The following is a 144,179-nucleotide window of genomic DNA, read 5'->3' on the forward strand; positions in this document are numbered from 1 at the left end:
ATATATATATTCAAAATATTTCACTTATTTTTCAAGACTTCTTTTTGAAAATAGCAGATCCGCAGCAGATCTACAAGCTGAAAATAGCAGTGAGCTTGTAGATCTGCTATTTTCAAACATCAAAGTGCTCATGAAGCCTATAGTAGCTTCTTTCGGGCGTGTTTTCATAGACCTGGTTGCTCATTTCTCTCTCAAAATCTGGCAACACTGACCCTCACTTGGTAGCCGGAAGAGTGAGCACCTCATTGAATTGAACATGCTTAAACATTTGACATTATAAGTCCTAGCATTTCTACAATTGCTACAAATTGTTACCAGACCTGTGGATAGCCAGTCATTTTGGGCATAAACAAGACGTTGAAGGGTAAATCTTAGGTCTAATAATGATGTAAAGTACATGCTCGATTTATGTATACTTTGCATTACTAATTACTATTTTTTTTGTTTCTTTTTGGAAATAATTTCCAATTTAACATTGAGGTGCCCACAACGTTAAGGCTCACTCTTCCTATCCTCACCCATTAAGGTATAAAATTGTGGTTTGTCAACGTCGGGTCCAGGGACGACCAGGAGTCTGTACCTCTTAAATAGTTAAACCTCTTACCTAGTTAAATTTTCACAGTGTAGATTGGGGGTCCCAGAGATTCTTTCTAGAGTCGCAGACCATCAATTACCGATTTTTTTTATCATTTTGTAATCGATTTGGAAAAACTTTGATTTGAGCTTCTGCTGATACCAATGCCGACAACAACAAAAAAAGCCAAATAATGTATCGGTCGGGCTCTAATTCGTTCACACCAAAATGTCGTTGTCGTCAGGCAGAAACCTCTCCATATTTTTTTGTTCTTTCGTAAATTAATTCCCTACTTGCATCATATTACGTCACACAAAAGCATTGCGCCGCGTTTTGAGCTTATAGACCTGCTACTTTTGCTATTTATTTATTTGAATCCTGAAAAGTAACAGGTTTTGGACATATGAGGTTTTCCAGGCGACAGAGACGATATATACCCTGGGCTGCATTGTGAGGCACTTGTGTGGATAAAGCATCTGATAAATGGGCCCACAGCCCCACACATCTAGCTAGTTTCTCCACTTACCAGACAGGCACAACAACGCAGAGGAAAAACTTGTGGGAGCACAAATCCAGCAACGATATCTCTTCAGACCATCTATTCATTCATTTGCACCCCTATTCAAATTCTGTCCAGAGAGGAGCGTTTTTCACAGCCTGGACAGTAAAATATGGTCTCGGTCGGGTGGAAACCTCATATGTCCAAAACTGTTACTTTCCCGGATTCAAATACAGCAAAAGCAGTCGATCTACGAGCTCGAGCTCGTAGATCGACTGCTTTTGACGCTTTTGTGTGACGCTGCCGTATGATCAAGTAGGGCGTTAACTTACGGAAAAACACAAAACGTTAGGAAATGGAGATAAGAGGATTCTGCCGCGATATGAAACTGCATTTTTTTGCAGTCTAGAGGGAAATGTATTACCAACGTTGCAGATGATAGCATACGAAGTGGGAAGGTTTTACGACATAAAAATTCAGTTTCAAGATCGGCAAGATGTTTTTACGGGAGGATTTTCTGTGTTTGATCATTTGTGAAATGTGTGAATTAAATGTTATAAAATATAAATCGAGTGCAGAGTGCAGTTCTCATCATCTCGTTTTTCTATATGGAGAGTGAGACCCTGTGGTAGGCAGTATCAAAGTACATTTACTTGAGTACTGTGCTTACCGGTAAGTACATTTTTGGAATAGTACTTTATTTATATCAATACTTTATTTGAGAATTTGTATTTTTGGATACTTTCACTCCACTATAGACCATATTTCCATATTTCAAACACGAATATCGACTCCACTACATTTCTAGGAGTGGAAAAAGTGCGTTATGAATTACATCTTAAAGGGATATTTCACTTTCAAACATGTTTAGGGTCATTTTAACGTCTACTCAGGCTTTTGTGAACACCCCAGACAGTTTTTAAGTTGCTTGATTCAGTATTTAGATATTTTGATATTAGATATTTCCTATACAAACAAACCCATTGTAACTTCAAACTCCATTCTAATCATTCATCGAAAACACCCGTCCTTGGTTCTAGTGACTGATATTGTCCTTCTAATGCGTGAGGGGGCCGTGTTTTTTTAATACTTTTTAGGGGAAATTAAACAAATTAAATACAATAAATACATTTTAAAATAATTATGAAAAAGGTAATCAAAAGAAAACATGACCCCACATGTATTAGGAGGGCAGGATAAGTCATCAGAACCAAGGAAGGGTGTTTTCAATGAATCTATCATGGTTATAATACAGTTTGAAGTTACAATGTGTTTGTATAGGGAGGGGGCGTGTCTGATAAAATGAATATCAAATATCTAAATACTGAATCAAGCAACTTAAAAACTGTCAGGGTGCTCACAAAAGCCTGAGTACGAGTAGACGTTAAAATGAGTGAAATATCCCTTTAAGCCCCATTTCTTGTAGATCTGCTATTTTCACTATTATTGATATGTTTGCACTTTTTAATTTGAATACTTAAGTATTTTTAAAAGCAAGCACTCCAGTTTAACTCAAGTAAAACTTTCACAGAGCAACATTCACTTATAGTGGAGTAATATTTGACCAGGAGTATCTATACTTTGACTCAAGTACTGAGGTTGAGTACTTTGTCCCCCACTGGTGGAACCACATAGTGCAACATTGAATATTGCCACGTTCGGTCCAAAACCGTTACTTTTCAGGAAAGAGGAAAAATGTACCTGTGTGTTCCAATGGATCAAAAAGATTATAATAATACAAATAGAAAAATAAAACAGACAGACTTTCAACCTGGCATCCCTATTTCCCGCATGTCTTTACAGGCGAGCATTTCAAAAGTAGTTTAAATAGCAGTTTTACAAGCTTAGAACACGCTGCATGTTGTAAGCTTGTAGATAGTCTATTTTTGCTACTTGTGTGTACACCGCCATACGAGCATTAAAAAGCATGCATTCATTTATTTAGAAAGAAAAAAAACATTAAAAGCTTAAATATGTTATATTGTAGCAGCCAGACTTATTACAGAGTGAGCTGAAACTCATGACAGAAACGGCTGCTTTTGAAAGTATGATTGCCAGATAATTGATGTTCCAAACAAAAATAGCTAAATATCTGAAATTGTTCTGGCTGATAAGAGAACATAGAGGAGTTCAGGTATTGATAGACAAGAGGATGTGCCAGGGACCCCCAGAATTATGTTTACATTTTCGATATGTTTCAAACATTTAACTAAGACCTGAAGCCAATTCTACAAATGTCTTCTAAATCCCAACAGTTTTCTGAAAAACGTATGTTCTCAAACTTTTTCATGTCAAGGACCCCCAAAATGAAATGTATTTGGCCGCCGACCCCCGTCTCAATTTTTCTTCCCCAGGACCCAAGAAGCAAAGATTTGATTTAAAAATGTTCGTTTCAAAATAATATACATTAAAAGATTTTCACACATTTTTAAGATTTTTAAAAAATAGCAGATCTACAAGCTTGTAGCGCGGCACTCGGTGCCACGCTATGAGCTTGTATATCTGCTATTTTTGAATAGCTAAAGTGTAAAATAATGCTTTTTAGCTCAAATCAAAAAGTGACACAGATGTGTTCCAGGTCTTAATGGGTTCAAAAAAATAGCATATGTACAAGCCCTCAGTGAGCTTGTAGATCTGCTATTTTTTAAATAGCAGTATAAATTTAAACGCATAAATGGATAAAGGGGTTAAAGGATTGTGATACTGTAGTAACAACACATTTAGCTGGGGACCGCCCTGGAACCCCCCCAAGGACGCCTGGGGGGGGTTCCCACCTTTCAGAACCACGCCTGGGGGGGGTCCCCCACTTTCAGAACCACTGCTTTAACCTGGCCGGTATCCCGTCAGATAAGATAAGACAAGAGTCCCGACAAATTCAAATAAGATAAGACAGGATGTAGGTCTGAAGAGACAACGTGGTACCACATACACAACAAGCATCTAGACTGCGACCGGGCATTTCCCGCCCGATCTCAGTAACGTCTGTGTTACGTTACGCCCCCTTCTGTGCCCCCAACGTTGTAACCTATTTTTTGCCCAACTACTTCCTAACTTAGCAGCCTGTGAATGATCCAAGCACCACCGAAGAAGAGTATACACCCAGAAATCACGTGAACACAACAACAAAAAAATCTTCATGTTAAAGGATTTATAAGTCAATTTTTCTTGTCAATTTTCTTCGTTGTTTTTCTGCTGTTTTTCAAAAAACTAACCACATTCAAATGGCCATAGCTCTGGAATGGAGGATACCCTATCCTACGACACCCCCGTGCGTGTAATGGTCACGGATAATATTCCAGGATTTTTCAAAGGTACAGTGAAATCGCCGTTTTCGCTGGCAAGGGGACCGGACACAGATGAATTAATTAATTAATTCCTGGAGGGAAAGAGTTAAGTTTAATTATAAAACCACTGTAGAATAATCCATTCTTATGATGTAATGTGGCCTTCTAGCGCCTTCTTGTATCTTATTTTCAGAATGTTTCAGGATATTTAGCCATAATAAGCACAAAGATATGCAATTCTAAGAAGCTACAGCTGTGACTACACTGTTGAAACCAGGGGACTTTGTACATGTCACATGAGAGTGTTGAGAGAGTTGATTCAGATAAGGACAGTAGCCACTGGTAGAGAACAGTGCTGGAGCCTGAGTTGCGTCATTTTAGACAGTACCAAGTCACATGATTAATCAAGAGAAGGTTTCACCCACATGGGTAGACCCAAACCCATATAAATAGAGTGGATGCTCACGTAATTTTCCATTGCGAGCTCCGAGAGACTGACGGTAAGAATTCTGATATGTTTTACAGTTTTGTGTGTATATTTCATGTCAGTACTTTGTTGTTGTGTTGTTGTTTATGTTTCCTTTCCTAGGTTTATAACCTATTGGCCTAGAAGTGTTAGTATGTTTGTATTGTAATGTTAGTATAATAAAATCATCAAAGACACGGGTCTGAGTTGTGTCCGCTAACTCGGTTGCTCCAATACCCTTTTCAAGGGGAGATCTAATTAGTTGCATTGCTTGTGTGACTGCCTAGATAATTGAACAACCACATCAACATAAAATATTTCCAACAAAATTTGATTGTCCAAATACAGTAGCCTACATAACAACCTTTATTTATTTTTTATATTCTCTTTCACATCAGGACATTGTAATGATCATTAGACTAAGAGCAATAACCCCAACTATCTCTCAGACTCCCTCCCCAGTCAGAGTTCAGAGTTTGAATGAATGTAGAATTATGTGCAGGATGTAATTTACATACAAGTATGAGGGGACTTGATATATTTGACTACATTTGTTAAAATATTGTATTTTAAAATAAAAATCCTCTCTCTCACACTTATGCCAGTGTGCCAGTGATCACCCGCCCCTGTGCCAATGTTGGCACCCGTGCCTAAGAAGTCGTCCGGGGTGACTTTTCTCCGCTTTGTCTCTGGATGCTGTGCAAGGATTTTAGCTCTTGCAACAGAAAATACGTAACCCCACTTGAACCCCAGCATCCATTATTCTGGGAGGAGGGAACATTAGCCAAAAAAATATATATAGCAGATCTGCAAGCCTATACACCGGACTATACTAGTGACATAAAAACCTAATTGATGTACTGCCTTTTAAAAAAGACGGCACCGCTTGTTTCGGAGGATTTTTGTGTAATCTTGTAAAAGTAGGCAATGTTTTTTCTCATATGTGGACTGTGGAAAAAAAATATCTGAAGAGAATTGCACAAAATGAGGGCAAGCACCTTAAATGACCCAAATGTGACTCATGCAGACACCTAAAGGGAATCACAATGAAGTGTGTTATGCCACCAGCCTACCTTGTTTCCCCTCCACAGTTACCCGAACAACACAAGTCACAGCCTGAGAGAGAGAGAGAGAGGCTAAATATAACTCTCTCTGTCGCTCTATTTCTGAGAGACTGTTTTGTTTTGATGCCTTCTTCTTTCTTACCTCTGGTGCTGCCCTCTTGTGAGAGAAGTCAAATTAAGCCAGAACTGAAGCCGACGTCTTGTCGAAGAAGGGTCACCAGAATTAGCACAATATCTGCATGTGAAAAGGTGAAAGAAATGTCTTCAGATTCAGTTCTTGAAAGAATGTGCAGTAAACCCTTTGACATGAGGGGATATCATTATCCGGCCATTTATGAATGAAAATGATGTTAAGAACTAACTAACTATGGACCCCCTGTGTGTCTGGAATAAAGTTTGGAAAAAAAATTAAGAGTCATTTAAATCCCTTTCTATAATACGTTTTGATTTACTTTAAAGGGATAGTTCACCCACAACATGACCTTTTTTCTATCGATTACACACCCCATGGAGACTTGAATTCATGGAGATTGTTTTGTTTTTGTCGGATTCCTAAGCCAATAATTTGATTACCGGCGGCGGCTAGGACACTCAAAGTGTCAACTTTGAGTGTCCTACCGGAGACATTAGCATCTTTCCGCCGGTCATCAAATTATTAGCTTAGGAATGCGACAAAAACAAAAATAATCTCCATGAATTCAAAGCTTCATGGGGTGTGTAATTGATAGAAAATAAGTCATTTTTGGGGTGAACTATATCCCTTTAAATAGACAGAGTTTACCTCAGTTCTTATCTGACAGTGAATTGACCCCAATACTGTTGTATCTTCATATTTGTTATGAATTCACACATCAATTCTCAATTGTGGAATCACAAAGGCTACAGGTGATCAGTTTTAGTATATCCCATACTGCCGTGGTTCGCAAAGTGGGATCCGGGGACCCCCAGGGGTCCTTGGGAGGGTTCCAGGGGGTCCCCAGCCAAATGTGTTAATAGAGCATCACAATCATTTTAACCACTTTATCCATTTATACATTGGCCATTCATAAATTGCATATGTACAAGCTCGCAGCGTGGCACGAATTGACGAACTTGTACATCTGCAATTTTTTATATAGGCCTAATATTTCTTTCCCTCTCAGCATGTCACAATTAGCTAAAAAAAATTGCAGACCTACAACTACAAGCTCTTGTATTTTTGGGCGAAGATATTTTGTGTAGACGAAAAAAGAGGTCCAAGTAGAGAGCCAATTCATGTCCAGTCTACTCTAGAGGGTTTATTTGGTTAAAATATAGGTCTAAGAACATGAGGAAAGACTTTCCGAGTAATAACATATTACCATGTATTAAGAAAGTCAAAAATATGATCTGCGTGGTTAATTCTATTAGGACCAAAATAACAAGTGTGAGAAGAGAAGAGAAGAGAAGAGAAGAGAAGAGAAGAGAAGAGAAGAGAAGAGAAGAGAAGAGAAGAGAAGAGAAGAGAAGCCCCAGGGTCGGTCGTTGTGTTACAAACATTAATGTTACCCCACGCAGAGATTGGTGTAAAGCTCTCTCTCTCTCTCTCTCTCCGGGTGTTTCTAGGCAGAACAGTCCGTGTTGACAGTCAGTCAGTCCAGTCCAGCGGCCGCGCGTCCCGCGCCAGCCTTCTGCCTCCCAAAGATTCTTCATTTAGGAAGATACGCCAGTAACGCCATCCCACACATGGTACACAAGAGTGGGGCAGAACAAGTTCGATTACAAAGTGGGGGGGGGGGAATTAGTGTCAGAATGTTTGGAAGATTGTGTGTCTTCTTGTGAAGAATGGGTTCACTATTTAGTTCAGTGACCAAGAGGGAAGAGGCTAAAGAATGGCTCAGAAGCCGTGCTCACGTTCACGTATCCCATAATTTGGAATGGAACTCATGATCTACTTCTGGTCTCCTCAAGAGGCGGCAACCTACGTCACACAGATACAGGAGCAGTGTTGCCAGGTTTTGTAAAAGAAACAAGCAACCAAGTATATGAAAACAAGCCCAAAAGAAGCGAGCATATATTAATAATAAGCGGACATGGCAACACTACACATGAGTCAGGAAGTAAAGCGTGGACGTGGACAGCGTGTCTTGCTTTTCCAATGTTTGTCTTTGCCCCCCTCCCCTCCCTGTTGCAGTGACGTCACGCAGACTGCCAGCTAATGGGAAAGTGTCAACAAACTAAAGACGTCACGCGGGCAATCGGCGCCGTGATTGGATGACAATTGGAATCCAACCGACGCCGTGCGTGGCGAAGGAGGCGGGAGGGGGGCGAGTGGAGGGAGAGGGTGCGCGCGCAGGTTGTTGCTATGCAGGGTTTGGTTTTGAATGAAAAGCCATGAATGTGTAGAGAGGCTTTTCCACTTGTTTTCCTTTCACGTTGGTGCGTACTACATCAAGGCGCACGCGCGCACGGACGGACGCGCACCACACACACACACACACACACACACACACACACACACACACACACACACACACACACACACACACACACACACACACACACACACACACACACAATGGACATATGTGGGCTGTGTGTGAGCTCAGTCAGAACATTATAGATATCCTGATGGAAACAGGCAGGAGGATTGCATACAATTAACAACTGCACTGCAGAGTAGGCCTATACCTGTAGGCTGCTACAATATACAGTGGTTCTCAAAGTGGGGTCCGTCTGGGGACCCCCAGGGGTTTTGAAAAATACATAACATTTTGTTTGACTCGGTTACACAGATAAATATTGTGAAAATAGCAGATCTACAAGCTGATGCAACTTTATTGTCCATTCATGGGAATTTTGTTTTCACGGTAGAAAGGTACCTGAATCAACAGCAGAAAAGCAGAGGCAAAGACTGACTACTTTATCAGACAGACAGAGACAGTACACAGCTATTATCAAAAATTAAATTTTAAACTTAAACAGATAGATACATTTTTTATCAATAAGTTAATGTATCAATGTTAAGGTTAACCACTTCGACCCTAGCATCAGTATTGTGGGGAAAGCTTTCGCAGAAAATAGCAGATCGACAAGCTCAAAATGTGTCCCAGGACCTTCTTGCTGTGAGGCGACAGCGCTACCGACTGCGCCACCGTGCCCCCTAGAGAATGGGTGGTTTTACACAAATTATATGCAGAAGCAAATCAGAACTTCAATAGAAAAAACATTGCAGGATAAAACAACTACAGATAGATCTTTAAAGCTCAGGGACTGTCTATTTTATTCTTGTCCAAACACTTTTGTTTGGGTGCTTGCCTGTGTATGTACTGTCTGTTATATTTTAATGTATCTTTTTACCCCTCATTTAGGATAATTGTTGTTTATTTGTCTTTTTATGTGTGAATGTGTATATTGTATTTGTTCTTGTATTATTATATATGTATTGTTGTTGTTGTTATTATTATTATTATTATTATTATTATTATTATTATTATTATTATTATTATTATTATTATCATTATTATTATTATTATTATTAGAATAGCCACTGCTGAGTCAGGGACTAATGGGGCTCTTTCATCTTGAAATAAATAAACAACAAACAAAAAAGGCTTGGGGGACCACGCACACACACAATGTCTCCTATGACAACCACCTAGCCAATCAGAGCGTCGCGACCGTCTGGAGATGGGATCCTATTGGACGTGGCGCTGGCCATAGCATAGATATATATAAAGGCTAGATGACTCACCCGCGCTGCTGGCCAATGGAGTACGACGTTGCCACATGGCGGCCATCTTGAAACAGTCATTCATAACATTATGTCTATGGTGCATATACTTTAAAATAACCATAGCGTGCTCAATTTTCATCCGATTTTCAAACGGTTTGGTGTGTTGTAAACACCAAAGATGTAGTTATGATACTGCATACTTAAAATTATTTAAAAAAACAACAACATGATTATAATTATAAGTATGCAGTATCATAACTACATCTTTGGTGTTTACACCACACCAAACCGTTTGAAAATCGGATGAAAATTGAGCACGCTATGGTTATTTCAAAGTATATGCACCATAGACATAATGTTATGAATGACTGTTTCAAGATGGCCGCGGTTGAGCTACGCTTGCGCCGCCCCCTTGAGCCATCTAGCCTTTATATATATCTATGGGCCATAGTACGTACTGCGCCATGACGTTGACGCTACTGATCTGCGTTGCCATGTCGTTTTATTATAAGCGACTTTGGGCTTATTTTTCTGTAAAGTTGCTTGTAAAAATTGGTAGTTGCGGGTTGCAGTTTTGTGGGCTTGTTTCTAAAGTGGACTTGCTTATTTAGGCTTGCTTCCAATTTGTTTTATTATTATTTAAACCAGTGGTTCTCAAATATTTTCACGAAAATGTTTTGTGGCAGGGAGCATTTGTGTTGTTAGAATGTTTCAAAAAACATTCCAAACATTCCACATTTTATTGCAAGAGTTTTTGAAAATAGCAGCTCACAACGTTGTTTTAAAATAACCGGTGCATATTATTTATACGGTAGGTTTAAAGTGCTCATGTCATGTGTCCGTCATGTGGCCTAAGGGACCAGTCGAAATTTACATAAGGGGGGGCATGGAGGAAATGTATGTGCCCTGATCTAAAATGCCATGACCCTCCCTTTGACAAAAAAATAATATCAATGACCCTCCCCAAGTGATTACAAAAAAAAGAGTAACCCTCCCCACCTAGAAGTGTCACGATATATTGTGTCACGATATAGCCTATCGTGGTATTAAAATGTGATGATAGGTATTGTCATGATGTCAATGTCATACTGTATCATAATATTTTTTTAATTGTTTTTTTAATACAAAAAAAACACTTTCTTTTTTTTTGCCGGTGAAAGTTAGGAGTTTTTACTGTATGATATGAAATGTAAAGCTTATCATAATCATAGTAATTATTAATCATGTCCTCCATCATATTCAAGGTATTTTGGAGAGAAATGAAACAGACTCCAGTCAGTCACTTTCAGTTTAAAGCACTGCAGAGGGGAGGTGTTGTGTGTCAGCTGATGCTCGTTGACGCTCGTTAATGTGACATGCATCTGCACTCTCAAATAGGCCTACATCTAATCTAAGATTGTATTATTGTCTCCAGTATTATTGTCTCCAGGCCGAAAGACAAAAATAACAAAAAATATGAGGTTTGTGGAATTTATAGTTATGCAGTCTTATATTATATTATATTTGTTATATTAGTGTCTATCTGTCCTCTGAAACAATGGGTTTATAGTTAGTGAGAACTTCACTTCTCCATTAAGCTTGCACAAATGTATTTATTTGTGTGTACAAAGCACTTTGTAATTGTTTCTAACTTGCTTTATAACGTTATTTATAAGATGATGGCCAATGTTGATGATACATGAGAAAAGAACATTAATAATATATCATATCGATATCATGCCCAACATCATGTATCGTATTGTGAAATTCTTGACACCCCTAACCCTCCCCATCAAATACAACATGACATGATATGTCCAATGTTTTGCTTTCCACATTGATTAGAACATTGCTGTAGTGTAGTCAGTCTTGCTAAATGCACAGTGTATCTGTAGTAGTGGTAGCAGAATGGATAGTGTTCTCATCTTACATGTGGGAAACCCATTGAATCCTGGTCAGATTGAAGAAAGTTGAATATTTGGTAACCAGTAGTTTAAAACTTTTGTCACTCTGCCCTTTTAATTATCAACTACAGTGACTACAACTACACTGTTGCCTACATAAAACAAATTAGGCTATCAATTATGGCCTGATGCTTCTGGTTTTACTTGTGGAGCTAGGCATCTATACACAACTGTCCATATAGATCCACATTAATCACATGCACAGAATTACTTCAAATGATTATGAATATCCAGTTATAGTAGGCCTATTTATAATGCATCTCTCCAATAACGCCTGTTGAAGTTTTGCTTAATTGTTCAACCACCATCGTTAAGACGCTGAATAGATTTGACTGGGTCGTTCACACTCGCTGTGCGTTGATGGCTTGTTAACGACCGTCATTGATTCTAAATAGACAAGGTGTTACTTGATTTGAATTCTTTGTATCCTTTGAAATGGAGAGGGGTCATTGACCACTGTTCTGCTGTACTAAAAAGGTATATAAAAAACGGACTATTTTATCAATTCAAAATTGCATGACCCTCCCTTGGATTCAAAGTAAAATTAGCTGACCCTCCCTTGGACCAAAATTAGAAAGGCATGACCCTCCCCTATTTTCCTCCATGCCCCCCCTTATGTAAATTTCGACTGGTCCCTAATATGACTTCCTTTGTGCTTGTTTTCCTAGCCCTGGTTGCTTATTTCTCTCTCAAAATCTGGCAACACTGCTGCTGATGCGGAAGTGAAACACGTGAGGTTTGTAAGCAACACGCATGTGAAGGAGGCCGCGACGAAACCAGCCTTCTCTCTCCTTCCTCAGGTAAATATACCGCTGTCTGAGCACATTATATAAGTAGAATGAAACAATGAGTACCCGCTGTTATGTCCTAACGTCTCCTTGTGTTCATTTTGATCAGATAATGTCTAGTAAACTGTGGTGGAACTCTTTGTAAAGCTCGCTAACCAGATAGCCCCGGCGCGGTTCCATAACGTGTCTGCAGTCAATTCCAATTCAAAGGAGCTTCATTGGCATGAGAAAACATACGTTTACGCTGCCAAAGCAAGTGTCAAAATATAATAATAGTTTAAGAAAATGGGGAAAGTATATAAAGTATATGCACTGCAGGCACCCTATCCCTAGCCCGAGATGAGCTATCGTGGTGATTGAGGTTCCAAACGGGGCTAATGCGGTCTCTGAATGAACGAGTGCTTCTTGTTTGTATATAGTCACTATTATCAAGACATTTTTACTTGACCATTAGTTGTCACACAAATATTAGCGATTAATGAACTTTGGGATTTTATTTTATTATCACAAATAACTTAGATCAGGGGTCTTCAACAGGTGGTCCGGGACTCCTAGGGCCGGGGTCCTTAGATACTGCAGGGGGGGGGGCACCAAATCGTTGTGTGATGGGAAGTTTACCTTTTTTACATTACACATTAAGCACTGACTTGAACCCTAGGCATCCCTATTCTGGGGGGAACATTCACAGAAAATAGCAGATCTACAAGCTCACAGCACGTTGTGAGCCTGTAGATCTGCTGTTTTCGGCAAAAAGGTTGGGTGTAGATGGAAAAAAAGAGCAAACCAAGTACAGAGCCAAAGGTCAAGTTGACTAAGTATTGAGGGTTTAAGTGGTTAATGTTTGAAAATGAAAATACACTTTAAACATGAATCCAATATGTAGTGGGGGTCCCTGCTTCATCTCTCTCTCACCTTTGACTGAAAAACGTTGGAAGACCCCTGACTTAGATATACAAAGACATGACTGACATTATTTAATAGCTATACTTTACAATAAACAACATTTGTGGAAATAGCTGATCTACAAGCTCGCAACGTTTTGCATCGCGATGTGTTGTGAGCTTGAAGATCTGCTATAGCAACACCATTTCAACTTGGAAACCGTTATGACGATCAGGCAAAAATAATGGTGGTGATGTCAAATAAAAGAGATCAGGCGATTATGTAATATATGTGACAGTCCTAAGTTGTTGGCTTGTAGATCTGTTCCTTTTTGGCAAGCGACACACCGTCGTAAGATGAAGTATAGACTCAGCTTGCTTACCCCACCTCGCCTCTTCTCCCCATTTCAGGATCCTAAAATTACATTCACTGCTGCGGAGTCATCATCATCAGCATCATCATGGCGGTCAGAGCTGCGTTTGAGAAGAACAATGAGATTGGATGCTTCGCCAAGCTCACCAACACCTACTGTCTGGTGGCCATAGGAGGCTCTGAGAACTTCTACAGGTGAATGAATGAAATGGCCACTTTTCTGGATCCTTTAGTCTCTATAATATCATGGGTCTTCCATTGGGGGGGGATGGGGGTAGCTTGTAGGCCTAGGTCAGTCAGTGCGTTCTCAAACTTTTTCATGTCAAGGACCCCCAAATTGATTTATGTTTGCGCTGGCCGTCCGTCCAGCGCAACACGTCGCCTCGAAAAACAAGGAAGTTTTGATCAAATAGAAAACATTTTCGGGTTAATGCATCGTCTATTTCTCGCTTCGAATGTTTTCAAAAACAGCAATGTTTAGGTGTAAATGACATTGCGTGTTTGTTTACATGGCTGTCATGTTGGATACAGCACAAAATCAAGCAGCGCAGCAGGTGCTCTTGAGCCTTTGATTAGACAGCGGTCTGTTATTGAGCTCACCGGTCATTATTTAGAAATAACACACAGCTGAATTCTGATTGACCAATCAGAATCAAGCATTCAACCAAGCTGTGTATTAAAGGACAACTTTGGTTTTTTATAACCAAGGTTTATATTTTAGATTGTAATTAAAGTAAATAAAAGATGAGTGTTATAATTGTTTTCATTTACTTCTTTCTATAGTTTTAGCAATTTTCGCGATCTTTTTTACAGTGGGCGGGGGCATTCTGTCCGGTGGCTAAATATGACTTTTTTACACAATAAAAAAGGTCCTGTCGTCTTTGATGGCCAGATATGAGTTATTGGGGGCTAGAAGAGCTACTGTAAATAATAATAAAGAAAACGCTGGGTTATTGTGTAAAAAAAGACATATTTAGCCACCGGACAGAATGCCCCCGCCCACTGTAAAAAATATCGCGAAAATTGCTAAAACGATAGAAAGCAGTAAATTAAAAAAATTGAACACTCATCTTTTATTTACTTTAATTACAATCTAAAACATAAACCTTGGTTGTAAAAAACCAAAGTTGTCCTTTAAGTCAATGTAATGTTTTTAAGGTGTAAGGGGGGGAGATAAATCACAGGCGTATAAATGTGTAATTTCACAAAAATAGCGTATTTATTTTATGGAAACCACCTTGTTTGACACGCCTGCTTGATAAAAACTCACCGCATACGCTGTGTGGAAGCAGGCAACCTCCTGGACCGTCTTCCAATAAAAGCCTCGATGTGGACTGGAAAGATGCTACCTGTGTTTTTAATGCCTCCAAGTACAGATCTTTACCTTCTTCAATCCATATTGTGAAAATCTGAACAGGATCCCGAATCAGCAGCCAGGGAATTTGGTGAATTAATGCAACTTTTTGTGATATGGCTAAAATATCATCGTTGATTGCACATCATACAAAGGTTGAAATCGTTATCATACATCTCGCAACACTTGACAGCAATACCTGCATATAAGTTGGTGTGTGCCAATTTAAAGATGCCCTTTGCATTAAAAGTTCCTTGCATACAACTCATAGACTTGGCAATAAGCCGATTCTGATCAACGTTGGCTCTTAAGCTCCGGATAGCTAAGCTTATTTCTGCTGCTCCGTCAGTAATATTGTTGGCAGCGTCTTTGGGAGAGCTGTCGAGCGTGAACCGTGGAGATTGGATTTTGTGAGCGCTTATTGCTGTGCTGGTAACTTTCAAGTTACAATTGAGATGCCCTGTACCTGTCTCCATCTTCATTAAAGCAGCCATTAATGTAAAACACCCCATGGGGATACTTAATCTAACTTCAGATGAATCCCACTTTAGATGAAAGTAATGTATTAATACAGCCATTGCTGACAAGGCTGAGGAGATTGCCAAAGTGTTCAAGTGGATTTTTAAAATTCACCGGTAGCTTGCAAGAGTTGCTGCCAGCATGATTTTCAAAACTATTCCATTCTGTGGTGTACGTTCTAGATAGAAATCCTTAATCTGTGATCAAATGAACAAGTGATCAAATTTTCATTAACTACATTTCCTGTCATTAATGTGAGTCAAAGGGCATTTTCATATTGGGTACGATTTCTGTGTACCAGCTGCCTAAATACAACTGCCCCCACTCCACTTTCCTGACACTTGGCTTTCACATTAGTAATGTTCTGTACCACTGGCGTAGTGGCCAAATGCAAGTCATTTTGGGGGGTCCTTGACATGAAAAAGTTTGAGAACCAGTGGTACTTTACACACACTCTTAACATGCTATCCGTGTTATACGTTGTAGTGTCTTTGATGTGAAAGCACCCTGACATACTACCGCTGCCTGTTGTGTTAAACGGTGACAGTGTCTTTGAAGTGAATGCACCCCAACATGCTATTTACATTTTGTTGTACTTTGACAGTGTCTTTGAAGTGAATGCACCCTAACATGCTACCTGTGTTGTGTTGTTGACAGTGTCTTTGAGGGGGAGCTTTCAGAAACCATACCAGTGGTACATGCCTCCATAGCCGGCTGCCGGATCATAGGGCGGATGTGTGTAGGTGAGTGTGACTGAAGCATACACTGAGGGATGATGGCCATTTGGTCATTTTTACGGTGTGGCACAGAGGGGCCGAGCTGTCTAGAAGAGGGTTGTGGTGTGTGTGTGTCTCTCTTCACCTAATCCTGGAAACCACTGGACCGATCAGCGCCAACTTACCTGTGCCCGCCGTAGCCAAAGGAAGTAAATCTCTGAATATGTTAAACATACTGTGAACATTTGTTTTTGGTGGAGTTAGGGGTGTGCCGATATATTATCCCGCTATATATCGCGATACGTTTTCGTGACGATATGTATCGTTTTGGAAAAAAAAAAAACGTTTTGATTTTTTTTTCTTTTCTACAATAATAATAATCAGGCATGCAAACAGCCCCGAGGTGAAAAGGTTTTTTTTTTTTCGGGTCAGGTGTCACACTATTGCCCTATTTGGATTCAAAACGGCTATTGAAGCTGAAAAGCTACAAGTTTGCATGTCTGAATAATGCAAAAACAGAATTATTCTTTTTTTCTCCCCCATATATTTTTCATAATAAAAAAGTGTATCGAAATCGTATCGAAGTTGTGAGCCAAATATCGTATCGTATCGTTTGGTGAAATTACCCCTAGTGGAGATTAATCACAATTTGAATTGTCAATTCATAATCTCAGATCCACTGTCCTGCGGTCCCTCCATATTTGGTTAATTTGGCCTTATGTTGTAAATATGTACACATGGAAGTGTTTGCAGTTCTGTTTTAACATGCTCATGAAGTGCCCTGTGCTCAAAGTGAAAGGTGCAAAAAAAGCTGCAAATGTTTCGGTCATAGGACCTTCGTCAGTGCTGTATGAGTGGATCACAAGTTGCTCTTGTAGGGCTCTAGACCAGCTCAGGTGCTGAGAATCGGGTCCATCAAGGCCACTACTCAAAAGACATCACCATGGCAATGGTGGGGTGTGGACATAACATTACAAAGCAAGACCTCCGCACCTACTGTCCAACCCTGAACAAAGCACAAAGAAGGGTGCAACAGTTTACTCTGTACTTCAGCACAGTGGTTCTCAACCTTTTTAGGCTGTGACCCCCCTCCCCCCCAAATAATCATATCTGAACTGGGGATCCCCCACCCTGATAAGCACTTGGAATAGGAGTTGAGGCATTCAATTTAGTTTGACTCGGTTTTATAGTATAGTTTGTTGATTACTTTTGACGCAGTAATGGTCTTTTTTCTTTTCCTTTTTTTTAGGTATTAAAAAGGTCTTAAAAGTCCTAAACATTGTCACTTCATTGTCATCTAGAGACTCCTCCAAATCATGTTGAGACTCCCCTGGTGGTCCCAACCCACAGGTTGAGAACCACTGCTTCAGTATATTACCAACATGGAAATACTGCTAAACTGTTGGGATGGGAATAATGGTCAATATAAAGTGTATATTCCACAAATCAGCTGTAATGTCGCCATCTCCAGGTAACCGCCACGGTCTTATAGTGCCCAACAACACAACGGACCAGGAGCTCCAACACATGAGGAACTGCCTGCCAGACACAGCCAAGATCCAGAGAGTAGAGGAGAGACTCTCCGCTCTGGGGAACGTCATCGCCTGCAACGACTACGTGGCGCTGGTCCACCCCGACCTGGACAGGGTATATGGCTTTATTATTACTACGTGGCGCTGGTCCACCCCGACCTGGACAGAGTATACGACTACTTGAATCTAGGGCTGTCACGATTATGACATTTTACTTGACGATTAATTGTCGCCCAACTAATAGTTTTTTTGTCATTGAACATTGGAACATTCCATTTTTCATTTATGTTTGGCTTTTAGGCTTTGTAAACAAAAGGTGCACAGGGCAGATACGACAAATAACTTACATAATGTAATAACTTTATACTTAAAGAAACAAACATGAATAGTGGAAATATCCGATTTAGCTCAGAACGCGTCCCATCTGCTTGTAGATCTGTTATTTCCAAAACAAAAAAAATATATATATATGGTAAGGATTATGACGATTATGCAAAAGAATATTGCGACTATCTCAAATAATTGCCATTAGGCTATTATGTAATGATTGTGACAGGCCTACTTGAACCCTAACGTCCCTATTCTGGTGGAGCTGTGCTGTGTAAAGGGAAAAGCACCAATAGACAGAAAACACACTCACTGTCACTCTCCCTGTCTCTGTATAGGAAACGGAGGAGATCCTAGCGGACACCCTGAAGGTGGAGGTGTTTCGTCAGACGGTGGCGGAGCAGGTGCTGGTGGGCTCCTACTGTGCCTTCTCCAACCAGGGTGGACTGGTCCACCCCAAGACCTCCATAGAGGACCAGGACGAGCTGTCATCACTACTCCAAGTTCCCCTGGTGGTGAGTGTGTGAGACCATGCAGTGTCCTGTCCTGTCCTGTCCTGTCTTGTCTGGTTCTGGCTGGCTGTCTGAGCACGTTTTAGATGTAGTGTGTCTGAGATGATGGGGGCGTCGTCCACCGGCCGGCCCACCCACCCACCCATTGGGCAATTGTAATGTAGTTGCTGTCGGGCCGAAACCTCTTCTCTACATATTCGAACTTTTTGTGTTAATTTGTAAATTAACGCTCTACTTGATCATACTACAGCGTCACACAATAGCATCAAAAGTAGCAGATCTGCAAGCTCGAAGCGTTTTGCGAAGCGACACATTTTGAGCTTGTAGATCGGCTACTTTAGCTATTTTTGAATTTTAACACATTCCATGCCAGAGTTTAATATCATAATGTACTCACCACTGCCAGCGATTTATTGTTGTTTTTTAGTTTTTTTCACCTCGCCACAGACCTCGCTAAATTATGATCGCGCGTTCAACTGTTTGTAGACACACAGGGTAGTTGTGTGAGTGGCCCAGAGAAGAAATTTTCAATCGGCGACATTCCATTTTGCAGTAGTCGCAGTTTCAAAAAAACGTTTTAAACAGCGTTCAGCGCGGAGAAAAACAACACCGAGATAATGGCGATTTAGCGGAAGCTTTAGAGCGGCGGCGGATGGGAACGAAAATCTTCGATTGACATTCATTTCCGTTTCCGGGTGTGCTACAATGAAATGTGTCACTGCGAGAGAAAAATAAAAAAAAGACCACTTCGCGTAGATCTACGCGACTGGCACGCTGCGCTGTTATTTAGGTTCGCGTAGATCTACGCGATTGGCACGCGATGTGTTAATCCTGAAAATTAACAGTTGTGGACATATGAGGTTTCCACCCGACAGAGACGATATAGGATCGTGACAGGCCTAGCCCAAGATATGGACGCCAGGTTGAAAGTCGTTCACATTTGTCTCCCTCCATTGTGTCCCCCACCACAGGCCGGTACAGTTAACAGAGGCAGCGAGGTGATCGCGGGGGGCATGGTGGTCAACGACTGGTGTGCCTTCTGCGGCCTGGACACCACCAGCACCGAGCTATCCGTCATCGAGAGCGTCTTCAAGCTGAGTGACGACACCCAGCCCTCCGCCATCGCCACCACCATGAGAGACTCGCTGATTGACAGGTAAAAAAAACACACTCCCCTCTTAACGCAGAAATACACATCGGGCCACTCTACGAACACGCAACGTGCTTGGAGATGGTCCATTTTTTACTGAACAACACCGTTCTATAACAGAGCATAAGGCACAGCACTCCCACACGAGCAAACTCAACAGCAGGTGATCAGAACAAAAACAGCCATCACAGTTGTCCTTTTCCACCAAAACACATGTAACTTAAATCACCAAATGAACACCATGACACACCACTACACATAGCTGTGTGTGTGTGTTACAATTAAGAGTTAATTTGTTTAAAGTACTTTATGCTGACTTTTGCACCTAATTGCTCAGCATAATAGAGTTTTTATACATTAACTAATCAATTATTTGACTACTAGAAAGTCACCAACAAATTTGAGGGCATTTAATTTTAATTGAGCCACAAATCATGATCACACTGGAGTTTACTGTTTACGTCATTTTCGGTTCACAGCTTCAGCCATATAATAATGGCTTCATTTGTAGATCTTACTTTTCTCTGTTGTGAATGAAAAAACAAATACAAATACTCCTTCTCATCCCCTACAGCCTGACATAAACGGTGTCCACTGCCCTGCCGTTGTGAAGATTTGTGCTGCGACACGTCTGCCCAGGTCTGAGAGATGGACGCCAACAACAAGCTGCTAAGACCTTAAAGCTTGGGACCTAAACATTCAAACTTGCATCACATGATGGTGTCACTTGCCAAACATTTTGGCAAGTGACACCATCGTTCTGTCAATCATAAATTAAGCTTCTATTTCTGTCAAAACACCTTCCACGACCACCACGGTATTTTTTGTTTTGTTTTAAGTCGCAGTTCGAATTTCTGATGGCCATTGTTTGGAAGCGCTGAGGTTAAAACCTTTTAGTGACCTCACCAAAAAATGGATGCATTCTCAAACAATCTTGACGTCACTATCACCTCTTTAAAGGCTCACAGTGCTCTGCAAAATTCAACGATGTTCCCCAGCTGCTTCCGGACCTCAGAATGAGTACAGGGACAGTACAGTATGTGGAGCAGTCAAATCGGTATCATATGAATGACTTCTTTGTCTATTTTTAGAGGTAAGAAAAATAAATGAAAAAAATATATTTGTGGCCTAAATAACTCAATGGTGTGAATTCCAAACAGAAACTCGACATTCGGTTATGTGCAGTTTGGGCAAATGTAGAATGTTTTTTTTTGTTTTTTATGTCAAGTCTTTGTGTCATTGGCTGAAAATGAAGCTTCACCTGGAGAACTTGTTACATGGATGAGATGAATGGGGAATCAAGCCTCTCTCTTCGGACCTGTCTTGTAAACTCGCTCATCCATGCATTCATGTGTCTTTTAATTCATCAACAGATGCAATAAATGTTTGTTCTTTTTTTTTCTTGGTGAATCACTGTAGTCATGACTTTTCATTTGATTTTGGTCCAGCCATTATACTGTAGGGCTGGTGCAATTAACCGGAAATATATCAAAACCCACATTTATAACCGACTTAACTTTGCTCATGTATGTAGGTTAATAGAAGAAAGGTCAACAAACCAAAAACATGAATTTACACAGCCATGATGATAGTGCTGTCAAACGTCTATGAAATCTGCAACACAATTGTTTTGAACATGTAGTGGGGGTCCCTGCTTCATCTCTCAGCTAAGGGGTCTTGGCCTGCTCTAAACTTACTAAGCTGGACCTGAGTTAGTGCTGTACTTGGAGCACTAGGCCAAAATAGCCGATCTACAAGCTAACAATGCACCCTGTTGTGAGCTTGTAGATCTGCTTTTTTTTGGGCTAATGTTCCCCCCGGAAAACAGATCCGTCCCAACTGGTTAAAAGTACAGTGAGTACTGGTTTTCAGACTGACAATACTCAAACCTAGCTACTTCGGAGTGAGTGCACAGCACACATATGCCTGCATTGCGTGTGTGTGTACTAGTGAGGGCTAAATGTCCACAAGTATAGTAGGACTTGAGAAATAAACATTAGGAGGACCATTTAACTGGTCCTTACAATAGAACATTTTGTTTTATCGTTAAAAATGATTGGAGTTAGGCTTACAGTTAGGAAAAGGTTTGGGTTGGACATTTTGAGGTCAGGTTTAACTAGGGGTGCAACAGTAAATCAAGCTAATCAATGTAATTGATTATTACAAAAATATATAGTTTCTCCTCAAAATATCCTTAATTTTTGATAACTCAACTAAGTGGATACTATGTCAGGCCACCCACCAGAAACTCCTTATTTTTCACAGTCTAATGTTGGCAGTTAGCCTAATGACCGATTTAAACTTTGTGGTACGATGGGGCACTGCAAATAGCTGATCCACAAGTTTACAATGCATTGCAGATGCTAAACGTTGTGAGCTTTAAAATCTTCTATTTTCATACGCACTAGGGGCCTACATTTGATTGAATACTCTATTAGACAGAAATGCAAAAGAAAAGCACAAGGTACAGTCAGACATTTGGGCTAAAATGATCATTTCCTTGGTGAGGGAGCAATGTTCACCCCTCAAGGCTATCAGAGACCTGAACAATGATCATATGCCAATGTCTTCAACCTGTTAGCATTCGTCTCATTTTTAACTTTGGATAGGTGTACTTTATTCACTGTTTGCTTAACTTTAAGAGAACACTTTCACATTGTTTTGTCTTTCTTTTTATACCTAAATAAAATAAATCTACTACATTCAAAGATATATGAATATAAAAATCATGGTATCAACACATAAATCATCTACATTATTATAGAATAAACTTCATGAGAAACATGTTCAAAAGTCTGTTATCTGGTTTACAGGGCTCACGTTGTTATACATGCTATGTAATAGCCTTTTCTAACCACATGATGGTGCTGTTACTCCATATGATAATCTTAGTCCTCTTCCAGAGAGCACTTTGAATTGTTTTTGTGTTAAATTGGCTTTAGATGTCACCATCGCCTCCTCTGACCTCACTTGTTTTTTTGTTTCAGTACAGCTGGGCAATGGTGTTATCGTCTAAAAATGATGTGTTTATACAGTATAGTCATGGATTTAATAATAATGATAATACTTTGAATTTATATAGCACTTTTCCTTTTTTGGGGCAAGATCTCCTCGTAGGTCAGTAGGAATACACTGAGTTCTCTAGATCGTTGTTTCTCAAAGTGGGGTCCGGGGACCCCTAGGGGTCCTTGGGGGGGTTCCAGGGGGTCCCCAGCAAAATATGTTAAAATAGCATCAGAATAATTTTAACCACTTTAACCTTTTATACTTTGGCCATTCAAAAATAGCAGATATACAAGCTCAAAGCGCGGCACCGAGTGACGCGCTTTGAGCTTGTAGATCTGCTATTTAAAAAAAATTGTGAATATTTGTACAAATCTTTGAATTTGATATTTTTTAAAGCGAGCGAACATTTGTAACTCAAAACTTTGCTTCTGGGGGTCCCTGGAACAAAATATTTTTACCTATTTTGACCACGGCCAAATACAATACACATCATTTTGGGGGTCCTTGACATGAAAAAGTTTGAGAACCATTGCACTAGATGGAGCACTCATCCAATGTCATTTTGACTATACATGCACCTCATGGTAATCTGGCACCACAAAGGCATTAAAAACAATGCTTCAGACCTCTCAAAACAAACTGGTCAGGTTATTACTTGGCCTCACACCTACAACTCATCTCAACCCGGCTTATTATGCTAGGGTGGGATGGCTCAGGGTAGAGGACAGAGTAGCCTACAGCTACTTGCAATCGGCCTGGTCTACAAGATACTCAAAGGATCAGGGATGCCCATGTACCTGTCAAACTACTTCAATAACGTGAGAGACACACACAGGCACAACACCAGAGGGAGCTCCACACCCAGGCATGCAATGCTCATTTGGTATGTTCTTGCACTCTATTTCAATGACGTACGGCGTGCAAGGCCGTCCTGTGAGTATTGCACCCCTGGTCCACACCTCCACTGATCTCGTTCAACCCACATTCGGCACAAACATGGGGTTAAATTCTACTGCTATATGTCACCAAAATGCGGAATACCCTACCAACAGCCATCAAAAAGTGTGACTCCCTAACCTCCTTCAAAACCGTCATAAAAGAGCACCTGTCAGCAATGTGTAACTGGTCATAGAAAAGTCTTGTAAGCTTACACCAGAAATGTCCCCCACCCCCCCCCACGTGAAATCAAAGTGAAGTCAGAAAGGCAATTCTGAACAGGTGGGTTGTCAGGGCGGGTTTGAAGGTAGGCAGGGAGGGGCGACTCTGATATGTTTGGGGAGTGCATTCCAGAGGGAGGGGGCAGCCAGGTTTGGGGACCTCCACTAGGCCGCATCACTGGACCTGACCTGAGGGAATGAGACTGAACATGAGGAGGTCAGAGAGGTAGGAGGGAGCCAGGTTGTGGAGCACCTTATAGGCAGTTGTTGATTTTGTCGACTAAAACTATGACGATAAATGTTCGTTGACTACCTTTTTTCACTGACACAAACTAAATAAAAACTAAGCTATGATGACTAAAACTAAGACTAAATACATAGTCGTAGACAATTTCGTCAACAAATAAAAACTAGACTAAAATGTTAGTGAGGGACTAGTGGACAAAAGATCCAGTAGAACTAAGACAAGTTATTTTATGGTTGGTTGTGCTAGGGTGTTACGCTCTGAAAATATAGCAGATCTACAAGCTCACAACGCGTCCTGCTGCGACGTGAGCTTGTAGATCGGCTATTTTCAGCTTGCAACCAAGTGAAAAATCAGCCATTACGATGCCATCAAGGCACGCCAAAATACATTTTAGTCGACTAAATCAACTGTATATTTAGTCGACTACAATCTTATGATATTCAGTCAACTAAAACTAGACAAAAACTAAAACATTTCAGATGACTAAAATATGACTAAATGGAATTCTATTCAAAAGGCTAAAACTAAATAAAAATTTGCAGTCAAAATCAACACTGCTTATAGGTGGTGAGCAGCATTTTAAAGTGGATTCTTTGTTTGACATATAGCCAGTGGAGGACGTGGAGGACTGGTGTGATATGGTCTCTGGAGCGGGTGTAGTGAGCAGGGTTTTGAACATATTGGAGTTTATTGAGGGCTTTGGAGGTGATGCCATGGAGGATGCTGTTGCAGTACTCTAACCGGGATGTAATGAAGGATGAGTGTTTGGGCAGCAGAGGATGTCAGGGGGGGCTGGAGACGGGCAATGTTCCTAAGGTGGAAGAAGGCTGTTTTGGTGATGTGGTTCCTTAGGATATACACATTGTATAACATTATAATGCAGTATACTATTACATGGTGCATAACATTATAATATACTATTGTTACACATGCATAACATTATATTATACAAATACATTGTGCATAACTTTATAATATACTGCTACCATGGTGCATAACATTATACAATACAAACACATGGTGCATAACATTATATTATACAAACACATGGTGCATAACATTATATTATACAAACACATGGTGCATAACAGTTTAATATACATGGTGCATAACATTTAATTATACATGGTGCATAACATTACAATATACTATTATTACACGTGCATAACATTATAGTACACAAATACATGGTGCATAACATTATACAATACAAACACATGGTGCATAACATTATACAATACAAACACATGGTGCATAACATTATATTATACAAACACATGGTGCATAACATTATATTATACAAACACATGGTGCATAACAGTTTAATATACATGGTGCATAACATTTAATTATACATGGTGCATAACATTACAATATACTATTATTACACGTGCATAACATTATAGTACACAAATACATGGTGCATAACTTTATAATATACTGATACCATGGTGCATAACATTTTTATATACATGGTGCATAACATTGCTGTAACCTCAAGCCTGATTTACTGGAGTGTCTGGCTTGTCCTCCTCTGCTTTCATCTATAGTAACCATGTTGCAGCAACTAATGAGCGAATGTTTATTTTGTATATAGGCGGGAGACTGGAGTCAAAAGTAACACTATTTACATTTTCCTTCATTCACAGACTACTTGAAATATACTAGTCATATTTTGATCTAAGAAACACACGCACACATGCATTAAGTCAGGCAATTGGCCCTGTGATGGGGCAATTATAACAGTGGTTGGGGGGCAATTGTAACACTACAAAAAAAAATCATATTAACACACATTATATATCAAATAAAACCACATGCCATGATAAAATCCCATATCCTAGCTAGAAACACCTATATTAGCATAGGCTGCTAATGTTAGTTTGTAACCAATAATAGAGATACAATTAATCTACTTTAAAAGTTTAAATTGGCTGTACAAAATGGGCTTTTACACCTCAAAATCATTTATTTTTTAAACTTCTGCTGAGATGAATTGATCATTCTACTCTTCCATAGACAGAGAGAGGACCCTACTGAGCATGTGCAGAAGAAGTCTCATCCCTCTAGCTTGTTTCTGATTAGAATTATTGATTGTGTTACATTTGCCCCCTGGGCCCTGTTACTTTTGACCCCAGTCTCCCTAGTGAACATGTTTAACATTTCTTATACGTCAGCGTGCAGGCTCACAGTGCCACCTTATGGTAAGAGTTATCTACTACGCCACAAGAAAGGATTGATTGATTGAATACTTTATTAACAGTTTGCAGAGACAAGCACAGGGAAGTACAGTTCAATACAACTAAGGTCTGTAAAGAAGATTTTCAACCCAAGAAAGCCTATGGCTTGTTTCCATTGGGGTCCTTTGTACTCAATTCATAGAAGGCAGGACCACTAGTGACAATGGTCAAATTAGTAGAGGACCTGGCTAAGATATGTATGCACTTAATTTAGGAGAGAATATCTCAACTGTTCTTGGCTAATATGACCCCAGTGAACAACTTAGGAACAGTGACTAATTCCCTACCAGGGACGAAATGCCCGAAAATGACCACGCCCTTTTTAAAATGCCCATAACCGGTGCACTACTTCCAACATGGCTCTATCTGCTAAACCGTTGGAGCTACAGATTTACTGAGGTGCTCAAAATGTTCAGAATACTTATGTTTAGGGAAACATAGAGAAGTGTAATATTTCCAATTTGATATTTTATGACAGAACAGCTAAAAAACGCAAAAAAAACCTGCCAACATATTACAGTTCATGGCTATAGGAATAATTTTGTGTGAATCAGTCTGAAGCACCTAAATTGATGTAACCCAGGGCATGCTCTAATGATTTAGCAAGGGTACCTGAGCCATTAACGTTCTGGGTCATTATTGTGGCCTATCCAATATGACCACCACGTGAAAAAAGGTTTTGGCTAAAACTTTTGAACCAGATGAGCTATAAACGCAAACTTGGTGTCTAAATCATGTTGGAATGCTTCTTTATGACTGGGTGTGGCTGGACCTCTAACACATTGGAATGCTCATATTTATGATTGAATCCATTTAGAGCACTCTGCCTTGCTTATTACAAATATGGCCACTATACCAAACATGTTATGTAACATAAAGCTTCATCCATAGTGCATACAGTAGTAGAGTTAAGATCAAACTGGAGAAAACAATGTCATTTTATTGAAACAATATAATATGACTATAGAACCCAAATTGTACAGCAACAGCCAGTACAGTATGCACATCAATGCTCAGCATAAATTGAATACTACTATCATAATAGTCAAAGTGTATGGTGTATGGAATTTGAACAATTATGTTTAAATTAGAATCAGAAAAGTTAATTGCTAAACAACACATGGTTGCTAGGAATTTGTCTTGGTGTTACTACAACAACAGAACAGCTCTGCACACACACACACACACACACACACACACACACACACACACACACACACACACACACACACACACACACACACACAAGTTGCATGTGCTCAGTCCTTTTGATTCCTCGGGGTGATGACTGTTTTTTAATGACCTAATCATACAACATCTATATATCGAGATGCAACAGACTCCAGCTTTGCAGCAGTTGCTGTGTCCACTACATGACTTTTGCAGCCACAGTGGAGGAGGATGGCGCAAGCTTTACTAGAAACTGCAAGATGGGTCCAGTAAGGTTCCCAGGTTCTGACATGCTGAATCAGTGCAGCTTGGGTGGGAGGAAGGTTATCAAGGTACCATTTGACCAACATCAGCCTTCCCTGACTATGGGAAAAGGAGTGCAGGTATCTCAAAGAAACCTTGGTCACCCTCACCTTGGAACCTTGAAAAAAATCAACTCCGATTTCCATGTCCAAAGATTGGAGTATCATCATACACAGCAAGAGCCGTGGTGGCCACAGCAGAGTAGATGAATCCTGACAGTGGTTTTTCTCAGTCCCTCAAGAACATTCCTCCCACCCAAGCTGCACTGATTCAGCATGTAAAAACTGCTGCAGACCAGCTTCTATTGGAATCAGACAACCTCCGTCCAACAAAATATCCTAGATTTCAATAGGTTGGGCTGGTACTGGGACTTCATGACTAAGACTTTTGAACCTTACTGGACCTATCTTGCAGGTGCCAGTAAAGCTGTTGCTGTTGTAACATCAAGACCATAATGTGATAAACATATTGTAAACAATTCTATACACCTTTGACTAGTATGATATCATACTAGTCAATGGTGTATAGAATTGTAATACTATATAGTATTACATTTTATGCTGAGCATTGTTGAACATACTGTATAGCATATAGCTGTATCATTATCATTATCATTATGAGTTCTGCTGTTAAATCATCCTATTGTTTCAATACAATTACATCGTAAGATACATTGGTTGTTTCATAACATAGTGGCCATATTTGTGATAATCAAAGTAGTGTCCTCTATTAAATCATAAAGATAAGCATTCAAACATAATTGTCAAAAAACATGATTTAGACACCAAGTTTGCATTCGTAGCTCATTTGGTTCAAATGTTATAGCTAAAATCAGGTGGCGGCCATATTGGATTTGGCCACTATGATGACACTGAAGGTCGCTGGCTCGGGCACCCTTGCTAAATCATTAGAGCATGCCCTGGGTTACATCTGGGACAAATGTGCTGCTTTTAGATTGATTCGCGCAAAAATCTCCCTATGGCCCTGGACTGTAATACGTTTTTCTTTTAGTTGTTCTGTCATAAAATATCAAATTAGAAATGTTACACTTTACTATGTTTCCCTAAACATTAGTATTGTGAACATTTTGAGCACCTCAGTAAATCTGTAGCTCCAACGGTTTAGCAGATAGAGCCATGTTGGAAGTAGTGCACCGGTTATGGTCATTTTTAAAAGGGCGTGGTCATTTTCGGGTATTTCGTCCCGGATAGAGAATTAGTCACAGTTCCTAAGTTGTTCCCTGGGGTCATATTAGCCAAGAACAGTTGAGATATTCTCTCCTAAATTAAGTGCATACATATCTTAGCCAGGTCCTAGACTAAATACAAAATACATAAAAGGTTATGTCTACAGTACATGCAAAACATCCCATAGCTGACATGTGAAATTTGTGAAATGTGTGAAATTACTGAAATATTTAATGCTACTTCAATATACTAATGTAAATGTTGACTGTAGATTTTGTCCAGTGGAACCAAATGTTGAAGACATGATGGTGAACTGATGGGCCTGACCGTAAACGACCATTAGCCAACCTACAGAGATTAGATAAAATAACCAAGTGCATTAACTCAAATACTGCACTTACAATTTCACACGATAGGCTACTTTTATTTTACTTTGAGTGTTTCAATTTCTTATACTTAACACTTCTACTCCACTATGTCAGAGGCAAATGTTTACTCCTCTACATTTATTTGGCAGTTATTTATCACATGATACTTATGTACATAGACAAAAACAATATACAATCAAAACAATCCCAACATACAAGACAAAACGATAAAGAGAACATAGCAGGGCCGGTTCTAGGGGGGGCAGGGGTGGGCAGTGCCCACCCAAACGTGCATCCTGCCCACCCAATCAAAATTGGGGTAAAAAAAAAAAAAAAAAAAAAAAAATGTTTTATTTTTTTGCCAATTTATTTTTTTATCATAAAATATTTATGTAACATTTATTTATTTTGATTGGGTGGGCACCATAGACTGTAAGTGGGCACCGTGGGCAGCATTTTAGACCCACCTGAACACGCACCGCTTAGTGTCTCTCCGAAGCGGGGGGGTGGGGGGACTGTGACGGGCCGACTGCTCGCAAAACCCACACACAGAAAAATTAAGCAGCACCTCCCTGCTGCTAGTTTGGGGCCCCCAAAACCCCCCAAATGGTTTTGGGCCCCCCCAGCATTTATTAATGCCCCCCCAGTTAATAATTTCTGTATCCGGCCCTGGAACATAGGAGAGTACATGTTTTCAACTATGCACATAAACAGTCATTTCTGATCATCTGTCCCTATTTGTGGTTGTTCACCCTTTCAACTGTCGCAAGAGCTATAATAAAAGTAAACCCCAATACCTGCAATCCCTTTACATGCCAGGGTGAAATTCATTCTGTAGCAGCTAGGGGTAAGGGTTCTAAACCAATTTGTCTAGTAGGGAGGGTACTCAAGGCAGAGCGAGATGTTTGTGCCCCTACTTCTGGTCAGACGAGGGAGGAGCCAGGCCCGGAGGCAACCCATAGAGCCTCCTAGTGCCGCCAACAGCTGCAACATCTAATCTAAACTGGCCTGGCATCGGCCGGACTGATGGCGTGGATTCACGTGTTCCATTCACACATGCCCTGTGTGAGTGGATCTGCGTTGTCGGTCTGGCTAGTGCCAGGCTAACTCTAACCCCCAATTAGCACTGTCTCTAACTACCCCCAAGAGACAGTGGAGGGAGTAGCAAGCCACTTGGACAGAGGCCGGGGTCTGATCAGCCTCGTCGGGTCGCCTGGAGGAGGGTATCTTTTGCAAGACCCAAAACAACCAGTGACTCCAGGTAACAACACTGATGATGTGTCCAAGTTTGCGCATCAGTTGATGTTTTATTGACCCTGGGGAGAGTGTCCCCCTGCACAGTGAAATATTTTTGTAACCTGTTTTTTTAGGGCCCTAATGGTGTCTATGTTAAGATTTCCTCTTGTTGCCCAGGTCAACTATGTCCCATGGGGTTCATTTTTAACCCTATCTTACACCTATCCCCAACCCGAACCATAAAATGGAGATAGCAGAAAGTACCATAACGCTTGAAGTAAACAACATACGAAGACAAATGAACACATTTTTCGATATGATTTTGACCCAAGGATGTAATTTAAATGGTTATTATTAAGATTCAAGCACATCTTGACTCTATTTCAGGACAGAAACTGCAAAAAACTCGCAGAAAATCACATCTATATTTCTCTTTGTACAAAATATACAAGGTGTATTCTTTTTCCGTCACATGTTTTTTAGAACCCTAATGGTGTCTAGTTAAGATTTATTCTGGTTGCCCAGGTCAATCTACTCTACAGTACATCTCTTAGGCAAATATTGTACTTTTATCCTACTTCACCACAATTATTTGAACACTTTAGTTAGTTACTTTGTAGATTTTGATTATTATTATAAAACATACATTAACCTATATACAGTATATACTTTGGCTAAATAAAAAAAACATTTTGATACTTTGTGAAAGGAGGACAATCTGCATAATGAGTACCTGATTTTTGGTTCTTTAAGTATATTCTGATGCTAATACTTTTACTTCACATTTTGAATACAGGACTTGCACTTGTTTTTTTGTTTTTTTACTTAAATTTTTATCCCACGATTTTGTAAACCCATTTTTTTCTCTATCTATGTAATCCTGGGCACCTTCCCTTTGCCATCCTAGGGAGGCCATGGCCGAGCTCATGCCTCCTTCAATGCATGAGAGTCAACTGACTTTCTTATCACCTGACAGGGGAGAATTTCCCTGGTTGGACGTAGCGTGTGGAAGGAACACGTTATTCCAACCAGTTCCTTTCCCCTCCATCAGGCCCCCCGGCTGGCCAGGGGGAGGCAGTATAGTGACCAGGATTACTGCATGTTTTTGTGAGGGTACCTACCCTAGGGGACACAGGGAGAACATGCAAACTCCACACAGAGAGGCCCTTTCGCCAACCCCACCTAGGGTATGGGCACTGATGCTAGGGTATGGGCACTGATGCAGGACTCGTACTTGTAATGGAGTATTTCTACATTGTGGTATTGACACTTTTACTATAAAATTTTAAGTATAAAATGTGAGTAGCCTACTTCTTCCATCACTGTTATGACAAGACAAGGTTTGACAAGAAGGTTGATGCCAAGGAGGCCAGAAGCCTCCCGGAGCTTGTGGAGGAGATCTGGATTTTAAAACCAACCAACCGACCACAAATGTCAACCAACGCCCTGGTGTAAAAGCTCAGCTCAGCTCCCACCTCCTGTGTTTTAACAGGGTGGCATGGATCTGGATGGGGTCAAAAGAGGGAGAGAAACACTACAGTATGTGCTTGACCTGGAGAGACTGAGAGATATACGTAGACACAATGGCAATCAGTGCACCAAGAAAGGGCTGTATTTATGCCTGCAAAACATTTACAGAGGCAACCACTTGGAAACCCGATTTTAGCTCCTTGTAAATCACATAGTAGTTTACACACTCCTCAGGCCAACGGGGGGGGGGGGGGGGGGGTCCAGCTGGTCAGTGAATAGGAGACTTAAATCCATGCGAATGGGAGGATGCACATGGTTGTCTATACAGCTACACCCTCCGCTGGTCAACATGGGTGATTTGGGGGTGGGGGATCCAGCCCTACGTCCTCATGGTGAGAGGTGGTAGCAGGTAATGACTACCAAGGCTCTGGTAAAACTACATAGGCTATAATCACATGTGCAGTTGATGTCCATACAGAGATCAGGGTGGTTTCACCACTGGCCGGCTTGACAGAACGTATACCTTCTCCTCTCCTCTGCTATATTTGCAGTCTTCTCAAAAGCTACCATGGTCTTCGTCTGTCCTCATGTTCCATGTCTCTCTAGTGATGGATCTTCAAAGAAGGTTCAGAGGGCAGCAGTCTCTGTATGGCTTTCACTGTGCCTCCACCTAAATTACGTTTTACCAGAGCCTTCGCCTTGTAATGAATTAAATGAATTAAAACACAAAACAATGTAGAGGGTTATAGAGCACCCCGAATGATACAGAGTCTAAATGCATATCGTGTCATCGTGTCTTCATGCTGACTTGGCGGCCATAGCTGAATGGTTAGAGAGGCCGGAGGCCCCGATCGTCCCAGGTTTGATTCCAGGCCAGCAAAGTGTCGAAGTGCCCCTGAGCAAGACATTTAACCCCTAACTGCTCTCCCCCCACGCTCCTCTGTGGGCAGCACTCAGCTGGGTGGAGCTGAAACTGAATTTCCCCCGTGGGAGCAAGTGGATGTAATTATTATGGATACAGGATAGGTAGGCAACATAGACATCTGGACAAATCTATGTAAAATTGTCTATTTTGAAAAATGTAATGTATACATGATGTGAACATGCACGGTACATCATTGTCAGACTTAATCTTATCCTTCAACTTCTTATTTATGCCCCAAAATGACTGGATATACAGGTTTTGTAGCAATTTGTAGCAATTGTAGAAATATTAGACCTTAATTGTCGAATGTTTAAGCTTGTTCTAATCATGCATATGCCTAGCGTACTTTGCTTTACTTAAGACCTTTTTTCAAATATTTTACATTGAGGTGCCCAGATGTCCCTTGTGCCCACCTATCCTGTTACCATTATTATTACTTGCCCATATTAGTGAACATTTTGATTCAATTATTTTACAAAGTTGTTCTCATATGTAGTATGTGATTGCTAATGTGTAATTAAGTAGCTAATTTAACATAAATAATTGAATATAAGCTTGTCTTGCATCCATGTCACATTGCAACGTGTCGTGAGCTTGTAGATCTGCTAATTTATGAATCCATACAATGTGTACTTTTGAATAGGCTACTTGACTATTTATTTGAGTAGGCATATACTTTGTCCACCACTGGTACTTTAGTAGTATTTTAATGGATAATGTATCATCTTTTTTTTTATAGCTCCCAAGTCTCATCGTGCGACCTCAGTGAGTCCAAATCAATACCAAGCAGATATTATTAGTACTGTTAGTACACACTGCACTGGCCTACAGGCCAAACAGTACAATGATATGATGAAGGCAGAAGGCCTTGGTCTGTTCAAATAACAGAGGTGAACCAACTACTACACATACATTAAAATGTGATGTTCATGTTTTATCCAACGATGCATGGGTTCAAAAGAAACTGACTGAAGGCAATAAATAAATAAACAAACAAGCAAATACATGAAGAAGAATCCAGGAGAAACCAAGTAGGTTGGGGTGTTAAGAAATACAATTACAAACTAAATGGTGCAGACTGAAATATATAGAATTGAATTTACTTATTGTATTCCTTTATTTAATATAAATATATGTTTTAACCAATGTGTTTCCCTATCCCCACCCCCACCAGACCACTACTCCCATCCCACCCCACCCATCATGTCAGAATGACATCTCGCCGGTGATTGGTCCGGCTCCTCATGAATATTCTAATAGACCCGGAAGTGAGGCGGGTTGCTGCTGTTTTGCTGTCGAGTCACCTCTGACAGACTGGAGGAAAAACAAACTGGTTTATAATGCTAAATAACGGCGGAGGATCCAGCCGACCACGACCACAAAACAACACGAACCGGGACGATTAAAGACTAAAAAGTCTCCGTTTCGCTGTTTTTTAACAGCTCAGCCATCGTCTTCATAGAGGAGCAGCGTTCATTGAGTCAAAAATGATGGAAGAAATCGACAGGTTCCAAGTCCCTCCAGTCAACGGAGAGACACAGCCTCTGGTAAGAGAGAGAAGATGAAAACACATTCTGATGCGAATCATCCTCTCACATCATTGTAACTTAGGACTTAGTGTGAAAATGTCTTTTTATATGAAAACGGTGCCGATCAAATCGGCAACGCTGTGCATTCCCACAACTAAATCCAATTATGTTTATCCTTAAAATGTGGATCTTTATTTGGTTGTGAATGCATGGATGAATCAGATATAAATGTGCATGGATGGAGGATGGGGTAACAGCTGGCAAAGCTTTCAGTTTCATTATTATCCCCAGATTAGAAGCGGGGGATATACACCATCATCATCAGGCCCCATGATGCACATCATCCCGTTGTAAACTACGCAAGAGACACGACCCACACTCACACTGTGCTGCTGTGTGGCTGCTGACATTTCTGCTCCACGTCACAGGCAGTGCTTTGTGTTTTTAAACCAATTATGACGTGCTTCTTCTGCACGCATGACGTGTTGAACCTTTACCTGGGGGTCTCCGAAGACAACCTATTATTATCGCATCCATCCAGCCCAGATGTGTTGTAAATAGGATGCTGTCTCAGACAGCCTGTCTGTCCTCCCATCCTAATACTGCAGACTATAGTCTGACTCTGGATGTGTGATAGCCTTCTTGGATCAAGAAAGACTATCATAGATGTATTTTATCGATTTTGACATGTGCATATCTATGAAAGTAAAAGTCAGACTCATAGACAGATAAAATGATAGTCTTGATCCTAGGCTAAATGTCTGATAGCTCTGATCACTTTTGATATGATATCCATAACCTGACGGAGATCAGAATATGATAAAGTGCAGTAACTACCCAAATAATTTAACTGATAAAAGGGGTTGACCCCCATCGGACCCCCATCTGGAAAATACATTGTGCCAGGGACCCCCATACATACAAGATTTGTAATATAGGCAATACAATATAGGCCTACCACATTTTCCACAAGATTTGTTTGAAAATAGCAGATCTACAAGCTCGCAACGCATCGTGAGCTTGTAGATCTGCTATTTTCAAATTGCTGATCTATGTTGTGGTTAAAGTAGTTGAACTGATTGGGATGCTATTAATTAATTTAGCTGGGCACCCCCTTGAACTCCTTCAAGGACTCCCTGGGGGTCCCCGGACCCCATGTCGAGAACCACTGCTGTGATGGTGCTATCATCCTCTATGTTCCTTCCTGCATCCTGGAGAAAGCTTTAGTGCCGTCACAATTGTGATATTTTACTTGACGATTAATTGTCACTCAAATAATTGCGATTAACTTTTAGCTTTACTTTACTTTAGACCATTTTTCAAATATTTTATTTTTTTACATGTTGGACAAAATAGCCAATTTTACATCGAGGTGCCCACCTATCGTCCTATCCTGTTACCATTATTATTACTTTCCCATATTAGTGAACATTTTGATTACATAATTTTACTAAGTTGTTCTCATATGTAGCATATGATTGCTATTGTGTAATTAAGTAGTTAATTAAACATAAATATTTGAATATAAGCTTGTCTCGCTGAACATTGAAACATTATGAATAAAAAATACATTTCTGTTTGGCTTTTAGTCTTTGTCAACAAATGACAGCTATGACAAATAACTTACATAATTTAATAACTTTAAACACAAAAAATCATGAATTTTATTTATTTTTAAAAACATGACAATCTTTCAACATGGAAATGATTATGACGATTAAAATTAAAACGATTGTGTAATCATTGTGATAGGCCTAGTGAGCTTGTAGATCGGCTATTTTTGGCGAACAGCTTTTGTGTAGAGAGACAAAAGCGGTCCAAGTACAGAGTCAACTCGGGTCAGGTGGTCCAAACCGGATACGCAGCTCGGCAAAAACGGATCCCAGCGTATGAAGGAGGACAATTTCACGACTAATTCAAATCTCTGTGGTACGATTATTGTGAGCATTTTTTATTGCGATAAACGATAATAACGATCATCGGCCCATCCCTAATCCTATGGCTTCCCATAACGAAGTTGATGTAATCAATGATTCTTTCTCTCTCAAAATAACCCAGCACGGTCACACTATTTCGACACGCAGGCCGGATTCTCTTCACTTCAAAACCAAGCGCCCTCAAACAGCTGTGCCTTTCACAGTGTTAGCTGCCAGGGGTGTAGGCAGGCTAAAGCCGAACTCAGCCAGCATTCACCGTCACCTCGTCCAATGGTTGCCCATAGTTCAGCAGCAGCCCTTGAGGCTGGTTGGAGCAGAGATCACAGACGAGAACCCTTCCTCCGGCAGCGGAAGCCAGACCTATTATTATGCAACAGCAATAGAATATTCCTATTAAGGTTTGATCAGTCAGCGCGTTACAGTGAGAGTCCAAGTCTCAGAACTAATGTGAATGATCAGCGTTAAGCGTAAAACTCCCTTGAAGCAGATTCTGTTTTCTTCCGTTTTGAGTATATTAGATTAGCTTCCCCTGAGACGGAAATAACAATGTGTGCCTCTTTTCATTTTGCCTTCTCCTTTTATGCCATAAGCCAACGCTGGTTAAACTGACAGCTGGTCTGAAATGCATGGCTGTGTATTTTGATGCTAATAACTTCATTGTGATTCGTGAAACTCGTGAATCAACTTGGCACCTGCCTCTTATTCCAAAATCAATTTAACAGGGATGAAGCGGCTTTGTGTGGGATATTTTGAGTCGCCAACGTCTAATATGAAAGAAAAAGGACCCTCACGATGTACTGTAGGAAAATACACAAAGTGAATGGATGAAACAATGGCATGATTTTGTCATTTTGATGTCTACCCAAATGACTAACTACCAGTTTTCAGGCTTTAAGTTGGGTCAAGATGTTCAATATAGTAGAAAAAGAATTTAAATCAAATGACTGGAACTTATGATACTTCACAGCTTTTATTTTCACTGAACGAACTAAAAGTGCATTCTTTTCTCCCTGCAATTGTGCCGCAATGAATTATAGAAGCAAAAGCAATATCCTTGAAAAGGGCCTTTCATCATTTTGCATTTGGTGACCGATTGACCCAGGTGTCAGTATGAAATGACACAATATATCTGCCGACACTGAGACACCATAATAATTTAGCTTTACTGCTGGTCATCTTAAGGATAGCGCACCACTTCTCTGATGCGGTCACCTGATCCATCGCTCTGCGCCGCTATTGGTCAGGAGGATGTCGCGTTCGATAATCCCACCAATCCCCTGGCATCTGTGCTGTGTCAGCAGCCTTGCAGCTCCTCATCATCCCAGGCAGTGAAACACACACACACATAGACCCCAACCGGAGAACAGGTTGATGAAACCCACGTGAGGGGTCACGTCATATAAGAGCACATTGTGTGTGTGTGTGTGTGTGTGTGTGTGTGTGTATACTTGTATTACTATACTTGTGAGGGCCAAACATCCCCACAAGTAGAGTAGAATTTGAGAGTTAGACGTTGTGAGGACCATTTTCCTTGACCTCATATGAAGTTGAAAGATAACAGATTTTTAGAATTAATTTTACTATTAGGAAAATATTCAGTTTGGGTTGAGGATTAGACAATATAGAAGAGGAAGGATGGATTTAGGTGTTCGGGTTGGAGTTATGCCAGATTTATACTTAGTTATGCTGGTGTCACGCACCAAAAATAACCGATCTAGATGTGCTATTTTCGGCTTTACGGTTCGGGTTCATAATGAAAGAGTAACGTCCCAAAATGTTGGATGTCCAGTCCTCACAAGTATAGTAATACAAACGTGTGTGTGTGTGTGTGTGTGTGTGTGTGTGTGTGTCCTTGTTCCTGAAGGGCAGGGGTGATGTTCTAGAGGCCATTAGGGACCCTTTTAATATAAAAGCACCAGCATGTCACTGTCGATGTCAAAGTGCATGTATGAAGCGCTTGTTCCTGTGCTTCAGTGTGATCCAGTCTTAACAATGTGTCTTCTGACTACTCTGTATTCTAATGATGGCACTTGATGAGATCACTTTCTAATTCAGTTAAACTACTTTAACCCATTAAGACCTGAGGTCGATTCTACAAATGCCTTCTAAATCAGTAGTTCTTACACTTTCAAGATTTTTTCAAAAATGTTAAATAGCCAACGCAAAAATCTAAAATGACTGCTGAACAATTATTTTTAGCCAATTAAAAGTAGCCACTGACCTTGATTGTTTATTATCCCTGCCAGGCCGGAAGGAGGAGATCATGTTTTTGTCCCTGTCAGTCTGTGTCTGTATGTATGTCGAACACCGCTGTACCGATCAGTGTGAAACTTTTCATGCACACTCAGAGTAGCCAGAATCAGCCTCATGGTGGCGCTACAACAGGCCACTTCACATTTTAGCCTATAACTCTGTGTGTGTGTGTGTGTGTGTGTGTGTGTGTGTGTGTGTGTGTGTGTGTGTGTGTGTGTGTGTGTGTGTGTCAAATGTGAATCAGTGTCAAACAATCTTAACATACTTTATATGCTGTGTGTGTGTGTGTGTGTGTGTGTGTGTGTCAAATGTGAATCAGTGTCAAACAATCTTAACATACTTTATATGCTGTGTGTGTGTGTGTCAAATGTGAATCGGTGTCAAACAATCTTAACATACTTTATATCAATATGCATATGGGCTAGTTCTTTATTTCGTTTCTCTTTCCAGAACTTAGTCTAATAGCTTTGCAGTGTTTACTTTGCACCAAACCATGTACAAATAAACTACATAATGCTATTTGGTGCAAAGCTACAAAAAACTACATTTTAGACTGACACAGCCTGGTCTATTTCAAGCACAAAGTCTTGTGTCACCTGATTTCCTCCGGGCCACTGGCCACCTTTCTTTTTTAGTTGTGTTAACCTATGTTTAACTGGCAGGTAATTCGGTCATTGATGGCCTAATCCCGAATCTCCCTCATCATTCACACTGCCAGCTCTAATATGTTTAAAGGGATTAGTTTTACAGTCCTAAGCCTGGCTTTGCATCACTCTGTTCTGGATGTGAGAGTGTGAGAAAACACAAATCACAATGCTTGCTCGTGCTGGTGGTGTCTGGAATATGACTTATGATTGAAGGGAAAGCAGTGAAGCACATCTTTAGAGCCTATTAAACACCAAAGCCCTATATACTGTATGTAGTCGTATGACGAATAGCAAAAATAGACGACCTACAAGCTTTCTTTTTCTCTTTTTTTGTAATTTCGGAACATTTGTGTAATGACATGCACAAAACGGGGGACAATAATTTGTGTAGTGTTTAGGTAGGTTCATGACATTGGTACAACTTCCGAGGAGGAGGAGGCGCGAAGCGGGGCTTTGATACGAGGCGGCGCGAGGAGGAGGCGCGAGGCGGGGCTTTGATACGAGGCGGCGCGAAGAGGAGGAGGAGGCGCGAGGCGGGGCTTTGATGCGAGGCCCACCTGGCTTTTGTTGTTCCCCCCCACATAGCAACCAGGAAGCTACGCTAGGGGAACGCTGAACACGCGTTCACATGCACACGTGATAATAGTTATTGTCCATGACGGAGGCGCGCCGACTCAGCAGAGCTTGAGGCCGAGGAGGCGCGCCCGAGCGCTTCCAGGCCGACCGGCCGAAGCTCTGCTAGTCGAACCAGCGCCGTCCGAGTTGTGAACCGATAGGGGGAGAATAGATCTTTTCATGGGTTACAGTCTATGGTTACTATCCAGTGTCCACGACGACACACATGTGTGAGTGAGTGTGGCTTGCATTCATTGTGTTGGTTCTACAGAATTGCCTGGGTGGGTGGTAAAAACAAGCGCTCCTTTTTCAATTTCCCTGGAATGCCAATTTCCCTGTAACATATATATTTTTCAAAGCAAACATTTGTAACTCAAATCTTTGCTTCTGGGGATTCTACAAATGTCTTCTAAATCCTAACATTTTTTTGAAAACAAAAATGATGTTGCTATAATCAGTGGTTTTCAAACTTTTTCATGTCAAGGACCCCCCATTTTGTTCCAGGGACCCCCCCCCAGAAGTTTTTCAAAAAAATAGCAGATCTACAAGCTCGTATGAGCTTGTATATCTGCTATTTTTGAATAGCCAAAGAAATCTTAAAATGACACAGATGCGTTCTCGGTCTGAAAGGGTTAATGCCGATAAACATCCAGTGAAGGGCATATCTGGCAAAAAAAAAAAGGAAATAGAAAAGCCTGTGCCAAAAAGCAGTTGGTTATTTATCGCTAGTTCTTAGAGAGAAGGGAAGAGATTTTTCTCTTAATCTAAGTGATTGATTGTTATGGTAGCGTCAGCGTGCTGAGAATGTCATTAAGAGATTTGAGCCCTCGCTCGGAATGACAATATCTCAAACCGAACGGAGCTTCCAATTTTAATTTAGCCTACGTTTTGGCCAGATTATAAATGTGCATGGCTCTGGCACACTGTGTTGCAATAGCGTGCTATGGCTCTGACCTTTAAATTGCCGTCGTCGATGTGCAATATATACACTAAGCATGCAAATGGATGTGCAAAATAAGCTTCATACTTCGGCTCCTCCTAGACACTCATGCATTTTTCATTAGACTCTGTGAGATAGGATAAGCTCTAATGGTCTCATGGAATTTGCCTAAAATCCTTTAGTGTTCCATTGTGAGACTATGAGACTGTACCATTAGAAATGGTCCTGAATAATGTTTGAATAATCCTCATAGTTGTTGTTGTTTACAACATCTTCATCACTTTTTATTCATAAATGCTAATGAATAGGCCAATGCCCATTTACTTGTTTTTTTTTAGGCGGCATTGATTGATTGAATACTTAATAACAAGTTCAAAAAGCACTAATAGAAATATTTACAGAAAAAAGTGGGGTGGGCGTTCCTTTCGTGGAGCCCGCTGAAGGAGTGCACAGCAATGCCATTGCTGACTTGTACTTACTGATTTATAGAGCTACATCTGAAATGAGGCAGTAACGCCATTATATATATTTGATCATACAGTAGTTGGGTGTTAATCACAGCAGTGCATATCGTTGCTGTCGGGCAGAAACCTCTCATCTCTATGTTTTAACTTTTTGTGTTTTTTCGTTAATTAACGCCCTACTTGATCATACTACAGCGTCACACAAAAGTATCAAAAGTAGCAGATCTACAAGCTCGAGACGCGGTGCAAAGCGACGCATTACGAGCTTGTTGATTTGCTACTTTTACTACTTTTGAATTTGAATCCTGAATCCTGTTTTGGACATAATCACCCAACAGAGACGATTTAGTAGTTAGATAGAAGGCAAAAGATGTGTAGATTCCGGTGGAGCAGTGGCTTAGTGTATTGTTTTAAAAAACAGTATTGTTTTTAAAAAAGTATTGTTTTAAAAAAAAAAGTGCTATAAGGTGGTTCCATGGAGGATACGGCAGGTTACGGTGAGGCGCTGCCAGGCAGCCTTCCCCCATGCCCCACACACACACACACACACACACACACACACACACACACACACACACACACACACACACACACACACACACACACACACACACACACACACACACACACACACACACACACACACACACACACACACACCAACAACGCCAGGCCTGTACACTGAACATAATGCAGGCCTCTGTCACTGTGGGACAGGCTCAGTCCTGGGCTGGCCGCAGTACAGACCAGCTTCTCTCTGTTTCTCTCTCTCCTCTCGCACTGCTGGAAAGTAACCAAGTACATCATGTCATGTACTCAAGTACTGTGCTTAAAGGAGTAGTTCACCCCCAAAAAATCTTCTTTTCTATCGATTAGTCACCCCATGAAGGCTTGAATTCATGGATATTGTTTAGTTTTTATCGTACTCCTGAGGCAATAATTTGATGACCGGCGGAGACTCAGTGGAGACTGACCAGTCACCCCATCATCAAATTTCTAAAAAGATTCTCTAATTATTTAGTATTGACACCTTTTCGATATTCCAAACGAATAAGGAGATAACAATTTCCAAAGATTTGCTGCTCCATCCACTTCAATGTTAAAATTGAAACGGACAAACAATTCACAATGTTTTTTTGGTTTGAAACTACTGGTTTTGACCTATTTTCAAACATCAAACAACACATGACAACAAGGTCAAATTGACCTCGTTGACATTTGTGAAACCACACCTGAATCTCATCTGTGATTAGAAATTTTCTGGGGATCAATCATACTTGAGAAAAATATTTTGTGGCTATGCGAAAAGGTACCAAAATCGGTCAAAACCCTGGCAGAGGCTACAGACTGTTCTGAAAAAACTCTGGCAGGGTAAGAGTTAAGTACAATTCGGAGGTTGTTTTTCTGTTCTTTTTTACTTAACACATCAAGTGCCGGAGGTTTTTTAAAACAGGGTACATCCAATGCCAGCGTTTCTTACCGTTTACGCTGATCGTTTTAGAGCTGCAAAAGCCTCCACGAGAACCCGGATGTAAACAAAGGGTGTCTGCGCGATGGCCGAGGGTCCCGTCTGACGACCGGAACAATAATATTTCTAACGCGATCCGCCATTGCAGAGTGATCGTGAAATAATTATAAAAATTGAAAACACGTAGATTTACGGTTTTGGCACTCGACGGGTGTATTTGAAAACTACTCAATGTGTTAACAGGAATATGTCCAGTTTTCAATACTTCTACTCCGCTTCATCTCCGAGCCAAATGTTTTACTTTTACACTCCACTACAATCATTTGAAAACTTTAGTAACTTTTGTAGATTTTGATTATTTGTACAAAACATACATTAACCTCTTCAATTAAAGTTGTACAATGCAAATTCACAACTAACGATTTTTAGCAACCTCTGCTGGTCACTACCGTCACTGCATACAATTTCCGTGGTCCTCGATTACCCAGAATTCCATTCGTTTTCACCGGAAGCCGGAAGCGTTTCAAAAAGCGATCTTTTAATTGTTTTATACTATCTACGGATCGTTTCTCTTAGCCAGTGGAGCATTAGTTACCATGAGCTGTGCTTTCTTTTTCTGTTCTTTTTCGATCTTCTAATCCTACATTCTCTTAAAATCAGCGTGAGGTTCCTTTTTGTTATTTGCGCGATAGTTCCTGGCCAAACAGGAAACCGTTGCGGTAGTTCCTGGCCAAACAGGAAACCAGTGCATTTCCACCTCCGTTTTCCGGCCAGATGACGTCTTTTCCCCGGGAAAGTCCCCCCAGTCCACGTTCAATATAAAATATGTAAATAAAAGGCTTCCGGGGGTGAAATTCATGGAGTGGGTGTTGTGAAACTTTTGCCACTCACAAAAGATATACAATTTAACTTTAGTTTTGTTGAAAACGTTACCTAGTATGCCTTTAACCTTTTTATAGATTTTGAAAACTTGTGGATGTGGGACATTCTGCATAATGAGTACTTTCACTTTTGGAACTATATTTTGCCCTGCCTCTCTCTCCCTCCCTCACTCCCTCCATCACCCTCCCCCTCCATCCCTTCCTCCCTCCCTCCCTCCCTCCCCCTGTCACTCTCTCTCTCTCTCTCTCTCTCTCTGGGAAGTTTCTCCTCTAACAGCAGCCCCTTCTGTTCCTCCAGGGCCTCCTCCCCATAGCGTCACTGCTCACACGGGTTAGCCAAACAGAGCCAGTGATATGGAGGAACACTCGGGCCTATTGAGCATACGGAGGGCTGTCAGGCAGTGGCACATAGGTTAAGGAATCCTGTTAGTGGATTCAGAGCCAGAGGGAACTTAATACCTGGTGGCACGACCCGCATGGCTTGAGCCCCTCACTAAGGTGGGGGCAATAATACATGTCTGTTGGGTGTCTGTCGTTGTGTGTGTAAAGTTGACCTTTTTGGCCTGTGGGAGGCGCTAGAGGAAAGGTCATGGGAGTCACTCAAACGGTTAGAGTTCATATCGTCCCCTCATTGTGCTAGGCCTCATAATCGCAATTATTTGAGATAATCATAACCATTTTTGCATGATCGTCATAATCTTTGCCATGTTCAACTTGCAGGAATAGCAGATCTACAGCTTTTAGATCTGCTATATCCACTATTTCAAAAACATTTCAAATGATCAAGTTAAACCCCAGCATCGGGTTGCGTCGCATTGTGAGCTTGTCGATTTGCTATTTTCAGCTAAACCTTTCCCCACAATAACAGAAAACTGAACAAACACTAGTATTGAGCCCGGCGGACTCCGGTTACCCATATGGGGCTTAAGGGGTTAAATATGTCAGTCATTTCTTTGTATATTTAAGTTATTTGTCATATCTGCCCTGTGCAATTTCTGTTTACAAAGCCTAAAAGCCAAAATGTTTGGCTTTTAGGCTTTCAAAAAAGCCAAACATTTCTATGTGGCATCGATTGTTCCAATGTTCAATCGATGCCAAAACCATTGTGATTAACTACATAAATAATTAATCATTGAGTGAAATGTCATGATCGTGACAACCCAAAGTGGTGCAGCTAATTCAACGGCAATGAATGCACCCAGTCGTTTTAAAAAAAAAGATTTTATCTTGTTTGGGGCAGAAGTATTGACGGATCGACAGTTGCCCGTTGATAACAATATTCATTAGCGGTTATATATAAGTAGGGCTGTCAAGATTAATATGAAATTTAAGTTGATGATGAATTGTCATACAAATAATTGTTTTTGGCATTGCACATTAGAACATTATGAATAAAAGATGTATTTCATCTCAAATAAATGCGATTAGACGATTATGTAATAATTTTGACAGGCCTAAATACTGTATGTATATATAACTGAGTTCAATCACAGCAGGCTAACATCCTCCTTTTGTGTCCCGTAGGACCCGGCAGCCTCCTCCACCTCAGAGGGCGACTCTGATACCAGAGAAGGAGAGACTGTGGCCATGAACTACAAGCCGTCACCACTGCAAGTCCAAATAGGTACTATAACGTTGATGCTGTCGGGCAGAAACCTCTTATCTCCATTTTTTTAACATTTGGATTTTTTTTCGTAAATGAACGCTCCCCTTGATCATACCACAGCGTCACACAAAAGCAGTAAAAAAAGGAGATCTACAAACTCAAAATGCGGCTCGAAGCGACGTGCGGCGCGTTTTGAGCTTGTCGATGTGCTACTTTTGCTGTTTTTTTTTTTGAATCCTGAAAAGTAACACTTTTGGACATATGAGGTTTCCACCCGACAGAGACAACAAGAACCTCAAAAATTCAGATCAAGAACTGACCCGTTCACACTCTGATATCGTGGTGTGATGACTTAGGTTCGTGCCGATGATGACGAGCACTGTGACGCGTTGTAGATCAGTTATTTGTGGTGCACGACACCACGTGCCAAATATCATTATCGAGCCCTTAAGCAGTGGCTCGACCTACTTTGACCAAAAAAAACTCGTTCAATGACTGAAAGAGTGAAAGTTTGTCATTGCATGTTGCAACTTGTCCACAAACTCCTGTAACCTGTAAAACTCCAGTTATGGCACCACTACAGTAGCATAAAGTACTGACCCAGATGTTACTAAAATATTTATTTTGATTTAATGCTTTAAAGCCAAATTGTGAACTGTATATTTTAGATTTATGTTCTTTTTCAAATGATGCATACCTCATATTTTCCCTTGTGCACAGACAGGCTGCAGTGCATACACCCATAGTGAGCAGTTCTGCAGCGAAAATAGCCCATCCACATGCAAGCTGTGACTATTGATTGGGTTTAATCCGATACTGGTGCTAAACCGGTATTTTTTAAAACGATGCCGGTGGAAGAACCAATAGTTTTCAATACATAAAATGGCCAATGACATTAATGTCATTTTTTCTGTCGCCTTCATGCACGTTTCACACACTCGCCCTCCTTCGACAAGAGCTGGATTATGGGCAACTTTATTTTTCAGGATTTGACACAGCTGAAGCAGGCGTAGACTGCCTGGCGTTTACTCACGTACCAATTGTCTGTGTATTCTCAGGAGAAACAGCCGACAAGGAAGAGATTTTCAGTAGGGGATGTTCCATATTGGCTCTTTTGCCGATATCCGCTGTGTAAAGCCCTTAAGTCATTGTGTCCTCAAGTCATTCGAAGGGAAGACATGATTGATTAGTCTACCATTTTGCCACACCCCGTACGTCTGTTTCCCTTTTCCTTCAGTCTGCTGTGGTCTCGATGGAGTGATGCAGTGATGTCTGAGAGAGAGTGGATTATTGTGTATGGCAGTGTTATTACAGACTCTGACAATAAAAACCCATGCATACATAGCAATCAGGCTTCAAATCCCCTAACACTCACCACAGTAGCTTGGCAGCTTGATTAGTCAGCACGGAGTAGAATTATAAAAAGTTACAGTTACAAGCATACAAAATTGAAGTACATGCTGAAGTCTTGGGTTTGTTTCTCAATACGAGTCAGACTTTGTACTTGATGTCGCACTTTCTGCTCTAACCAGCTGTGCATGTTTTTGTCAAAAGAGCGTCACATCTCCGAAAACGTAAATTTTCAAGTAGGCATTATCTTGATAAATCGATTACAGAGACTAAATTCTCGCCTAAAGACGAATCTTAAAACTTAACTACATTCCGTGACCGTGACACGACAGTAGTAACTAACCTCTCCCCGGGCTCAGTGGCATTGTGGTTAGAATGTCCGCCCTGAGATTGGGAGGGTGGGGGTTCGATCCCTAGACGTGTCATACCAAAGACTAAAGAAATGGTACTCAATGCCTCCCTGCTTGGCACTCAGTCTCAAGGGTTGGATTGGAGGTAAGTCCCTGTGACATACTACTTGTACATCGTGGCTGGGGGGATGTACCAGTACAGTGGTTCTTAACCTTTTCAGGCCATGACCCCCCCAAAATAATCATATTTGAACTGGGGACCCCCATCCTGATAAGCACTTGGAATTGTAGGACTTGAGGCATTACAGTACATTTTGTTTGACTCGCTTCAACAGATAAATATTGGAAAAATAACAGATCTACAAGTTGTGAGCTTGTAGATCAGCTATTTAAAAACTTTGCCTCTTTATATTCTTTGACATTTTGGCCAATGTTTTACTAGTTTTTATATTTTTAGAAGGTCTTAACTCATTCACTGCCACAATTATTGCTGGCCGCGTTTGCCCACTGCCAGAGATTTTTCATTTAAAAAAAAAAGTACTCAGGAGCCGAGATACAGAATTTTTAAGTTTTAAGTTAACAAGGAAGTGGATGGGAGTGTAGATCTTTAAACAATCATATCTCCTTGGTCTTTGGGTCAAATTTGAAAAAAAAACTAAAAAAACTAAAAAAAAAAAAAAAATATTTTTTTTCAAAAAAAATAAAAATTACGTTTTTTACGTCAGTGGCAGGATTGGTAAACGGGACAAATTACGTTTTTTACGTCAGTGGCAGTGAATGAGTTAAAAGTCCTTAAATTGTAACTTCAATGTCATCTGGGGACCCCCCAAAATCATGTGGGGACCCCTCTAGGGGTCCCGACCCACAGGTTGAGAACGACTGTACTAGTATAATCAAGCCGCCTCAGGCTACAGAAACAGGAGATCTAGACTTTTGACCTATGGGCCACATGGCTCTGGAACCGTTGGTTCTAAAGGCTACTTACATACTTACTTTCTCCTCTGCCAGTGACGCTGGTTGGTGCCAAATGCATTCTGGGACAGTTCAAGTTACCCCTCAGGACAAAATGATGTCCAAATGTTGCTTGCACTGCAAGTCACATTAGGTTGTATAAAGTGTAGCCTAATGTGAACAAATGACAAAACTCCTAATGTGAGACAAATCATTATTATCATACTATCATTACTATCATACTAGACAGATGCCCGTTGGGCACCATCCTACTCGGAAACGATGCAAATAGGAAACCTCACCCTGTTATGCAATACCCGTTATATCCGTTGTCAGAGTACCCGTTGTAACCTGTCAGTGCCCCTGTGGAAAGTCCTTATGCAGTGGGAAACGTCTGTGGAGAATGTCTGAAGAGTGCAAACCGACTGTGAAAAGACTAACTAATCAAATGGCAGGTGTGGGGAATTCGACAGATGTGGGGAATTTGCCAAATCAAGCTTAGGCTGGGCGTATCAGTCGGATCGGCGGTTCTGGACAAGCGCCTATGCGACCGACTCGACACTGTGCACTGCACTCCCTTGGGTCGTCTGCGACACTTGTGCCGAATTTTAAGTCGGTCGGTCGAACGGTTCTCGAGATACGTGAACTGCAGACATACAGAGATTCCGTGCATTTATTGTAAGAAGATAGTTTTGTCATTTGTAGGCTAAGAAAAAGCACTGCAATGCAGAATGCCCTCAACACTCCAGGTTAAACAACAGGCTCAAGGTGCACGGTTCAACAATGTCATGAAACTGAGAAAACAGCCAGCACACAGTAAATGTCCTTTTCACATAGTTTTATTTGACCTCTCCACGGACAGAGCAACGGACATGTTTCAACCTAACAAGGTCTTGAAGACCCGTTAGGTTGAAACGTGTCCGTTGCTCTGTCCGTAAACAAGATGTACTTTACCAAAAGTAAAAGTACTCACTATGCAGAATGTCCTGTATCGCAATGTATCTTATGTATAAAATATATTAAAATCTTTTGAAAATAGCCGAAGCTCACAATGCTTTCATCACGCCGCGTTGTGAGCTTGTATATCGGCTATTTTCAAATAGCCAAAGTTTAAATAGGGCTGAAGTGGTTAATGTATGTTTTGTAATAATAATTCAAATCTACAAAGTAACTAGTAATTAATGTTTTCAAATAATTGTAGTGGAGTAAAAAGTACACTGTATGCATCTGAGATGTAGTGGAGTAGAAGTATTGAAAATTGGAAATACTCCAGTAAAGTAAAAATACCTAAAGATTTTGCTTAAGTACAGTACTTGAGTACATGTGCTTAGTTACTTTACACCACTGGACTTCGACAAAAATTACTTATTTTTAACTGAAAATAAGAATTTTCAGTGCTCATAATTTGTCATTTGAAGAAGCAATAAATTATCCTTTTATTGTGGTATAACCCATGGCCCTGCATCCTGTGGTTGTCAGAGAAACAGAGGGATCTTGCCAGGAAGGGATCAGTGAAGAACGGCACAGTGGGGAGTCCTGTCAACCAACAACCCAAGAAGAACTCGAGGACAAGGTAATGATGGCACCATGCACATTCTTCAACCTAATGTCTTCTTAGGCCACACATGTTCACGTTTCAACAGTGTTTATGGTTATATGTTGTGTATTGGTGGGTCTGTTCTAACAACTTGAACCCAAACATCCAAATTCTGGGGGGGAACATTAGCCAAAGATGGGCGATCTACAAGCTCATTGTGAGCTTGTAGATCGGCTATTTCTGCAGAAGAGATCCGGGGGAAAAAGCGCTCCAAGTACAGAGAGAAACTCGGGTCCAGTTTACTAAGTCTAGAGGGTTTAATAAGTGGTTAAATTGTTGAATAAGAAACACTGCAACAAAACTGAAATAACAAAACAAACCCTGGGACATGCAGCACGCCCACCCATCCCATCCAAGGCAAGCCTTTTACTTTTGTGCCAAACCATCCCAGTTACACCATCAGACTTCCTAATGTTGAAGCCGCAATACAAAACAACAAACAAGGCTTCTCAGAGAAGGAGGATTGGGAGGGAGAGGGGGGCTGTGTTCTGAGAGTGTGAATGATGAAGATAGAAGAGTAAAGCATTGGCCCTAAATTCATCAACACCACAAAGCCCCCCACCACCCATTTCCATCTGTCTTAATTCCCAGTCTCTGGTGGATTAGTGGAGATGGGAAGAAGCAGCTTCTTTTTTTTTGCTGCAGACAGCCCTGCACCACGACCCTTGGGAGGCCAGGAGATTATGGCTGCGGTCTGAAGGCCACAGATTAGCCCCAGCGTCTCTGTGTCTCTGTCAGTGGCTGCAGGCTTGGACGGATTGCCGCACCCCGAACGCTGCTGCGTTTAGTTTAATGGACCATGTAGCCAATGAACTGGGTCTTTAGCGACTTTCACGTCACGCTGGGCAAGACCTAGCCTGTTGAGTGTCTAAATGCAAGTACTGGAATTTGACGGAAGTACCGCCCAAGGATGTAAAGTTGAGGCTTTACAGAGCTGCTAACGTTCCTTACACAAAGTAGGGATGGTTGTCGGTACCGGTGCCATTTGGGTCGGTACCAGACCGGTACTAGTGTGACGTAGAATTTGGTGCTGCAAAGCCGTACCTAGATGTGTGCTATGGGATCACAACTGCAGGCACCCTCGCTGCATAAAGAGGGAAATGTGCATTTTAATCATGTAAACATGCCCAAACTACCCAGTTCACCCCCATCTGACATCGCTGTTAATTATCCAATTATCGAATCATTAGATAATACTGCTTTTCAAATATAAATGTATTAACTGACCTCTGTAAGTTGTTCAAAATGAATCCATGATGAAATCCTTTGATTAGAGTAGGTGTATTTGATCGTGCCGTGGATATACTTTAAAAAAAAAAGAAAAATGCCACATCTGCCGATCGATGTGAAAGGTCAGCCTCGTTAAGATGCGCCCAGGGGTTGACACTAAGGTCTTAGAGGCACTTGCCCGTCGGGCAAGTACTGGCCCACACACACACACACACACACACACACACACACACACACACACACACACACACACACACACACACCTGTCAGAAAGCAACTTAGTGAAAATGTAAAACGGCACATTTGCAATTTTTTGTTTAGTTATTTATGGGTGTGTGTGTGATAAAGTTCTGTTTTTGTGCATTTCTGACTTTGCAGTCTGTGTTCTCTTGTTCTAGGTTGGTGGTGCCAAACAAAGGCTACTCCTCTTTAGACCAGAGCCCAGATGAGAAACCTTTGGTAGCCCTGGACACTGACAGGTAAGGCATTTCTTCAACACTACTCTGCATGTTCCTACATTATGCTCTAACGATGTCTTTACAGTATGTACTATGTAGTATCAGCTTGTATCACATTTACTCTTCTCTACCCAACTCTACTTTACCCACTTAAACGTCTTTACCATTGTTGCCAGATTTTGCGAGAGAAATAAGCAACGAGGTCTATGAAAACAAGCCCAAAAGAAGCGACTAGGCTACATGAGCACTTTAAACCTATATGCATAGGGGGTCAGAGGACAAATACATATTAATTTGGGGGTTCTGGACATGAAAATGTTTGATAACCACTGGTTTGAACAACACTGGGAAATAAGCCCAAATAAGCAACTACACGTTAGAAACAAGCCCAAAATACTGCAACCCGCAACTACCAATATTTACAAGCGACTTAACAGAAAAACAAGCCCAAAGTCGCTTATAATAAGCAGACATGGCAACACTATTCTTTAGCCACTTAAGCAAGGGGGGTCCATTGGCAACTCGGACCCCCCATGCAGTACCCCCTCCCCCATGGGGATTTCTAAACCTTCAGCGAACACCCACGTACGTGCTGCTCCATCCTGCCACAACAGTGCTATAACGCAAACACTACCTACAAACACTCATCATTTTAACCAATACAGCCCATCAGAAACAGTTTCTGGTAACATTAAAGGAGCACTTCACCCCTGGAAGAAGTTCCAGGGGTGACCACAGGGGGGACCACAGGGGGACCACAGCGTATCACTGCCTATAACTTCAACTCCCAGAATGCTTTGGTGCCTTGTGGCAGGGGAGGTTCCATGTGGGTGTGATCTCCAACAATAACATCCAAACAGCATGCCAGTGTCGCCATGTCTGCTTATTATAAGCGGCTTCTTTCTAAAATGTAGTTGATATTTGGGCTTGTTTCCAAATGTTTTGATTGCTGTTTAAACCAGTGGTTCTCAAACATGTTCATGTATTTTTCCACAGACCCCCATCTGAAATTATAATTTGTGGCAGGGAGCCCCTAACAAATATGTGTCAAAAATATTCCACATTTTGAAAAGCAAATAAAAATATTTTGCAAAAAAAAAAAAAAATCCACATTTTGGACTTTTTCCCCCTCAAGATTTTTTTGTAAATAGCAGATCTACAAGCTCACAATGGGTTGCGAAGCGTTGTGAGCTTGTAGATCAGCAATTTTCAAATATATAATATCCCATGTCTAGGTAAAGTGCTCTTGGCATAGTTATTTTTCTTTTGGGCTTGTTTTCATAGACCTGGCTGCTTATTTCTCTCACAATATCTGGCAACACTGGCTGTCCTCGCAAACGTTCAGCTAGTTACATATATGTCCAAGGATTCGTTAGTGATGTCATATCACTGGGACATCCTCAGTATCTTCATGCAGTTTCACTTCCGTGTCGCATAGTATTGACATCACTGTCACATCCTTGGTATTATGATCCTAGCCTTTCGTGACGGTGTTTGTTTACCAGCGCTGCTACTCCACGCTGTATTTTTTTTTTCAAGCTTGCGCTTATGAAACACTACACAGGATTATTATTTCATGTCAACATTCAAGTACAACTATCAGAAGATAACTCAGGTAAAGTAATGCCTCACTCTGCAAGGGCCGCTGGCCGCAGCTAATGGGAGTGGCCGAGTGGCGAAAGAAGGTTGAACAAAGTGTTACGGACACCCCATTGGGGCTGTCTTTTGAGATGGTCTGACTGAGACACGCCGAGACATGTAGTGCGGAAAGGAATGAGACCAATCTCTCATGATGCAAATAACGTCACGAATATTGCGAACATTACTAGATATCTAAAAACACAGATTATTCACAAAAAAAACCCAGGATCTTGTTTCTTCACTCCTAAACTTCATTAAAAGACCGAAAACTTCTTCCAGGGGTGAAGTGCTCCTTTAAGGCAAGAAAGAGGCCATGCAGTTGCTCAACGTTAATTCATACATTTAATTCCTCATTTACATCTCGTGTAACGTTTCTTATGTAGTTAACGAGCACAACACAAAGAGACTTGCACTGAAATGCAAGGAAATGTTTGATTTATCGCTACACACAATGTCATTTATATTTACAAAGAATAGCAAAACGATCCATTCCTACAGCTCTGTGATATATATATTTAAAAGTGCAAGCATTATATCGTCTCTGTCAGGTGGAAACCTCATATGTCCAAAACTGTTACTTTTCAGGATTCAAACTCAAAAATGTCAAAAACAGCAGATCTACAAGCTCAAAACGTGCCGCAAGTGACACGTTTCAAGCTTGTGGATCTGCTACTTTTGATGCTTTTGTGTGACGCTGTAGTATGATCAAGTAGGGCGTAGGTTTGCGAAAAAACACAAAAAGTTGAAGGAGATGAGAGGTTTCTGCCCGACAGCAACGATATACAAAAAGGAAAGACAGCAGGAAGCTAATGATCAGGAAGGGTACCTTTTTTTTCTTTCTCTCAGAGTAAACACAGACGCAATGCAGTCTAATCTCATAGATTTGTAACACCAGCAGTTAGGCGACACACGGGAGACATCCTCACGGACACACTACACAACTCGCAAGCTTCCATGGACGGAGTCACACAGACAGTCGTGCGTCTGTCTGTCTGTCTGTCTGTCTGTCTGTCTGTCTGTCTGTCTGTCTGTCTGTCTGTCTGTCTGTCTGTCCGTCTATCCAATCAGTAGTCAGTAGCGATACATGTCACCATTTGGTATCGCCTGAGCCGTGCTTGGAACTTCAAGAGAACGCACATCTATGTACCTGATACCTGTTACCACGTACTAACGGAAAGGCAAAGAATGAGGATAGAGAGACGTGGCGTGCCGAGCAGGCACTAACTATGCAGTCGAAAAGGCGCCATAAGAGAAACCAATACAATTAGAATGAATGAGACAGGTTGACCATGAATTAGACAACACGACAGTGGATATAGCCCTATTGTAAGTCGTAATCCGATTCTGAGTTTCCTCTCAGCAGAAGCAATCCTGAAACCGTGTGTTGGAGGTTTTCGAAAGAAAGCAGCAACCGCACACTGGAAACACTGTGCAAGCATCCAGTTTATCGCGTGCTCTTCGCTCGTTTGACCTTCTTCAGGCAGGGAGTGATGCTGCAAAAGATACAAAGACACAAAAAGCGACGCAGCGTATTTGTCGCTTTGTATCTTCATGTCGTTGGCTTCCATTGAAAATGAATGGTAAACTGTAGCTTTGCATCTGCCAGTGTGAGTGCACCATGAGGGTTGTCACGATCATGACATTTTAGCTGACTAAAATGTATTAATTGTAATACAAATAATTGCGAATAACGATGTCATTGTGTTTTGAGGATTGAACATTGGACCATATGAATAAAAAATGTGTTTGTTTGGCTTTTTATTACATTTCATACTTAAAAAAAATCTAAAATAATGAAAATCAGCTTGTAGATCGTCTATTTTTGCAATTTTTTCAACAGATAAATGTACTGTGTACAGATGATTGGAAACGATTATTAATAATTGTTGAAAGGCCTAGTATAGTGCCAGCATGTCTGTTTCACCACCACAGATGAGTCCCACCCCATATCCCCATGGATTCAAGTTCTCAGTCACCACGACTGATTTCAGTCATTTGGATTTCATAGAAGCCAGCATGTCTTCTATGAAAGCATGTTGCGCAGCGAAAAGATCCTATCTACAAGCTCTCAATGTGTCTGCAACGTATTGAGAGCTTGTAGATGGGCTATTTTTTGTTTTTTCTTTTGAAAGATCAGTGCGTTTGAAGTGGTCAAACTAGCAATATGTTTAGAAGCATCTTCCATACAACCCTATTGGTCTCAGATATTTCATAAAAGAAAAGGTGAAAGCCTTCAGTCTGTGATTTCTTCACCTGGTCGGCTGTATGTAGAACAGCAGGAACAATATTACTAAAACATCATCATTTTATATATTGTGTTTAGGAACCAACGCTAATGTGGGGGATTGTGGGGCGCTCCTTTCACACTGTCTCACAAATCGCATAACAGGACTTGGCCGTACAATTCTTTTCAGTCGTGAGATTATATTTTGCTTTAACTCATTGAAACCGGGAAAACATCTGTCATTTTAGATATTTGCGTTGGCTATTCAAAAAAAGCAGCTATACAAGCTCACAGCGTGTCACTTTGTGCCATGCTGCGAGCTTTACATCTGCTATTTATTTTATTATTATTATTTTTGAAGTGTGATTGGGTGTGAAGTGACTGATTTAGAAGGCATCTGTAGAATCAGCCTCAGGTCTTAATGGGTTAATTCCATATCCCCATGTCCCCATACCCTCATGTCCCTATGTCCCCTTGTCCCCACGTCCCCAGACCGTCGCTTGTTGCCACACAAGGGAATCTCACATGTGAGATCAGCCCTCTCTGGCTGCCAGCCAAGATGACATCACATATTCTGTCAAATCACTCCATCTGACATCGCTGGCTGACTCACACTCGGGGCCTCACCAGCCAGGGCAACAATTGTTTGCTCTCCACAATGTCGTCAGTGTCGGGAGAAAATCTCTTATGTCCAGGGAAAAAAAACTGTTACTTTTCAAGAAATGGGGGCGGGGGAGGGGGGGACATAACCTGTGTTCCTGTGGATCCAATTTAGCTATTATTTAGTTACAAGCTCTTGTTAATGCTTTCCATTGATTCTGTATTTGTAAAACCCGCAGACACGCTTAACCATTTTAACGTAATTATTATTACATTTTTTAAACGTAACGTTTCAAGCCCGGGAGGCTCGAAACGTTATTACCAATAAAGGAAAAAAACAACACGATGGGAGCAGCATTTTGGTGTCTCTGCAGCTCTTTAGTAAACAGAAAAGGCATCATCTGGACACAGACACACACACCTCCCCTCTGCACTGCTCTATGGAGTCTGTCTCATTTCTCTCCAAAAGCCCTTGAATATGATGGAATGTGATTAAGGATTCCTCTGTGATTTTGGTAAGCTCACATTTGAAATCACACACACCATACCTGTAACTATCACTTCATTTAATCGAGTAAATTCTTAACGGTATGTTCGGTAAATTCTTTGGGATGTACCATCTTGTTTTCGAAGGGGTAACCAACATAAATACATACAATAACCAGTGCGAACCTTGAAAAACATCACAGCATGGCATAAAATCCATTAATAGAATGGCAAATTTAAAACACTATGTTCAATACAGAGTGTGAAATAAAATAATGAAATAATACAGTATGATGATATGATGACAGGTTTACCGACGGCAAGAACAGTCAACCTCAAAGTAAGAAGACGGAGCACGTTTTAAACATTGGGAATGTTGAAATGGATCTGATATTTTGAGGACATTTGCAAGCAGTGCATGTATTTTTTCACCCCTCTTGTGACAGGCTTATCTACAGCAGCAGGTACTAAATCGACACTGTCGCGGCCAGAAACCTTGCATCTCCCTATTCAAACTTTTGGTGTGTTTTTTTTTCTTCTGTAAATTAAAGGTTTAAGTGAAAGTACTGAAGTCTATCTGGGTTCTATAAATATTTAACCAATGAAAAGTATTAACAAGCGCTTGTGACTAAATAATAACTACATTGGATCCATTAACACAAGTTCATTTTTCCAATTCTCTGTAACAGTTTTGGACATGCGAGGTTTCCACACGACGACAAGGAAATGGCGTTCTCATATCATGGCTGTGTGTGTGCGTGTCGCGTCTGATCGCTGCGGCCTCATTAATTAGGCCCGTCTTTTTTTGCTCTAACGATCGATAGGAGAGGTTCCAGATTGTCTCTGCTGGCTACGCTAAATCAATCCCTTGGAAATGTCAACTCCTTATGTTCCCTAATTACCCCCTGCACCGATGTGCACATATGAGATGGGACTCTCAATTTATAACGTCTAATGAATCATGGATTGCTTTCTTTAAGCCATTAAGACCGGGAACGCCTCTGTGTCATTTTAAGATTTATTTGGCTATTCAAAAATAGCAGATATACAAGCTCGTAGCGCGGCACCAAGTGCCGCGCTACGAGCTTGTAGATCTGCTATTTTTTGAAAATGTGTGAAAATGTGTGCAAATCTTTGAATATATATATTTTTAAAGCGAACATTTGTAACTCGAATCTTTGCTTCTGGGGGTCCCTGGAACTAAATATTTTGAGATGGGGGTCCGTGGCCAAATATATATCATTTTGGTGGTCCTTGACATGAAAAAGTTTGACAACCACTGATGTAGCAACAGGTTTTTTCACAAAACTGTTAGGATTTAAAAGACATTTTGTAGAATCGGCCTCAGGTCTTAATGGGTTAACTATTCATTAGGTGAGTCGTGCGAGGCGCGGGTGCAGAACTGTTGTAAAAGTGTCTCGCTGTCTTTGTAAATTAATGCTTGTATTATATGTACGTACAGGTATGTCACTCGGTCCACAAATGTGGCCACCAGAGGGTGCTGGAAAACGACCAAAACAAACTTGCGGTTGAGATTAGGGCCGGGGCGATATGACTTCAAAACAGTATCACGGTTATTTCCAGCTTTTGCCTTTTTTTATGGTGAAAATGGCCGATCTACTGTGGTGAATTCCTTAACAAGCTTACAATGCGTCACAATGCGATGTGTTGGGAGCTTGTAGATCGGCTATTTTCGCTATTGTAAGTCACCTTTGTACAATGAAGAATAATACCGGGTTAAGTGGTTAATCAGATGAATCGATTTTGAATAATTTTGTGTCATTTCACTGATGTGTGTGTGTGTATGTTCACTCTATTATTATTATTATTATTATTATTATTTTTTTTTATTTTTTTTAAATATCAAGAAGGAAAAAAAACCTGCTTCTCGGTTATTGGAGCTAAATATCGGTTTCTATATATTTTTTGTTAATTGCACAGCCCTAGTCAAGGTAGTTAGTTAGTTACTTTATTGACACAGTTGTATAAAACATTGGGTCCAAACAACAATCAAAAACCCATGATTAAAAACATGAAAAGGTACAATAGGAGCTTTCTGTCGTCAGCAAAAGTGACAGGCAAGCAGATAGATACACGTCGACGATCCACCTGGCTCAACTATAATGCACACCTCTCGGTCTCCTTATTGTCTTGTGAATAATAATTGTGTTGCGGGGGCCGTCGTGGCTGACGTTTTGCTTTCCTTTCCATTTGCAGTGACGATGACTTTGACATGTCCAGATACTCCTCATCAGGATACTCCTCAGCCGAGGTGAGATGTCTGAGGGACCAGGTATCTATACATCACACACTATAGTTTATATAACGTCACACCACCACCACTGTGTCACCTACAGCACTGTCATGCGTCAGGTATTTGTGCACCCATTGGGGAAATAATTTCAATGCTGCTTAAAAAGGACCACTTCACCCATTTTCAACCTATCTTCATGTAATTGGTCCTCGCTAATGCTGGCTAATGATGGCAACATTATTTTCTCAGAGGAGGGCCGTGGACGGTTCACAAACCTGCCTGCCATTCAAACCAGATTTAAGACTTTTTATTTTGTTTTATTAACGCAAGAACAAAAGCTTCTATTTTCAGTATGCTAACTTTCCAGGAAGAGAGAGGCTGTAGTTCCTATTAGCTTGGACAAGGTTCTGAACTGAGCGAATAGACCGACATTGTGCCATCTCATAATGAGCATTAGTGAGGACCAGTTATATGAAAATAAGGTTAGAAATGGGTCAAGTGCTCCTTCAGATGAATGTGTTTTAGTATAGCATTCATGTTAGTCATGGGCTGTCATTTGTAACGGTGCATTACATTACTTGTTGCACTGGTTCACATCAACAACGCTCCGACTTCATTGATTCCTGGTCATGTGTTCCTCTTGTTGTACCACATTTATGTTTAACTGTTCAACATGAACCCTTTGCGTCCCTGTTCTGGGGGGAATATTCTGCTGTTTTCACAATTTTTGGAGAAGAATATTAGACTTAAAACTAAGGACATTTTCTCTATGATTTTAGTTAGCTAATTTTTTCCCGCATTTTTATTTCAGTTAAAGGTAGGATAAGTGATTTCCTTTGTTTAAAATAAACGTTAAATAGCTCTGTATTCTGATATTTCTCATTGCTGTAGAGTGTTTGTTCAGTAACAGGAGTCTCCAAGTCTCTCCAGCTCTTTATTAAACAGAACATGCATTTTCAGGTCGGGATATCAATTTTATCCAATCAGGATAGAGAACTCAGACAGGATATAGATTAACACTAGAACTGGAACACTAAAAATTAAGTTGACAAATTGGTACTCTCTCCTCATTGGCTGAAATGTTGTAACCCACCTGAGAATGTATTTTCTGTTTATCAAAGAGCTGGAGAGATGGGGAGAATCAGAATCAGGAGACCCCTGATACTGAACAAACACTCTATAGCAATTTATATCAGAATATACTGCTTTAAAAAAACTTTTTTTTTAACCAAAAAATATCACTTGCCCTGCCTTTAACTAATATATAACTATAATACCCTTGCTCCGCTGACGTCTTACCCTGGCGTTTCCTTCCGTTGTGCAGCAGATCAACCAGGACCTGAACATCCAGCTGCTGAAGGACGGCTACCGACTGGACGAGATCCCAGACGACGAGGACCTGGACCTGATCCCCCCTAAAGCCGTCAACGCCACCTGCATGTGCTGCCAGGCCACTCCATCCACAGCCTGCCAAATCCAGTAGCACTGCCACCACCCTCCTGCACCGAGGCTTTTCCACCACCAGGGCGGCCGGCGGAGTGAAGTCGTCACAACAACAACAACAAAAACAACGACGACAACAACAAAAAAAAACTTGTGGATGGTAGTGGCACAAAGGGGGGGGGGGAGGGTTTACCTGAAATAATAATTAAAGAAAAGATTAAAATAGGTCAACTATATATTGTACGCTCCTCCTATGGTAGGATCTGTGCATCTTGCTTTTTCTTTTTGCATTGGGGAAGTCGAGAGACAAGATGGCTTGTCTGATGAAAGAAATGTTCCCTTGAAGGAAGAACAAAAAGAGAGACATTAAAAGAAATACTTTTATCTCCACATCTTATTTGACTTTCCCTTTTGTTGTGGATATTCTGGCATCGACGGATTATTAACCCATGTAGCCTGTTGAGGAGGAACAAACATGATGAAAAGACTTCTCAGATCTGCCCCCCAAACAGCCCCCTGTGAGAGTCCTTCAACACACTGGCAGTGCACCATGGAAGCGCTGCATTATTGATGGTCAAACAGAATGGAGAAAAAACAACAACAAAGCGATGGCTTTATATCAGTAGTTCTCAAAGTGGGGTCCTGGGGGACCGTCTGGCTTACTTGAGGGGGGGGGTTCCAAATCAACCCTTACAGTTCAGTAACTCTGAGAGTGTACAAAATGGAATCGAATGGACCCATAAAGGGGACTACATGCTACCATCCACCGACCAAACTTCGGTTAGGTGATAACTACAAAAGGACGTCAATCTGGTCTAACTTTCGGTGGTCACCTAGTCACCTGGTCAGCACACCTAGATGTCTTTACTGACCGACGTTTGTGCGGTCGCTGAAGACAGTCTGATTCATTCATTCAGACTAGGCTATTCTGGCAGCAGCGAAAGCAGTGGGGGAAAAGACGTTGGTCTGCCCACCTCTAGTGACCATGCATAAACACAAACTGTCACAATAAATTGAGAAAAATACCTCTGTGACAAAATGTCCAAACGTCTGATATCCAGGTATTAAAATATCCGCGCTAGATGTTCACAAAGTTAAGACGGAGCAAGCTACACGGCTGTGATTAATTTCATCAGATTACTGAGTGCGGGAGGGGCGTCGCCTCAGTTTGGTTGGCGGTATGCTAAATGAGTACGAAAGGTGTCTTATCAATAAGGAACTTTTTCAGATAAGTCATAGGAAGAAGGTTCTGACTTCGGATGGATAGATTTGGAGCATGTATGCACCTTTAGGGGTCCATTCGATTCAATGCTGTACTCTCAGAGTTATGGGGGTCCTTGAAATTAAAACGCTTGAGAACCACTGCTTTTATCTTCTCAGTCCGCTGCTGTGTCTTCCTATCCTGGTACGTATCAAACATGGAAAACGGTGTGTGTGATATTAGATCCATGTGAGTAAGTAAGTAATGCTAAAACATGAAGCTATCGATAGAACACTAATGCTTACAACACTAATGTAGTGATTACAGTTTGAGTGAGAAAAAAAAAAACCTGTAGCAAAGTTATTTTTGACCGGCTGTTTACCCCAGGGGTGTACTGTACTGTACTGTACTGTAGTACTTATTTCACATCCAACTGCAAGATGATATTTTATATCAAACACAAAAGAAAACAAAAAACAAAAAAAAAACAGTTTTGCATGTTGCTTGTTGCATTGTGTCTTAACTGAGCAGCTCATGCAGGTTATTTAGCCGCCTTTATTGACCACTTAACCACATCTTAGTGCCAACAAAAGTCATTTACTGTATGTGAGGTTTACATCTGGCCAAAAAAAAAATTAAACTCTAAAGTCTTGAATGTATCATCAAACTGCTGCAATAACAGTAGATGTACTGTAGAGACTTAAAAGCTACTTAGAATTAGACATCAGCTCCATTTCCTAAAGGACTAGTTCACTCAAATAATTACTTTTTTTCTATCAATTACACACTCCATAAAGCCTTGAATTCATGGAGGTTGTTTTGTTTTTGTCGCATTCCTTGATTCAACTGAATTTTAAACGAATAAGAACATATATTAAAATGTATCAAAACAAATGATACATTAAATGAATCCTGAACGTCAACACAAAACACTTTGAAAATGAATCAATTCCTCTCGTGGTAGTCACTGTTTCCATTGTATCTGTCTGCTCCAAACAATTATAAAAACAGACAAAAATCAAATTAAGTAAGCACTGACGTGTCAGTTCTAGACCATGTCTCCCATATAAGCGTCCAGCTCTCTGTCCAGCTGTCTCTTGGACACAGACATATAGTCGACAAAAACAAAAAAAATCTCCATAAATGTAAGGCTTCATGGGATGAGTAATTGATATATAAGTCAATAATAATAAGTCGATAAGTACATTTTTGGGTGAACTACTCCTTTCAAGTTGGTTCAGTTAGCCCCGATATGCAATGGATATCTCGGCAGTTCAGCCAAAAAGGGCCAACATTATCACAAAATATGTCACATGCAGGAATTCATTAAAAAATAAAACAAAATAAAAAACTAGGAAATAAAATACACTTCTGCCATCTCCAATGCCTTTTACCACAAACTGAAAGAAAGTTTAGCAAGCTTGACAGACATATCGTCACCGTCGGGTGGAAACCTTGTATGCCCAAAAAACGTCACTTTTCGCGAAATGGAACACAAAATGTACAGCGAATAGAGACGTACCGATAACATGTTTTCCTTCCCGATATCGATTCAGATACCCATAACTTGCGTATCGGTCGATACGAGTACCGATCCGATGCAAGTGTGGAATTTAAAAAGAATCTTGGACAGTGGTTCTCAAAGTGCGGTCCAGGGACTCTTGAGGGGGTTCCAAATGGACCCTTACTGGCCTGTAACTCCGAGAGTGTACACATTTGTACACTCACAGAGCTATGGGGGTCCTTGAAATTAAGTTTCCGAACCACTGATCTAGGAATACATAGAAATTCCATTAGTAATTGTTAAAGTGCAGCTACAAGTTAAAAGTAAAAATAATTATGTAAATAGTACAGTATTGCAACATCAACTGAAGCATTCAAAATACAATATAATTGATGACATATCATGATAAATTACATGGTATCGGATTGGCATAGACTGGCATACTCGCCGATACCAATGCCAGCATTTTAGACGGTATCGGTAGCTTTTCCGATACAGGTATCGTTATCGGAACAACTCTAACGACGTGGGGCATTAAGTGACGGAAAAAGACAATTTTGGACATATGAGGTTTCCTTCGACCCGACAAACGATATATGCATACTGATGAATGTCGGCACTCAAACAGGATTCCGCTGTATGTTGCCTGGAGCAAATCATTTTGGAGAACATCCTTTGAGACACTCGGAGGTTGTCGCATATCAGTGAAGGTTTTAATCATCGTTACTTTATTTTATTTCTGTGTATTTGTGTTGTGTCTCTTTGTACATTTGCACATGTCCTCAACTGTTCACGTAACCCAGTAATATGATCGACACACACAATTATTTGGGATAATGGGTGATTTAAGTACTTATACAGTATATATACACAGTGTGTAGCAGCTGACACAAGACTCTCTACTGTCAATGGTTTATTATAATTAGTATTTTCAGTGATGTTGAAAGGGAAAAAAACAAAAGTCTTTGCTGTTTTGAAGCATGGGGTGCACACTTTTTAATTTGCAAGGTTTACATCACTGTTAAGACTTAACCGTCAGCCGTTTTCACTAGATAACAAGAGCATTTAGTGTGTGAATCGACAATAGCATCAGGAACATAAGTACTGTAGTCTGGTTTTCACAAATATTTGTGTTGGCATGCATACTGGTATCCCGATGGTTTTCAAAGTATAGATATTTTTTACACCTAGCCCTGCCTGATTGGTAAAACCCAAATATGCCCTTGGCCAGAGAGCATTTCCCTTGGGATCAGAGGTAGATGTTATGGTTTTCCATGCGGGAGATCAGTGTTCAAATCCAGGTGGTTAGACACCTTATAAACTTCATCCTCGGTGTACAATAACCAAAAACACAGTGTTTACGATGAATAAGATCATACCTGAAAACCCCACCAAGTAAAATCCTCAGTGTTACCCGTCCATTTGGTTCCATTTCTACTCTGTCATAGTTAAATTAAGTACTGATAAATACGAGATAGACCGATTTGATTCCAGTGATATGGTGATTAACCCACAGGGGTCTGGCATGTGTGCGCCCTATCACCACTTAAAGCAGCACTATGTAGGTCGGGGGACACAAATAACATGGCAGCCAACGTCTTTGACTTCATTACCCAAGAGTCTCTGTAAGCATGTCCGGCGAGGACGCGCTGTGATTGGCCAGTCTTCGCTTTGACTGGCAGTTCTGCCTTGGTGCCTTTGCAAATTCCAGGATGTCTCCAACTATAATAGTAATACAGTCAAGGTCCTAGCAGGGACCCCCCTGAGTCTATTATGGAAGGATGATTGTTAATGCTTAAACATGTAACTATAATTTTGTGGGACATAATATGCTATGTAGTTTTAAAAAAGTGACATAGTGCTGCTTTAAGCCCTATATACTTATAGATAAATTGCCCTATATACTTTTTAGATAAAAAAAATAGCCGATCTACAAGCTCTTAGCCTGGCCGGTAGCTGATGTATAAGCTCACAATGGGTCACGTTATTTTAAAACATTTTTTGAATGTGCCCAAAACAAGGATGCTGGTTAATGCGGTTTATGCTCTGTATGTGAGAATAGCAGCTATTCTCACATACAACACAAGGATATTTTAGGTCAAGATATGAATAGTACGCTCCGGGTAGCTCAATCAGTAGAGCGTTACCCTTTGAATCACAAGGTAGTGGGTTCAACATCGGTCACTGCCGCCTGTATGAGTAGCCATACTTGAAGGGTGCTGCTAAGTACTGGGAGCTGATGGTAGGTGTGGCGCACCACCAATCCAAGTCCCACAGCAAGCCACTTCCACCTGCTATACGTATACGTATACTGGAATAGCACCATAACTGGGATATCAGAGTACTATATGCATGTAAACCCACTTCAGACCATTTGTCGATTTTTGGGAGACTAAACTATAGTCTTATGGGCTTTCTGACAGTGTCACCATTAACATGTTTTTATGTTTGGAAAAACCTGACTGCCACCTTTGAGGAATGCCATTTATTATGTACATTAACTCTTGTTATTACAAGTGTTTGCTAGTTTTGGACAGGTGTCCAATTTAAGACCGAATGGATGAATTTCATTCCACCTAGAGATTAAAATATTCTCTCCACATGGATTAACTCTTGTTAGCGCTAACTTTTCCTGTTATTTATTTTATGCTGAGAGTTAAAATGATATGTTGCAGGGAGGAGTCTTATCAGTATTATTTCAATGATATGCCATACAGGAATAATCATAAAATTATGAAGGGATTTTCTTTTCTTATCACGCTGACCTGTTGTAGCTGCAATGTTTTATAACTTTTCTTCTGAAACCCTCAAAAGTACACAAGCTTTTCATAAATTATGACTTTGTCTACATTCTTTTAGGTGCATATTACATATTAGGTGCCATGTGTGTGCTTGTGTGAATAATGATATTGAATAGCACACTGACAAAAGTCTATTGTAGTACAATGGCTCATGTAAGACAAAGTGGCCAATACAGCCACTATCTGAGGTTGGTGTCAAAGCAGTAACTGTATATACATTAAACTCTCACATTCTCGTCTTTATCGACCATGACTCACAGTTCATTTATATTTCATCGCATGGCCGCGTCGCTCGACAACACATTATCCCCTATGTTCCTGCAGGTTTTTTGTTTAGTTTTTTGTTGATTGTGATATGTACCTACTTTGTCTAAGTGTTATTCTAATGGATTCACACACATATTTTGTCCATATCACTCACTGCTTTTGGCCAAAATGCAGTATGCACTCAGTGTGTCATAGGCTCTATGCACAGCAGCCATATTTTCACTTCCTTCACAGGTGCTACCAGTGATACTAATGAAGGCTCTGTTCCATTTCGTGTAGCACAGTGGTTCTCAGACTTCTCAATTTCCACGACCCCCATAACTCTGAGAGTGTACAAATGGAACCAAATGGATCCTTACGGGTCCATTTGGTTCTATTTGTACACTCTCAGAGTTACACACCCGTGAGGGGCCATTTGGAAACCCCCTTAAGGAACCCTGGACCCCAATTTTAGTCCCACTGGTGTAGCAGTGAGCCAACATGCACAATATCAGCACCCTGACTCTTGTTTGACCAGAATGGAACAAAGCCTTCATTAGTGTCATTGGTAACACCTGTGAATGTCTTCGCAATATGGTTGCTGTGCATAGAGCCTATTTGGGATGTTGGCTCACACTCACCTCATGATGAGTTTACTAAAGTAGATTCTGCCTTAAGTAATGCATCATAACAAAAATATATTTATCGGCTGTTGTATGTTTTAATTTATTTCGAAAAACTGGGAAATGATACATTTTAACATAGAGATGCTTTTTTTTATTTGTCAGACGCGTATTATGATTGTGGAACCGATGTAAACTAGCTCCATTTAGTATTTAACAATATTAATGTTCTGTGTAATGTAACATAAAAAAAATAAATCCGATATCTGAAGTTGGCAATTGTCTATATTTTCATTTGTGTTTGTGTATGCAGTGTTTCATGTTGAAATCATATCTTGCATGTTGTAGTACAATAGTAGTTACTAAAGTCTTTCTCAAGCCCTCCTTGGGCTGCTATCGATTAGTTACTTAGCAATTAATCTATTGTTTACTTTTTAGATTAATCAAATAATCGATTAAGCACTTAAGCATTATTTTATACTTGGCCTCACAACGGTGTCATGCTAAAATAGTGAAAATAGCAGCACATTTTTTTTGTACTTTTCGCTATATTGACATGAATCAATTATTAATTGATTATTTTATAATTTATTATTATTATTGATTATGTTGTATAATTAAATTGATTTGTTTGATTAACTGTCGCACCCCTTAATCAGCTCTTCAGCCTGATGCTGTTTCTTTTTTTTGGACTGAAGATTACCTACTGATGTGTGTGTGTGTGTGTGTGTGTGTGTGTGTGTGTGTGTGTGTGTGTGTGTGTGTGTGTGTGTGTGTGTGTGTGTGTGTGTGTGTGTGTGTGTGTGTGTGTGTGTGTGTGTGTGTGTGTGTGTGTGTGTGTGTGTGTGTGTGTGTGTGTGTGTGCGCGCCATGATTTTGTGAATGTAAGTTTACTGCACCTATACTATTTGTGTCATCCTTGTATGCTCCTTTATGTGAACATACATAAATTGTGTGTGTGTGTGTGTGTGTGTGTGGGGGGGGGGGGAGGGGAGTGGGGGCTGAATAAGATGGAGGGATTGGGGGAATAGGTTTAGTAGAGTTGATCCCTTGGGAGCAGATGGCGAGCGGTTTGCTTACCTAGAGAGAGACGTGGTGGATCCCAGGAGCTACAGTTAGTTGGTGTGCACGCTGTTGTCACAGGAGGTGAGGAGACCCATGATACCGCCAGAGAGACGGGTAAGCACTTTATTTATGAATGCTCTAATAAACAAAGCAGTGGGTTCCCAACCTCTTCTGGATCAGGGCCCACTTAGAAATCACGAAAGCGTTCGCTGCCCAGTGCCCACCTATCTGACCACTTAACACCGAATGGCTGCCCGGCCATGTGCCCCAGGCAGCACACAGGCTGGGAATCTGCGGGCAAGTGATTGTGAATTTATGGTTTGAGTTAAAATAATAGCCCAGTCAATTTTTAAGGCTGTGGCACTGTCTGTCACATTTTATTTTATTTTATTTTATTTTATTCTATTCTGAGCATTCCAATGTGATTATAGCAATCTATATACTATAATGAAATGAACTTAAAACATAAATGATGCACCCTATTGATGGCATAGTGGGTATAATCTGCCTCTGAAACCCCATGTACCCCTGCTGGCCTACTGTACTGCAAACTGCACCCCACCAGAACCACTTGTACTGTACTCAATCTGAGTGAACAAGGTAGTGGACTGCCTGCTTTAAAAAACTAAAGCACCAGAAAATATAGGCATCTTACTGTAGCATATGGTCTCTGTCGGGCAGAAACCAACTATCTCCATTTTTCAATATATTGAACCTATGAAAAGTATTAAAAAGCGCTTCTGACTAAACCTCCTAACTCCATTGGATCCTCAAACTGACGTTCAAACCACCTAACTCCAATTCAGGTTTTTTTCTGTCCGACTTCTTCTAATCAATGATGGGCAAAACAACTATCTCCACGTTAATAGTCAAAAACCTCCTAACTCCACTTGAGATGGATTTGGGTAAAGTGGTGATAATATAAGGACATATTCAAGTATCTGACAATGTAAAGTCACCATACCAACTTTGATGAGGCAGTATTGTTCAAGACGTGTTTTCTTTTTTAATTTCCTGAAAAGTTAATATTTTGGACATAGTTGGATTCTGCCCGACAGCAGAGACATACTGTATACCTGAATGTGACACGTTGGGGCTTTTATTTTGCACAACTTGCTGAACTTAATGCTCCTCTTCTAGACCGAGGTTGAGACAGAACCCGCGTGGGACAAGGTGTGGTCATGTCGATGAGAATGGCCGTGCTGCTGCTGCTGCTGCTGTGTGCTGGGTCCCTGCATGCGTCCGCCCTGCCAGCGGTCTCCTCCTATGAGTTCACTGCCTACAGGATGCAGCACTACGACCTGGGGCTGCAAAAACATGGTAGGCTCACTGTGAGGAATACACATGAAGTCTAACTCACTGTGGATAGCAGTGGTTCTCAAAGTGGGGTCCAGGGTCAAGTACATAGCCAACTCAGGTCCAATTTGTGACAAGTGTGTCACACTTGTCACAAAGTGTGACAAGACTTGTCCCCTGTCTGAGGGGAGTATCTCCTGAGGCCCCTCCCCTTGCAAGAGAAGAGCGTTTATTTGATTACATTTTAATTTTATTTTTGCGGAATCCACACAAAGGACAATAACAGTCATTCCCCTCCAAGAGTAGCATTACACATCGATTACCACCCCTCCTCTCACCAAAACTTTTAACACACTTTACTGGGCTGTCAATGTGTGTACTACTGTATTTTGAATGATTTTACAGTAACTTCTGATAGTTCTAAACTAGTGAAAGCAGGAGACCTGGTTCTGCCAGACCCCTAGTTGTTCTAACGACATTATGATGTCATGTGATGATGACATCATTACGTGGAATTCTTGGCAAAAACTGTGGTTGAAAAAACTGTGGTTGAAATCTGAATGGCTGGGTAGGAAAAGAGGGACAGACCGACCGACCGACAAAGCCTCATGTAGGCCGACCCCCTGGGTCTGGCAAAAAAAAGTCATGGTGCTACTTACTTTCCAAATATGGACGTGCTCCACAGCCATGCCCAAATACGGATATCTACTGTAAATATGATTTACAGCAACATCACGCCTACATCACCATATCATTGTATAAAAGAAACCGGACAATTAGCTTAACAGACTTCCAACCAACTAATCTGCCGAGGATTACCCTTTCAGGATACCACTTCATTGACATTCACAGACACAATAGCAACAGTCTAATCTGTATCCGTTACTGCATTCTTTTGCTGCACAAACTCACCCAATCTTTGATAAGTGTCCACACCTGTTGACACGTTCTATCTGTCGCACTAAACCTTTCCGCCTGGACACATCATTCATTCTGAGGAAGAAACTGACCCGGTGCAAGACGTAGCATAGGATCTTTTATCGAATTGGAGAGCATAATAATCTGAAACAGAAACCATGTCCAAAGCAGTGACATCGTTGATTTCTCGCGTCTCAGAGCAATACGCCGCCACCACGCCTCAGAAGCTGAAGGTATTGGACGCGTACCTGCTGTACATCCTGTTGACCGGAGCGCTGCAGTTCCTGTACTGTCTGCTCGTTGGGACCTTCCCCTTCAACAGCTTCCTGTCTGGCTTCATCTCCTGTGTGGGATGCTTCATTCTCGCTGTGTGTCTTCGTATTCAAATCAATCCACAGAACAAAACAGAGTTCCAGTCCATCTCCCCACAAAGAGCTTTTGCCGACTTCCTGGTCGCTCACACAGTCCTCCATCTTGCTGTGATGAACTTCATTGGTTGAAACATTGCAACCCCACAAATGAAATTAACCCATATTGGGGCGGCAGTGGCTCAGGAGGTAGAGCGGCCGCATGGGAAAACGGAAGATTCCCGGGTCGATCCCCAGCTCCCCCTGACATACTGTAGTGTCGAAGTGTTGGCCAGCCTTGTGATATCTCCATATATGGGCATGGTTTTTGACGTATGATGCCATAAATGGTCATGGTTTTGGAAATTAAAGTTTTCCAAAATAGGAAGCGCTTGTGAAAGAATGTGGGAGTCATTCTTTGGCCTACTGCTGGTGTGCAGTGCTGAAAGTCCTGATTAGTTCCAGACAAACACACAGACCAGACAAGACTGACCGGCATGCCCCCTCCCCTCCTGTGAGTGTGAGTGAGTGAGTGGACGGACGGACGGACGGACGGACGGCAGGCAGGCAGAGAGACAGAGAGACAGAGAGACAGGCAGGCAGAGACAGAGTCATGGCATGGCATGGCATGGCATCACACATCTGCACAAAGCTGTGCCTGCCTAGCGTTTGAACATAATATAAAATAAATAATAAATATGAAAGGATTTGGAAAACATTTAAACAAATAGAGACGACTGGGCAAAGCCCCAAGAGCGAAGCGCCGTCAAATGCAGCATCAGAATATTTTTATTTTATTTTATTAGTATTTTTTCATTAAAAAAATAATTATATAAAACACAAATGAAAAATGGAATTGAAAAAAATATATAGCCCCCTCACGCTTTAGACAATATCAGTCACCAGAACCAGCTATCAAATGAATATCAAATAATATATTGAACCAAGCAACTTAAAAACTGTATGGGGTGCTCACAAAAGCCAGAGTAGACGTTTGAATATCCCTTTAAATAATAGAAGCAAATATTTAATATTTAAAAGCATAATTTGGGGTATTTATGCTCAAACAATCACTTGAGTCATATAGAGCTTTATTTTTTTTAATTTTTTTTTTTTACATTTTTATTGATTTCAGTAGAAAGTGTAGACTCTACACCTTCCTGTTTGTAGAGGGACAGAGAACAAAGGGCAGAGAATGGAGAGACATGTGAGCCAAGACAGGAGTTGAGCAACCCAGGCACACCAATATTCAAAGATTCTATTTTGATTGATTGATTGATTGATTGATTGATTGATTGATTTTATTGAATACTTTATTAGACAGAAATGCAAACAGCACGGGTACAGTCATACATTTAGGCTAAATGGATAACACAAAAAAGTCCTGAGGACTTGTTTCCATTGTGGTCCTATGTAATCAATTCATCAACGTAGGTAGTTTATAGCTTGTTATTGTTGTGATCTTTACATGGCCACTGAATTATTTTCTAAGGTGTACAGTACACACTACGCTTTCTTCTACAAATGGATCGGCTCGCAACCCATGTTTGTGCTCCATACAAAACCTTATTTCTTGTACCACAATGAATACATTGAATGCCCCTGCATTCAACATTTGTACCTGAGTAAAAGTACAAAAGTATTGGCATCAAAATATACTTAAAGTACCAAAGTAAAACGTTCTTCAAAATGTGTTAAATGTTTTTAAAATAGCAGATCTTCAAGCTCACAACATGTCGCAATGCAACGTGTGTGAGCTTGTAGATAAGCTATTTTTGAATAGACATACAGTGTATAAAATAGGGCTTGGTTGATCAATCCATTAAAACCAGGAAAGCATCTGTGTCATTTTAGATTTTAGCGTTGGCTATTCAAAAATAGCAGATCTACAAACGCACAGCGCATCACTTTGTGCTGCGCTGCGAGCTTATACATCCATTTTTTTTTAGATATCACTTACCTACCTTTTAAGAGAATAATATATTATATATATATATATATATATATATATATATATATATATATATATATATATATATATATGTATATATGTTACAGGGACATTGGAGAACCAGGGAGATTGAAGAAGGAGCGCTTGTTTTCAGGCAATTCTGTAAAACCAACGCTAGAGGGCAATGCAAGCCAGACTAGAGGGAGGGTGTGTGTGTGTGTGTGTTTGTGTGTGTGCGTACGCGTGCACGTTTGTGCGCACGCACACGCACACGCATGCACACACATGCGCACGCATGCACACACATGCGCGCGCGCATGCACGCGCCCGCGCACACACGCATTGTTTTAGTTTCTCCCTGACACACACACACACACACACACACACACACACACACACACACACACACACACACACACACACACACACACACACAGAGAAAAGGACGCACAGACACAAAAGGATAACAGAAAAAAGTCCTGAGGAATTGTTTCCATTGTGGTCCTATGTATTTAATTCATCAACGTAGGTAGTTTATAGCTTTTTATTGTTGTGATCTTTATATGGCCACTGAATTATTTTCTAGGGTGTACTGTACACACTACACCCTTTTCCTCTACAAATGGATCGGCTCGCAACTCATGTTTGTGCTCTACAAAACCTTATTTCTTGTACCACAATGAATACATTGAGGTCCTATGTATTCTGAACCTTTCCATACATATATATATATTTGACATATATATATTTGACATATATATTTAAATGAAAACTATTTATAATGAAAACTAATGATAGCCATAGCCAAGGGTCAGAAGTTTTAAGTATGGATAGAGTTTCTCAGTGAAGGTGCAGCCAGTGAAAGAGTAGAGATGAACTCTGGCCTCCACATCATAAAAGAAGACCAGACCCTCCTCATAATCCACAAACACTCCCACCATCTGGACCACATCTCTTACGCGGAGGAGGACAGAAGGGCCGGCAAGAGCCTTGTAAGCCTTGACCCCCCTAAACCCTATAGTCCAGTGACCGTTGTTGGGGTTCCGTTTCATGGTCCTCCGGTCGACAGACTCTATGGCCACTCCTAAATACCAGTCATCAAACTTTTTAACCTGAACCTCATAGTAAAACCTTCCAGAGGAGAAGCTTTTATTTCCTAAGACAGAAAGAGATGTCAGAGTTACGTCCACTGCATACTGCCGGATACTCCTCAGCTCAGCAACACACAGCCTCTCCATCTCTTGACTGAGTGTCTTCTCCAGCTGAGCCACAGCTGTCCTCACAGTCCCCACATATGAAGACTGATGGACATTGACCTTTGTCCAGTCCTTGATTGGCGGAGGAGTGTTGATGGATATGAAGTTCTGGAGGAGGTGGAGGTGGTCTTCAGTGTGTGAGAGCTTCTTCAGCTCAGAGCTTCTCCTCTTTAACTCTGTGATTTCCTTTTCCAGCTCTTTAATGAAGCCTTCAGCCTGTTTCAGTGTTGTTTTCTTCTTCTCTTCAATCACATCAATGAGCTCAGCCTGGCTTCTCTCAACACAGTTCATCAGAGCAGTAAAGACCTGCACACTGTCTGCTATCTCTCTATCTGCATCTTTCTTGCTGAGCTCTGCAGACTGGTTAACCTCCTGAATTTTCTTTTGTCTCTGCTGGATCATCTGCTGAACTTCAGCCTTCTGTCCTTCACATTCTTCTTCCAAAGATACAATTTGATGTAACTTGTGCTCTGACTCAGTGCAGAACTTACAAACACACATATGGTCAGTCTTACAGAACAGCTCCAGAGGCCTGTCATGTTTCTTACACATACAGTCTTCCAGGTTCTTTACAGGGTTGATAAGTTTGTGTCGTTTTAATTGTGTGAGTCTCTGGTGAGGCTCCAGGTGAGTCTCACAGTAGGAGATCAGACACACCAGGCAGGACTTCAGGGCTTTGAGTTTGGTCTCAGTACAGATGTCACAGGAGACTTCATCTGGTTTAGCAAGTTCTTGATTTGCGTTGGATGTTTGTGTTAACTGTTTTGACTTCCTGAAATGATCAGCCATCTCAGAGAGGACTTTATTAATAGAGAACTTCGGTCTCTGGTAGAAGGTTTCTTTACATAGTGGACATTGACACACATCACTAGTGTCCCAATAATGTGTGATACAGGTTTTGCAGTAGTTGTGTCCACATGGGGTGGTGATTGGATTAGTGAACACATCCAGACAGATAGAACACAGGAACTGCTCTTCAGACAGGAGACTGCCAGCGGATGCCATTTCTACACACTGAGAATAAAAGTGAAAAGATAAAAATGAAAATGTTGTTCTTGAATGCTACTTCTCACAGCTTAGTTATGAATCTGGCCATAAATCCTTGAAAATAATTACAGGCAAACCCTGTTTGATGGTGATTGTCACACGATTCACAAGACCACTTTGTCCCAGTCGGGTTGAAACCTCATATGTCCAAAACTGTCACTTTTCAGGATTAAAATTCAAAAGTAGCAAACGTATAGCATATTGTGGATCTGCTACTTTTGATACTTTTGTGTGACGCTGTAGTATGGTCAAGTAGGGTATTCATTTACGAAAAACACGGTGTTCGAGATTAGCTGTTCACAGACACACGGACAGGGGTGAAAACATACAGTAGTTTTCACCTCCCGGCCGTTCCATCCTGGCAAAGACAATCATTATCTATCTATATCAGTACTCACCTGTGTTTAAGTTCTCTGTGTTTGTGCAAGTGACGTGTTGAAAGGATGTTTTGTAGAGAGTGCGTACGCTGCCACCAAACTACTTCCACTGATTAACTTTCATTTCACTAGATCTGTGTCACTGAGAAACTCCTCCTTGTACTGTAGCTGTTAACCCTTGACTGCCTCCTCCACTCTTCTCTGTCCCTCATTCACATTCACCCACTTCTCGCTTCTCCACTCACTCATCCTCCTGATCTACACCATTTCCACCATTCATGTGAGAGGAAGAAAATAATACCTTTTCATTATCTCCGCCATGCCAGATAAAGAAGGTCGAAGATTATGTTTTCGCCCCAGTCCGTACGTCTTTCTGTCTTTACACGCACACTCCCAGTAGGCCAAGGAAGAACTGCTACCCTAAAAATACTATAACAGGCCACTTCACTTTTTGCCTATAACTCTTAAACCGTAGGTCATACAGTTTTCCCCCTGGATTCCTTGGCTCATGACACAACTCCACATATAGGACCCACTGCAGTGCTCCACCTGTTTTTGCCCGACAAGATTTTCTGACATTTTGTAAATGTAATGCACATTGTAAGGTTCTTTGGATAAAGGCACTATATAAATGCACCGTTTACCATTTTGAAATCCAATAGATTGCACTGTTCCATTTCCTTCTTCACTCACAAATCGGAAGGAAGCGTACCACAACTTCTATTGCACATTGACCACGTTCCACCCACAGTGAACAACAGCACATTGCATACTGGTGCATTGTCAGTTACTTACTACTCACTGCCAGTTGAATCTTGCCCAGCCTTCTCACCAATAAAACAATCAACAAACGTTTATTTCATTTTGATTGTATAATTATCAAGATCAAGAGAATGGGTGATATTCGTGGAGCTAAGAAAGAAACAAAGAAAGAAAGAAAGAAAGAAAGAAAGATGAAAGACATATCCCGGTAAACAAATACATGATTCCCTGTATCCCCTTTCATGCTCAGGAACCCCACCTATATTGCCCGGTTGGTAGATCCGACCCTGGGCCCATAAGGTCAGGGACCTACAGTATCTCTCGCTCCTGACTTTCTGTAGCGTGAAGCGGCTTGATGTACAAGTACATCCCCCAGCCATGATGTACACGTATAGGCCTACACCCCCTGGACATGATGCTAGTACGTCACAGACTGACCGGCGACCGCAGTAAAGACTTTGGTTACTCATGTTACTTACCTGCGTAAGCTGGTTACGTCAAAACATTAGGTTACTTAAAAAATAACAGGGCCGAGCTCCAAAAGTGGTATACGTTGTATGGCACAGTTTTTTACTGATACTATGACAGAGGTGTCTGACTATGTGGAACGCTCCAGAGAATTGTCCATGTCTGGCTAATGGCTATGCTAACTAGTTAGCAAAAGAGCTGGCTCGGTTAGCAGTGTAACGTCACACGTACTCATTTGCACAATTTTCCAAAGATGGCTGCCCTGGGTGATTTGAGTTATACACTTCAAATGTCTTTTCATCAAAAATATATTTTGATTTACAGTATTTAGGGAGTATTTGAGACATAATGTATCACAACTTTTGCAAGATAAATTTGCTGGTGCTCATACTTTGATTCTGGACACCTTTCTGTGCAAAGACATTAATATACTTCTTGAAGGCCTGTTCAAATGTTGAACTTCACCGTCTGTGTGTTTTTGTCCTTGGAGGCTGTCGGGGAGCCATCGTGGTGGCGGAGGCGCGCTCGTCAGATGAGCCGGTCCTGACGCGACGCTGCGTCGTCATGAAGGTGGCAGATTTCACCACAGAGAAATACCTGGAGTCACAGAGACAGAACGCCGCCGCCATACTGCTCCTGATGCCACGGAACATCTCCTCCGTCCCACTGGACATCGTACAGGTACGTAACAAGTACAACTGTACATCTTAGGGCTGGGTGATGTGACTTCAAATCAATATCATGATTATTTCAAACATTTACCTTGATTAAATGATTATTTAAGAAAGGAAAACAAATAGTGAAAATAGCACATCTTCAAAAGTCTACAGATCTGCTACTTCTGATGCTTTGGTGTGACGCTGTAGTATGATCAAGTAGGGCATTCATTTACGAAAAAACACATAAAGTAAGAATTTGGAGATAAGAGACGATATATCTTTTGATTTGACTTTCGACCGGTTTCTATCCTGTTCTCTTTTCTCTCCTGCTCTTACTCCATCTCTATCCTCTCTCCTCCTCTCACAAAAACTACAAATGGTGGAGCACTCATGCAAATATTTTGTTTTTCCTCCCCCACTCACTTCTTTACACCTGTAAACCTGCGATGTGACAATAACGTCGTCTCTGATTCTTCCCCCCATGCAGTCCTTCATGGAGAGTGAGAGCGAGGCCTTGCTGGAGGAGACCCGGATGCCCGTCTACGTGGCTCCAGAGGATGAGCAGCTGCTCTGCATGTACGAGGAGGTCAAACAGGCTGCAGCCGCACGCACCTCCTCCATACTGGTCAGAGGTGAGAGGACAACCTCATGGAGGGAGGGATGGATGGATTAATTCAGTGTTTTTTACAAGATTAACCCTTCCATTGTGTTAGGGTCTTTTTTGACCCGTTTTCAAGTTTGAATAAGTAAAAAGTACCCTTTACATTTCTTTATTGGAACGAGGCTTCATGATATCCTCAGAAATAGCCATTTTAACGCAACAAAATTATTTATCATCATTTTAATTAATTCTGATGGTCTCAAAAAAAAAAGTGACACTTGTGGTGTCAGGGTCCGAAATGACCCGGCAAAGAAGTGTGGCTCAATTCCCCCCCAAATTGTCAATATTCAATGTTTACATGTTTGAGAGTGAGAGAGACTTGTCCTCAATTAGCATTTGCTATCAGGAGTAAAATAAAGTTTGAAAAATAAATGACTTTTTATCTTCTATGGTATACGGGTCATTTCGGACCCTAACACCACTAGTGTCACTATTTTTAATAATTTTAACATTTTTTAAAGTTAAAAAACGAAAACAAGTATTTTTTTAATTTATTTTTTTTGGAAGTGTGTTCTAATTATTATTCTTAATTATTATATTATAGCTAGATAACATCATTATCCATTGCCTTCATTATAGGAAATTTAATGAGTGAATTATTACATTTTTATAATAGAAAACGAGATATATTGAAAGATGAAACCCTAGCCCTAACCCAACATAATATTTTAAAAAGTGTTTACATGGATATGAATGCATTACAAGTCAGCTATGAGGTGGGAGAAAATAAAAATGAAAATACTTATTTTTTGAGTATTTTCGGCTGTTTTAAATCACGGGTCAAAAATGACCCGCTAACACCACAAGTGGATGCAGTTTTCTAACACAATGCAAGGGTTAAAGACCATTAGAATGGATCAAACTAGCAATAAAATAAATCGTTGCTGTCGAGCACTTTTTGTGTTTTTTTTGTAAATCTATGCCCGACTTGATCACACTACAGTGTCACAAAAGCATCAAAAGTAGCAGATCTGCAAGGTCGAAATGCGTCGCTTTGCGTTTTGAGCTTGTAGATCTGCTACTTTTGATGCTTTTGAATGTGAATCCTGAAAAGTAACAGTTTTGGACATATGAGGTTTCCACCCGACAGAGACAAAATAAATGTTCTATTGCTTATCGTGTAAATTGATGTTCAGAAGCATCGCAAACTCTTTGTAGATTTTCAAGTGAGCCATATGACCCAGAAAAGGTTGGGAACCTCTGGTGCAGAAGATACAGCACTATGATGATAGCATGAATTGAACTGGCAGAAGAATGCATCTAAAGAGTAGTGGGCGACAACAAGATGGTGACACTAATAACTTGTACTGTATGTTCTCTTTTCTCTCTTCTCGGCGGTCTCTTGCTGTGTTCCTGTGTTCCTGTGTTCCTGTGTGTGTGTGTGTGTGTGTGTGTGTGTGTGTGTGTGTGTGTGTGTGTGTGTGTGTGTGTGTGTGTGTGTGTGTGTGTGTGTGTGTGTGTGTGTGTGTTGGCAGTTCTTCGCAGTATGGTCACATCGACGTCCTTCCAGATCTTGGTGAACAACAACAGTCCTATTAAAGCCATCACCGACAACACACTGGTCACTCTGGAGGTGAGCGTGAAACCCTTAACACGTGAATGCTTCATTCAGTTATGCTTTAGTCCAGTGGTTCTCAAAGTGGGAAGCATACATTAGGCTTTTTGTCAGATAAATGAAAATGGTGAAGGTGAACAGGGTTTGAATTGAGTTTATTGAGGTTTAAGTGAAATTATGATGAGGTCAGCTTAAACTTGATTATCCCAAATAGAGAAATGCAATGGAGAGAGTAAACAAAGTAATAAAAATAAGTACAGTACATGAAGCTAAAATAGCACCCCCCCAACACACACACGCACAAGCACACGCACACGCACACGCACACGCACACACACACACACACAGAGAGAGAACCAAATCCAAACAGGATTTATTGTAAAAAGGCTAATATAAAGGCTAATATACAGCATTATACCAGATGGAAGTGTATTGCACATGGCCCATAAGCGGTTGTTTTCTTCATTGTTCAAGTACTATAAGCTTGTTAATTTAATAACCTTATCGCTGTAGGTACAAAATACACGTTCATCTCAGTCATTTTTCATTGCATGGTCCTTGGAAGCAGTCGTGTGAAAAGGTTGAGCACAGTCGCTGAGGATTTGCTTACTGCCCTTTTCTGAATGAGGTCTTTACTCAGCGGTTTAAACAGCAGTTTTCTTATTTCTTATTAAACAGGGAGCACCCAGCAAACACTCCAATTAATTAAATTTGGTAAGGAACATGAGCCTCGCTTCATATCTACGGTGGAGAGGAATGAGGAAATGTAATATTTGTCCACAAGATAGGTCAAGGACAAGGTCTCACACACAAGAGATTGAAAGAGTGCAAGAGGAAATGAAGGCTTTGTCGCAAGAGAGGTCAAGTTTGCACACAATAGGGATTGAAACAGTGAGGTATGAGTCACTTGTGATCTAAAGTTGCATTCAGACTTTAGACACAATAAATATATCGCTTTAAATAATCGTTTAATTCATCATTTTAAATAATCGCTTTTGCCAGATTTTGCGAGAGAAATAAGCAACATGGTTAAACAACCCCAAAAGAAGTGACCTAGGCCAAGAGCACACAATAAACCTATATACATCGACTATTTGAAAATAGTTGATCTACAAGCTCACAACGCATGGCGATGCGACGCGTTGTGAGCTTGTAGATCTGCTATTTTCCAAAGAATTTGGAATATCTTATTTATCTTATTTTCAGATCAGGGGCCGCGGACAAATACATAATAATTTTGAGGTCCTTCACATGAAAATGTTTGGAACCACCCAACTAAGCAACTACACAGAAGCCCCAAAAAACGCAACCCACAACACTGTATTATGACTAGTGTGTTTTGCTAAAGCTACAATCTCAGACTCATTGTAGCTTGATTGGCGGGGGTTTCAGGGAGTGCTGATTGGAGCAGGGGAGGACCCGCCTACAATCGTCATCACTGCCCACTATGACTCCTTTGGACTGACCCCGGTGAGTCCTTCTTTCTGCCATTCTATACATCTAGCAGCCACTAGTTTCTGTAGTGGATCTGACCACATTGCCTTATTGGAGCACTTGACCCATCTTCAACCTAACTTCATATAATTGGTCACTAATGCTCATTATGTTTCACAGTGGTTGTCCCATGGAGCAGACTCTAATGGCAGCGGGGTCACCATCCTGCTAGAGCTGGCACGCCTCTTCCAGAAACTCTACAGCAGCTCCAGCACCAGACCACCGTGAGTTACAGGAACCTTTTGACATCATGTGTCATTTGCTTGATGGTTTCGTCCCAAACGACTATCAGTAGTACGACTTCTTTGGCATGTAAATGGTAAATGTTGCATTTATATAGTGCCTTTATACAAAGCATTTTACTAAGTGCATCACTTTCACCTATTCACACACACCGATGGCCTAGGAAATAATGCAAGGCCCCTACGAGCTCACCAGGAGCAGTTAGGGGTTCAGTGTTTTGCTCAAGGACACTTCAAGACTAACCCAGGGGGGGCCGGGGATCGAACCGGGAACCTTCCAATTCCCAAGCGGCATTGCCGTCCCCTGCATGTGTGGTGCCAGTGTGGTGCCAGTGTAACTTGAGCCACCAACCCTGGCAATGTTAAAGCCAGCAGGCTCTGCCCTTTGAGCCGTACAAGGCCGCAGCCTGTTCAGGTGGAAACGTACAGAAATGTAATATATGCAAGCTTTGTGTGTGGAGCGGTGAATCACTATTTGAGCGTTCCGTCATACAGATGTGTTATTTGTGTTTTAGTTATCACCTGATGTTCTCCCTCACTGGAGGAGGCAAGTACAACTTCCTGGGGACCAAAAGATGGATTGAAGAGAATCTGGATCATGCAGGTGAAATTTCTCCACAAACTTAAGAGAAGACACTACAAATGTCCTTTGTTTTCCATGAAATACTACGGCTTTGGTGTTGTTGTGAGAGTATAGCTGGAATGTCTATACTGTGTTTAGTGCATGCAAATGTAGATTTGTTGCATTTTAACCGTTGCATTGTTGCCGTCCTTTTTTGCCATCCAAACAGAGTCCAGTTTGCTTCATGACAACGTGGCGTTGGTTTTGTGTTTGGACACTCTGGCCAATGGGGATGGGCTTTACATGCATGTGTCCCGCCCGCCTAGACCCGAGACACCCATGCACTCCTTCATTCAACAGCTGGAAGAGGTAAACGTTTCAGTCCACAGAGTTAAATGACCATACCGCTGGTCTGGCATGGTTGGCCCGTTGACTACAGTATACTTGACATTTCTGCAGAGAATATTCCAAAGCATAGTTTGTTGGATTTTTGAGGAACGTAGAAGTCATTGGATCCCATTCATTTCAGTCTAAAAACCAACTTGCTGGGACTTGAAGATAGGTAGGAATCAGTTAAGTTAATCACACCTTCACGTTTTTGTCAAAGTTGTGATCCGTTTTAGTACATTTTCAAATGGATAGTTCACCCCTAAAATGACTTTTTGTTCCCCCTATGAATTACTCACCCCATGAAGCATTGAATTCATTGAGATGTTTTTAGTTTTAGTTTTTCATTTGGGTGGGTCCTTGACCTGAAAAGGTTTGAGAACCAGCGCTTTAAGCTCATGCTGAAGCTTGTGTGTTGCAGGTGGTTTTGTCCAGATTTCCGTGGGTGAGGCTGGGAATGGTCCACAAGAAGATCAACCTGGTGGAGTCCACAGTGGCGTGGGAGCACGAGCGCTACGGCCTGCGCAGGATCCCAGCATTCACTCTGTCCCACCTGGCAGACCCCAACGCCGAGCAGAGAGGGTCCATACTGGACACCATGTGGGTTCACTGAGTCACTTTATATTCATAGGCCTGGCACAGTTATTACATAATCGCCTGATCACAATTCTTTGAGATGATTGCAATTTTGTTTTTGCATAATCGTCAGAATCATTTTCATTCATCCGTATAAATGAATCTGTTGAAAAATGTCATACTCTACAGTGTCCAAAAAAATGTTTTAAATGTGGAAATAGCAGATCTACAAGCTCACAACACGTTGTGATGTGGCGTGTTGTGAGCTTGTAGATCAGCTATTTCCACTATTTTACTTTTTTTTTTAAATAAAATGATTAAATATGGCCTATTTTGGCCATAGTAGGCTACATTATTTGTTTTGAGTATTGATACCGGTCATTGTCAGTAATTTCTTCAAGTATATTTAAGTTATTTGTCATTATTGTGGAATTTTATTTTAAGAAGTTAAATGTTTATTTATACTGTATGTTCCAATGTTCAATGCAAAAAAAAACAAAAAACAATCGTTAATTGCAATTATTTGTATGACAATTAATCATCAAGTAAAATGTCATGATCATCATGACAACCCTACATATTTCATCCACACAACATTATGAGAGCAACTGCTTCTTGAGTGTTAACATGTGGATCATCCTCTCACACAGGTCTCAAGTGGACTTCAGGAAACTCAAGCGTAATGGCATTATTATAGCAGAATCCCTGGCCCGCTTTATGTACAACCTCTCTGACAAGGTATTTATATACACACACACACACACACACACACACACACACACACACACACACACACACACACACACACACACACACACACACACACACACACACACACACACACACACACACACACACTCACTGAATGTAAAACATAGGTTAATAGAATCCTATCAACAGAACACTGACTAATGCTTGCTGTTTTTTCCACCACAGGGTTCACCCAAAGACCTTCAGGTTTTCAAAGGCCATATGGTAAGATTCTCAGTTGTCTGCATGAGAGGGGGTGTGCTGACCTCTGGTGTTACTTTGATGGCATTGCAGTTCACATCTGTTCCTTAACCACTAAAACATCCCCATTCTGGGGGGAATAGGGATTGCGATGTGATGCATTGTGAGCTTGTAGATCGGCTAAAGACATTTAAGTGTACTCAACCAAGTAAAGGGTTTAGGTGTTACTGTCCGGCCTCATCAATGCTTTGTTTCACTTGGAACATTTTCAAGGATAGCATATAAGTGCTAACTCAGATTGGTGCTTAAATAAATACAATATTTAATCTTTAATAAAATAAATGTAGAAGAGGTAGGGAAGTTTGCGCTCTAAATTCAAGGCTTACTATAGGGCTGAAAACAGGTGCAAGAGGCCACCGTGAACAAAAAGAAGGGGCTCACACACTGAAAGATGAAAACTGAGGATCTTTAGATGCAAAAAATAGTAGGCTACACTTGCACTTTTTGCACTTTTGTAAGTAAAGAATTTTTTTTGCATCTAAAGAGCCTCAGTTTTCATCTTTCAGTGTGCGAGCCCCTTCTATTTGTTTAGGCCGGGGATCAAATGAATGTAGTACAGATAAATGAAACATGAATAAACATAGCCCAGGTTTTCAAGAGCAGAGGTCAACCACTAGTATCCACATCTTTATGCTTTGTTTTATATGGATGCAGGACTTCCAGGACAGTCGTCTGTCCAGTCTGATGTCCTTCCTGACGTCGGTGCCCCGTGCCGCCCAGCTGCTGGACAAGGAGCCCAGGCAGGTCGTTCTGGTCAACTCACTGGAGCAGGAGTTCAGACGCTACCTGAGACAAGTCCACAGACACACCTTCAAACAGGACAAGAGGTACTAGGAATGTATGCAGTGGAGGAAAGTAACTAAGTACATGTACCTCAAGTACAGTACTTCAGTACAATTTTGAGGATTCTTTTACTTTACTGGAGCATTTTAAGTTTTCTGTACTTTCACTTCTACTCCACTACTTCTTATCGGGAAATATTGTACTTTTTACTCCACTACAATTATTTGAAACCTTTAGTTACTTTGTAGATTTTGATTATTATTACAAAACCACTTAAGACCTATATACTTTGGCAATTTGAACTTGTAGATCTGCTATTTTCATTTTTTATAATTGTATACATTTTAAATATACATACATTTATACATAATACTTTTACTGTTGGTACTTTAAGTACATTTTCATGCCAATACTTTTGTGCTTTTACTCAAGTTTTCTGCCAATAACATTATTGTAAATATATACTAGAATATATTGATTATTTCACCAGCTGACATTGTGAGATCGAGGTTCAATTCCCGACCGATTCATACGGAAGATGATAAAAATGGTACCCAATGCCTCCCTGATTTGGATTTGATTTGACTTATTAATTTCTGGCGAGAAGGTAAAAAGAAAAGGTAAAGAGAAAATTTAAAAAGTACAAAAGTAATTTTTTTAAAGGCTTCATTTTAGCCTTTAAAATGTTGTACTTTTGTACTTTTTCAATTTTGCTGAGTGTAAAGCAGGTATGCAGGTAAGTAAATAGTTTTAGCTTCTAAAACAATGTACTTACCTGCATACCTGCTTTGCACTTGAGGATTGGATTGGGGGTAAGTAGGTATACCTGTGACATATAGCGTCATAGGTGGTGTACCTGTGCATCATGGCTGGAGGATGTACTTGTAAATGAAGTCGCCTCACGCCACAGAAACAGGAGATAGGTGGCTCGAGGCTACTGACTTACTTACTTAAACTGATTATTTCCCTTGCAGGGATCCTGATATGACATTTTTTGATCAGATGAACCAGCCATTGATGATGTATAGGTAAGGATGACTTTGAGCTTAAGTTCAGTAGTTTTTTGCCATTTCAACAGACTTGACAAGAATATGTCTTTGTTCACTTAGTTAACAACAACAAATAGTATAATACACTGTCATAAAACAACAAAATCAATACACAATAACATAATACAAATAATATAATATACAATATAGTGTACTTGTTACATTATCACAGCATGCAAAAAGAGGCTGATTTTAGGTACCTAATGGCATGGAGGGAATTTGATACTTTATGTAAATATGATTATTTGTTGAAAGTTTTATCTTTTTCTCATCAGAGTGAAGCCTGCAGCCTTCGATCTGTTCCTCGGTGGCTGTATTGCAGCTTACTTGGGCATTATTTATTATGCTATTCAGGTTGGTTTGCACACAATGCACTCAGTCTTATTGCCCAGAAGGATTCATTCACTTGTGTTCATAAAGCACAGATACCAAGGTTACACCAAAATGCATGAACCGGCCTGTTTTGCTTATGATTTTCTTTTCTTTTCTTTCACAGAATTTTGGCTTTCTGTATACTAAACTCAAAGCAGCAGTGAAGGCCAAGCACCAGTGAATGGACGTGACATTGGATTACAAATGGATACATGAACACCAGTAGTGTAAAGTAACTAAAGTACATTTACTCAAGTATTGTACTTAAGTATACTTTTGAGATGTTTTTACTTTAGTGGAGCATTTCCCATTTTCAATTATTTTATTTCTACTCCACAACTATCTCAGTGGCAAATATTGTACTTTTACTCCACTACAATTATTTGAAAACTTTAGTTACTAGTTACTTTGTAGATTTTGATCATTATTACAAAACATACACTACCCACTTCAGCCTGTATGCATTTCGACCATTTGAAAATAGTCGATCTACAAGCTCACAATGCGTCACAATGTGACTCATTGTGAGCTTGTAGATCGGCTATTTTCAAAAGAGTTTTATACATTTTCTACATTTGAAAACATGTTAAATGGGACATTCTGCATAATGAGTAGGATACTTTTGGTACTTTAAGTACATTTTGATACCAAAACGTTTCTATTTCTACATTGCAGTATTGTAAAATAAGTAAATAATAAAATAAGTAAAAAGTGCGAGTACTTTTCCCACCACTGACGAACACTTACTGTAGCTCTGACATGAGATGCCCAGAAATATTCCACTGCTCCATATGTTGAGCCGGATACAGGAAGAGTGGGCACCTGAGACGTCTGGGCACCTCAATGTGAATTTTCTTTTCTATTCCAAATGTGAAAAAGTAAGTATGCTTTGGAGAATGGTTTGAAATAATGTATAATAAAGTATACATGATTTGAACATGGCACAGCACATCATTATCAGACCTAAATGTACCCATCAACTTCTTGTTTATGCACATAATGACTGGATATCCACGTTTTGTAGCAACTTGTATCAATTGTTGAAATTATTTGGCCTTAAATGTCAAATGTTCAAGCATGTTCAAATCATGTACACTTTGGCTTATTTTAGACCATTTCTCAAAGCATACATTTATTCTTTATTTCTTTACATTTTGGGGAAAAAAATGCCAATTTAACATTGAGGTGCCCAGACTTCTCAGGTGCCCACTCCTCCAGTTACCGTTGAGCCAACCTTGAAATCAATACAATCTAAATCTGAACGCTCAATACATTGTGGAGCAAAGACAACATGTCCCTTTTGTACATCTGCAATGAAATCTTGTTTAGTAAGTAGTCTGTGTTGCATCATTTGAATTTCCTTCCTTCTTTTCATTAAACGGAAAACCAATGAATTGCAGATTGCTTCCGCACACCCAAAAAAAACCAACACAGACTTTGTTGTAGCTCTGTCTCATCAGGGGGTGAAATGAAGAGTAAACAAACTAAATAAGGGAATAGGAAACCGGATACGCCTTGCAATCAATCTGGACGCATATCTCAGCAGGGGCCTGGGATTGGATTCTGATCAGAACATCTGTGTGCAGGGCATTCCTGCCATTTCATCAACACTATATCGTCAGAAACCTTGTATATCCAAAACTGTTAATTTTCAAAAAAAAAGGAAGAGAAAAAAAAGAAGCTGCGTTCCAATGGTTCCAATTATTTAGTCACAGTCTCTTGTTAAAGGAGTAGTTCACCCAAAAAACTACTTATTTTCTATCAATTGCACACCCCATGATGCCTTCAATTCATGGGTTTCTTTAACTTTTTGTCGCATTCCTAAGCCAATAATTTGATGACCGGGTGTATTTCCGTTAGGAGACACAAAGAGTCTACTTTGTGTCTACTATCGGATACATTAGCATCTTTCCGCCGGTAATCAAATTATTGGCTTAGGAATGTGAAAAAATTGAAAACTATCCATGAATTCAAGGCTTCATGGGGTGTGCAATTGATAGAAAATAAGTCATTTTTGGGGTGAATTACTCCTTTAATACTTTTCATTGGTTCACAGAGTGCCGCGCTATGAGCTTGTATATCTGCTATTTTTGAAAAATCACGATTTTTGGGGCAAATCTTTGAATATAATTTTTTTAAGCAAACATGTTTAACTCAAATCTTTGTTTCTGGGAGGTCCCTGGAACAAAATACTTTCTATGAAAAACATTGAACGTTGAAAAGACGGAGACGTGAGGTTTTCCTGCCCGACGACAGCGACTACATATGATTGTTCATGCGTGGCCCTCTCCTCTGCAGTGTGTCTGTCTGGACCCTGATTGGAGTTTTCTGGCTGTCAAGCTGTCTATAGCTGAGACAAACAGCCAGATCCTGTCACAGATAACACAGTCAGAACGGTGTGCCAAACAAAGGGAACCCTGCGGAGTCCGGTGAATTATTGATTGATGCTGAGCCCTAGTTGAATGTGAATATAGAGGTGACCCAGCAGGGTGGAGGAAGCAGTCATCCGGTCCAGAGAGCCTTCTTCCTTCCCCTGTTCCCTGTTCCCTTCCCTGCCTGGCTGCCTGCGTTGTCTGTCTGTCCCCTTTTGCTTGGATGTGTTCCATCACAGATCTGGCAACGTCGACCGCTGTCTCCATTACAGGAGAGCTATAAACGGACCGTAGTGTTTGGAGATCTGTGATTGGGAAGATATTGAGGCCACACACACACATGGGCAGTGGTTAAAGTAACTAAGTATATTTACTTAAGGACTGTACTTAAGTTTAATTTTGACTTTTACTTTACTGGAGTATTTCCAATTTTCAATACTTTTATTTCTACTCCATCTCAGAGGCAAATATTGTACTTTTTACTTCACTACAATTATTTGAAAACTCTATAGTTACTAGTTACTTTGTAGATTTGAGTTATTATTACAAAACACACAACGCGTCGCATCGCAACGCATTGTGAGCTTACATACATACATACATTTTATAATATGATACCTTGTGAAACGGGACATTCTGCATAATGAGTACTTTCACTTTTGGTACTTCATTTTGATGCCAATACTTTTGTACTTTTCCTCAAGTACATTTTTAATTCCGGACTTACAGAGTGTTTCTAACATTGCAATATTGATACTTTAACTTGAGTAAAGAAATGTAGTACTTTTTCCACCACACGCACACGGGAGGGAAGTATGTAATGGATAGTGACCCCCGGTGTCTGTATCTCGGCAGGGGGCCTTGCAGGGGGGATTAGCAGCAGTGCTCAGGTGGCAGAGAGAGAGAGAGGTGTTCTGGTTCACTGAGCATCACTCTCATAAAGCCACTTACAGCATCAGATTCATCACAGTTGATCCTATAGTTAACACAGGTCACTGTCCTGATTTTAGTTATCTTTCTCCTTGCTTTTTTAATTGTTTGCTACAGTATTGTTGTAGTATAGGTTTGATAGCTATCAGTTGAGTCTTGGGCTGACATGCAGAAGTTGTGGAGTTGAGCGTAATAGGCCATTCGTTTTTTTAAACGTTTTAATTTCAAGGATTCCAATAACTCTGAGAGTGCACACATAGAACCAACCATTGCACACTCACAGCGGTCCATTTGGAAACCCCTCGAGGAACCCTGAGGGTCCCTGCATGGATCCCCACATTGAGAACCACTGATATATGCAAATAACAAGTGATATGCATCAAAGCACGACGTGCCTGGTAAACCAGCAAGTCATGCAGAGACGAAACCAAAACGTGGGCATGGGCAAATCACTGATGCAAACACACATCTAGAGCAGAACACAGCAGGGTAGAATTCCACTCAATACGTCAAAAAGGGTCAGAAGTAATGATACACAGCAACATCCAGCGGGTCGCTTTAACTCTGAAAGAGTTAACTTTCAGCCTTAAAGTAACACTAGGGAGGAGCTAGCAGGTGAGAGGGGGAGGAGAAGAGATTTGAATGGCTTTTTAGGTCTGACTGGGAGCCTGCTGGTCTACAGTACATACAGTACACACAGACAGACAGTGGTAAGTGGACTTGGAGCATTGTGTGGTGGTGGTGATGATGGCTCCCCAGATGCACCTTAGTACGTACTCGGAGCAGTTTGGCTCCGGCGGCAAAGGGAGACCAGCACAGCTTCGACCGACCTCATCTCACCGCAGGAACAACCCCCACCCCCGACCGGTAAGAAACTAAAGTACAGACCACTTCATCCAAAAAATGGAATTCATAGATAGAAGTGAATGATGAGTTAGTCATTTATGACTTTTGAAATACAATTGTCTTTGCAAAATGCATAATGCATGGCATAGCAGAGGTGAGCGTTTTTATGATCTACTGCCAGATCAGGACGGGCCTAGAAGTAGATCAAGTAGACAATGTTTCTAACCCAGACAAAGCCAAGCCAGACAATGCAAATGTTCTCCCCAGATATTCAGAATGTATTTTGACTTCATTATTAATATCAAGTGATTGACTGACTTTCAGAATATTTTCTGATTAGCAGCCTGTAGTGATGGATATGTTCAATGCCAGCAATGCTGGCAATGGTACTGAGATCTCTCCAGCCTTGGAAAAGGCAAAGTAATACAGTATGCACCTTTGCACTGTACTTTATCCTGTGTTTATTTTTGTTTTAAATACAGGGAGCAGGTTTATGTCTGGGTTCATGAAAGGGCAGACAGTGGTCTACTGTAATTGCTTGGTTACTTGGCTGCGGTCTCTTCCGCTTTTTGATAGTCATTAAACCACTTCCACTAATGAACTCCTGGCTGTTTACATCAACCTGTAGTGTACAGGGTGAAAGCTGTCCCATACATTATTCACTACTTCCACCATGTCCATCTATCTTTACAGTGATGGCGTCGTAGACTAGTGTTTGTTCCACTGCAGAAACCAGGCCAGTCCCACCCTGGACAAAAACTCAATTCATAATTTATTGAATAGTATAAACATAATTAGTGTGTTTTTGTCTGCCCTGTAATCAGGGATGGAAAGACTGCTAGAATATCCTACTACTAAAGCAAAAGTAGGCTACCGTTACTGGACTAAATACAACTCAAGTAGAAGTAAGGCTACTTGTGTTGAGAACTACTCAAGTATATTGGGAGACCAGTTATTTTACTGTCCATAGCAGTAATGCTCAGGTTACATCCTGAGCATGAACCAGTCCCTCTATTTCACTGATGAAGGTGGTGACCCAATCTTTTCGGAACGTTTTTTTCAACTGTTTTATGAGGGGAAAGAGGTCCAAAACAGGCCTGTATGGAATATACTCATAATTGTGACAAAACATAACTGTAGTGCTATTACTATTTCTGCTATATTAATATTATTATTATTAGTATTAGTATTATTTTGTTATTATTATTATTAGTAGTAGGCCTAGTAGTAGTAATTATATAAACTATTGGCTTCTTTGTAATAATTTTATTTCTGAAGTAGTTGAGCACTAAGCTGCCCTCTTTAACTGTCCTGTTCTACCCCAGATTTGAACCCGGGTCTCCTGTGCAATTGCTGACATTTTTACCACTGAGCTAATAGAGCCTGCCTGCTTGCTCAGGGGATAATTTGAATTGTGACCTTCAGGCAGGACCACTTATCAGCCAGTCGTGTCTAACCTAGACACAGGATATAAACGTCTCAATAGAAGAGCAGGACGACCAAATACAACCACCCCAACTGTATAAGTTAACATAATCTATACCATACAGATTGGATAACATAACATTATAATCACTAAGAAAAGTCACAGAGTTTATATGCAGCTTTATTGAAGTGAATAATTACTGTTATTAGCTTGTTCTAAAACAAAAAAAACAACAAAAAACCTGAAGGCATAGCCTAATAAAAAACAACAACAAAAAGAACAAAAATATAAAGCTGATAGGCCTATAACATCATATCAAAGTGAATTGTAGTGAAACTTCTTTCCTATTCTTCTTGTCCTCCATCTCTCCCTCCCTTTGAGGACTTCTTGTTACCCCGGAGGATTCAGTCCAGCTACAGAGCAACCCGCTCAGCGTTAGGGTCTTATGAGGAGGATGGTGGTCCACTGTTCCCTCCCGTTAGACAGCTGACCTTCCATAACCCAGGTAAACATGACTACTCATGTGTGTGTGGAGGGACTCATTTTTAGTGTACATAGACTATAACGATGAACAGTGATGACTCACATTTTTTACTTAAGTAAAAGTACCAATACCACAATGTAGAAATACTCTAAGTAAAAGTACCAGTGTTCAAAATGTACTTTAGTAAAAGTACCAAAGTATAGTGGCATCAAAAGTATCAAAAGTAAAAGTACTTATTGTGCAGAATGTCCCATTTCAAGTTTTCAGAACGTATACAAATATTTTCAAATAGCCAACGTATAGGTCTGAAGTGGTTAACGTATGTTTTACAAAGTAACTAGTCGGCCTATTAAACTCACGTTTTCAAATAATTGTAGTGAAGTAAAAAGTACAATATTTGCCTTTGAGATGCAATAAGTGAAAGTATTGAAAACTGGAAATACTCCAGTAAAGTAAAAATACCTCAAACTTCTACTTAAGTACTTTCCACCACTGAAGATGAGAGCCCCCCCACATACTAGGCAGTAGGCACCTTTGTTCATCATGGCTTTTTCAACTGGTGAGTGTGCCAAAAAAGTGCATCTTCCAACCAAAAAGGGCACTAGTCTAGTATCTAGAGTCTAGACTATTAGTTATGAATATGCAGCCTGCAAATTCCTGAGAGTGAACTACGAGAATGTAAAACTGGACCCTTCCAATAGTTGAATTAACGCTCATGATCTGACTCTGGTTCTTCCATCAGAAATTAAACCCAACCACATCCACAACACCTTTGAAGCCCCTCTTCAGCCTATCATCAAGCCATTCACAGCTCCTGCTCTGCCCTCTGCTGATCAACCACGAGAACTGCAGCTTGCAAAGCCTCCTGCTGCCAGCGATGGTCAGCTTCAAACAATCCACAGGAGCTCACACAGGTAACACACAGTTCATAGGTCAGGTCTTACTCGTTTTAGTTGAATTATGACAACTACCACACGGATCAGGAGGTAGGACTGGGCAATTAATCCGAAAACATTTCAAAACCGATATTTAGAAACAATTTTGGCTTAATCTCACTGATGTAGGTTAATCAAATAATCAACAAGCAGTTTTTTTAATAATTTGTTTTGATTTATTATATCAACGAATCGACAAATCTTGTATAAACGACTAAATCCATTAGTCTGATTAGGTGTACACGTTTGTAGATCTGCTAGTGCTTTTGTCACTATATTTAAAAGATAAATGATAATAAACATGCATTAATCGTAATCAAGGCAAAAGTTTGTAAGTCATATTTCCCAGACCTATCAGATACTAATATTGGAGGAATGACCTTGTTATTTCCTGTCAATTTGTACATTCTGAACATGTCCTCTGGGTTTGGTTAAATTCTGTCAAATTGTCAAATGTTTAGGCCACTTCACCAGCAGCCAGACTACCTGAGAAACATGCACAGCCGCTCATCACAGGGATCACGGTGAGAGAGACGTGGACGTTTGACCACATAATCTCATCATGTCCTTATTATGGTCAGAGGGCTGATCGCTGATGGCCGCTCGGGTGGCACCGCGGAGTCTGGAGGTTTGAATCCACCGCTGTGTATCCGGCATTGTCGGGCGTCTTCTATACGAACACAATAGGCAGCCATATTGGAACGAAATTGAGCCTCTTCCTTAGTTCCTTCACAGGTCTTAGTCTTACCAATGATACTGATTAAGGCTCGGGTCAAACACAGTCAGGGGTGCTGATATTGTGCATGTTGGCTTGCTGGAAACACTCTGCTACACCAGTGGGTCTCAAAGTGGGGTCCCTCATGGTTCCTTGAGGGGGTTCCAAATGGCTCATTACAGGTCTGTAACTCTGAGAGTGTACAAATGGAACCAAATGGACCCGTAAGGTTCCATTTGTACACTCTCAGAGTTATGGGGGTCCTTGAACATTTTTTTAAAAATAAATTGAGAACCACTGTACACTAAATGGAACAGAGCCTTCATTAGTATCATTGGTAACACCTGTGAAGGAACTGAGGAGGAGGCCCAATTTCTTTACAATATGGCTGCTGTGCATATAGAGCCACGTTCGGCGGAGGGAAGCTGGGCGGGGAGGGTGATAATTGTCTCTGGACGTACTCTACGGGCAGCGACGGCACCTGTCACCAGGGAGTGTTGGGTGGGCGTGGGAGGAGTAGGACGGAGGCCCTATGTCCTCCCGGTGGGGGCTCCTCACTGGCAGGTGAGCCAATAGGATACAACAGCAGTGAAAACACACAATAGCGTGTGGGGAGGAATTCATTGGCATAATAACTAAATTGGGGAGAAAAGGGGAAAAGTAAAAAGCTGATTTATGTATGAATCTCTAAAATCTCAGCAACATGAAAATACTGCCATTTAATTTGTATTAGAATGTTGCATTTTAATATACAGTATTATGATACATGGGATGTTGCTAATTATAATGATTAGGCCTATGATCATGGAGAGATCATGCACTTCTGACCGTAATCTGTCACTTCTTGTTTCTCCATACACTATTTTACACTGACCAGATTGTATACTCCAGTGGTTCTCAACATGAGGTCCAGGGACCCCCAGGGGTCCTTGAGGATGAGGGGGTTCCAGGGGGTTCCAGGGGGTTCCAGGGGGTCCCCAGCTAAATCATTGATAGTTAGGAACCAAATGGACTCTTACAGATCTGGAACTCTTACACTGGAGAGTGTAGATTTTACAGTGTCCCAGTGATAAAAATCATATCAAATGGGGGTCCATGGTCTAATGATTAGACCATGGACCCTAATCTAATGCATGACAACTGGGGGTCCTTGAATTAAAAAAGTTGAGAATCACTGGTACACACACACCCTCATATTTCTTTATGTATGTTTGATAATACAGCACTATAGCCACTAATACTGAGAATCGACCTCCAGCTGGCAACCCCCTGTCTCCACAACACCAATACAGGAGGTCTCGATCCAATAGCAACCAGGAATCATGGTACACACACACACACACACACACACACACACACACACACACACACACACACACACACACACACACACACACACACACACACACACACACACACACACACAGCCACCCACAACCCATTCATTTGGAGGATAAATATAGTACAGTCACCACTTAAGCCCTATGCTGTATACTTCACTGTACTATGAGCGAAAGTAGCATAAAGGTTAGTGCTGATCAGTGGTGGACGAAGTATATTGTTGCTGTCAGGCAGAAACCTCTTATCTCCATATTCTGAACTTTTTGTGTTTTTTCGTAAATTAACGCCCTACTTGATCATACTACAGCGTCACACAAAAGCATCAAAAGTAGCAGATTTACAAGCTCGTTTTTGACACGTTTTTAGCTTGTCGATCTGCTACTTTTTAATTTGAATCCTGAAAAGTAACAGTTTTGGACATATAAGGTTTCCACCCGACAGACACGATATACTCAAGTAAATACTCACTTACTCAAGTATTCAAAAGTACAAATTACAAAGTACATCTTCAGAAATGGTTCAGAAATGCAGCCGTTGTGAGCTTGTAGATCAGCTATTGTCACTATATTTAAAATAAGGATTACGTGGTTCATTCATAACAGGCTATTCTTGTTTGGGCCTCTGAGTTTGAGTCCCAAGAGTGCCTTCCTAGAAATGTAGTTGAGTACAATATTTCTATTTGAAATGTAGCGGAGTGAAAGTCAGCAGTTTGCACCAAACACACAAAGTCACTGTACTTAGTTACTGTCCGCCACTGGTGTTAATGTTTCACTCTGCTGTTTGTTTTGTCCACAGTGGCTACAGCTGCTTCCAAGTGGTGAAGTCCTACCAGGCAGGACATTACATCATACACCCACAGTTTGTGTCTGAGAGCCAGCGCTTCACAGCCACATAATGTGTCCTCATAAAATAATTACTTCATTTCAACTTGATGGAACTTTCTTTCTTTTTTTCCCTTTTAAATACATCCCTGAGTCCCTTCCTTTATCTCAGCGATTCTCAACTTGTGGGTCGGAGCCCACTGGTGGGCTGTGAGGATATTGCAAGTGTCCCCAAAAGAATTGGCAAAACACTACGATTTTATTGATAATATTCATTTATATTAATATATTCAACATTAATTTAAAGAAAATTATATGTTTTTTAAAAAGTCTGCATTGTTTCATTAAAGCCTTGAAAAATTAGTTTTCATTGTGATACCGAAAATGTTAAGTGGTCAAATGGGTGGGCCGCGAATGTCTCAGATTTTTAAGTGGGCCCTCATCCAGAAAATGTCAAGTTAGATTTGCAATGGTGTTCTCAGGTCTCCCCAAAAGTCTGTCAGAGAGCCTACTTTTATGTCCTTTACTGCTTTTCAGTACATTTCCTGGTTAAGAGCTAATCAACAGTTGTTTCTTTTCATGCAAACTGGTGGATTTTAAGCTGTGAATTGCTATCATGTTGTCGAAGCCCAGCAAAACAAAACACACATAACTTATACAATATGATAGGCTACTCTTGACAAAGGAGAGTTTTTGATAGATGTTGATTGTGCACCTTGGCTGAGTAGAAAAATAAATAAATAAAACTACATTTGCTTTGACTTATACTTAACTGCTATATTCTTAAATCTTTCTTTTTTTTAATACCTTTTCCTCATAAAATGGTTGTTTATGCCTTATATAAAGTACGTTGAATCATGGGTGACCGGGGCTATGTGTGTTCCCATTGGCTATTTCTCCAAAAACAGAAGACTTTACCTAATAACTCTAACTGTAAAGTACTGTATGTGCAGCTTACTGTCCTGGAGGCAAGCTCTTGACATGCATTATGTCACTGTAATCTCAGATGAGAACAATTTGATCATTTTCAACCATAAAAGTACAAAATGAAACTGCACTTCCACTTTTTATGTAACAAAACTCTATTAACTCAATTCTATTATTTATAAGGTTTGCTATAAGGTTTGTGGTATAGGTAGCTCAAATGTCACTCCAGGGCAAGTTGTTGTCTCGCATGCTTTCAGGGCAAGTCATCACATGACAATTTGCCCCAGTTACTGTTCATATACAGTACATAGACATTCACAGTTATAAATGCGGTGCTTCACACAGTATTAGTAGTGGTAATTAAAGCTTAAAGAATAAAACTTGAATAAAACGTATACAATTGGGGTGGTTGTATTTTGTCTCCCTTCTCTTGAGACATTTAGATCCTGTCAAAGGTTATGTCTCACCTAGACACACATGGATCTTACACGAATTCTGATCTGATGGTCAAGATTCAATTTATCCCCTGAGCAAGCAGGCATGCTCTATAAGCTCAATGGTAAAAATGTCAGCACTTGCGCAGGAAACTGGGTTCAAATCCGAGGTAGAAGAGGAAAGTTACATACAGTAGTGCTGCTTTAAATTGTTATATGACGTTATGTGACTAAAATAGTCATATAGTTCAGAATTCTTTCTTTCTTTTTTTGGTGTCATTGGTTATTCATTTACACTTGTTTTCTGGTAAGCATGCATGCATTTTGGTCTGTAGATTTATCTTGCCCATGGTGAACTATTTGTTTGTCTTTGGTCAAATCATTACTTAGCCTACATGGGTTGTTCCAGTTTGTTCATGCACTAGCTGGTGAAGCCCTAGCTCCATACTATGAGAAATGTCTGTACGTGTCCAAACAAATGTGATTTTAACTTCAAAAACGAGTGTGGACAGTCAGTCAGACTGTCTATTTATAGTAGGCTGCTTATATTGCAATCTGGGAACCCATTTGGTAAAATAAGAGAGATAATACTTATTATGTTCTTATGATGAAAAATATAATGCAACAGCATCATAATAATATAGGCTACATTCATACAATTTCAACATGCTAGACAAGTAAGTAATAGCAAAGAATTGGGTATGGCATGCATGGGTAAAAATTATTTGTTTATATCTGAGAAGTAGTCATCTATGTACATTTGTGGCCTGCCCTAGATCAGTGGTTCCCAACATGGGAGTCGGGGGGTCCCAGGGGGGTCCCTAAATTATTTTGGGAGGTCCCCAGATGATTAGCTTAATGTGCAACATTGTTTTCTCACTCAACAGTAAACAAACCAACATACAGTATAAGTGTATGTAGGGTTAAGTTACAACTTAAGAACGTTTAAGACCTTTTTAATACCAAATGGTCAAATATTATGTAAGAAAGAGGTACACATTGTGAAAATAGCCGATCTACAAGCTTACAACGCCTTGTAGATCAGCTATTTTCACAATATTCATCTGTGGAACCGAGTCAAATTAGATGCAATGCCTACAATTCCAAGTGCTTGTCAGGGTGGGGGGTCCCCAGTTCAAATATGATTATTTTGGGGGGTCCCCAGTTCAAATTAGCCAAGTTCAAATATGATTATTTTGGGGGGTCCCCAGTTTAAATATGATTATTTTGGGGGGTCCCCGGTTCAAATATGATTATTTTGGGGGGTCCCCAGTTTAAATATGATTATTTTGGGGGGTCCCCGGTTCAAATATGATTATTTTGGGGGGTCCCCAGTTTAAATATGATTATTTTGAGGGGTCCCCGGTTCAAATATGATTATTTTGGGGGGTCCCCGGTTCAAATATGATTATTTTTGGGGGGTCCCCAGTTCAGATATGATTATTTTAGGGGGACACGGCCTGAAAAGTTTGGGAACCCTTGCCCTAGACCAAGATAGAAGTGAGAGCAAAAAGTCAACTATCTCCGTATGAAATGCTATACTAGCCTTAGCTACCCCTTATATAAACCACGTGGTTATATAGGGCAAGCAAGGAATTGGCAAGCTATACTGTAACAGATGTTTCAGTAATGGTACGTTCACTCCTAAAGAACTACATTTCCCATACATGCTCCTGTGTGTCCCGAAGCAGCTGTGTGTGTGAGTTGGTGGGCGTAGACATTACAACGTAGTGTGTTCTAGCTGTGAGAGTTACAAACAAGTTGTACTTCTATCAACGGACTGCATGGGGCTCGTGTCTGATCGGTATGTAGAATGAGTTTTAAAGAGCATACAAAACAGATACATACATGCTGTTGACACAGTTGTTTATCGATTACTAGACAATACCCATCAATGCGCTTTATTAACAGCTTTTCTTGCGGTCACAGATCATGCAGAGTCATAGGAGTGGATGGCTTTAGTTTTATCCCGTGCATGCATGCATTAATACCAGTGGTGGAAAAAAGTATCAATACTGCAATGTCAAAATACCCTGTTACAAGTAAAAGTTCGGAATAAAAAATGTACTTGAGTAAAAATACAAACGTGTTGGTATCAAAATGTACTTAAAGTACCAAAAGTAGTTATCATTATGCAGAATGTCCCATTTCACACGTTTTAAAAATGTATAAAATGTTTAACAATCTTTTGAAAATAGCAGATCTACAAGCTCACAATGCATCCCGGTGAGCTTGTAGATCGGCTATTTTCAAATGATCGAAATGTATATTATGGTTAATGTATGTTTTGTAATAACAATCAAAATCTACAAAGTAACTAGTAGCCTAAGTAGTAACTAAAGTTTTCAACTGTAAAACGGGTGGGGTTCATCTTAGTTGCTTTACAACACTGACTTTAATGCATATGGTTGAACATAATATTTAGCCTGCATGTTGTCCTTTTCTTGGCTTGATGATGGCTTAATAGACTCTTATCTAGTTTGAAGAGGATCATTTTACAACTTTAATTGTACAGTACTGTTGGTTGCCATGTCCCAAGTCAATATTTTGTCATGTTGGTTTATAGCCTACTAAGTGAGAAAATAAAGTACACACACACACACACACACACACACACACACACACACACACACACACACACACACACACACACACACACACACACACACACACACACACACACACACACACACACACACACAGAGAGAGCTCTTGAGATAACGGGATATGATTTCTCAGGCTTCTGCTTTGAGTACATCAGCACTTTTTGTGTTTATTTTTCACCATGTCACAATGAGAGATAAGATAATGGATCAGCTGAAATGGCAGAGATGTGGCCTCCATATAGTAGCTCCTAAACACAGCCATACTGTGCTGTGATGATGGAAGAGTTCGAAATGCCGTACACTTTGAATACAAAGCATATTTTGTATTTTCAAGAGCCATTTTGTGTAATGTGTCTGCAAGAAAACCTATACAAATGCAGCCTACAAAAGATGCAAAGAGTTAGGCCTGGGCAATATATGGCTTCAAATCTTCACGATTATTTCAAACTTTTGCCTCAATTACAAATTTACGATTAAGAATGATGGTTGTGAGCTTGTAGATCGGCTAATTTTGTACGCCACCATTGTCCAACAAAGTGTGTGTGGTTGTCAGTTTAAGTTCTATACATCCATCACATTTGTGATAATTTTATGAAGATTTGTTCTCCCTTTATGTATCTTGCACTCCCTGTCGTTTGCACTTCTGCTCGTTCTCACCCCATTGAGCCTACTAACCAAACCTCACTTAACGCCTTCATTAAGTGCATAATTCTTCTTCCCATGTGATATAACTATAACCTGGACTTTTGCAAGTCGTATATCTCTCCCGAGTTTAATTGAGCCCAATAGAAGCCAACAAGTCTGTGTTAAAGATGGGTAGGTGTTATCATTCCCAATGTTGGGGAGGGGGATCCATACCAAGGCTGGTTGAACACAGAATTAGTCCATTAGATTGCTAATTAATAGCAGGCATCCTTTATTATCGACCTGGGCTGCCACTGCCAGTGCAGACCGTGAGGGCCAATTGCAGTTAGGGCCAGTCAGCAAGCACCAGGGCAGTTTATAGGCAGAAGCTCCTCTCGCTGTGTTTTCCTGCATCCTAATCTAATCTATGCTGATTTGCTAGTAGCCACTATAGAACAAGCATCAGCCAGTTAATCCATTAAGACTGGGAACGCATCTGTGTCATTTTTAGATTTCTTTGGCTATTCAAAAATAGCAGATATACAAGCTCAGAGCTTGTATATCTGCTATTTTTGAAAAATCTTGACAATTTGTCATTTGTCAAGTCATTGAATATATATTTTTAAAGTTAACATTTTTAACTCCAATATTTGCCTCTGGGGGTCCCTGGAACAACATATTTTTAGATGGGGGGTCCGTGGCCAAATGTCATGTTGGGGGTCCTTGACATGAAAAAATAACCACTGATGGCAACATTCTTTAAAAAAAAAACTGTTAGGATTTAGAAGACATTTGTAGAATCCCCCAGAAGCAAAGAATGGAGTTAAAAATGTTCGCTTGAAAAAAATATATATTCAAAGATTTGCACACATTTTGAACGATTTTTCAAAAATAGCAGCTTGTATATCTGCTTCCCGGTCTTAATGGATTAATTACCCATAACCTTCATTTGATGCTTTTATCCCCCATAGGTGTTCCCTCCTGTAAAGTCATGTATCATCTTTGTTAAATGTCTGTCAGTGAATTTGTATACTTTTTACACTTCCACCAAGGATGAGTTAAGAAAATATTGAACTATTTGATTACATTTGATGTATTAATATGTGTGTATAACCTTCCGCATGTTGTACTGCACATTCCACCAACCAGATGGGTGAGGTACTTTTTTTTGGAAGCACTTGTGTGCATATCTAAGGCCCCAGGAAGGAGCCTTCCGCATTAACATAATTTTGTACGTACATGCGGAAGGTTACATGTTTTTAAATTGCATATGCTTTCCTGCCTTGACCAGCACCTCCTTCCTGGGGCCTTGGATATTCCTCGTATAATAATAATAATAATAATAATAATTGATTTGAATGATCCATCTTATTAAAAAGAATAGAAAACTTATAACAAAACAAACAAATAGTTATTGAGACCAGTACAATATTCTAGAAGGATTTTGGTCAGTCATGCACATCCCTAACTTCCACAAGTGCCTGTTAAGCCCGATTCATACTTCGCCGCACGACAGTGTCGCTCAGCAAAAATAGCAGGCCTACAAGCCCACAATTTGTTGCGGATGCGGCACGTAGTGGGCTTGTAGATCGACTGTTTTCGGGGGCATAAATTAGGCTTTAGTCTGTCTTGGTAGCTCAGGATGTTTTTGTCTCTGGCATTGGCAAAGCTCTGGAGAACTTGAATCCACTTTTTGCCTTTAGTCTCGTACTTCCTTACATACAAATGAGTCTTGTCTTTCATTTGGAGTGATACATTGGACTTGCTGCTGTGTGAAGCCACACTCTGTCCCACCCTCAGGCAAATATAAAAATTTCTACACTGTTCCATGTGAGGAATGCTTAAGTATGTTGAGGATGTAAAAGTCTTTGGAAAGACTTAAGAATTACTTGGTTCTGACTTGTTTCATGAATGCTACTTATAATTATCAGTTAATTTAAAGTTAACATTTAGTGTGTGTTTGCGTGTGTGTGCGTGCGCTCCTTTCTTTTTTTTTAACGTATTAAGACCTGAAGCCGATTCTACAAATGTCTTCTAAATCCCAGCAGTATTCTGAAAAAACCTACTGTATGTTTCTATATCAGTGGTTCTCAAACTTTCATGTCAAGGACCCCCAAAATGATATGTATTTGGCCGCCGACCCCCATCTCAAAATGTTTTGTTCCAGGGACCCCCAGAAGCAAAGATTCGAGTTAAAAATGTTCACTTTAAAACAATATATATTCAAAGATTTGCGCACATTTTCATGATTTTTCAAAAATAGCACATCTACAAGATCGTAGCGCGGCACTCGGTGCCGCTCTATGAGCTTGTATATCTGCTATTTTTTAATACCCAAAGTGTAAAATAATGCTTTTTAGCGCAAATGAAAAAGTGACACAGATGCGTTCCAGGTCTTAATGGGTTAAATTGTGAACACTTGGAAAGCAAATTAGATTTTCCAGCAAGCAATAGTTCAGTCACTTCAAGATGTGAGAAACACAGCCAGTGGGTCAGGGGACTCGGGGCTGTCTCAGGAACTGGAGTCTGTCTTTTGAAAGATGTATTTTCTTCTCTCTGAATACAGGCACATACAGTAGGTGAACAGACACAAGTGCCAGTCCAGCAGTGATCTCACAGCGGTGTATCCTGTCTGCCGTCTACCAAGGTTACAGACAAGAGAGGAGGCTCAAATGGTTTGTAGGCAGTGTTGGACAGTAACTAAGTACATTTACTTGAGTTACTGAATTTTTTTCCCTGAGTGTCTGTAATTTACTTCCTTATTTGTATTTTTGGATGACTTTCATTCCACTTCATTCCTAGGAAGGGAAAAAGTAGGCTACATTATGAGTTGTTGACAATGTAAGCCCTATTTCAAATACAGTGAAAGTAGCAGATCTACAAGCTCACAAGCGCTGTGAGCTTGTAGATCTGCTATTTCCACTGTTATTGATTATTTTATTGTTTTGAATTGTTTGGAAAAACTTTTTTGGGGGGAAATTTTAATACAGTAATGCATTAATATTAAAAATAAAATGTACTTTGTAATTAGTAGTTTTGAATAGGCTGCTTGTTTTTACAAGCATATACTTCTGAATACTTAAAGGGATAGTGCACCCAAAAAACGATTAGTCACCCCATGGAGACTTGAATTCATGGATATTTATTTATTTTTTGTCGCATTCCTAAGCCAATAATTTGATAACCAGTGGACCGGTAGGCAGCCGTTCCGGTAGGAGACACAAAGCAGACTCTTTGTGTCTCCCACAGGAACCGCCATCAAATTATTGGCTTAGGAATGCGACAAAAACAAAAACATTTCCATGAATTCAAGTCTCCATGGGGTGACTAATTGATAGAAAAAAAGTCATCCCCTTAAGTATTTTCAAAAGCAAGTACTTTTTTCGGCAGCAACTGTCAAGTTGAGTAATATTCGACCAGGAGTATCTGTACTTTGACTCAAGTGCTGAGGTTGATCCACTTTGTCCACCACTTGTTTGTAGCTGATTGAGAAGTCACCGAAAGGAACCCCGCTGTTGAGCAGAGAGTCATGTACCAAGTGGTCCCAGGAGGAGCGGGGGGCACCATCACAGATGGGATCCCCAAGCAGAAACACACCAAGCACACCCGTCCCTTGGTGGGTGCTGGGGTCATAGGGCTGGTGCTGGTGATAGCAGCGGTGACGGCCTGGTGTTATTACATTGCGTCGCTGCGTAAGGCCGAGCTACTGAAGACTCAACTGCTGGACCTCAACAAAGATGGCTACATTATCCGCAACCAAGCAGGATCCATCGTCTTCAGGATGGATTTCAGGTTGGTTATTATTCACTAAGTTTGGGGTGAATTGGAATTGGATCATCATGCGAAAGTACTTGTGTACGGTGTAACAGTTAATCGGACTAATTGATTTAATCGATTATATCAAAAAAGAAAAAAGATCATTATGAAATATTTGATTCATAATCAATCCCTATTTTGGGCATGTCATCATTATGTGCAAAAATCTAAAGACATACAGAAATTAAGTTCAAGCCCGACTAACAGCAAACATCATTACGGGCTCTAGAAAGCTTGACCTGGTTGATTGTCAAAATGATTGCCATGGATGTAGATTGGTAAAATAAATAAATTAACATAAATGATTTAAACTTCTGCGTTCAGTACCTCATGAGCGAAACGTTAAAAACCACAAACCTTTAAGTACAGTTCAGAGACGTTTCTGGCTGGCAAGAAGCACAGCCGCAACAAAAAAATGTACTTAGATGGCAATCTCCACACACTCTGCCCTTTAACCACTGAAAACGGTTATTAAGTGATGATGTTGTAATGGAATTTTCTACAGCTAGATTAAATGGTGCTAATAATCAGACAATAGACAGTTGGAACCACATTCTGAATCACATTCTGTATCAAGTTAGGACCTCTACTGTACACCTAACATTTTTGTATATTAGCCTTTTTCTTTGTTGGTTATTATATGGTTGCTATTTCTTTTTAGGCCTATTAAAAACAAACCACACCACTTTTCTACTGTAGACAGCAAACTATAACCTAATTTTCATCAGAACGAGTAGTTCTGTGAGCTGGACAAATTATATTGGTCTCTATGTACAGCTGGCTCTGAGACGAGGGAATCATCTTAAGTGCAACAGAGAAAAGAGATAGAAATATTATTCAGTAACTTCACTCATATGATTTAAGAGTCTGTGTTTTAACAGCGTTTACTTTTGTGCTATTGATCACAAAAGTTTGAAACCTCTGAATTATATTTCTTACTTTACGGTTGTCATGGATGTGCAGCCAATATCTGTTGTTGAAGATAAGGGCTTCACAAAGCTTATGGTTTACCCCAAACCAGGATATGATATGATGCACCGAAAAATGGTAAATGCAAGAATTTACAGCTGTATAGTGAATACAGAGAATAAATAATAGTCCCACTAGTGTGAGGTTTATGAACCCCACCCATTTAACATTTAAAAGGTTTCCCCCTACCATGTAAATGTTGATTTGACCCAGATTTGCACATCCGTATTATGGTCTCTGCTCAAACTTTTGAACATTGCTGTAACCTCAACTTCTTCATTTGGGGAGCCTCTCCTTAAATAATGTATAAATGGTTAAGCTAAGCATCAGTGAATGGTTCAACTGCTATGAAGTCATAAGTTTGAAACTCTCATTTTAGACATTTCTTGAATATTTTATGTTGATTATTCATGACAGCTATACCACAGAAAGTTCAGATCATTAACGCTTCTCTAATTTTCGGCAGGTCTGGGACTCTTGATTTAGACTCTTGTTCTAAAGAGGGGGAGATGCTGAGCTGCGAGCGAACCACAGACAGAAAACTGATCTTCTTCATTGAGACGGTGCGACCTAAGGACCCAGTACAGTGTTACCGCGTGCGCTGGGAGGAACTGGTTCCTGACATTCCCGTGGAGCACGCCATGACTTACAAATTCTCACACTGGTATGGCGGTGCGTTGTCTGCAACTCAGCACTGGCCTATAGCCGTCACTGGCCAGCAGGCCCCTAAACCCTTTGTCACGAGTGACATCTACTCGAGCCGAAATGAATTCGGTGGGATTTTGGAGAGTTATTGGCTTTCGTCGAGTGCCACGGCTATCAAGATCAACAACTCTGTGCCCTTTCACCTGGGCTGGAATGACACTGAGAAAACCATGCTCTTCCAGGCCCGCTACCAAGACAGTCCCTTCAAGCCACTCCCAGGAGAGGCGCCGTGCGCTGAGCTCAGCTACAGAATCTGCGTGGGCTTGGACATTACATCCATTCACAAGTACATGGTCCGTCGATACTTCAACAAACCAAACAATGTGCCCGCAAAAGCCATGTTCCGCCATCCCATCTGGTCCACGTGGGCGCTTCATAAAAAAGACATAGACCAGGAGAAGTTCTTGACGTATGCTGCCAACATCCGCAAGCATGGCTTCAACTGTAGCCACCTGGAACTCGACGACCGCTACACCACCCGCTACGGCGAATTCATTTTTGATACAGTCAAGTTCCCCAATGCCTCGGACATGTTTCAGAAGCTTAAAGCGGACGGTTTTCTGGTGTCGCTCTGGACTCATCCGTTTGTGAACTACGACTCGGACAACTTCCATACATGTGTAGAGAAAGGGCTGTTTGTACGGGAGCCCACCGGTCAGCTGCCCGCCTTGGTGCGCTGGTGGAACGGCATCGGTGGCATCATAGATTTCACCAATCCAGAAGCACGCGAGTGGTACGCCTCCAACCTCCGTTCATTGCAAACCAAGTACGGCATAGCGTCTTTCAAATTTGACGCCGGCGAGACCAATTACCTGCCCTGGAAGTTCAGCACCAAAGTCCCCGTCCGCGATCCGAGCGCTTTCACGAGACGTTACACGGAGATGGCCATTCCCTACAACGACCGCGCTGAACTGCGTAGTGGCTACCAGTCGCAGAACATATCCTGCTTCTTCCGGCCTATAGATAGGGATTCAGTGTGGGGCCATGAGATGGGACTCAAATCTCTCATCCCCACAGTGCTCACCATCAGCATCCTCGGCTATCAGTTCATTCTACCGGACATGATCGGTGGAAACGCCTATTGGAACCGCACCGACGGAAATCAAGTGTTACCCGACCGAGAGCTCTACATCCGCTGGTTGGAACTGTCGGCCTTCATGCCATCCATGCAGTTCTCCGTACCCCCCTGGGAATACGACCAGGAAGTGGTGGAAATTGCTCGGAAGTACACCGCTCTCCACGAGAGCATCGTCGCGCCGCGGATCCTAGAACTGGCGTACGAGGTGCTCGACACAGGGGACCCGATCATAAGGCCTCTGTGGTGGATCGCCACAGGCGACGAGACGGCGTATAAAGTCGACTCTCAGTTCCTGATCGGGGACGACCTCATGGTAGCGCCGGTGTTGGAGCCTGGAAAGCAAGAGCGCGATATCTACCTGCCTGCCGGCCGCTGGCGGAGCTACAAGGGAGAGAGGTTTGATATCAAGGAGCCCCTGCACCTCACAGACTATCCTGTGGATCTGGATGAAATTGCGTACTTTGTTAAACTTTGGGTTTAACAGGAAGTGGTAATAGAGCTGGACTCGTTTGTTTGGATGTTGTGCTGAGTTGCTTTTTAGCAAGCTTTATGACGTGAGCAGAGTAGGGATGGGATTATATGAACATTTCATGTCACGAATATTGTGGTCAAAATAATTGCGATTAATTATATTATCGCAACAATCAAAATATGTTCAAAACTTTTAAAATGGCACTTTTTATGAACCACCATGGTTGTTTTATGAACCACTTGAACCCCAGCGTCCATATTCTGTGGGGGAACATTAGCCATAAATAGCACGCGTTGTGAGCTTGTAGATCTGCAAATTTTGGCAAAGACATTTGGTTTAGACAAAAAAAAAGGCAGTCCAAGTACAGAGCCAACTCAGGTTCAGTGTATGGCAGACAATTGCACGTTAAATTAAAATCTCTGTGATGATTATTTTGAGCATTTTTTATCGAATACCGTTTATCGTCCCATCCCTACTTCAATGACCGTGTCCGATTGAGCCAGAATTTATGTCAAAAAAAATGTGTTGTTTCAGTGAAACAATTACACCTGAAGTCGTTTGCATGAACGTGGTTTCGTGGCAGTGGTGGAAGAAGTACTCGGATGTTTTACTTCAACATAGCATGTAGAAATATTCAGTTCAATTTATATCCCAGACCCAGGAAGATCCATTTCAAAATTGGAAAAACAACACAATACAATCACAGAAAAATACTTTTATGCACAGTGGCCCATTTCAGAATAATAATAATAATAATTTTAATGTAATTATTGATGCATTAATGTCTGGTAGATGATAATGTAGCTGGTAAAGGAGAGTCACAAGCTGGGTCAGCTTGTATCAGTGCATTCTAATTTACTTTATTTTATATTGTTAATCTCAATCTGCAAATTACATACAGGTATCAAATAAATGGGCTACAGTGGGCACCTGGTATTTCTGAGCACCTTTTTTCAAAATGGTGTATTTATTTTGTATTTTATATTTAAATTTATTTTATAAATGATGGGCCAAATACATATATTTTTTAGATTACATTCATGGCCCAATATTTCTACAAATGCTTTAAATTGCTACAAAACCATAATGGGGATGTACAAGCATTTGAAGGGTGAAATTTAGGTCTGATAATGATGTAGCGTGCTGTGATGCATGTTAAAATCATTTATACTTTACATCATTTTCAACCATTTTCCAAAGCATACATTCATTCTTTATTTTTTTACATTTAGGAATAAAACAGCAGATTTAGCATTGAGTTGCCCACAAGGTTTAGGTTGTGTCCAATAAATGCAGTGGTGTAAAAAGTACATTTCCCAAATAGTGGAGTAGATGTATAAAGCAAACAAAAATGCCACAGTACTTAAATAAATGTAGTTTGGTTACTAAATAAATGTAGTTTGGTTACTTTCCACCACTGGGGTAGTGGTTCATACCTACCATAGGTCTGATTAACTTTTTTGATACAAATCAGTTATTAGTTTGTACATTTGACTGGTAAAAAGGGAAGTTGCTCAATGTGAATTGTGTAAGGTACAATTTACTGCACTTACAATAAGCCGCCCAGTTTGCATCATGGGAGGAGATAAAGAAGGAAGAGCCTGTTACCTCTGTGGTTCTCAAAGTGGAGTCCAGGGACCCCCAGGGGTCCCCAGCAAAACAATTAAGCGGTGACGATTGTGCAATGGCATAATGTGTCGCCTACTTCCACAATGCTTAAAACATAAAACAGGCTATATTGATGATAATTACATTTTGAATCTGTAATGATAACCACAGTGATATTGACTCCTGCTTCTCTTGTCTTCTCTCTGTGAGATGCTTTCCTGTGAGTCAGGTGCTATGAAGGCTTGAATGTAACCATTTGCCTTAAACTAAACTCAAGTCTTAAATGTGAAACTCAATGTACTTCCCTTTTGTGTAGCATGCAATGTAATGGAACAGCTCACAGCAGCGTTATACTGTAGTAGTCAGCATTAGAATGACTATTCTAACCTGAAACCCTCTTCTTGTGCCTTACAAAGCATGGACAGTTTCTCAGGTAATGGCTTTGCTTATTTTCTCAGGTTGTGATGTGTTAGAGTTGTTCAGTGACTTTTCTTCCATCCAATGCTGACTTTTGCAGTACAGATACACAGTTACAGATATTACTGTGGCACCGATAACTTGGTGATGTTGGTTATATTGGGGCTGAACGAAAATGGTTAAAGTGATCATCTCGATTATTTTACTTTAATATTTTAATCGTGATTATTAATTACAATTATTGGTAATGAGGATATTTGATGTAAAATGATTTTTTTTAGTTTTTTGTTTTTTTTGCATTCTCTTTTTTGTCTTCGTTAAGATCTTCATAAGACAGTGGTATATAGCATCGTTTTAACCACTTTAACCCTATATACTGTACATGGGCTTTTTGGAGAATAGCTGATCTACATGCTCTACAACAGTGGTTCCCAATGCTTTTACCTTGAGACCCAAAAGTTTAAATTTGAGTCTCCCCGGGACCTAAACTAGTGAAAATAGCCGATCTACAAGCTTGTGTTGTGAGCTTGTAGATCTGCTATTTTCACTACTTAAAAGTATTTTTGGGGGGGGGAAATCTTTTGAAATAATTAAAAACAAAACGTAGGAAACAAAAAAATAAGGGAGTATTCACTTGCGGCCCATAGAAATGTACCCGCGACCCACAATTGGATCCCGACCTACTGTTTGGGAAACTGACAAGATCTGCCATTTTCAAAAAGAAAATCTTCAAATACATATTAAGTGGGGGGTCCTTAATATGAAGAGGTTTGAGAACCACTGTCATAAGCCATTACATACCATTATAGTATGTAATGGCCTCTGGAGAGGTGGGCTGTTGTACAATGTTCTGGTCATTAACCCCCTGTATAAGGGCCAGGAGAGGAAGGCAAGGTGCAATAGCCGATCAAATGATGAATAATTTGAATTTATTAACATATTGTGAAGTGTAAAATCACAATTTATTAGCATTCTCTGTTAATTGTGGAGCCGTTAGTTGTGTTGAAAGCCACGTCCCAAATAAGCTGCATCTACACTCTCAGATGATGATGTGATTTAAATGCTTAGTTTTGTCATGCCCTACAACTATGTAGTTTTACTAAGTGTTATGACTTCATCAGGCTTCCAGTACATCCTGGATGGGACAGGATGTTACTGCGTACTTTACCGAATGGATGGAATGGAACTTGAATGCATTTAATCCACTTAAACTATCAAAACAAAAAGAATGAGGTACCATTAATTTTCTTCCCCTAATGTGAATAGAACTACAATTAAGTGTCATTTGTTATTGATCGCCACCATTACTACCAGGTGCTTTGAGATATCATAATTGTAATGTTATTGATATGCTGTTTATTTTTTCTCCCCCTTTCAATAACACATTGATGTTGTTGCCTTTCCGCTCTTTTTTTTGTGGCCTGATTAAACAATAAACCCTGGCATCCCAGGTTGGGGCAAGCTTTCAATTTCTTTTCAAAATCTTTCAAACCGTAGTGAACATAGCAGATGTACAAGCTCACAGCGTGTTGTGATGCGACACGTGCGCTTGTAGACCGAATTGTTTTCACTATATGATATCAAAAATGGCAAAAGTAGCAGATTGACAAGCTGCAGATCTGCTACTTTTGATGCTTTTCTGTGACGCTGTAGTATGATAGGGCGTTAATTTACAAAAAAGTTAGTTTAAATATGGAGATAAGAGGTTTCTGCCCGGCAGCAATCGACATGGTACACTCGTTGACCTGTGTGTTTTTTTGTTTGTCTTTTGACATGTTTTCAATGTAGCCGTGCTACTTATTTATAGCAGCGTCTTGTCAGCCTGCGGGCAGGGCAGACGGCCAGGACTATTTCTGTCTCAGACCCGTCTTGCCTTTTGACAAGATTGAGAGGCGCTATCTTCAATGCTGCGCTGCTTTTTTTTTGTGTGTGTTTCTTGATGCGCTGTCTGGCCTCCTTGATGCAACGTTTTGCACTCGGGAGAACTCCATTTACTGAACGTTATGTAACTGAACAATGGTGGACAAAAGTACTCAATCTCCAGTACTAGAGTCAAAGTATAGATACTTTAATAATGTTACTCGACTACAAATGTAAGTTGCTCTGGCAAATCTTTACTTGAGTTACAGTACACAACACCGGGCTAAATCGGGCATAACTCTAACCCAAAGCGCTAAACCTAACCTTTAAATGCTTATCTCATTAACACTGGGGAAGCATCTGTGTCATTTGATATTTTAGCCATATATATATATATATATATATATATATATATATATATATATATATATATATATATATATATATATATATATATATATATATATAGCAACTAGAGGTGTAACGATATAGTAACTGCATCGAAAAATCGTTTTGAATTTTCAACGATCTACTATATCGATATGCAAACAGCAAAATATCGTATCGTTTGACTTTGTATCGTATCGAATCGTTTTGCAATGCAAATAATCAATTTTATGCAATACTAAGTACTTTTAAGAAGAAAAAAGAGAGCGGGGTTTATATCCAGTATCCAGGTATTTATTTTTCACACAGAATGTTTGGGTAAATAAATAGTTACTATATCGATTTAAAATCATTGAATCGAATCGTATCGTTCTAAATTAACCTGTCCTGTATCGTTCATGTATCGTATCGACTAAATCACTGAATCGAAACGTATCGTATCGTTATAAAGTAACCTGTATCGTTCATGTATCGTATCGACAACCAAGTATCGTGATACGTATTGAATCGTTGTTAAAACGTATCGTTACACCCCTAATAGCAACATATGTTTTTCAGAAAACTATTTGGATACAGAACAGTGTTTTAGAACAGTGGTTCTCTATACTCGAAAAAGAACGCAAGGGTGGAGCGTTCAAAAGTGATTTGCGAGCCTCCGTCTTGTTTTTCATGATTCTGTTTTTGCAGTTTGGCTCAGTACCAAGAAACGGAGGATGATGTTTTTCTTTGAATGTTTCTCCAAAATAGCAGACATACAAGCTCACAACTTGTATGTCTCACACTGCGAGCTTGCACCATTTTTGAAAAAATAAATACAAATCTTGAATGTGTTTGATTTTTTTTTTAACACAAATCTGCCCTTCTGGGGGGTCCCTGGCACAAAACATTTTCAGATGTGGGTCCGCGGCCAAATACATATCATTTTGGGGGTCCTCCTTGGCATGAAAAAGTTTGAGAACTACTCATTTAGAAAGCATCTGTTGAATCGGCCTCAGGTTCTAAATGGGGTTCATCTTAATCCCAACCCCAACATGAATCTTTGGCCCCCCCTCACAAGTATAGTGATACAAGTAACACACACACACACACACACACACACCAAACCGAAGTATCATGTGTGCACGTTAACTGGGGTCAGGGAGCTGACCTGTAACTGCAATCATTGAGCCATTATTAGCCTGTGATGTGTGAAGGCGAGTGTGTCTCGGCGCGTCTCGGCCCAGCACTGAAAGAAACACCCGTAGGGGACAACTTCAACTCTGATGGCCAAGCTCATCATGGGAGCAATAATGACAAGGTGATGAGAAATACTGCAGCTTACTCCTGGATGCTGCTGCTTTTTAGATCAATACATCATCTGTTGGATCGTGGTGTCGAGGGCAGGGACTATGGGAGCCTCTGAATTTTGTCGCTGTCGGATGGAGACCTCGTATGTCCAAAACTGTTTCTTTTTTTAATCTTAAAAAATAATAGTGAAAATAGCAGATTTACAAGGTCTCGACGCGTCGCATCTGCCATTTTCACTACCTTTGCACGCCACTCTGGTGTGATGAAGTAGGACGTTAAGTCAGGAAAAACACATATAAAAAGTAGAAATTCCGAGGTTTCTGCCCGACAACGATATAAAAGGGTATATTGGTGACTGGACAACCAGAATAAAAAGTAAATTGATTTAAGAAAAAAAAAAAACTGGTGATAAATGGCATTTATAAGAATATCGTCTCTGTCGGGTGGAAACCTCACATGTCCAAAACTGTTACTTTTTAGGAGTCAAATAAAAAAAATTCAAAACTACCAGATCTACAAGCCCGCTTTGCGGTGCGTCTCGGGCTTGCCGATCTGCTACTTTAGATGTTTTTTTGTGACGCTGTAGTAGGCCTATAGGGCATTAGTTTACGAAAAAACACAAAGTTTGGAGTTAGAGGTTTCTTTCCAGACAGCGAGGCTATACTGGGGAGGCATTTTGAAGTTGAAAGGAGCCTGGCTGCAGTGTTTATGACTGCTGGGACTAATCTGTCTGGTTTGATTGGGAAATTCATTCCAGTTCCACATGCTTTAGAGCAGTGCTTCTCAAACTTGTTCATGTCAAGGACCCCCAAATTAATATCTATTTGGCCGCAGACCCCCCCCCCCTCCTCCCATCTCAAAATATTTTGCGCCAGGGACCCCCAGAAGCGAACAGATTTTTTTTCTTCAAAGAGTTTCAGGATTTTTCTAAAATAGCCAAAGCATAAAATATGTTTAAAAGGATCCCTGGCTAATAAGCTGGCTATACTTTATAATTTCCCTCTATAACTAAAATTAAACATTAAAAACACCTTCAATATTTTATTTCTTTTATAGTTCATCTTTTACTCCAGGGGTACAACGCCTGTCGCAAGTTCATGATGTCATGTGTCCATGTCTGGTCCAGCCCTAAGGAATGTTATTAGCATGTCTTAATAAAAAACAACTTAATACTTCGTAAGGTTAATATGAGCATCAAAACAATATTTTAAATACATTTTTATTAGCACATGCATTCCATAGGGCTGGACCACACATGGAAAAATGACATCATCAACTTGTGTTGTCACCCCCGAGTAAAAGATGAACTATTTATAAAATAGTAATACCTTACAATATGGAAATTGTAAGGTGTTTTTTATGTTTTATATTAGTTATAGAGGGAGATTATAACGTATTAAGGCATATTTGGCCTTTTAAAGTGGTTAAAATGATTAATTATCCTGGGGACCCCCCTGGAACCCCTCCAAATGACCCCTGGGGGTCCCCGGATGCCACTTTGAGAACCACTGTATTAGGCCACAGACCTCCATGGGGTTACAGATCTGTAAGGGTCTGCACTTATTGTAAGTCGCTTTGGATAAAAGCATCTGCTAAATGACCGTAATGTAATGTAATGTAATGTAATGTAAGGGGCCATTTGGTTCCTAACTATCAACAATTTAGCTGTGGACCCCCAGGAACCCCCTCAAGGACCACTGTGGGTCCCCGGACCCCACTTTGAGAAGCACTGCCTTAGAACTACTACCCCACTCTGTTTGCCAATGTCTCTGCTTTCTTCAGAATTGATCTGGACTCGCGGCCTCGGTGCGGGGGAGACATACATTCATCGATTAGCTGTCTGCGCGCTGCGGGAAATCAATGCTATTTGTTGGTTTGCTTTTCTGCAATCATATTGTTTTGTTCGGCCCTGTCTTTTCATAGACTGGCCCAAATTATTTATGCACGAGGGCTTGAGGGAAACAGGAAGGGTTTTATGAGAAGAGGTTTGCAAAAAGGAGCGTGGAATAAGGAAAGGGCTTTTCTATGCCGAAGGCGAGAAGTGTGAGAAAAAACACAACAGCGGGCTTCTGTAGGCTGTGCAGACTTTTAGGAAGCTACTTTAGCCTCTCCCGATAAATGAAGTGTGTGTGTGTGTGTGTGTGTGTGTGTGTGTGTGTGTGTGTGTGTGTGTGTGTGTGTGTGTGTGTGTGTGTGTGTGTGTGTGTGTGTGTGTGTGTGTGTGTGTGTGTGTGTGTGTGTGTGTGTGTGTGTGTGTGTGTGTGTGTGTGTGTGTGTGTGTGTGTATCTAAGAGCGAAACATCCAATTTATCTGTGATCAATTTTGTGGATTTAACATTTCTTTGATCGAGTTCTCTTTTGTGTGACTCATCAAATCTCACATTCACAGAGTCTTAAGCTAAAGTCAGAAAGAAACTTCCAAACATTGCAGTGAGTTGAAGAGCTGAGGATGTAATAAATACATTTATGGCAAAACACATTGTAATGTGAAGCGTTGGTTAATGGTAGGGGGGCTTCGTGCTCCCATGTGGTGCCACTGAGGTCCAGGAGGGTGCAGTGTAGGTGCACCGATGAATCACTTCTCAGTTGCACTGTCAAGTGTCAACCATAGGCCGTGGCCCAGATGTGATTAAGACACACATGCATACATACACATGAATGCTACCCAGCTCATCCCCCCACACACACACACACACACACACACACACACACACACACACACACACACACACACACACACACACACACACACACGCCAGGCAGGGCATAAACCTGGCACAGCGCTTCTCGCTCCTCTCCCACCTGTGCGAGCCCACCTGTGTGTCCATCTGCAGAGGAGAGACGCCAGTTGTTCTGGTCGTGGGCCAGGGTGTCTCAAGTATCATCCTGTACACTTCTGTCTGTCTGCCCGCCCACTGGGTCTGGAAGTAGTGGTGTAAGAAGTATTCAGATCTCTTGAGTGAAAAAGTACTTAAGTGTTGGCATCAAAATATACTTACAGTACCAAAGTAAAAGTACTAGTACTACAAAAGAATTGCCGATCTACAAGCCCAGAATTAGTCTCATCTTTGTGCGTTGCGCTGTGAGTGTGTAGATCAGCTATTTCTGAATAAAATAAGAGTGCTTACGGTGTGTTTGAAAATCTAAATCTGCTAAAAAACTAGTAACTAAAGTCTTCAAGTAATTGGACTTGTGTAAAAAGTAGAGATGTAGTAGAAGTATTAAGTATAGAAACATTGAAATACTCAAGCGCCTCAACATTTTTTATAAAGTATAGGTACCTACAGTACTTAAGTAAATGTACTTTCCACCATGCTCTGGCAGTAGATAAGGGCTAAAGGGAGAGAACGGTATCTTGAAGAACTGTGCTCCAAACAGAGCCGCACTACAATCCAAACATATCAAAACAGATGCAACTATAACATTTCTAATTAATTACTATTCTATCCCCCCCGTCTTTGGGGGAAGGTTTCAGAATACTAGCTGACAGAATTAATTAATACGTTTAACTTTGCAAACATATTTAGATTCGCTAAAACAAACGCATTGACAAATGTTTCCCAAATGCCTTTAGATCTATGCTTTGTGCCTCAGTGTTTAGCCTAATTATTCTTTAGAATGATTGATGTGATTCAAATGCAAAAATTAAACTACAAATGATTTGTTAAAAGTTGTAATGGTGCACCCTGGAGTTTTTTACATGTCAGTTTAACTAATATCATTGGGCCCATGGGCCCTTGGGTGAATGCAGTGGTAAAGTGTCTGGCCACAACCCACAACCTCCGCGGGTTGTGGGTTCGAATCCACCACGGTGCATCTGGCTTTGTCGAGTGTCTACACAAACTGTGTCCGTGTCGGGACAATTGGCCCGTGTTGGGCGGGTAGGGTGCTATTTGTCACTGCACGTACTCCTACAGGCAGTGACACCCATAGATATATAAAGGTAGACGCCTCCTCTGGCTCTGAAGCGTCGGCATCTCGGACGCACTTCCGCTTCCTCTATGCTTCTGGGGGGCAAGCTGGAAACTTCCGTGTGCGTCACAGAAGGGGGCGTTCGGTAGGCCAATCAGAGGCAGGTGGGGTGGGTCTTTTCTTAAGAGGCAGCCGCGCAGCAACTAGTCAGTTAGACGCGCTGTGATTGGCCAGTAGTTAACGTGATGTGATTGGTCAGTAGTCAAACAGCCCCCCGGAAGAGCCTTGTATTGAGAGACCAGTCGTTACAATGAACTGCAGAGGCCAATGAGGTATCTAGGTTTCTATATCTATGGTGACACCTGTCGGGTGTGCTGGTCGGGAGGAGTAGGACGAAGGCTCTATCTTCTATATCCTCCCGATGGGGCCTCCTCACTGGCAGGTGAGCCAGTAGGATACAACTGACAACACACAGAAATGTGTGTTGGCGAGGAATTAATTGGCATAACGACTAAATAGAAAAAGGTGAAAAAGCGAAAAAAAAAATCTTGAGGGGGTTCCAGGGGCCCCAGCAAAACTAGTTAATATAGCACCAAAATCAGTTTACAAACTTTAACCCTATTTTATACCAAGGCTATTCAAAAAATAGCCGATCTACAAACTCAAAAAGTCGTCATTTTGAACTGACACTTGCAGCCTATTCGGAAAATAACCTGCAAGCGTCAAATCGAAACGATGACAAATTGTGGGCCATGAGAGTGGTGTTGAGAAACGCTTGCAGGGGTTCTTTGGGGTGGAATGGCATTCATTGCCAATGCCCACAGGGGAAATAAAAAACCCATGGCCGTCTTGTGTGTGAAGTAAGAATCTTTATCCTTAACCCAAGGTTTTCACTCGCCGACTAGAATGACCTCACATCTGCTGGCTGCCAGGGCTCGTCTGACGGGAATATGTCTGTCCTCGCTAGGTAGCAAATGAACCTGACGCCCAGGAGACCGTCTCGCATCTGTTTTCCTTTTCACCTGTCCCCTTCCCCAGCTCCGCATCAGACTGACACACTGCTCTCCTGTGCAGAAACAAAGTCCTCCGGGGTTTCTTAAGGATCCAGTCTGCAACTATCGATTATTTTCTTCGTGGATATTCTATCAATTCATTAATGAATCCATACAATTAAACAAATAATCGAGAAGCGAATTCTTTATTGTTTATTCTCTTAAACAAGTTTTATTGTCAGTTTTCAGTTTTTTGACATACTGTAGAGTCAGGCAATCAAGTGAATAGCCATACATTTCACACGGCAGATGAGCCTAGAAACGGATCAACAAATACCTCAACTTCAAAATCCCTCCCACACCCAAAAGAGAAAATGCATCATTCAAAATGTTCGCCTATAACAGGGGTATAGGCGAATTTTCGCCTATAACAACCTGCTGCTCTAGAGCCGCCTCCCGTGGCTCCCAGTTGCTTGGGCAAAGAAGTATGGAAAGGAATTGTTTTTGTTGTTCTATTGTTTTTTTTTTATCATAATGTATTATTGTAGTAGGCATAAAGCTATTCTTACATTCTCCTATTGTAAAGAAAAAAGTGTCGCCTAGTACACCAGATCAAAATAAGAAATGATTGAAGGAAAAAAAAAAGAATGTATTAATGCTTGAGATGTTTGTTTGCTTTCACCACCAACGCTGCTAGTTTACTGGTGTACTTGATCTGCTTTGAGAAATTAGCAAACAATAAAAAAAAAGTAATATTGAAAGACCAGAAAAAGAACAAATGAATAAATAAAGCAAACATATATTGTGGCACCAGACAGATTTTTTTATTTTATTTTTTTTGGGGATGCCAGGTTGAAAGTTTGGCGGACAACATATCAAAAACAACATAAACTAGAAAAAGTGCTCCTCGGAGCACAGGTCTCCGCCAGGTCAGGTAGGTTATTGTGGGGCAGCAATGTTCGGAATTTGCCAATCAGGATGGAATATGAAAAATCGGATGGAACCATGTTGATCACTTGACTATAGAGATAATGGGTACCGATTTGCATGATGTTTGGACAAAATTTGTAGGAGTAATATAAAAAAGAAAAGTGTTGCAAAAATCGGCCTCCTGGTGGCGCTATAATAGGACAATGTTAAAAGAGTGGCATTTGTTCTTCAACGTAGTGCGAATGTGCGTGCAAAGTGTCACCGCAATCGGACGCTGCATGCGTTCATGATTTGTGGTATTTTGTTCAAAACGGGCTACTCCTGCAAACATTAGATGTCAATGTTAGCCAATCAAACTGCACCTTTAGGTTTTAATACCTAAAAGAATGCATCAAAAGTAATCAACAAACTATACTATACCCCAGTTCAAATATGATTATTTTGGGGGGTCACAAAGCAGGATTTGCCCCTTTTCAATTGCATTAACATCATAAAATGATACTAAATAATTGTGTAGGCAACAACCGACAATTGCAATTGGCGGTTGTCCCGACGTCCCGAGTCCCGACGTCTTGTCGCTCCAGGGTATGGGAATGATGTCACTTGGACAGAACTCAAACTGGGGTCTGCAGACCCCCAGGGGATGGGTCCAGGTGGTTGGCAAAACCTTATTGAAATTGTATTTTTTTTCCTAAAGGCCCAAACATTTTCCAATGTTTCTGTTCATATATAGTATGTCATTTATATTGTATATAGCTGAAGTACTGCACCTGATCAATCCTTGAGCCTACGGTAGGCCTACACACAGCAGGTCTGTCCACGTTCTTAATGTGTTGTTATTTCATAATCTGTTGCTAAATTATAGGCAGGCCAATGAAATGTATTCCACACCGGTCACATCCACAGTCCATGTCTGTCCACACAGAAACATTTTGTCGCTGTCGGGCAGAAACTTCATATCTACATATTTAGCCTTTTAATAGGCATGTAACGATTCACTCAACTCACGATACGATTGGAATCATGATTTGAGGTTCACGATACTTCACAATTTTTTTTAACTAAAATTATTTTCCAGATGACCGACACTCTCTTACACAAATCCAGTATTTTCTTCTCTTTTCTTCTTTATTTTTTTACAATACTGTGTTTTCTCTTATCCTCTTTTCAATACAGTAGCAAATGACTGAAAACTCTTTATCAATTCTCTTCCTGTATTTTCTTTTGCACATGTCAGTGACATCACTGACGAATCCTTGGTATCTTTACTTCCGGGTTGCATAATGGTGACATCACTGTCGGATCCTTGATGGTATTATGATCCTGGCCTTTCAACGTGTTGGTGTTTACCAGCTGCGTCACTACACGCAGTTTTTTGTTTTTTTCATGCTCGCGCTAATGAAACACTAAACGGGATTATTATTTCATGTCAACATTCAAGTACAACTATCAGAAGATGTAAACCAGGTAAAGTAATGCGTCACTCTGCAAGTTTAACTAAAGTTTTCCACTTTTCCAAATGTTTCTTCTGGCTATTTTTCACATCGCGATTCACTTTTTTATTAAATCGTTACATGCCTACCTTCTAATGTTTTTTCGTAAATGAATGCTCTACTTCATCATACTGTACAAGAGTATCACACAAAAGTAGTGAAAATAGCAGATCTACAAGTTCACAACGCCACGCGTTGCGAGCTTGATCGGCTATTTTCACACATTTTAATGTTTTAAAATTGTAATAAAAAAGGGGACGATTTTGGACATGCAAGGTTTCCACCTGAGGGCAACGATTTCTAACCTGCTATAAAGGACTTTGTGGACACACTGGCTTGGAAGCGTGCAGCCAAACACACGTGCTGTCCCTTCGGGTTATGGGAAATAGTGTCGCTTTTACGCAGCTCTTTGCGAGTTGTTTTTGCAGGTGACAAAGTGCCAAAATACTACATGGTACAAAGAAAAATACTCCAAAATCACAGACATTTTGGACACAAAATAAATGACTGGAGGCGGTCATAAAAAAAAGAAAGAAAAAAAGAGGGTAAACGTGTGTATTTTAGCCTGTCATCTCTTGGCGTGTTCTGGGGCCTCCGTCCAGCTCTGGGCCCTCTGAATCATTCAGGGCTCCTGCTGCTGCTACCATGCTTCCATGGTAAACATGAAAAAGTGAACGATGCAAGTTTAAACAAGGAGGGCTCTTCTTGCGCTCCGGTGGAGGGTTGATCGGTGGGCTAGAAATGTCAGGCTCCGAGGAACAGATGCATAATTGAAACATTGCGTTGCTGCCGCGGCTGCGGCTGGACGTGGGAGGAGGAGGGGACGTGATTGATACCGTTTTGGAACACTCTGTGTCCCTCGGTGCTGGCGGGGCTTTTACCTGTGGAGAAACCATGGGGGGAGGGGTGCTTAGGCGGCTCATCTGGGTTTTGGAGGGAAATTGGTGCCATCCATCAAACGGCGCATTTAACAAACGCCAACGCGGGGGCGCCGGCCAACAAAAGGATTTCGTATTTAAGGTGGTGAACCGGGAAACGTGTGAGGTGCAGGGAACTGGTGAGGGTCTATCAATCAGCCAGTCAGCTCCTTTATTTAACAAGCGAGGGCCACGGACCCCGAGGGCCACACTCCATATTCTGGCTGGTTGGGCTTCCAGTTCTTCTCCTGTAAGAAGAGAAGGAGAGGGGGGGGGGGGGGATGAAGGCGAAGAGGGACATGGACGGATGGAGGTGGAGTGGGGGGGGGGTTTCAGGGTTTGGCCTGTGTCCCCTGGCGTGCCGTTGCGCTTCATCTTCTCGGTGCAAGGGCCTGGAACTGCCGTTTGATGGGATTTTCAGCCCCGTGGCCTCCTGCGCTGTCCCATGCATCCATCTGGAGGGCTGCCGGGCGCACAGGACCGGAGGAGAGCCATGGCCACTCAGCGACAACGGCCATAAAGAACAAGCCGTGGGGCCAACCGCCAACGCCACTGATCTGAGGCCCGCGGCCCTCTGTGTCGGCGGACAGCTAAGGCCCAACAGCTCCAGTGGCACGCATCCCTGTCAGGGACATACCGAGCTGATCTCAAAGCTGCTGCTGTTGGTGCTCAGTTGAGCAGGGCAGGGGGGGGCGCACCCTCAGCCAGACAAGCCACATCCAGTTGGGCTTGTCATCACTGTGACTCCTCAGCAAGCCGGGAAGTGGAGGAAGGAATTTGATATTCAGCCACCTTAAAGGTATCATGACATTCATTTTCACTTTTTTTTTTTTCAATGTTTTATTTGGGGTTTTATGACCTCAATTACACCCAAAAAACCTGAACTTAAAACATTCAGTGGATTTTCTGTGGTCTGGGGTTTTCTGAATAATTAGGCTGAAAAGTAATCTGAGCTTGGCCCTTCGACAGTGAGGTCACTGTCGAATAATCCCGCCCACTCTCCTCCTCGCCCCTCCCCTCCCCTATCCTTTCCTTTGGGGGGGGCGGAGCAGAGGCGATGATTGACAGGCAAAATCCCTCACCAGCGACACCCGCAGGCAAAGATTTCTTTTTTCATTGCAGTTGAAAAGGCTTTAGAAATGTGAGAGAAAAACACCTGCCATTGATCACTGGAATGGAATTTTCACTTAAAACTTTTTGTACACTTTTGAAGGACCAGGACAAATACTTTGAATGTGGTGTAAAAGTGAATGTCATTAAACCTTTAATGGTGTGGTGAGACGACAGCGTGCGCGCTCGTACGCGCACGCGTGTGTGTGTGTACTTGTGTTACCATACTTGTGAGGGCCAAATGTCCCCACAAACAGTAGAATTTGAGAAATAAGAGTGAGGACCATTCTCCTGGTCCACACAAGAGAAATGGTTTATATGTGGTTTAAATAGATCTGCGGATTACGGTACAATTAGGAAAAGATTCAGGTTGGGGTGAGGGTTAGGACTAGGTATTTAGGGGTTAAGTTGTAGTTATGCCGTTAGATGTGCACCAGTGTGGCATACAGGAAAATAGGCGATGTACAAGCTCACAACGCACTGGGAGATTGGATATCTGCTATTTTTCAACACATTTTTGACAATTTTCAATGACGTCCTATAATAGTGCTGTCCTCACAAGGATAGCAATACAAACGTGTCCGTCCGTCCGTGTGTGTGTGTGTGTGTGTGTATGTACAGGCTGTTTACCTTTGCACTGCTAGCCTACACGTTGCAGCTTATTCAGTATCCAATAAACGATAGCAGCAGTGGTGGTGTGTGACTGTACAGGTGTAATAGCCACGCGGATTTCACTGCAGCGTGTGACTCGAATAAGCCTCTTAGGATATAAACTTTTTTTTTCTATTTTTCACTGCCGCAATAAACCCTTCCGTGGGAAAATAATGCCTTCTTTGCATGTTCAATCAGACAAGCGAGCTCACCTCCAAGGAGAAGTACAATTTAATACCACGAGGCGCGCCATCCAGAACAATAACATCAGCAATATATAATTGAAAATCAAGTCCAAATATGCAAAGACAATCATTATTGGCTCTCATTATTGGCTCCAATTTATGTGTGCCTTGGGGGACAGAGCGGCAAATTATAGATTGGTTTATGGAGAGCTCATGTGCATGTGGCACCCCCAATTCCATAATTGTAGCGGACATGGACACGATTTCAGCCTGATGGAACCGACGTGGAAGAAAAAAGAGAAAAAAGTTTGGACTGAGAACTGTTTTTGTTTCTCCTCGGGGCTAGATGCGGGTGTCATTAGCATATCCTTCTCTCCTGACGACTGTAAATTCAGCGAATGCAGCCCCAGCGATGGGCTAGGTGGGCAGACGGCAGACTGTATAAATAAACAGAGTCTGTCTGAGGGCAGCACTGTGGCCCCCACCTGCCCGACATCAATCAATATTACAGCGGCCACTGGCAGCCCAATCGTCCTTTTATAGGCTTGTGAAATGATCAAACATCTGCTCATAACCTTGCTTTCATATATAGATGCATCTTACGTACAATATCAAACCTTGCGTGATACCTCGCCCCGCCGTGCTCTGGGGTTTAACCACGACAATACCGCGGTTTTGAAGTAAACATCTCTTATAGCCAAAGGTGTGCATGTTGTGAACGTGAAGAGTTTACGTGTGGTTTCTAATGGTAAATATGGGCTTGAGATGGCCCTCGTCGACAGCAGAACCAACAGCAACGCACCACAGAGCTCAAGTGTACAGCAAAAGACTCGCCCCAACAGCCTGGATCGATAGGGGAGAGAGGGGGGATCACACATTTCTGATTAGACCTTGTTCCTCACCTCATAGTTTCCACCGTAATCGCACTGACCGACCCGTTGTCTCCCGCGTTGGACTCCGAGCTCTCGACCGAGGCTTTACCATGTCAAACAGATCCTTGTTTACTGCCTAAAAAGTGCACCGTTTTGACAGAAGCTCCCAAAACATAACAGAACCATAGCCCGGTAACTAGTTTGCAGGCAGACGCGGACAAAGGTTGAGCGGGGCCTCGTCCACGGGGAGAGGGGTGAATGAATCCAAATGGTCCAAGGTTAATGGTGGCGTGGAACAAAATAGATTCAATGCCAGGGGCACGCTGACAGGTGATTTGACACGAGCGAAGGTGTGGGCCATCAATCTCCCGCATGCCGCGGGCCTTTCTGACCCTCCCCCGGCCGGCCTTTGGCAGCTAGGGGGCGCCAGGTGTCGTGACGCCCTGACCTGCTGAGGTCTCCCGGCAGCACACCTGCCATCTGCCTTAAAAGCTCTCCTCCCCACAGCTGGAGGAGACTCCCGTCACTTTACACGCTCGGCTGGAGAGATGAAACCGTGATTGGAAGATAGTGAACTGTGACTGGCAGGCAGCGCAGGAGACTCAAACACCCCCCCCCCCCCCCCCCACCCTCCTCCCTCCTCCGACACCCACACCTGGCCAAATGCAAACGACTTAACATGCTTTCTTTTCACAAAAATGTTTTGTCTGGAATGTTGAATGAATCAATGAATAGTTTATTTCGATACTCTATGAATAATGCACAGTGAGACGTTACAAAAAAGCTTTTTTCCCTTAGCCTGCTCAAAGGTATAGGCAGAAGCTTGTAGCTTATTAGTACCTATCCTTTTTCCATTTTGTTACTTTTTTTTATGTAATGGTGCAGCCTGTCCTGCATTGTTGTGTACTAGATATTCAAACTCACAACGCGCCACGGTGCAACGTGTTGTGAGCCTTTTTTAAATGTATTTATGGTGTAGACGGGGGGGTCCAAGTACAGAGCCAACTCAGGTCTAGTTTACCAAGTCTAGAGTAGTGTTCTCAATGGGGGCGGTACAGCCCCCCAGGGTGCGTGTATCAAAAAAAAAAGAAGCTATGAGATGTTTTATAAATTATAAAAGCAACACAATACACACAAAAAAAAATAAAGCTTACATTTTAATTGGGTAAGGGACATTGGAAATTAGAAACGGGGCGCCGGCCCAAAAAAGGTTCAGAAGCGCTGGTCTAGAGGGTTAAGTGGTTACAACGCATTCTCATCGTCTAGTATACGTACTGTATGTTCAGCAGGACTTTGGATTTCGACAATTGTTGCAAGTATTTCTTCCGTCTGAATGTGCATGCGTGTGTGTGTGTGTGTGTGTGTGTGTGTGTGTGTGTGTGTGTGTGTGTGTGTGTGTGTGTGTGTGTGTGTGTGTGGTGTGTGTGTGTGTGTGTGTGTGTGTGTGTGTGTGTGTGCGTTCACACACATGCTCACTCCTCCCAAGGAAGGCATCCCCGGGAGGGGTGTGTGTCTCCGCTTTATGCTTAAACCTGACATAAATGCCCAGTCACAAATCCCTGGGGGCAGCCACGCTCGTAGGCACAAAAGCAAATATTTCCCTTTGCTTGATCGTGGCCAATCCCTTTTAACATCCCCGCCCACTGACCCCCCCCAGCCCAGCCCACCCCACCCTACCTTCACACCCACCAACCACTAACCCTCCACTCATTGCTGCCGGGCAGAAACCTCTTATCTCCATACTTTAACTTTGTATGTTTTTTTTCCCACAGATAAATGCCCTACTTTGTCATGCTATACAGTGTCACACAAAAGTAGCCGATCTATAAGCTCGCTGTGAGCTTGTAGATCTGCTATTTATTTTATTCTATAATTTTTTCCTGAAAAGTAGCACCTATGGGACTGAGGTTTCCACCCGACAGCAAACGCACTATACTCTCTGAACCTACCCGGCACCGCAAGCCAGCCATTTGTCACAAAGTAATTATAGAATTATCGATTGGCAAGCAATTAATGCCTTTTTTCCTCTTTTACCCCAATCACCCCCCCCCCCCCCGCCCGCTCCCCTCATACACCCCCCTCCCCCCACCCCTTTCCCCCATCTTTTAATTTGTAGTCGTGTAAAGGAGAATAAGAGAAAGGGAAAAGAAAAAAAGGGTGTGGGTGGGGGTGGATGGGTGGGTGGCGGACGGGGAGTAACACATTTAATCCCGCTGGCATTTCCTAGTGCTCCTCAAATTAATAGGGCGACAGGGACAAAAAAAAAAAGGGGGGCCTTTCTCTTTCTCCGTCTGTTTCCTCTCTAGATTTGTCCCTCCTCGTCTTGCCTTGCTGATCTATCTCCAGCCGTCAGCGAGCTGTTTAGGGCAGGCAGAGACACACTGCTCTGCTGGGTTTCGGGGGCTATAGTAACGTCAGAGGTTTTCGGGCACTTTGAGAATGGATGCAGTCAGAATTGAGGTGTGTGTGTTTTCGGTTTTCGGAAACCGTCGGTCCGTCCAAATTGCCAGATGTAGATATAGATAGGCCTATATGACAAAATTGTGGAGGTACTTCTTTGGCCTACCTACTGGCATTGTGCACAATAATGTGCCGCTGATTGGTCCAGTGGTTTGCGAGATTAGAGAGATTACCTCTGGACAAACCCTCTTATAGGCCTCCTATACACAGCCGCGCTATAGAAATGACATAATGACATGTATACACAATAAATCATCAGTGTTCATTTTAACTCCAAGAGCGTATAGGCTACACATGGAACCGTCCATTTGGTTGCCATTTGTGCACTCTCAGAGTTAAAGTAACACTGGGGATTTCACTGTGTATAATACTCGATTCCATATTCTGTAACAGTCTTATTCATTTCCCCCTGACAGCCTTCACTTTTCACAATTTTTTCCCCTCCCCTTCATTTCATTTTTTTTGCTCTCTCCAGCAGCTGCCGTGGTTTGCGGTAGTCCAGATGGACGTGCACAGGAACAGTTCAAATACCAGCGGCTGGCAGGTGTCGGAGTCGGGATGGATGTCACAGAACATCACGGTAATAACATATGGACGGCGACAGGAGAGCTGATCTCCCTTCTGGCAAAGTTGGATAAGGCGTCCTCTCCCCTCCTCTCTCTTTGCTTCTCGCTCTCCTCTCCGTGGCTTTCATATTCTTCAGGTGCACACCTCTTCTCTTCTCTCTCTTATCCACGCCACGCTGCCGTGGAAATGTTTCTTTCATGCCTTTAGAGAGAAGTGATGATGGCTTAAAAAGCCCTTATCTTGAGCCGCTCTGTTGTGTGGGAAGAAAGGAAAATTGCTCGCGTGCGCAAACTCCAACTTCTTGATGTGAATATGCAATAGTATACGCTGCTACAGCTGTGATTCTCAACCCTTTTTTTGTCCATAGACCCCCATTTCATAATATTTTTCATAAGAACATTTTCATTGTTGGACATAATTTGAGCTGATATGGTCTGTCATTTGGTCTATAATTCCTTTACTGTCATGCAGTGACAGTGACAACAGTGAAACTGTACCTTGTCTAGTTGTATTTACCAGTGTTGGGGAGCATTAAAGTATCCCATTCAGGGCGGGAACCCCTATTTGTAACTATACCTTTCAGGACGGGAACCCCTTTTGTGGTTCTTGTTGCTATGTACAGTATATAGCAACATACATTTGTTGTAATTTTTGAATACATATTTGAAGTTTTTCAGAAAACTTAGGTCAGGATTTAGAAGGCGTTTTTATAATTGGCCTCAGGTCTAAATGGGGTATTTGGTCAAACTACTTAGTTTAACTTACTGGTAGTTCAACTTCATTCTTGTGTCAAGTAGTTCAACTACTTTTGGGTAATTTTTTGTAATATAACTACTCAATTTACAAACTAGAATATTGGGCAATAACCCCATTTGAAAGACAGGACTACTTCTTCCATCCTGATTGCTTTGAAGGCATGTCAGGACATGACAAGCCAACGCTTCCTCTGATTGGCTTGCCCTGGAAGCACTTGAACGCTTTGCAGCGTTGGCGTGCCTTGCTGCAAAGAAGGCAGTGTGATCCATATACTGTAAACACACAAACACTACGTCACCATGGACAACCATATTTGAGTTAATTTATGACCGGCCAGTGCGGCATGTGAGAGGCTCTTCACCATTGGCAAGGATCTTTTCAGTGCCAAACAGAACCACCTTTCCGATAAGAACGTTGAGAGACTGCTCATTTCACGATATAGGCCCAATTGTTGTTAAAGTAAATAAATAAAGTAGCTGGAATCTTTCAGAGAGAATGTAACATTGTTTAGTTGAGGCATATATAGGTGTAGCTAGCTATCATTATACAAGAGACCGGTCGTTTAGTTCATCATTAGTGCAGAGAAGAAATGTGTCATTACAGTTTTAAGTTTAAAGACTAGACTGTTTGTGTGTTGAGATTGACTTCAGAAGTCATGTAAGAGTATCCTCAAAAGATCACTTTTTTTATAAGTCTCTAATCTTTCTATACTAAACCCAAAGGAACCCAGATGTTTACAAAAACAAAAGAAGGGTCAACTTAAGAAAAAAAAAAACTCAGTTGAGAGACTTTTTTATTATTACTTTTATTATTCTACTGCCATGGTGAACTGTAACCACTGGACTAATTAGCATTATAAGCTACTCTTTCAAAGTAGCTTCCACAACACTGGTATTTACTTGTACAGTACATGACTAATGGTGAAGATTAACAATCAATCATTTAGTCAATGACCCCTGGGGGTCCCCAGACTCCACGCTAAGTACTACAACATATGCCATGATCACTGTATGACAGTGTTTCTTAACATGGGGGGGCTTGGGTTCCAGGGGGTCCCCAGTGAAATTTGTTAATATAAAATCAAAATCACTTAAACCACTTTAACCCTATAAATATGGAAAATAATGCAACCTTTTGAAACGTTTGAACACAGCCAAATACATATTACTTTTGGGGTCCTTGACATGACAAAGTTTGAGAAGCACTGTTGTATGATGCCTTTTTACTAATAGGCTATGATATGTGCACCACGATATAACACATATTTTCTCCACCAGTGCTTTTGGATGTTTTCTCTCTACTAAAATAGAATGTATTATATTATAGACTTTTTATTTTTAAGGATCAGAATCCAAAGTGGGTCACAGGCCCACTTCTTGTATGCTCCCACATGCAAACAGTACCAATAAATATGTAATGAGGCTGTATCCCAGGGCACGATAAGACTTGGAGAGTTTCCCATTTCGTTGCTGTCGGGCAGAAACCTCTTATCTCCATTATTTTAACTTGTTGTGTTTTTTCGTAGACTAATGCCCTACATGATCATACTACAGTGTCACACAAAAGTATAACAAATAGCAGATCTACAAGCTTGAAACGCGGCACGAAGCGACACGTTTTGAGCTTGTCGATCTGCTATTTTTTTATTTAAATCCTGAAAAGTAACAGTTTTGGACATATGAGGTTTCCACCCGACAGAGACGATTTGCTTCCAATCTGAATCAAGCCTCCCAGCAGCATCCCACGATCCCGGACAGCGAAAAGATTCTTACATTTCCTCCCGTCAAAGCCAAAGCTAGAGTCTAAATTGCAAATCTTCCTCAGAGCAGCATCGGTAATGATCTGCATCTCCACAAGCGAGAAGGAACCGCTGTTGTCACTGATCAGACAAACAATGACAATGATAGGCATACTGACCAAAGTAATCATGGCTATACATTTCTTTGTTTTGTTTTGTTTTTGTAATCAACCACCAGCAAACATTTGATCGGACAATTTAGTATGACTACGGCTGCCTATATGGACTTTATTTCTGTGTTCATGTAATGAGATCCCCTCCCCCACAACTCTCTCTCTCTCTCTCTCTCTCTCTCTCTCTCTCTCTCTCTCTCTCTCTCTCTCTCTCTCTCTCTCTCTCTCTCTCTCTCTCTCTCTCTCTCTCTCTCTCTCTCTCTCTCTCTCTCTCTCTCTCTCACTGTAGGCCTGTCACAATTATGACATAATCGCAATTATCTCCTTTTTCCCGGCTATCTTTTAAAAAGTTTGAAAATGTTATTAAACATAATTGTGTTGTTTATGCAGCCTAAAAGCCAAACAGAAATGTACTTTTTATTTTCATGTTACAATGTTCAATGCAAAAAAAAAACGTACATTGTTAATCGTAATTGTCAACTAAAATGTCATGATACATGACAGCCCTCTCTCTCTCTCTCTCTCTCTCTCTCTCTCTCTCTCTCTCTCTCTCTCTCTCTCTCTCTCTCTCTCTCTCTCTCTCTCGTTCTCTGCTGAGCCTGTGTGAATGGCGTTCCTCTGACAAGTATTTAAGGAACAATTTTGAAGTCATGCAGGAGGGCCTTTCCTCTCTCGCGGTGTAGCAGCAGCTGATCAATACTCCCCCTCAGGATGTTCTTCAAACACACATACAACAATATTCCTCCATGAAAGACACCGAGATATTGACCTGTTTTCCTTCCTCGTAGCTGTTCTGCCTTTCCTGAAAGACAGGCTTACCCAGGAGAGACGTTCTGCAGACCCACATGGTCCACCAAGTCTCTCGCTCTTTATGGCTCTTTGACTCCGTTACCTGACAACTGATCATTGTTTTCTTTTGATTGATTGAATACTTTATTAACAGTTTGCAAGGGTGCAAGGTACAGTTAATAATGCTAAAAGGACAGAAAAAAAGCGAGCTTGCTTCCATTGTGGTCCTATGTATTCAATTCATCGAGATATATAAAACATATACTATACAAGAAATCATCAATACTAGGAGCAGTAGAAGTATATTTACAGAAACACTGCGGGGGTGATTTCTTTTGGCAAGCTAGAATAATTGCAGACGGGTGCTCTTTTATGGTGGTTTTGAGGTAGGGAGTCTGTTGATGGGGGGGTTACTTTCTCTACACTCCATTTCAAAGACAATATGGTACTTTAACTCCATTAACATTTCTAGGAAGGGGAAAAAGTACATGAACGAACTACTATGCTATTTAAAATGCAAGAACATCTTGCATTGATATTAAAAATATTTCTAGTAAAAAGCATGTACTTTTCAATACTTAAGTCTTTAAAAAAATAAAAGCAAACTCAAGTACACATTTGACTGAGAAACCTTTATCTACCTTTATCTATCGCCTCTGTCGGGTGGAAACCTCATATGTCCAAATAACTATTACTTTTCAGGATTCCATTTCAAAAATATTAAAAAGTAGCAGATCTATTTTTGAGTAGCCAACAAGGACCCCTGGGGGTCCCCGGACCCCACTTTGAGAACCAATAACTTAGAGAACCACTGTTTCTAGAAACAGCCAAAGCCTGCAGTATACAGTATGGTCATAACGGCAGCTGATGTGGTCGTCCATGGTGGGTGGGTGGGTGGGAGGACATACCATCTGTCTGGGCGGTGAAACATCGTGCCAGCTTTGCTTATGGACCATCTGACTTCTTTGTCTACCAAGCCATTAGAGCAATGTAGAGTCAGTGCGTGTGCGCTGTTGATACATCCAATTCATGCCACCGGATCAGCGACACTGCAAGCTCAGCAAAGATGCCTCGGTTTATAAGGCAGTGACAAAGCACTGACCAACGGCGGCCATGCAAAGGCTATCATTAGCAGAACGCTGGCTGATAAGAATGAACGCTGATGCCAGGAGCTGTCACTGTCTATCTGTCCTGTTCTTCTCCTCTCTTTAGCCTTCTCCTCCATCCATCTAGTTCAGGGATTCTGAAACATTTTGGCCGTGAGGATGTTGCAAGTGGGCCCCCAAATAATTGGAATGGAATAAAACTATTTGTATATTATATTTAAAAAATGACATTATCTTAATACTGTACCAATAGATAGGAGCTTAAAGTATGCTACGTCAGTTCCATTGATCCACGTCGCTACACAATCGATTGAATGATCATAAAAATCAAACGTGCTCTGAAAATGCACGTGGCCCACCCATCTGACCACTTAACACAGCAGCCATTCGTCGGTTTGTGCATGTGTGCGTGCGTGCGTGCGTGCGCGCGTGCTTGTGTGTGTGTGTGTGTGTGTGTGTGTGTGTGTGTGTGTGTGTGTGTGTGTCTGTCTAGGATTACTAATTAATCATTTGATAAATTATTGAAAAACTAAATCTGAAAAGTAACTAACTAAAGCTGTCCAATAATTGTAGTGGAGTAAAAAGCACAATATGGGGTTTAAGTGGTTAAGTACAGTATTAGCCTACTTGAGTAAATGTGCTCAGTCACTTGTTTCCGCCACTGATTTTGTTTTTTTTAATAAGGATCAAAACGGACAAGAAGAGCAACAGGTTGGCGTTCTGGTCTGTATGGTTGTGAGGGGGGTTACGATACCATAGAGTTGTGGGGGGATGTGTGGGGTGGAAAGGGGTCCCGCTTGGCCCCGACAGACGGGAGGAGAGCACATCAGCGAGCGCCCCTTGTTCCCGGTCGGGCCAGGACCTGTGAGTACAGGGTGGACACCCCTCATCAGCCCCTCTACCCTCCCTCATACACTCGCCTTTCCAGGCCCTCATTTTACACATGATTAGGCCGCCACCTGTCCTCCGGCTGGCCCCTGCCTGCCTGGCCCCCGGTGGCCACAGTGTATACTGCTGCAACACAAACGGCATTTAGCACTGGCAAGGTAATACGCCCGTTTGACCACATGAACCATTTAGTGCCAAGGACCCCCAAATTGATATGTATTTGGCCGCGGACCCCCACATCTGAAAACGTTTGTGCCAGGGACCCCCCAGAAGAGAGGCTTTGTGTTCCACTTCCAATTAATACACTTTCAATATTTTTCAAAAATGTTCAACGAAGTTGAACACGAAGTGACGCACTGTGACCTTGTATATCTGCTATTTTTGAATAGCCAACGTATAAATGGATAAAGTGGTTAAAATGATTGTGAAAATGATGATGCTAGTATTAACACATTTAGCTGGAGACCCCTTGGAACCCCATCAAGGACCCCTGGGGGTCCCCAGGCCCCACTTTGAGAACCAATGTCTCAGTGTACCTACTGTATTCTGGCCATGTCGTAATAGGCGACGTTCAGTGAAAATATAGACAAACTTTTGGTGAAAATAGGCGACAAAAATAGGCGATCTACAAGCAGTACATCAAGAGTCATCGTAGAGCTTGATCGTCTTTTTACATATTTGACAGTTTAAGTTTAAGTCTACAAACGCATGGCTATAGCAGCATCCTGGAAGCAGGAACGGGAGTGGGTTCGGGCGGCCCACTCGTTGTCACTGCGACATCATGGGACCAAAGGAATGGCTTCAAAGGAGAAGATCTACCACACTGCTCCTCATTGACTTACATTGTACGGCAAAACCACTCTGGAGGCTCTTTTTCAGCCCGCAAACGAATGCAAACAAAGCTGATTCTGACAGTAAAAGCCAGCACTGTTTGTTTTTTAATAGAAATGTCAACTTCCTGTTGATTTTACTATTTGAAGATCCGGATCCAGATATGCAGATCCAGCCCGGGTTCTAATAAAAAAAACAAAATCAATAGAAGTTGACATTTTCATTAAGAAAACAAATAGTACTGGGTTTGGTGACGTTCTATACTGTCAGAATCAGCTTTTGCTGTTTTGTTTACAGGCTAAAAGAGCCTCTTCACCGTACAATGTAAGTCATTGAGGAGCATATTTTAAATGATCAATTTGCAGTCAATGGAATTTTATTTTTTTGATTTCTTGCCCACCTTTGTTGTTACATCATGGCAAGGTAACTACACAACCCAAACCTAGTGTTCTTGCCCTGTGAAGGAGTAGTTCACCCAAAAATGTACTTATTTTCTATCAATTGCGCACCCCATGAAGCCTTGAATTCACGGAGATTTCGTTTTTGTCGCATTCCTATGACAATAATTTGATGACCAGGCCATCTGACAGTAGGAGACTCAGACTCAGTAGGTGAGTTACTTAGGAATGCGACAAAAAACGAAAAAATCTCCATGAATTCAAGGCTCCAATGGGGTGACTAATCGATAGGAAAAAAAGTCATTTTGGGGGTGAACTATCCCTTTAAGGGTTCTTGATAGAGCCATAAGCCATTATGATAAATGGTTCTTTAAAGAACCGTGGTCTGAAAAACTCTTTTTGGAACCCAAAAAAATCTTTCTTCTGGAAGAAGCAGCTTCAGTTCCAGTTGTCACATTTATGTTTCCGTGTGTATAGCTTGGTCATTTCTGCTGCTGCTCATGTCGGTGTAGTTCTGTTCTAGATCAATGGAAGGCACTGTTTACTATGGAATAGAGCTGCACACAGGCTCTGTGGCCAGGCTGATGTTCTTCACACATCTACTGGTGCACATGAATCAACACACAATACATTGATGCATTCCATGCCTTCTTTCCTTTTTGTTTGTTTGTTAGTAGAGGCAGTCTTATAACCACTTTAACCATGTCATCCCTATTTCAGCCATGTAATTATAGGATGAAGATGATCAAAAATGTTGAATGTTTTTTTTTCTTTCTGCCAATTTATTTTCAAAAGATACTCTTTTTGATAAAATGTAACCTTTCAAAAAATAGCAGATCTCTACAAGCTCACAACCCATCACGATGAAACCCATTAAAACCGGGGAAAGCATGTGTCATTTTAGATTTTTGCGTTGGCTATTAAAAACATAGCGGATATACAAGCTCACAGCGCGTCACTTCGTGCCGCGCTGCGAGCTTGTAGATCTGCTATTTTTTAACAAAATCTTGAAAAGTGTGGAACTACTGATTTTGGAGACGTTTTTGAGTCGGCCTCAGGTCTTAATGCACGATGACGACCGTTTTTTTTAGCAACGACAGTGAACGAGTATTTCCCATCGATCACAAAGCCCATCAGTCGTCAATACGGCGCGTTTCCCGTTCGCCTCCTCTCTCTCACAGTTCACTGGTGTGCACTGAGGAGCCAGGGCACATTAAAGGTGCGCCTCATGTGGAAACTGACAGAGGCCTGGGTTTTATTACTTTAGCGCCCTGAATACATTTTCCACCTGTTTGAGCGCGTTGGCGCGATGCATAGTGACGCGGTGTGACACACTGCGTTATCCCTGGGTAATTCAGCCCGCCGGTAATACATTTATGCTCTGTCAGAGCAGGAGGGGGAACGGACCTGACCCGCACTGGCCTCTGCTACCTTCTGATGCTGCTGGCTTCAGACACTCTCTCTCTCTCTCTCTCTCTCTCTCTCTCTCTCTCTCTCTCTCTCTCTCTCAGAGAGAGAAGCGGAGGTCACACGGAGTGGAAAGAGAAAATCCTCTTCTGTTTGAAATAAAGATAAGCTTTGTATAATAATTAATTATAGAACTTCAGGTTCACTGGTTGACGCCTGCACGGTCTCTCTACCTTTAACAGAATGCTGAACCGTCCTCTTTAAAATGAGAACAGGTTACATATGCTCTTTATTTTAAATCGCATATCTAAGCCTTTTGGAAGGAAAGATGCTCTGACTCTAGCACGGTGAGTTCTCTTTTTAATGTAAAAAAAAGCACTATCATTACTAGCCGCTGAAGTAACAGGACTGAGGCAACAGGGCTAAAGTAACATAGGGCTAAAGTAACATAGGGCTAAAGTAACATAGGACTAAAGTAACATAGGGCTAAAGTAACATAGGGCTATAGTAACATAGGGCTAAAGTAACATAGGGCTATAGTAACATAGGGATAAAGTAACATAGGGATAAAGTAACATAGGGCTAAAGTAACATAGGGCTAAAGTAACATAGGGCTATAGTAACATAGGGCTATAGTAACATAGGGCTATAGTAACATAGGGCTAAAGTAACATAGGGCTAAAGTAACATAGGGCTAAAGTGACATAGGGCTATAGTAACATAGGGATAAAGTAACATAGGGCTATAGTAACATAGGGCTATAGTAACATAGGGATAAAGTAACATAGGGATAAAGTAACTTAGGGCTAAAGTAACATAGGGCTATAGTAACACAGGGATAAAGTAACACAGGGCTATAGTAACATAGGGATAAAGTAACATAGGGATAAAGTAACATAGGGATAAAGTAACATAGGGCTAAAGTAACATAGGGCTAAAGTAACATAGGGATAAAGTAACATAGGGCTATAGTAACATAGGTATAAAGTAACATAGGGCTATAGTAACATAGGGATAAAGTAACATAGGGATAAAGTAACATAGGGATAAAGTAACATAGGGCTATAGTAACACAGGGCTATAGTAACATAGGGCTATAGTAACATAGGGATAAAGTAACATAGGGCTATAGTAACACAGGGCTATAGTAACACAGGGCTATAGTAACATAGGGCTATAGTAACATAGGGATAAAGTAACATAGGGATAAAGTAACATAGGGCTATAGTAACACAGGGCTATAGTAACATAGGGCTATAGTAACATATGGATAAAGTAACATAGGGCTAAAGTAACATAGGGCTAAAGTAACATAGGGATAAAGTAACATAGGGCTATAGTAACATAGGGATAAAGTAACATAGGGCTATAGTAACATAGGGATAAAGTAACATAGGGATAAAGTAACATAGGGAAAAAGTAACATAGGGAAAAAGTAACATAGGGCTAAAGTAACATAGGGATAAAGTAACCTAGGGCTATAGTAACACAGGGCTATAGTAACATAGGGGCTAAAGTAACATAGGGATAAAGTAACATAGGGCTATAGTAACACAGGGCTATAGTAACACAGGGCTATAGTAACATAGGGCTATAGTAACATAGGGATAAAGTAACAATAGGGATAAAGTAACATAGGGCTATAGTAACACAGGGCTATAGTAACATAGGGCTATAGTAACATATGGATAAAGTAACATAGGGCTAAAGTAACATAGGGCTAAAGTAACATAGGGATAAAGTAACACTAGGGCTATAGTAACATAGGGATAAAGTAACATAGGGCTATAGTAACATAGGGATAAAGTAACATAGGGATAAAGTAACCATAGGGAAAAAGTAACATATGGGAAAAAGTAACATAGGGCTAAAGTAACATAGGGATAAAGTAACATAGGGATGAAGTAACATAGGGCTATAGTAACATAGGGCTAAAGTAACATAGGGATAAAGTAACATAGGGATAAAGTAACATAGGGATAAAGTAATATAGGGTAAAGTAACATAGGGATAAAATAATATATTCAAGTGCACATTTTCTTCATTTCATCCTAGACTTGTTTTCGTTAAACTCATTGTGTCTCCATGGTAACTGGTCATTGTGTCAAATTGTCCCCCCCCCCCCAAGAGCACCTTAATGCTCCCCTTTCAGAAATATTGCTTCCAGCGCCACACAATGTTCTCTGAACACCCCCCTGGGGGGGTGGTACCACCCCCCCGTTGAGAAACACTAAACTATAAAACCCTATATACTTAGTTGACCGGAGTCCCCCTGAGCTCTATACTAGAGACCTTACTGTACACTAACTATATTCACCAACAATTGACAATCTACAAGCTCAACACATTGCAATGCAACGTGGGGCTATTTTCGCCCAGAACAGGAATGTTATGGGTTCTAGTGGTTAAATGCTGATACTGTACAATGATAAGCTAGGATCACAGGAATTATAATTTGATGAGCCCATGGCCTATGTGGTCGTTGGCATGGGCAAACGGCATGGGCAGAACTGCAAAGTAGTTGATACTTGATAATATCAAAAAAGTATTCATTTATCCATGCCATGATGTGGCAAGTACTTGCCACGTGTTCAGAATTGAAAGAGAGACATCACAATGTCCAACATTATCTCTATACAGTATGTTGCAAGTCTTCCATTACGTCTCTGTCGGGTGGAAAGAAACCTCATATGTCCAAAACTGTTACTTTTCAGGATCCAAATTCAAAAATAGCAAAAGTAGCAGATCTACAAGCTCAAATTAAGCTTGTGGATCTGCTACTTTTAGTGCTTTTGTGTGATGCTGTAGTATGATCAAGTAGGGCATTAATTTACAAAAAAACACAAAAAGTTAGAATATGGAGATCAGAGGTTTCTGCACGACAGCAACGATAACAGCAATAACCTGTGGTGGACAAAGTATACTCAAGTAAATACTCAAGTATTCAGAAGAACACATCATGTAATTTTTGTACGTTTTGGTCCTGGGGAGACACCAGATTTCTCTTTTGGGTCTCGAGCTGAAAAGGTTTGGGGATACCTGCTTCAAGGTCATATTCTTGACTCCCTGTCGTTGGCATCTGCCTACAGTTCGCCAAGATGGCCATATTGTTTTGAAATAACATCATGCAAATTTGATAGAGATCTAGTCCTGGGTGAATGCGAGTGGCAGAGAGAGAGAGAGAGAGAGAGAGAGAGAGAGAGAGAGAGAGAGAGAGAGAGAGAGAGAGAGAGAGAGAGAGAGAGAGAGAGAGAGAGAGAGAGAGAGAGAGAGAGAGAGAGAGAGAGAGAGAGAGAGAGAGTGCAGTCAGAGTGAAGTTTTTTCAAGTCTTTGTCCCTCCTCAATTTACATGCCTAATGAAGCCGAGCGCCGAGTTAATAGCGGGTGTAATGACTTCTGACTGGCTGGACTGTGGTGCTGCCAGGGTACCTACCAGGATGCTATAGGAATGGCTGGTCTCTGGTGCTGCCTGGGTACCACAGGATGCTAGGAACGGCTCGCTCACAGGGCACAATGGACTTTGACTGGTCGCGCTGCAGAGCTGACTGCAGAGAAGAAGGGCTCTGAGTGGACAGGGCAGGCAGACTCCTAGCTCAGAGAACTCGGGTTGACACTCGTGTCATTTTGTATCAGTTATAGAAGGGACACGGATTGTTTTCCAGTGGCAGAGAAAAGGGAAGGAAAATGTGGCGAAGTGTGAAGTGTGTCCTAGTGTAGCAGAGATTCCCCTTTGGATGACAGTTACAGTAGTTCACCCAGTGGTGGAAAAAGTACTCAAATATAAGTATCAATACTGCAATAGAAATACTGCGTTACAAGTAAAAGTCAGGAATTCAAAATTGACTTGAGTAAAAGTACAAAAGTATTGGTATCAAAATGTACTTAAAGTACCAAAAGTAAAAGTACTAAAATGTTTGAAAATAGCAGATCTACAAGCTCACAACGCGTCGCAACGCGTTGTGAGCTTGTAGATCGGCTATTTTCAAATAGCCTATGTATAAAATAGGGCTAAAGTGGTTAATGTATGTTTTATAATGTAATAATAATTGCAAAGTAACTAATAACTAAAGTCTTCAAATAAGTGTAGTGGAGTAAAAGTACAATATTTGCCATGTAGTGGAGTTGAAGTAAAACTACTGAAAATTGGAAATACTCCAGTAAAGTAAAACATACCTCAGAATTGTACTTAAGTACAGTACTTGAGTACATGTACTTAGTCACTTTACACCACTGTCCAGGTGACTAATGTTGGGGGCTCGTCCGGGATCTTGGATTTGCGGTGTGGGGCGAGGTCAAAGTGGTGTGGGGCGAGGTCAAAGTGGTGTGGGGGTGGGGTTGAATTTAGCAGAGGAGTTCTATCAACCCTGCCCAGGGAGGATTCCCCTTTGGTGGAGAGGTACTATATAAGTTATAGCTACCCACACGGGAAACTGGGGTTCAAATCCAGGTGTTTACGTTCTTTTGGATGTTTTTTTTTGTCTTTATCTTCCTCAGCCTACCATGTAGAGAGTAGTTAAGATGCAAACACAGTTGTCATTGCATTCATGAGTCTGTTTACCTGCAACCTTTTCCACACAACAATTCCCTTTGAAGCGATGTCAGACAAGTTTTCCTATCTCTCTACAGAATACATGCTCTATTGTTCTGAAAATTGCCTGGCCTCCAGCAAGGAAGAAAAAAAAAAAGTTGAATTGTAACTGACCTTCAAAGAACGACTCCAGAGCCTTTGTCTCCTTTGTGTTGTTTTTTTTGTCAATTGCTTTGCTGTTAGTCAAAGGGCAGCCCTGTTTAAAGTCAAAGGCAGCATAATGCTAGCGTATAGATTAGGGTGGGAGGCTACACACAGTAGATGGCGAGGCAGATATCTTTGCTTTATTTTTACTGAGACGGTGCATTGTTGTGGCGTGCAGAGCCTGGAAAAGGGGAAGCGTGTCGGATGGAGGTATCTTCCATTTGAAGATTACAAACGCTCTAGCTCTGGAAAGCAAAAACAAAATGCACGTAAAAGTGCAGTCTACAACTTTTAACTGCTTTCAACCTGGCGTCCGCATTTTGGGCATGTCATTAGACGTTTTTCAAAAATGTCTAAAACAATATAGCAAAACTAGCGGATCTATAGGCTCACAAGTTCCGAGTCGGGCTTGAGCTTGTACATCTGCTATTTAGGGAAAAAATCATAAGATAGATATCGTCTCTGTCGGGTGGAAACCTCATATGTCCAAAACTGTTACTTTTCAGGATTCAAATTCAAAAACAGAAAAAGTAGAAGATCTACAAGCTCAAAACGCACCGCTTCGCGCCGCATTTCGCGCCGCATTTCGAGCCACATTTCGAGCCGCATTTCGAGCCGCATTTCGAGCTCGCGGATCTGTTACTTTTGATGCTTTTATGTGACGCCGTAGTATGATCAAGTAGGCCGTTAATTCACGCAAAAAGTAAAAATATGGAGATAGGAGGTTTCTGCCCGACAGTGACGATATAATGTGCTTAATGATCGTTGCATTTAGTAATGTGTCGAAATCTGTTGTTTTTTGCCATGAATGGACATTCAAGGTCTATCCAAGTTCAAACTTTGTATAATAAAAGGAAAACTATCCAAAGGGAAAATAAATAAAAAAGAGAACCTGGCACACTTTTGCCTCTTCAAGCTGATGTGTTTTCCCTGCTTTTTTTGGCTCGTCTCTCAGAGAGCTGAGGTTGGCAACGCTCGCCCACGTTGGCCACCGTGCCAACGCTTCTGCTGCTGGACCCGACACACGTATAGACGCACACGCACACACGCACGCACGCACGCACGCACGCACGCACGCACGCACGCACGCACGCACGCACGCACACACACACACACACACACACACACACACACACACACACACACACACACACACACACACACACACACACACACACACACACACACACACACACAGTCCTGATGGTCACAGATGTAGCGTGTGGCCAGACCAACTCCTCCAGGTGTTGCTTTATAGCTGTGTCACTTTGAGGGTGACTCCATCTGCCACGCTCCAGGCAAAAAAAACGGCTTTTTAGACACGCACGCACGCACACAGACGTATGTATGCACGCACACGCTCACACACACACACACACATGTACACACACACACACACACACACGCACACACAGCTGTGATTATTCTGTCTCACTTGGTTATGCTCCAGACATTCTACAGTGCTTTGCCTACATAACGCTATGTGTTTGAATGTACTGTATACATAACCTTCACTCCTCATTGGTTCGATTACATTTTGTATTTTCTATTTCAATAGATTCAGTAGTTTCTCATAGGATTGAGGGACACTTTCACAAGATCATGAATCATGGTTAATAGCAGGGGGCTTTCAAAACTGTTTCATGTCACAGACCCCCAAATTAACCCCTATATTTCTGTCGCAGGACAGAAGCCAAACCCCGATATGACAATATGCTATGGGTTGTCTTAGATGTCATGATTGTACGTGAGAAATAGATTCATAATGGTGATTTAAAATGTGAGGTTGAATTGACTTAGTCCCATTAAACAACTCATTTGTCTAAATGACTCCCCAAACCCATAACTTTGTAAACCACTGGTAGGCCTATATATGTGTAGTCTATTTTGACCAGTATTATAGGATCTAAAAGCTCACCACGTGTCGTACTGTGAGCTTGTACTGTAGATCTGCTATTTTGTAAAAGATTATATTGAGAATTTTGGTAATTAACATTAATAGAAAAGAAAAAAGAAAAATATTGAAGATTGTTGAAGCCTCATTTTGACTGTGTTGCCTTGCAAAAATAGCCGATCTACAAGCTCACAACGTATCGCAAGGCATTGTGAGCTTCTGGATCAGCGCTTGTAGATCTGCTATTTTCGCTTGTCACTTGACATCATAAATATAAACACAAAAACACAGGAGGAGTTAAGCTCTCCTGTTGTTTGAATATTCCGCACGTGGAGGCAGTAGACATAATTTTTTTCCCCCCAGTGAATAATATAGCATGGCCTGTTTTTTTTAAATGATATTCTCATAATCATAATTAATCATGCTCTCCCAATTTCACACTAACTTTGTTTACTTGCAAAAGCGAACCTGGGACCTGAGTCAGAGGCGTCCCATCCTAATAGCATTGTTTAGGTTCAGCGATCTGTCATCCCACCAACAGGTAATGTGATCGTGAGGGGGAACAGGCAGCGCAATTAGATTTGTGTCGAACAGTGGGGCGTGTTTTCTCTTGCATTTTTAATCGCTGTTGTTCTATTTCGGTAAGACGTCTGTCGCCGGAACACCCGCCGTGACGCCATGCGCTGCCAATGCGAGGACGAGGGAAAAAGAGAACAAAAGGCCGACCCCGGGAAATTATCAAAGATGAACTGCTACTTGTTGTCATTCCATGCATATTAATACCGCAGGTAATTATAAGGTGGATGAGAGGTTGAGGTGTGTTTGATCAACAGCTGCTCGGGTTTCCTAATCAACCGGTTGGTGGATGGCGAAGGCTTCTGATAAGTAGGACTGATGTTTGGATTGAATTAGTCCCATTCATCACTGGTGGGATTAAATATGCATGCAGGTCAGTGTGAGGATCTTCAACAGAGATGGTTGGTCAGCATGGCTGCCTTAAAGCAGTGGTTGTCAATATTTTTTCATGTCAAGCACCCCCAAATGGACACATATTAAGCCCGCAGACCCCCATTTGAAAAGATAATCCAGGGACCCCCATAAGAGATTTTTTTTACAGCTATTGCAGTGATTCTCAAACATTTTAATTTCAAGGACCCCCAGTTTGATATGCATTCGGCCACGGACAGCCATTTTGATCTCTGGGACCGCCGAGCTACACTGCAGTATCATCAGTGTTCATTTAACTCTGAGAGCGTACAAATGGAAACAAATAGAACCAAATGGACCCGTTAGGGTCCATATGGTTCGCTCTCAGAGTTACTGTCATATAAGGGTCCATTTGGTTCCTAGCTATCAATCATTTGGCTGGGGACCCCCTGGAACCCCCTCAAGGACCCCTGGGGGTCCCTGGACCCCACTTTGAGAACCACTGCCTTAAAGGACCACTTCACCCATTTTCAACCTATCTTCATTCAATTGGTCCTCATTAATGCCCATTATATATTATTTAAGAACAATGGATTCTACTTTAGCATATATACTAACTTTCCAGGAGGAGAAAGGCTAGCTGCAGCTTGGAATCGCAGCTTTTGAACTTTCCACAGCCCACCAATAAGACGCAGAGTAGCCTATAGATTGAAATTGTGCCATCTTATAATAAGCATGAGTGAAAACCATTAATATGAAGATACGGTTGAAAATGGGTGAACCGTGAAATGCTCCTTTACTAATATATTTAGAGGTTATTACATACATGGATGTTGAGTATTATGATATTCATCTTAAAGTTAAAACGTTGGTTCCGTACGGCATTGAGAATGACCTCTTTTTGCAAACTATACAGTTCCCAAAATCATTATACTGAACTTTCTCCATTTCCGTCTCTTCATTTAATTGTAACACTCAACGTGTTGTTTTGGTGGAGTGATACATCCCCGTGACACAACATAAATTAGGCCCTAGATGTGTCCTGTTCCATTTATCTGCACCGTGTCTCGTCTCTATCCCTTTACTTTATCCTCTCCAGAAGTGCCCCGTTAATCCATCCTCGCTTGGCAAAGCTCTTCTTCTGCCCGTTTCTTCCCCTGCTACTGTCCATCCCCGGGCCGGTGGCTGGCTGGCTGGCTGGCTGGTACTACCCCCCCACCCCCTACCCCACCCCCACCCCCCCTAACCCCCCCCCGCCCGTCCTCTCCGTCATGCGGAGATGAATGGTGCTCTGTCACTCGCCGGGCTCTTCAGAGGGCCAGCGCCCCGTATGAGGAAAGTGCCAGTCATTAACGAGGAGGGGGGAGGCAGGATGAAAAATGAGTTCATTTACGGGCAAGTCCTGTGAGCCGCGTAACGTCAGCACAGCCTCCAACTCTCTACACCCCCACCACCTCCTCCCCTCCTCCTCCTCCTCCTTCTCCCTCCCTCCCTCCCTCCCTCCTCTCTTCCTGCCACCACCTCTGTTGCAGCCCCCAGAATGGGGCGGGGTGGAGCGGACGAGGAGGAGGAGGAGGAGGAGGAGAGTTACTCAGCAGATTTTCAGCCTTGTAAAAGAAAAGAAAAAAGAAAGAAAAAAAGAAAAGAGGTGGCTGTGCCGGATGTCGGAGAAAAGCAGGCCTTTAGCATGGACGGGTCCAGTGGTGGAGAGTAAAAAGTACATTATGAATGTATCACGTATAAAGCCACTTTTTAAAGCCCCAACGTGTCGCATCGCAACGCCTTCTGAGCCTGTAGATCGGCTATTTTAACTCTTCATTACATTTGTCGAAACCTTTTGGAAAATGTAAAAATTTCAATACAGCATTGCATTGATGTTGAAGGACAAGTCCGGACTAAATAACATATAGGCTCATTTTCCTACATATATTGATCTCAAATGACTGGCCATGGGGTCTATTTGCAGATTTGCCTCTATAGTCCAGTTTCCCATCAGTCCCCAGCAGCCCTCATAAAGCGGAGCCCATAAGCTTATGCTACTTAAGCCATTTATTGCGATCAAAACTGTTTTTTTTTCTTTCATGAATCTGTTATTAGTTGTCATTACACACGCATCCATGCCTTGGTTGTCCCCCACGAGCCGCCACAGTCTCGTAATTCATGTTCTGGGGTGAGCGTTCGGCTCAGCGTACTGGCCAATCACAGCGCGTCTTTTCCGGAACTTGGCAAAACACATAACCGCATAATAAATGTGGGACAACCAAGGCAT

General features: G+C 41.2%; 7 protein-coding genes across 8 annotated transcripts; 6 read left to right on the forward strand and 1 right to left on the reverse strand.

Annotated features, from left to right (window-relative positions):
* Positions 1–12,231: 12,231 nt before the first annotated feature.
* Positions 12,232–21,077, forward strand: eif6 (eukaryotic translation initiation factor 6). The gene is made up of 7 exons (XM_080423686.1): positions 12,232–12,324; positions 13,605–13,761; positions 16,097–16,182; positions 17,627–17,802; positions 18,353–18,529; positions 19,498–19,682; positions 20,251–21,077. Exons 2-7 carry the CDS (start codon positions 13,655–13,657, stop codon positions 20,258–20,260), a joined length of 741 nt encoding a protein of 246 aa, XP_080279812.1. The 5' UTR covers positions 12,232–12,324; positions 13,605–13,654; the 3' UTR covers positions 20,261–21,077.
* A 13,197-nt stretch (positions 21,078–34,274) lies between these two features.
* On the forward strand, positions 34,275–66,016 carry fam219aa (family with sequence similarity 219 member Aa). 2 transcript variants are annotated; one of them, XM_080423779.1, is made up of 6 exons: positions 34,275–34,532; positions 45,244–45,343; positions 49,456–49,549; positions 51,202–51,282; positions 58,430–58,505; positions 59,791–66,016. In XM_080423779.1, the coding sequence occupies exons 1-6, from the start codon at positions 34,473–34,475 to the stop codon at positions 59,947–59,949; spliced, it is 570 nt and encodes a 189-aa protein (XP_080279905.1). In that variant the 5' UTR covers positions 34,275–34,472; the 3' UTR covers positions 59,950–66,016. The 2 variants fall into 2 exon arrangements, with proteins under 2 accessions (XP_080279905.1, XP_080279906.1); XM_080423780.1 differs by having other exon boundaries at positions 58,430–58,484.
* A 2,514-nt stretch (positions 66,017–68,530) lies between these two features.
* LOC308081923 (BOS complex subunit NCLN) lies at positions 68,531–85,303 on the forward strand (the record flags this gene model as incomplete). Its single annotated transcript, XM_080423539.1, has 15 exons — positions 68,531–68,669; positions 76,262–76,452; positions 76,918–77,062; positions 78,567–78,664; positions 80,039–80,116; positions 80,261–80,364; positions 80,898–80,986; positions 81,174–81,313; positions 81,753–81,931; positions 82,558–82,645; positions 82,844–82,882; positions 83,573–83,745; positions 84,676–84,729; positions 85,026–85,104; positions 85,247–85,303. 15 exons carry the CDS (start codon positions 68,531–68,533, stop codon positions 85,301–85,303), a joined length of 1,653 nt encoding a protein of 550 aa, XP_080279665.1.
* On the forward strand, positions 69,722–70,063 carry LOC308081722 (dolichyl-diphosphooligosaccharide--protein glycosyltransferase subunit DAD1-like; the record flags this gene model as incomplete). Its single annotated transcript, XM_080423340.1, has 1 exon — positions 69,722–70,063. The coding sequence occupies one exon, from the start codon at positions 69,722–69,724 to the stop codon at positions 70,061–70,063; it is 342 nt and encodes a 113-aa protein (XP_080279466.1).
* On the reverse strand, positions 71,061–74,642 carry LOC308082919 (E3 ubiquitin-protein ligase TRIM47-like; the record flags this gene model as incomplete). The annotated part of the gene is made up of 3 exons (XM_080425000.1): positions 74,563–74,642; positions 72,792–74,131; positions 71,061–71,070 (listed from the first exon to the last, which is right to left on the reverse strand). The coding sequence occupies exons 2-3, from the start codon at positions 74,120–74,122 to the stop codon at positions 71,061–71,063; spliced, it is 1,341 nt and encodes a 446-aa protein (XP_080281126.1). The 5' UTR covers positions 74,123–74,131; positions 74,563–74,642.
* A 3,868-nt stretch (positions 85,304–89,171) lies between the features above and the next one.
* Positions 89,172–95,181, forward strand: LOC308081924 (uncharacterized protein; the record flags this gene model as incomplete). The annotated part of the gene is made up of 6 exons (XM_080423540.1): positions 89,172–89,291; positions 91,078–91,201; positions 91,923–92,094; positions 92,577–92,639; positions 94,054–94,155; positions 94,967–95,181. 6 exons carry the CDS (start codon positions 89,172–89,174, stop codon positions 95,064–95,066), a joined length of 681 nt encoding a protein of 226 aa, XP_080279666.1. The 3' UTR covers positions 95,067–95,181.
* A 2,932-nt stretch (positions 95,182–98,113) lies between these two features.
* Positions 98,114–110,084, forward strand: myorg (myogenesis regulating glycosidase). Its single transcript, XM_080424920.1, has 4 exons — positions 98,114–98,157; positions 102,150–102,258; positions 103,066–103,375; positions 104,835–110,084. The coding sequence occupies exons 3-4, from the start codon at positions 103,113–103,115 to the stop codon at positions 106,630–106,632; spliced, it is 2,061 nt and encodes a 686-aa protein (XP_080281046.1). The 5' UTR covers positions 98,114–98,157; positions 102,150–102,258; positions 103,066–103,112; the 3' UTR covers positions 106,633–110,084.
* The last annotated feature ends 34,095 nt before the right edge of the window (positions 110,085–144,179 follow it).

The sequence above is a fragment of the Gymnoscopelus braueri genome, assembly GCF_963280865.1.
Source record: "Gymnoscopelus braueri genome assembly, chromosome: 3".
Lineage (NCBI taxonomy): Eukaryota > Metazoa > Chordata > Actinopteri > Myctophiformes > Myctophidae > Gymnoscopelus > Gymnoscopelus braueri.

Excerpts from the sequence above, each read along its gene's own strand:
- eif6 (XM_080423686.1), top strand. The coding sequence starts at position 13,655 with ATGGCGGTCAGAGCTGCGTTTGAGAAGAACAATGAGATTGGATGCTTC. Across the intron at positions 13,762-16,096 it reads GGCTCTGAGAACTTCTACAG|TGTCTTTGAGGGGGAGCTTT; the intron begins GTGAATGAATGA and ends TGTTGTTGACAG. Across the intron at positions 16,183-17,626 it reads CATAGGGCGGATGTGTGTAG|GTAACCGCCACGGTCTTATA; the intron begins GTGAGTGTGACT and ends CGCCATCTCCAG.
- fam219aa (XM_080423779.1), top strand. The coding sequence starts at position 34,473 with ATGATGGAAGAAATCGACAGGTTCCAAGTCCCTCCAGTCAACGGAGAG. Across the intron at positions 45,344-49,455 it reads ACCACTGCAAGTCCAAATAG|AGAAACAGAGGGATCTTGCC; the intron begins GTACTATAACGT and ends TGTGGTTGTCAG. Across the intron at positions 58,506-59,790 it reads TGAGATGTCTGAGGGACCAG|CAGATCAACCAGGACCTGAA; the intron begins GTATCTATACAT and ends TCCGTTGTGCAG.
- myorg (XM_080424920.1), top strand. The coding sequence starts at position 103,113 with ATGTACCAAGTGGTCCCAGGAGGAGCGGGGGGCACCATCACAGATGGG. Across the intron at positions 103,376-104,834 it reads GTCTTCAGGATGGATTTCAG|GTCTGGGACTCTTGATTTAG; the intron begins GTTGGTTATTAT and ends AATTTTCGGCAG.